We start from the raw sequence: 144,179 nt of genomic DNA, 5'->3' as shown, positions 1-144,179 counted from the left end.
CGGTGCGAGGGCGCCGTCTTAACGCAGAGGTGGCGAAGGCGCTCCGTGGGCTACATCGCCCGTGGCTGGAAGTGGGCGAGCTAGCAAGAGCGATGGTGCAGGGGAGTCCCCAGCGGCGCTGACGAGCTCAGCGATGCGATCCAGCTAGTCCTCGTAGAGGTCGTCGACCAGGCGGTAGCGCAGGTGCTCGCGTGCCATGAGCAGCGTGCCCTGCGCGTCCGTGGGCACGCGATGAGCGTGGGACGACGAGCCGGCCAGAGTCAGCGATGGGGTGGCGGTGTGGCCGTCCTGCCGCACCGAGGCATGCAACGATGACGCTTGCTGCTCGTTCCCTGCTGGGCTAGTGGCATCGTTGGCAACGGGTGATGGAGAACGGCGGGAGGTCCGCCAACGAGCGTCGTCTGAGCGAAGCGTGCGGCGAGGGCGGCGCGGCGCTCAGCATGGGCTCGGCGAGCGTCAGACATGGATGCGATGGTGCAGTGGAACGTGGATCGACAGAAGAAAAGCTTTGGCACCAAAGAGCCAACTAGTACTCTACGCCTATTGGCGCCCGCCTGGCCTTGGTTGTCATGGCTCACGTCACGGAAACCTCACGAGGTGCCCCTCGCCTTGATCTCTCCGCTCCTCGCGAGCCAGCCTAGTGAGGCTGCCCCTGAGGAGGTGTTGTGTCGTCCGCCTCGCGAGGCTTGGCCCCTCGCGAGGGTCTTGAGAGTTTGCTAATGAAGATGGGCCGTACCAAGCCGCTGGTGGAGCCATGCCCTGGGATGCAGGCAAGCAAGTTTGGGTACCCCCATTCCTAGAACGCCGACAATTTCCAATTAAGATAAGTTTCTTCTTTTCGTTACAAATCGAACTGTCCTGGTCCACCTACTCTCCCGTGCCCAAATACGTACTCTGTAGCAGCTGTTAATGTAATGTTGGTGGTAAAATGAAGCAATGGCACCATTAATGTAATGTCGTATTTAACGGTTGTCATAGTTAATCCTAATGCCCACACTAATATCTAGTAATGCTGCTGCTTTCGAAATTGCTACTGTCCTTGTAGGATTGCCATTCAGATAAGGAACATGCTTCTTTTCATTTGATGTATGTTTCATCACTTGTTTGTCACCCTCCTTTCCACCTTTTTGTGCAAATAGAGAAATACATTTCATGCTTGATCTTAGTTGAACTGCACAAATGATATCCAAATTATAGTTGAACATTCTAGGAGCTTCACAGCCAACCTTGATGTTGCTCAATTTTATTGCAACTAATGAAGAAGAAGCTCTGTGGGTTTCGTTTTCTGCTGGAAATGGAACTGGGGGCTGAAGCCCTTCTCTTAAAAAAATGAAGAAGAAGCTGTTAGCTCATGGGACATCGCTTCATTTTAGGTGAACTGCACCAAAAGGTTCCATGAATTGAATCATCAATGTTGGTGACTAGTGTAATCCCTTCTACGATGGCATCGACTGCAGATATGGTTCCCATCACGAGGTATGTGGATTCTTGGTCTGATCGTTTGCCAAAGATCCTGCATGTTGAGTCTGCTCTTGTGCTACTGTTTTAGCACTGCCATGATAAAGCAGTAATGTTATTATTTTGCACCTTAATCTAGTGGCACTATTAATTTGAGGCAGTGTTTTGGCACCGTTAGTGCCACTAATTTTTTTATATATCGAAAGAGGGGGTTTCCTCCGATTTCATTAAAGAAACTCTAGCATAGAGAACCATTATCCGACAACATCTCAGTGTAAAGGGGCAGTTATGCAACTACTACTAGACCGGACTAAGTACTAGCAGGAGACAAGTTTTCCACATAAGCTAGGCAGGTAGGGGACGCAGCACCAACTCGACCAAGTTTGGATTACAACCCAAACGCTACCACAGAAATATCAGGGGGGAAGATAGATCCAGCTTCAGCGTACCAGTCTAAGTACCCCTGGCCTCCATCCTTGCGACGCACAGTACACCTCGTTTGCCACCTGCTCGACCCTAGTGCCACTGATAAAATGAAGTAATAATACAGTTAAAATAGATTGAGTGTCCTCTCTATCATTTCGTTTCCAATGTAGATAAAGAAAGTGCTTCTCTTTCTTAGTATATGTTTCATCAACTAGTCCCATTGTTAATGTTTAAGCGTTTTTGCAAACCGGGGTGCATAATTTTAGTTCATCTGCACAAAAATAGAGATTGGAATGTCTCAAGGCCCATCCCTGTAATACCGCTATACACTGATGTTCATCACTGGCAGAAGGTGTATCGGGGAGACTTGGGTCGATTTCCAGTATGAGGCGTACCGTATGAGGCGTTGCAAGGCCCAAATCGCCCTCACAACATGGTTTACTATGATACTATCGCAATATTTTCTTCTATTTATTATTGTGTGATTCATCAACTAGTGCCACTATATTGTAATCATGCTTTTTCATTATCTATTCAAATTGGGTTATTCAGCTGCATTTTGGTGGAACTGCACAAATGTACGGATGGAACCGGCATATATGCAGAGTGTGAGGTGCCAAGTAAAAATTACCGACACCAACCCTGCTCCATCTAAGCATTGGCATCCACCACCACCAGTGGGATGTGTGGCGCTCACTATGGATAGATCTTTCTCCGCAGCAAATCCTCTAACCAAATAATAGTAGCTTACACTTCAAAAAAAATACTAGTAGCTTATATTGGTAGTTTTCTAGGGAGTACTCTTTTCTGAAAGTTGCACCAATCTATTTTTCTTTATTTGTACACACTGTCACAACTTTGACCCAATTGTCCAGAGCTATTTTAGGGTGATTGGCATAGTACTCAGAGACTAATTGTAAGCATGATTTTTATTAGTTGTAACACTGATTGTAAGCATGAGCAGATGGAAGATTAGGTTAGTGTGAAACTTACCTTAAACCCTACCGACGCCGTTGAAACAAGGCAAGCGTCGAGGGAACCGTGGAAAACGGCGGGGAAGGGACGTCAAGGTTTTTAGAATCGCGATTCTGTTATACATTGTACAATTTACGATCCAAACTTACCCATCTGATTCTACAATTTTAGTTCATAAAATCTACGTTTCTACGTTCCTGGTAGTGAAGATTCTATGATTTACGATTCTACCATCAAAGCTCCGATCGGATTCAAAATCGCGATTTCTGACAACCTTGCGTCGCGCCATCCGGCCTCCTCTTGCGGTGGTAGAACGAATAATCATGTGGCTCCGGCTGGCTCTGCACCCTCACGAACAGCACACCGTACTCAACCGATTCGTTATCCTCTGGGTGCTCAACCTTCGACCTGTATACCCACCACCTCCTCCTGACTTTCAACTCGGGCGAATCTGTCTACTTGATCGTCCAGAGGAGATACTCGATGAACTCGAAGGGCTGCGACGTGACTGCCACCGAGGAGTACATCGTCGCCCTCATCGCCGCCGTCTCGCTCATTCGCATACATTGCCACATGGCACTCACCGTCCTTGAAATCTCCCACTCATTGTCACACCAAGTAAGGATCTCCTTCGACCTGGCTAACTTTGCCTGGTCTCCATTGGCGATCTGCCTCATTTGCTGCTGCATCCGCTCAATAGATGTCCTTCTGAGTGGTCCGGTGCTAGCTTTGGAAGATGGGGGAGAGACGGTGGTCTTGCAATGGAGAAGAGGGAGAGGAGAGACAGTGGTTTTGGAATGGAGAAGATGGAGAGGAGAGGGGGTGGTTTTGCAATGGAGAAGAGGGAGAGGTGAGACGGTGGTTTTAGAATGGAGATGATGGAGAGGAGAGGTTTCCCTGCTTTTCGGTCACTGACAGGTGGTCCACGCTCTTGTTGGGACCCATGTGTCAGTGTCTCAATGGCAGGATGGGCTACGTCAGGGGATCCTCATCCGAGGAGAGAGGAGGCGGTTTTGCAATGGAGAAGAGGGGGAGGCAAGGCGGTGGTTTGGAATGGAGATGATGGAGAGGGGAGGAGGTGGTTTTGCAATGGAGAAGAGGGAGAGGAGCTTAGGGTTGTCAGTATTTGCAGGTTGTGAATTGTGTTTTGTGTTGTGTCTTTTGAGAGTACTTTCAGATATGAATGTCTTTTGAATTTCAGATTTGCAGTATTGAGCATATGAAGTATTTTATGAATTCTAGAGATCTATTTTTAGCACTTAAAAATGTAGTTTCATAGGAGTATAAAAGTGTAGACAATGTGATTCTCAGAGAAGAAACTGCAAGTTTCACTTTCAGATAAGAAACTGCAAGTTCAGTTTCACATAAGAAACTGCAACTTTCAGAGGCAGAGCATTTATATTAACACGACCTTTCCAAACAGGGTTCACATCATGTTGGAAGTTTTATTCATGGTCGAAAATGGAACTACCGGCCAGTTAACATCATGTAGATCAACATTCATGCATAGCACATCTACATATGATGCACAGTCAAAAAGGTATGCTATTTTCAAAATGCCCACACAATGTCGAGTGTGCGAAAAACAGAGAAAATGAGGGACGAAGTTTTGGCAAGTTTTGGACGTGTTGTGTGTAGGTGACAATGGGGACCCACGTGTCAATAATGGCAGAGGAAAAAAAATTGGAGATATTTTCCCTGCATCAGGTGGAATCGAACCCGGGCGGAAGAGCTATCGCTTGTCGGGTAGTGTCACTTGGCCACTGAGCTAGTTCAGTACTTTCTTACAAATAGGGCACTGCCTTAGGTGGTCCGATATCCTCCTGTGCCTTTGTGTGCTCGCCGCGGCTCCGCTATCTACCGTTGTGAGCATGCTGAACAAACAAGAGGAATCTGCAGAGGACTATACGTGGAGAGGCGGGCAGTCGGGACCCACCAGGTCTATGGTAGTACGCAAGCTAGGGCCTCATTGAAAAAATACTTCCTCCGAATGCTATACTAATGTTGGGGCCCACGGGGTTGTCAACATATTTACATTTTTAGGTCCTTCAACCTAGTTACTATAGGAGATAAATTCACGACGAAGCCAGGGAGCTGGCAGGTATCATTTATTATCACTGGGGTCGCAATTATCAGCTGGGTTTTTGGCTGCCCCGTCTAGGCTTTCTTGTTTAACATTCGTAGCCAACAACATGGCGGTTTGTATTTTTCTGAGGGCCGTCATGTATCGACCGGCCTATGGACCTCCCATCCGAGGTTTTATTTTTCCTGAAACATCGGCAGCCCAATTTGTGTATTTTTTTGAAGAAAATGCATAGGTCTGTTATATTTTTCTATATAAGAATAGGAATGCCTGGTCCAACTTATGTTTCCCTTCTAACTATATTATATATATATATTAAAATTATTTTATATTATTGTTATTGTCATCATATATTTAATAGATACTTACAAATGTAAGAAAACAATATCCAACATCTTATTAACTTATAAGAATAAATTCTTAACAATAAAATCATGGAGTTTTTTGGCAACAAAAATCCTAGTGATTATGTACAAGAGCTTGGTAAGATTTAAGAACCAATGTAATAATAAATCACTTATTATTTAAATATAATTATAACAAAATGCTTAGCCCCTGTTTATTTTTTGATAACATTGTTGTGCCCAACCCATCATTATAATTAGAATCAGCCCAGTAAAATCGTGTATATCGAGAAAGTGCAAATGGCCTGTAATTTTTAGGAAAAAAATTAATGGGCCGCATGGACTCTACATTATTTGTTCACCCAACCCAGCAACTGGATTGTAATTCTAAAAAGAGGAGATCAAATTGACTGTAAATTCTGAAAAAATGGGTTGAATACGTGCCACATTTTTGGAGGCTGAAATGTGGCCCAATAGGTCGAAGCCAAGGCAAGTGGTTGTCAACTTTGACAACAAATGATTCTGACATCGTTAGCCGTTGGATTTACATCCAACGACCGGCATCCATCTTCAATCTCTCGTCTTCTTCCTGCAGCACGGCTGGGACCACCTGCTCCTGCCTCCTGCTGCTATGAGCTCTGCTTAGCACGCTTCACTGTGAAGCGCTACCCCACCGTTGGCCAGGGCATCCCTCCACCCCTCCACACCTCCTGTTCTTCTCCACAAACTGCCATACCACACCGCACCAGAATCAGTTAACCCTTGTACACCTCTCTGTCTGCGACTCTACTCCCGTGTCTTCCCATCTCCGGCTCGTTGTTGTCCGGGGCCTCGCTGTCGTCCACCACCTTGGATGCACTCGCCGCAGAGTGGTCAACATGGTCAACGAACGACATCCATCGGAAGTAGACTGTGCGTGGAGAGGCTGACAGCTGGGTCCACGCCCGCACGCAAGGAAATGCCTCCTTATTACACGCAAAATAATGATTCCTCCACCTGACAGTTGGGACCCACCGGAAGGGCCTCTGTATTTCGAGAAAAAACGTTCCCCCGCTGACAGGTCGGACCCACCAGCTATATCTTCGCACGCAAGGAAGTGCCTCCTTATTACGCACAAAAAATGAATACCCCCTACTAGCTGGGACCCACCTTAGTGGGAGGCGGACTTGTGGGCCCACTAAGTTGACGGGGACAGAGGGCTTTGTCAACTTAGTCAATATGAATGATTCTAGCTCCAGTGACCGTATGATGTCCATCCAACAACCCTAGTTCTTCTTGCTCCAGTGGCCCAAGCCAGCGCCGGTCGTGCCGCGTGCTCCTGCCAACCATGGTTGGCTGTGATGTCGCGGAGGCCTCACCGTCCCCTACTACTCCCACCGCTGGCCTGGCCATCCCTCTACTCACCCACACCCCCTGCTATTCTATGGTGACGACAACCTCACACCGCAGCCGAACCAGTGAACCCTTGTACTCCACTCCGCGTGGGCAACCACTGCTACGACTTCCCCAGCTCTGCGTCGTCCCCTTCCTAGGCCTCGCCGCCGTCCACCGCCCTGGTGCTCTCGGTGCTGTGTGGTCAACATGGTCAAGGAGCGACTTCCATCGGAAGAGTACTGTATATGGAGAGGCTGGCAGCTAGGTCCACGGCTGCAGCAACGAAGTGCCTCCTTATTACGTGGAAAATAATGATTCATCCACCTAACAGCATGGACCCAACGGACGGGCCACCTAGTAGAGGTGCGCACGTAGCATGTACACGTACATACAGGGGCTAGGGTGCAAGAAAGAAAATACAGCCACGTACGTACATACGGGCGGGGCATATGTACGGCCAAGGCTCGTGTCCCTGGCTGGGTCGGAACGGAGAAGTTGTGCTGTCGTCGTGTTCATGGGAAGGCAACCGGCTGGGTCAGAACGATATGCGTCACCATGTTCATCGGGAGCCAACCGGCTTATACGGAACAAGCAATGGAAACTTGGCCTGGCATACCGCAGAACGGAGGAAACAGGCTTGTGTTCGACCAGCCACGGTCGAAATGGGATCCTGTTCATCGGGGAGGGGGGGTTGGCGTACCGCAAAACGGAGGAAACGTACCTCATACGGTCGAAACGGGGTCCTGTTGATCGGGAGGGGTGTGTTGTTCCGTAAAATGGAGGAAACAGACTTGTGTTGGAGCACTACGGTCGAAACGGGGGTCCTGTTCATCGGGAGGGGTGTGGCGTACCACAAAACGGGACTCCACGGGATACTGTTCATCTCCACCGTCGACCTCCTTCAGCTTCCATGGGCTCCTGTTCGTCCACCGTCGACCACCTCTAGCCTCCACCTGCGACTGTTCATCCACGGGCTCCTGTTCATCCAGCCTCCACCGCGTGCTCCTCCATCGGCTACTATTCAACCAGCCCTCTCCACGGGGTCCTGTTCAACTACCACTCCGTGGGCTACTATTCATCCAGCCCTCCACTGGCTACTGTTCACCCAGCCCTCCACGGGGTCATCCTGTTCATCCAGCCCTCCACCGGCTACTGTTCATCCAGCCCTCCACGGGGTCACGTTCATCGACCGGCTCGATCGATCGGGGTACTGTTCATCCAGCGGCAACGGTCTCTACTACCGCGGGGTCCTGTTCATCCAACCCCCCACCCGGAACTGTTCATCCAGAGGCAGCATCGATCGGCTTCAGTTAGCATCAGTAGCGAAGGAATTACTTGGGTTCAGTTAATAGCAAGGGATCAATCGATAGCTCGGGTTCAGTAACTGTAGCCTGCAGTGCAATCGCTCGGGTTCAGTTAGAGCGCAACGCCTCGCTCAGGTTCAGTTAGAGCACAATGCCTCACACACACGCCCATACGTACGAGAGAAACGCACATCGCTCGGCCCCCGACCACCCACCATAACCGGGAACTCCCCCGATATTTTCCTCGCCCTCACTTCTACCACGGTTTTCTCCGTCATGGACGGCCCAAAGAATGTCATGCAGCTGCGTCTCCGGCCCGCCCAGCACGAAACGCCCATTTTCTGTCATGATTTTTTGTCATAGAAGTAGCAGGCCACCACATCTATGATGATACCAGGTTTTGTCACAATTATTGTCATAGAAGTGTCATAAGCATGACAAAAAAATTTGTTCGGCCCAAAATGTCACGGATGTGTCTTTTTTGGTAGTGATCATAGCATTCATCCTTCAGTAAGAACGAAGGGGCATTAAATAATTTAAGAGTTGAAGAGTTACTCTCATTAGAAGGGGGGCACAGGTAGCTAATCCGCTCTTCCTCCGTTTGTTCTTTGCTCTCCTCCTCATTCTTTTCATCCAATGAGCTCATAGTTTCATCATTTTCTTCTTCCATAGACTCCTGCAAAATGTTAGTCTCTTCTTGGACAGCGGAGATATTCTCAATAAGTGCATCAATATCGCAATTATATCTATAATTATAATAGCAATAGTTAAGAATAGCAAGATTTTTAGGTCTATAGCCAGCATCATCTTCATACTTTAAAAATAGAGATTCAATTTCAGAAGCATCCTTAAGAGCAAGAATTCTTCTATTCGTTCCACATAGTAGTAATCATATATACCATTAGCATAAGAAGCTAAGGTTTCATTATCATTAAATTTGCATGAAAAGGGAATATGTGGAGCATTCATCCTAGAGCAACAAGTATAATCATATCTCAAGCATAGATTCCAAGCATACCATTTCAACATATGAATTTCATTCCATAACAATTTCCATTTATGAGTCAAGCGATAATCCCTAAAGTATTCAGGTTGATCCAACGTTACTCCCATTATATAGTTGAATGGGGTTTTCTCAGGATTATCAAAGTAGTGCATAATATCTTTCACATAACGATCATCGAGGGTTTTAGGAGGTTCCCCATCTCCATGAGTAGCAGGTACAACTATTTTTTTGGTATTTCATGTTCCATATCCATGACTAATGATAGAGAACAACTTAGAACAAGAAATAAAAAATACTTGGTGATAAAGCAAACAAGCACACACGAGAATATTCACCCCACGCTATAACTCCCCGGCAATGGCGCCAGAAAAAGGTCTTGATAACCCAAAAGTATAGGGGATCGTTTGTGGCCTTTTTCGATAAAGAAGAGTGTCAACCCAACGAGGAGCTAAAGGCAGAACAAATATCACATCAAGTTCTATCGACCACCGATAAAACTCTACGCACACTTGACATCTGCTTTACCGATAACAAGTATGAAACTAGTTTGTAGGTGTGATGCAAGAACCACTTTGCAAGAATAAAACGAGAAGTACATTGGAAGATAATGAAAGTTAGGGGTTTAGTAAAAGGTTTTGTGTCAACAAGAAAGTAATTTGTCCCTAGGCAATCGATAACAAGTACCGGTAATCATTCTTGCAATTCTATTTCAGGGAGAGGCATGAGCTAACATACTTTCCCTACTTGGATCATACACTACTGCAGGATGCTGGTAACACGACACTACGATCAGAGACCCTTCGACGATGGTGTAAAAAACCGTCAAAAAAAGGCGCAAAACGTTTGCGATGGAGGATGCATCAAACATGGTTCAGATTGTAGTTGCGTGTGCGATGGAGGGCATAAAGTTTAGTTAAATTAACTGTTTACGATGGGAGGAACAAAAGAAATGGGCAGCTAGATGAAGGTGTGTGCGATATACACCATACGGTTCACTCGGATGAACTGTTTGTGATTAGGAAACACCAAAGAAACGGTCAGCCAGGTCAAAGTGTGTGCGATATACGGCATGCGGTTCACTCGGAAGAACTATTTGTGTTGAGACAAGAGAACATAAATGGTTCAATATAACATGATGTCTGTGATACGTGACAAACATGTCTGAAATCAGAAATGTGTGCGAAGACCGATAATAACAGACGGTTGCTTCTAATAAGTGTGTGTTGTGCGATGGTATTGCATACAGAATAATAACATTATATACACACTTATAAGGACATGGTTGTATAATCAAATTAAACATTGATAACCCACAAGTATAGGGGATCGCAACAGTTTTTGAGGGTAGAGTATTCAACCCAAATTTATTGATTTGACACAAGGGGAGCCAAAGAATAATATCAAGTATTAGTAGCTAAGTAGTCAATTCAACCACACCTCGAACTTAATATCTGCAGCAAAGTTTTTAGTAGCAAAGTAATATGATAGTAGTTGTAACGGTAGCAAAAGGTAATGATAGCAAAAGAAATGCTTTTGTTATTTTGTAGTGATGATAGCAATAGCAACGGAAAAGTAAATAAGCGAAGCACAATATATGGAAAGCTCGTAGGCAATGGATCAGTGATGGAGAATTATGCTGGATGCGGTTCATCATGTAACATTCATAAACTAGGGGGACACAGAACTAGCTCCAGTGGCAGCGGGGTCCTTACGGAAACTAAGGGATATTCAGGCCTCCTTTTAATAGAGTACCGGAACAAAGCATTAACACATAGTGAATACATGAACTCCTCAAACTACGGTCATCACCGGTAAGTATCCCGATTATTGTCACTTCGGGGTTAATGCATCATAACACATAATAGGTGACTATAGACTTGCAAGATAGGATCAAGAACTCTCATATATTGATGAAAACATAATAGGTTCATATCTGAAATCATGGCACTCGGGCCAGAGTGACAAGCATTAAGCATAGCAAAGTCATAGCAACATCAATCTCAGAACATAGTGGATACTAGGGATCAAACCCTAACAAAACTAACTCGATTGCATGATAGATCCCATCCAACCCATCACCATCCAGCAAGCCTACAATGTAATTACTCACGCACGGCGGTGAGCATCATGAAATTGGTGATGGAGGATGGTTGATGATGACTATGGCGACGAATTCCCCTCTCCGGAGCCCTGAACGGACTCCAGATCAGCCCTCCTGAGGGGTTTTAGGGCTTGGCGGCGGCTCCGTATCATAAAACATGATGATTTCTTCTATTTGATTTTTTTCTCCCCGAAAGCAAATATATAGAGTTGGTCTTGAGGTCGGAGGAGCTCCAGGGGGCCCACGAGGTAGGGGGGCACGGCCTAGGGGGCAGGCGCGCCCCCACCCTCGTGGACAGGTGGTCGGCCCCCTGGTCTTCATCTTTTGCAGGTATTTTTTATATTTTCTGAATAGATGTTCTGTGAAGTTTCAGGTCATTCCGAGAACTTTTGTTTCTGCACATAAATACCACCATCGTAATTCTGCTGAAAACAGCGTCAGTCTGGGTTAGTTCCATTCAAATCATGCAAGTTAGAGTCAAAAACAAGGGAAAAAGTGTTTGGAAAAGTAGATACGAAGGAGACGTATCAACTCCCCCAAGCTTAAACCCTTGCTTGTCCTCAAGCAATCAGTTGACAAACTGAAAGTGATAAAGAAAAACTTTTACAAACTCTGTTTGCTCTTGTTGTTGTAAATATGTAAAGCCAGCATTCAAGTTTTCAACAAATATTATGACTAACCACATTCACAATAAAGCTTAGGACTCAAGTTTACTCAAAGCAATGGCATAATCAACTAGCGAGCAATAATAATAAATCTCGGATGACAACACTTTCTCAAAACAATAATAATATGATATAACAAGATGGTATCTCGCTAGCCCTTTCTGAGACCGCAAAACATAAATGTAGAGCAGCTTTAAAGATCAAGGACTGACTAGAGATTGTAATTCATGGTAAAAGAGATCCGGTCAAGTCATACTCAATGTAAACTAACAATAATGAATGCAAATGACATCAATGCTCTCCAACTGGTGCTTTTTAATAAGAGGATGATGACTCAACATAAAAGTAAATAGATAGGCTCTTCGCAGAGGGAAGCAGGGATTTGTAGAGGTGCCAGAGCTCGGTTTTGAAATAGAGATGAATAATATTTTGAGCGGTATACTTTCATTGTCCACATAACAACGAAGAGATGGCGATATCTTCCATGCTACACACATTATAGGTGGTTCCCAAACAAAATGGTAAAGTTTATACTCCCCCTGCGCCAAGAAACATCAATCCATGGCTTGCTCAAAACAACGAGTGCCTCCAACTACCAAGAGTCCCAGGGGGAGTTTTGTTTAAAGTTATTTTGATTTGATTTGCATAAAGCATGGGACTGGGCATCCCGGTGACCAGCCATTTTCTCGTGAGTGAGGAGCGGAGTCCACTCCTCTCAAGAATAACCCGCCTAACATGGAAGATACAGACAACCCTAGTTGATACATGAGCTATTCGAGCATACAAAACATGATATTTATTTGAAGGTTTAGAGTTTGGCACATACAAATTTACTTGGAACGGCAGATAGATACCGTATATAGGTAGGTATAATGGACTCATCTGGAATAACTTTGGGGTTTATGGAGTTGGATGCACAAGTAGTATTCCCGCTTATTACAGGTGAAGGCTAGCAAAAGACTGGGAAGCAACCAGCTAGAGAGCGACAACAGTCATGAACATGCATTAAAATTAATCAACACCGAATGCAAGCATGAGTAGGATATAATCCACCATGAACATAAATATCGTGAAGGCTATGTTAATTTTGTTTCAACTACATGCGTGAACATGTGCCAAGTCAAGTCACTTAAATCATTCAGAGGAGGATACCACCCTATCATACCACATCACAACCATTTTAATAGCATGTTGGCATGCAAGGGAAACCATTATAACTCATATATAATCAAGCATGGCAGAAGAAACTATGATCTCTAGTTGTCATTGCAAACATCTCTATTCATAATAGGCTGAATCCAGAACGATGAACTAATCATATTTACAAAAACAAAAGAGGTCGAGTTCATACCAGCTTTTCTCATCTCAGTTAGTCCATCATATATCGTCATAATTGCCTTTCACTTGCATGACAGAACGATGTGAATAATAATAATAATAATAATAGTGCGCGTTCATTGGACTAAGATGGAATCTGCAAGCATTCAATAAACAGGAGAAGACAAGGCAATATGGGCTCTTTTGTCAGATCAACAATTATGCATATAAGAGCCACTTCAACAATTTAATCATGGTCTTGTCCTATCGACCCCCAAAGAAAAGAAAAGAAATAAAACTATTTACACGGGAAAGCTCCCAACAAGCAAAATAAGAATAAGAAATCTTTTTGGGTTTTCTTTTTAATTACTACTACAAGCATGGAAAGTAAACTAATTAAAAGCTACAACTAATTTTTTTGGGTTTTTCTTAAGGTTTATTAAACACAGAAGAAGAAAGCATAAAAAGGAAAATAAACTAGCATGGATGATATGATGAAAAAGTATGAGCACCGACATCTAGCAATGAGTGTGTGAACATAAATGTAATGTCGGTGAGAAATACGTACTCCCCCAAGCATAGGCTTTTGGCCTAAGTTGGTCTATGGCCACGGCTGGCCTGGCGGATATCCATAATAGTAGTTGGGGTCGTACTGCGATGCAGCGGCTATCGCCTCCTGAGCTGCAGCATGGAGACGAGCAGCCTCCGCTCTCCTCTCGTATGCATCTCCCTCCTCTCTGGTAATAACATATCTTCCTTTTGCATGATAATCAAAGAAGGCAGGAGCAGGGAGAGTAATACGGACATCACGCCGTTCGTCAAAGATTAGTCGATACTGGAGAGGTGATTCATTCCTCTCGACAAACTAGTGGTGAACCATAGCATTAAAGTCTAGGTAAGCAGGAGGTAATTCAATATCACCTTCACGTATGGCTATACCAAGAAAATTAGCTATGCGGGTTGCATAAATTCCACCAAAGAAATCTCGATTAAATCTATTAAGATGCAACCTACGTGCAACAGTGGCTCCCAAATTATAGGATTTGTCTCCTAACACAGCACTCCTAAGAATACTGAGGTCAGGAACACACATATGACATGCTTCATCTTTACCATTTATGCATCTACCTATGAAGAGAGCAAAATAATGTATAGCAGGAAAATGAATACTCCCTATGGTAGCTTGTGTTATATCTCTGGATTCCCCCACAGTTATACTAGCAAGAAAATCTCTAAATTCAGATTTGCGAGGTTCCCTGATACTACCCCATTGTGGAAGTTTGCAATTAGTGGTAAAATCCTCTAAGTCCATGGTATAATAATTTTCATAAAGATCAAACAGGATAGTTGGGGAATTACGTGAAGATGAAAATTCAAACCTCCTCACAAAGGAACTAGTGAGATAGTGATATTGGCTGCACTTCTCTTCCTCGAAGCTCACTAAATATGCGTTAAATTCTTCCTTAATTCCCACTCGATCCCTAAAGTTTTCAGAAGGCCATTCACAAGGATGCACCGGAGCATCTCTTGGTGGCTCTTCATCAGCATCACGCATTGCAATCCTGGGTCCTTGCTTTCCTGAAGAACCACCTTGGAACATTTTCCTAAGCATATTTCCTCCTCTGAAAAATTCTGAAATTTTTTAGTAACTTCAAAATAAAAGTAAACCAAACTCAATAATATTGATAGCAACTACTCCTACTAGTGCCTAGAGCCTATATCATGCATCAAAACTACTTGGAACCATATAAATTTGACATGCAAGCTCAAAAACATGGTCACCAAGGCAGCACAAATTTTCAATGAATAAAGAAGAACAAAAACTAATTGGACCAATGGAGGAGTCACATACCAAGGAACAATCTCCCCAAGCAGTTTTGCGAGAGGTGCTTTGAGCAAGGAGATCAAAAATCACAGGAAAAGTGGCTGGAACTCGTGCTTGAGTTGGTTTTTCGGGTTTGTGTTAGACAGAGGAACAAGATGGATGCTGGGATAAGTGGAGGAGGGCCACCATGGGCCCACGAGGTAGGGGGGTGCGCCTAGGGGGGTAGGGCGCGCCCCTGACCCTCGTGGCCAGGTGCCAGCTCCTCCTGCTGTGTTCTTAGTGCCAAATATTCTCAAATATTCCAGAAAAAATCATATTTAAATTTCAGGGCATTTGGAGAACTTTTATTTTCGGGGTATTTTTATATTGCACGGATAATTCAGATAACAGATAGAAAATACTATTTTCATTTTATTTAATATAAATAACAGAAAGTAAAAGTGTGGTACAGAAGGTTGTGCCTTCTAGTTTCATCCATCTCATGCTCATCAAAAGGAATCCACTAACAAGGTTGATCAAGTCTTGTTAACGAGCTCATTCCGAATAACATGGAACCGGAGAAATTTCAAATAACACTATGTTACCTCAATGGGGATATGCACATACCAAATAATAAGAATATCATATTTCTCCTTGACAGTAGGAATAGGAAATCCAAAACCTCCAAAAATAATCGATGGAATTTTTCCAATAGAATTGATACTATGGACTTGAGGTTGTTTCCTTGGAAAGCGTACCATATGTTCATTACCATTAACATGAAAAGTGATATTGCCTTTAGTGCAATCAATAACAGCCCCTGCAGTATTCAAAAAGGGTCTTCCAAGAATAATAGACATACTATCGTCCTCGGGAATATCAAGAATAACAAGATCCGTTAAAATAGTAAAGTTTGCAACTACAACAGGCACATCCTCACAAATATCGACAGGTATAGTAGTTGATTTATCAGCTATTTGCAAAGATATCTCAGTAGGTGTCAACTTATTCAAATCATGTCTACGATATAAGGAGAGAGGCATAACACTAACACCGGCTCCAAGATCCCATAAAGCAGTTTTAACATAGTTTATTTTAATGGAGCATGGTACAGTGGGTACTCCTGGATCTCCAAGTTTCTTAGGTATTCCACCCTTAAAAGTATAATTAGCAAGCATGGTGGAAATTTCAGCTTCCAGTATCTTTCTTTTATTTGTAACAATATCTTTAATATACTTAGCATAAGGATTCATTTTAAGCATATCTGTTAATCACATACGCAAAAAGATAGGTCTAATCATTTCAGCAAAGCGCTCAAAATCCTCATCATCCTTTTTCTTGGATGGTTTGGGAGGACAAGGCATGGGTTTCTGAACCCATGGTTCTCTTTCATTACTATGTTTCCTAGCAACAAAGTCTTTCTTATCATAACGTTGATTCTTTGATTGTGGGTTATAAAGATCAACATCAGGTTCAATTTCTATATCATTATCATTACTAGGTTGAGCATCATCATTAACATGATCATTAACATTATCACTAGTTTCAGGTTCATTACCAGATTGTTTTTCAGCATCAGAGATAGAAATATCATTTGGGTTCTCAGGTGTTTTAGTAATAGGTGTACTAGAAGCATGCAAAGTCCTATCATTTTTCTTTTTCTTCCGTTTAGAAGGACTAGGTGCATCTACATTATTTCTCTGAGAATCTTGCTCAATTCTCTTAGGGTGGCTTTCAGGATACAAAGGTTCCTGAGTCATTTTACCACCTCTAGTCATAACTCTAACATCATTATCGTTATTCATACTATTCAATTCATTGAGCAAATCATTTTGAGCTTTAAGTACTTGTTCTACTTGAGTGGTAACCATAGAAGCATGTTTACTAATAGGTTTAAGTTCACCTTTAACATTAGCCATATAATCACCCAAGTGTTCAAGCATATTTGAATTGTATTTCAATTGTCTACCAAAATAAGCATTGAAGACTTCTTGCTTAGCCATAAATTTATCAAACTCAACTAAGCATGGGCTAGCAAATTTAGTAAATGGGATTTCAGCTTTATCATATCTATAGAGAGAATTTACCTTTACTACCTATGTCGGGTTATCAAGACCATGAGCTTCATCAATAGGTAATGGATTAAGATCATATGTTTCTTCAACAGGCGGTAAATTAAGACCATGTATTTCTTCAATAGGAGGTAAATTCAAAACATCTTCAACTTTAATACCTTTTTCTTTCATAGATTTCTTTGCCTCTTGCATATCTTCAGGACTGAGAAATAGAATACCCCACTTCTTCAGAGTTGGTTTAGGAATAGGCTCAGGAGTTGGTTCAGGAACTGGTTCAAGAAGTGTCCAATTATTTTCATTTGTCAGCATATTATTCAATAGAATTTCAGCTTCATCTGGTGTTCTTTCCCTGAAAACAGAACTAGCACAACTGTCCAGGTTATCTCTGGAGGCATTTGTTAGTCCATTATAAAAGATATCAAGTATTTCATTTTTCTTAAGAGGATGATCAGGCAAAGCATTAAGTAACTTGAGAAGCCTCCCCCAAGCTTGTGGGAGACTCTCTTCTTCAATTTGCACAAAATTATATATATCCCTCAAAGAAGCTTGTTTCTTATGAGCAGGGAAATATTTAGCAGAGAAGTAATAAATCATATCCTGGGGACTACGCACACAACCAGGATCAAGAGAATTAAACCATATCTTAGCATCACCCTTTAATGAGAACGGAAATATTTTAAGGATATAAAAGTAACGAGTTCTCTCATCATTAGTGAACAGGGTAGCTATATCATTTAATTTAGTAAGATGTGCCACAATAGTTTCAGATTCATAGCCATGGAAAGGATCAGATTCAACCAAAGTAATTATATCAGGATCAACAAAGAATTCATAATCCTTATCGGTAACATAGATAGGTGAAGTAGCAAAAGCAGGGTCAGGTTTCATTCTAGGATTTAGAGATTGCTGATTCCATTTAGCTAATAACCTCTTGAGTTCGTATCTATCTTTGCAAGCTAAAATAGCTAAAGAAGCTTCTTTATCAAAAACATAACCCTCAGGAATAACAGGCAAGTCTTCATCATCACTTTCATCAGTACTACAGAAACTAAGGGATATTAAGGCCTCCATTTAATAGAGTACCAGAACAAAGCATTAACACATAGTGAATCAAGGAAGTCCTCAAACTACGGTCATCACCGCTAAGTATCCCGATTATTGTCATTTCGGGGCTAACGGATCATAACACATAATAGGTGACTATAGACTTGCAAGATAGGATCAAGAACTCTCATATATTGATGAAAACATAATAGGTTCATATCTGAAATCATGGCACTCGGGCCCTAGTGACAAGCATTAAGCATAGCAAAGTCATAGCAACATCAATCTTAGAACATAGTGGATACTACGGATCAAACCCTAACAAACCTAACTCGATTACATGATAGATCCCATCGAACCCATCACCGTCTAGGAAGCCTACAATGGAATTACTCACGCACGGCGGTGAGCATCCTGAAATTGGTGATGGAGGATGGTTGATGATGACGATGGCGATGGATTCCCCTCTCCGGAGCCCCGGACGGACTCCAGATCAGCCCTCCCGAGGGGTTTTGAGGCTTGGTGGCGGCTCCGTATTGTAAAACACGATGATTTCTTCTCTCTGATTTTTTTTCTCCATGAAAACAAATATATAGAGTTGGTCTTGAGGTCGGAGGAGCTCCAGGGGGCCTACGAGGTAGAGGGCGCGCCCCCACCCTCATGGATAGGTGGTGGGCCCCCTGGTCTTCATATTTTGCAAGTATTTTTATATTTTCCGAATAGATGTTCCGTGAAGTTTCAGGTCATTGCGAGAACTTTTGTTTCCGCACACAAATAACACCATGGTAATTCTGCTGAAAACAGCGTCAGTCCGGGTTAGTTCCATTCAAATCATGCAAGTTATTGTCCAAAACAAGGTCAAAAGTGTTTGGAAAAGTAGATACGACGGACACATATCAAACATCCACTTACATAGGTGGCTACTACAACCATGGCATTTGCACACACCAAAGTAAACTATTACATGCATAATTACATAGGTGGCTACTACACACATGACATTTCCACACACCAATAATGTAAACTATATATTGCATGCATGATTGACTAGCATAAACGATCATCTGCTCATCATCTACTTCTTGTGACGCTTGATCTGCTTGTGGCTCGATCCGGGCTCGTCGATTTGGGAAACGAGGAACTTCCTCATGTCAACGATCCGCCAGTGCATCCCGTAGCATGTGTACACGCTCTTGGCCGTGAAGCTGAGGTGAGCATCATCCAGTTGCCGCATCCAGGCCCTGTGCCAGGATAGGGGACTTGTTCTCTAGGCATCCTACTTCATCTTTTCATAGTAGGGGTCGATGATGGCCGAGCCGAGTTCGATCAAGGATTCCTTCTTCGTGCTTCCCTAGACCCTGTAGTGGTCACGGATTTTGACAAGGTTCTTGTAGGCCAAGCCCGTAACACTGAGCACTTTTACATCGTCGGTGGTTTCCATCGTGTCAAAATTGTAGTCGGTGCTGTTGACAAACCTGTTGAAACGGTCGCAAGGCTCTGTGGCCATGCAGTAGTGGTAGATGAGGACATGATGGCGCATGCATGACTCGGCGACGGAAACCTTCTAATCTATGCCGGGATGACCGGCGGCATACTGGAGGTCGATGCCGACCACCTTGTACCTGTCTCGAGCAAGTAAATGCTCAAAGCTATTGATGTAGTCGTCCACCACGGCCGGGTTGATGGTGTACACCATTGAGAGATCCTTCTCCCTCGTGTTGGTCTCCTCTCTATGCTCGCCGGACTCCATTGGAGCGCCGCTAGAAATCCCCTCTCTATGTGTCATCGTGGGTGTGCTTGTTGTGTTGTGGGGCATGATCGAAAGGTTGAAGAGACTAAGGTTATAATGGCCGCAGGAATTAAAGGGGAAGCCGGACGACCAGGAATATTGGCAGGCCCTGATGCCAATTCTAATTTGCAGCGTGTAACTCCATCGTACTAACTTGACTCGATGAAATCCCCCAAAATCCCAATGCTTACCGGCCTGCTATATAAACCCTCACAGCGGGCGAGTCCTGCGTCGCATTTTCCCCTCCCTCCCTGTAGCTTATCTCATCTACTTCTCCCACAATCGCCAATGGCAACAATACGTCGTCGTCGCTCAGCCACTCCGCCGTCATCAGAGGACAGCTCCAGTTGGAAGGCTACACCGCGGCGGCGGCGCAGTCCCCGGCGTAGTGTAGTGCGCGTGGCGTCCCTGTTGGGTATGCACGGAACACCCACCACACGCTCCGCCGCCGCTGCCTGTCGGCAGCTCTTGCCGACCGCTGTTGTCTGTGGGGACCCCAACTCATAAGTCGAGATTACCGAATGCATGTGTACAGTGATCCCAGAGATCATTGCTCACTAAACACACAGAAGCTGAATAACAAGAGTCTTACATCCATACATATCGTCTTACACAAATTATGACCATTATGGTCAAGTCTTACATAGATAAAGCCACAAGGGCTGAAAGCCAAATAAACTTAAGCAGCGGAAATCTTCGTCGATAAGTAGAACCCATGCCATCTGCCTTAACCCTATAGGCATTCTAACTGGGAAACGTCCTAGTTCGCATGTTCGTCTCCAAAGAATTCTTCCTCGAACTCCTGTTCTTCCATGACTGGCCAATTAAATAACCAGTGGCAAGCCAATGAGTACTTTGAATGTACTCGCAAGCAACCCATGTTTTGGTTCAAGGTACAACAATGTATGATATAGGTAAATTTTTGCGGAAAGCTAGTTTTGAGTGGAATGACATGTTCAACAACTTGTAAGACATGCATTAGGAGAATTCAATTAACCATGAGGACAGGTTACAGATATCAACATAAAAAGAGTGGGCACCAACCCAACTCAATCATGTCAAGTCCTTTGACTTGACCCAAGTAGTTCTCCCCACTTATCCACACACACACACACACTGGTTTGCAAACATGTGGATGTAGCCCAAGAGCGGTTACCCAACTGTCCTTGACTGTGGACATGGCTATTCGAATAGTTTTACACTCTGCAGAGGTTGCACACTTTACCCACAAGATCCGGGGAATTTCCGTGTCATCCACGACCCGCGATACCTCAAGTACCCGGGGTAAGCACCCGATCACTATCTTTCCCTAGACGACACTAACAAGGAGTCCACTCGTTGTTCCGTATACTCACAATGTACATCATACGAGATTCACTTGAGATTGTAACATCCGAGAGGGGACGCAATGGTGTATCCGGTGCCCTATAAAAACAGTCATGGCCACCCTACCTGGCACGACCCCGTCCCGAGAGAGAGCACCAACTCTCCCCCGTTACTAGTAATGCGGGCTCCAAGCTAGTATCGGCCTAGGTAATCAATAATGCCCTTTCCCATATAAGGGTAGAGTGGTTGCGCATGTAAGGTTGGAATAACGGTTGCAACTTAAACCAATCCATTTTTGAAAACAACACATACACTTGCCTCGGTACACCACTTCGTCATCAAGTGGTTACCCAACTCATCATCTCCCTCGGGCATAAGTGTCACCCGACGGGGTTTTCGAAAAGTCCTTTGAAAATATTATGTCTCCATCACTATGCATATTCCCGTCCCTTTTTGCGTAGCACTACTTAGCATCCTATCTACTCCCACCGGCATAACCCTCATAGAAAGGTAGGGTCATGCATCATGCAAGTGTCAATGAGAAAAGCAACGGAGGCAACCACCTCAAGTGGTCACCATTTTATCATGATTTCGATGCAAGCAATAAAAATGCCATATGACATGCAAAAAAAGGGTTTTCTTAGACATGGTCAAAGGGCTGCTTGCCCGGCTCAACAAAGTCTTCTGGGTCTTCAAAGTCTTCTGGTCCAATTCCTTCGTCAGCAACGCAATCTATCGTTGCAAAATAATAACAAGGAAATAAGGCAATAATAAAATAGAAAAACAAAAGTGCTCAGAAAAATGTCAACTCATTTTTGTTAAATACTAGGTTGAAAACTAAGAAGGGGAAAATTCCTAGTTTTGGATTTAGAGTAGCAGAATAGGAGAAATGGGTTTTCAAAGGTTTATTTAAATGCTAAAAATCACATTTAATTATTTACAGTGAAGAAAAGGTTGTTGGATTTGAATGAAAGTTGCACCATAAATAGGTGGGATTATTATAAGAATTTAGGAGTTGGAATATTGCATTTGGATAACTAATTAATTCTGTGGAATTTTTGGAAAAGCCACAGAAAAAGAAAAAGAAAAAGGGCACTATGCCTGCCGGGCCAGAACAGCTGTGGGGCAGCAGGCCCAGCCAGCGGGCCGGCCCAACCGAGCCAGCGCACAACGCGCGCGCCCGCCCATTTCAAACCTGACGGCCGGGGCTCACATGTCAGAGAGAGAGGGGCACGGGAATGAGGGAGAGGATGACAGGCGGGGCCCACCTGTCATCACTAACCCGTGGACAGGGGGGTCGCGGTGCTCACCGGCGACGATGCAAGCCACGGGCGAGCTCCGGCGAGTGTGGGGATCGCTTCAGGAGACTGCCGCACGTTGGCGGGTGGTGGACTTGGCCGGCGGGGGTGCCAGGTTCACCGGCGACGAGGAGCTGCGGTGGAGGAGCTTCGGGAGGCGGTGACTCTGGCCGTTTCCAGCACCTACAGAGAGGGGAAACAAGGGGGAAAGGATCAGAGGGCTGCAGGGGTTCCAGTTCAAGGCGGAGGAGGAACGGGGCAGGCCTATACCTTGCGAACTTCGGCGAGCCGAAGCGGCGGAGCTCGAGCTCGATCTCGAGCTCGGGTGCTCCTGCAGGAGAGTGGAGGGCACAGGGGGCTCATTTGGAGGGGTTAGGAGCGAGTGGTGGTGAGGGAGAGGCTCGGGGAGGCCCTTAAATAGGCGAACGGCGAGGTGCCATGGACCCGTGTGCCGGCGGGCTTCTGTGCGTCGTCACAGGGCTCGGGAGGAGCTGGCGCCGTGTCTGGGGTGCTTGTGAGGCTGGTCCAGTGCTAGGGGAAGGAAGAGGGGGAGCGGGGAGGGGTCAGAGACGCGTGCGTGTGAGCCGCGCCATTGGCGCGCTCAGGCGGCCGGTGTTTGCTGCGCAGAGGCGCGGGGAGGAGGAGAGAGGAGGGGGCCGATCGCGTAGCGTGCTGCGGACGCCGAGGCGCATCGGCAGGCGCGCGGGGGAGGCCCGAGGTGGTCGGAGGCGTCGGGCAGAGGGCGGCTACAGTACGGGAGCGCACTGTAGCGCGCTCCAGAGCGCCCAAATGGCCGGCATGGCATTTTCTATGCCTTGTGGGCGCGGCCAACCGTGTCCAGTAGCTCAAGGGTGGAGTAAAGAAGTAGGGAGAGGCATTGGATGCTCTGGATGGCCAGTAGGAGAGGAGAGAGGTAGAAGAAGAGGGAGAAATGGGTTGTCCAGAGAGAGAAAGAGGTGGTTTCACCCATCCAGTAATGGAGCTGTGGATTTTCCATTGTTACTGGAGGTGAAACATGACTAGGATGAGCTGTGGTAAAAAGTTGAGCTCAAGGAGAATAGTTTTAGTTGTCAAAATGGTGATTTTTGAAAAGTGTAGAAGGTGTTTGATAAAGGTTTTGGCAAGCAAATGATTTCAAATTGCCATGAGACTCCATAGGGTGAAATGACACATATAATTAGGGCCTCTCACCAATTTGGAGCTTATTTGGGAAAAGTTGCCAATGCAACTTTTGTAAACCCTAGAAATGAGCAGAAATAGACTTGTGTAGATCTAATTGAGCATAACACTTCTCCTTGATGCACTACTTGGTGTAGTGGCCTCGTTTGGTCATGTGAACATGCTCACAAAAGTTGGGGTTAAGGAGAGAAAGTTGGTAGTACAAACTTGCTCTAATTAGGTTCTGAACAGAAAGGGTTATGGGGCATTTTGGTGGACCAAAATGACCTATATTGAAGTGACGCTTTGCAAGATCATCACAATATGCATTTGTGACTTGCTGGATTTTTCTTGGATTTTTATGGAAATATTTCCTGTAGAAATATTTCAAATCCTTGAAATTGGCAGAAATGGTTTTGGGAGGTTTTGTCCAATATTTTGAACATGACCATGTGTTGAAACTCTTATATATGGGAAATATATGCCCACTGAGTTTCCCTGATTTTGTCAAATATTCTTAAAATAATAAAATAATTTTTCTCTATTAAAGACCATTTTTGGCCTTTAGAAAAAGCTTTTAAATAAAATAGGAAAATAACTTTTAAAATTATATTTTTGGGGTTTATGGGAATCCTATATCTAATAGGTTTCAAATATACCTTTTGAAATATTTTTCATACCCCAAATCAGGTACTTGCAGTGCAAACCTCAATCCAGGGGTTTTTGGAAAACTAATTTTTGAAAATACTATTTGGCCAAATTATTTTTGTAAGAAAATACTATATTGTACTATACACATGGCATGATCATTGGGCAGAAGTTTGGGGCAAGGAGCTGAAGTACAGAAGGTGGAGTAGTTGACTTTAAAGAGCACTTGAAACACCACACAGAGAAATCCAACTCCAAAATAAATGCCAAATAATGCAAAAGTTTTTGTTGGTCCAAATTTTCATGCTTTATTAATGCAAATGAAGTGTTAAAAAATGCAGGGTGTGACAGAACTACCCCCCTTACAAGAATCTCGTCCCCGAGATTCCTAAACTAGGCTTTAAAGAGATACAGAAACTCAGATCTAAGGTAGTCTTCACGTTCCCAGGTTGCTTCTGCTTCAGTGTGGTTGCTCCACTGGACCTTGGAGTACTTGATCATGTGGCTTCGAGTGCGTCGCTCAGCCTCATCCAGAATGCAGATGGGCCTCTCACGGTAAGGCAAATCAGGCTGGAGGTCAATGGCTTGGTGATTTACGTCCTTATAAAGATCATGCTTGTCTGGGACTTGGAGACACTTCGGGAGTTGTGACACGTGGAATACGTTGTGCACATCGGATAGTTCAGGTGGCAGTTCCAACTGGTAAGCCACTTCTCCTCGTCGGTCAGTGATCTTGAAGGGGCTGATGTATCTTGGTGCGAGTTTTCCTTTGACATGGAAGCGCTGGGTTCCCTTGAGAGGTGTGACCCGAAGATAGACATGGTCTCCAACTCGGAAGGTCATGTCTCTCCGACGTGAGTCAGCGTAGCTCTTCTGCCTTGACTTGGCAGTCTTCAAACGCTCTATGACAAGCTGTACTTGCTCTTCTGCTTCACGGAGGATATCGGGCCCAAAGACTAGTCCTTCTCCGGTTTATGACCAATTGAGGGGTGTGCGGCACTTGCGCCCATACAACACCTCAAGTGGTGCCATCTGGAGGCTTGACTGATAACTGTTGTTGTAGGAGAACTCGGCGAAAGGAAGGCAATCTTCCCACCTAGCTCCATATGCTAAGACATAGGCTCGGAGCATGTCTTCGAGTATCTGATTCACTCGTTCTGTCTGACCTCCGGTCTGTGGGTGGAAAGCAGTGCTGAAGGACAACTTGGTCCCCATGGCCTCTTGGAACTTCTTCCAGAACCTTGAGGTAAAGTGGGTTCCTCGGTCTGGCACAATCTCCTTGGGAACACCATGAAGGCTTACGATTCTGTTGATGTAGAGGCTAGCTAGCTGGTTTCCCTTGTAAGTCGTTTTGACAGGAATGAAATGGGCTACTTTGGTCAAATGGTCAACTATGACCCAGATGGAATCATGTCCCTTATTTGACCTGGGTAATACAGTGATGAAGTCCATTCCAATTTTATCCCATTTCCATTCAGGCACCTTGAGAGGCTATAACAATCCAGCAGGTCGCTGATGTTCAGCCTTGACCCTTTGCCATATGTCACACTTAGCGACGAAAGTAGCTATCTCTCTCTTCATGCCATGCCACGAGAATCTTTCCTTTAGGTCTTGATACATCTTGGTTCCTCCGGGGTGGATGGGATACAGGGTGTCATGAGCTTCTTGCAAGATCAAATTCTTGAGCTCAATCTTGTTGGGTATGCAAATGCGATTCCCAAACCACACAATTCCTTGCTCATCCTCTGAGAATCCTGGGGCCTTGCCTGCCTTGATCTTCCTCTTGATGCCTTCAATACTCTCGTGTCCCTTCTGAGCTTCCTTAATATCATCCATCAGGGTAGGCTTGACTTCAAGGTTGGCTAAGAATCCTGGTGCAACCAGTTCCAACCCGAAGCTTTCAACTTCTACATACAAGGTGGGTAGCCTTTCCATAAGCATAGCATTCAAGGAACAAGCCTTCCTGCTTAATGCATCTGCTACCACATTAGCCTTCCCAGGGTGGTACTGAACACTGAGGTCATAATTCTTGATCAACTCTAGCCATCTTCTTTGCCTCATGTTCAATTCCTTCTGAGTGAAAATATACTTCAGACTTTTGTGATCGGTGTATATCTCACACCGCTTCCCTAGGAGGTAATGTCGCCATGTTTTCAGGGCATGAACTACAGCTGCCAACTCGAGTTCATGAGTAGCATAGTTCTCTTCATGAGGCTGTAGTTGCCTCGAAAGGTAAGCTACGACTCTGCCCTCTTGCATTAGAACACCTCCTAGTCCGGTTCTCGACGCATCACAATATATCACAAATTCCTTGTGTATATCTGGTTTGGCCAGTACTGGGGCAGTGGTCAGTCTCTTCTTCAGCTCCTGGAAGCTCTGTTCACACTTCGGCGTCCATTCAAACTTTTTGTCCTTCTTCAAGAGCTGAGTCATGGGTCATGCAATGCTTGAGAATCCTTCAACGAACTTGCGGTAATATCCTGCAAGTCCGAGGAAGCTTCTGACTTCCTTCACATTGCTTGGGGATTGCCATTCAGTCACGGCTTCAATCTTAGCGGGATCGACCGACAGTCCTTCTTCGGTCAAAACATGACCCAAGAATCCAACTTCACGCAGCCAAAATTCGCACTTGCTGAACTTAGCATTCAGTTGGTGCTCTCGAAGCTCATCTAGGACCATCCTCAAGTGTTGCTCGTGCTCTTCTTCTTTCTTCAAGAAGACAAGAATGTCATCAATGAAGACAACGACAAACTTGTCCAAATATTCCATGAAGACTTTATTCATGAGATACATGAAGTAAGCTGGGGCATTGGTCAATCCAAAGGACATGACCGTGCACTCATACATGCCATATCTGGTTACAAATGCCGTCTTCGGAATATCTTGGGGTCTGATTTTCAGCTGTTAGTACCCAGATCTGAGGTCAATCTTGGAGAACACCTTGGCCCCATTGAGTTGATCAAACAGATCTTCAATCTTGGGAAGTGGATACTTGTTCTTGATTGTAACTTCACTGAGGGAGCGGTAGTCAATGCATAAGAGGATGGTACCGTCCTTCTTTGCCACAAACAGAATAGGTGATCCCCAAGGGGAGGCACTAGGGCGGATAAATCCCTTCCTCAACTGCTCTTCCAGTTGCTTCTTCAATTCTGCTAACTCTTCCGATCCCATCCTATACGGCTTCTTATAGATGGGTCCTGCTCCGGGTATGAGCTCGATGATGAACACAATGTCTTGGTCAGGAGGCATTCCCGGTAACTCATCAGGAAAGACATCGGGGTATTCGCATACTACCGGCACTTGCTCCAATCCAACTTCTAACAGAGAGTTGACTTGGTTGGCTTGAGCAGAGGAGGGGTTGGAGGCAAATTTAACTTTGACTCCTTGGTCATTGGTTACAGTGACAGTCCGGTTGGCACAATCTAGCAAGCCTTGGTGCTTGATGAGCCAATTCATTCCTAAGATCACATCCAAGCCTTGTGATCTTAAGATGATAAGGTCTGCTAGGAAGTCTACCCCATTAATGACAATCCCGACTCCTTTACATCCTATCTTGGCTCTCATCTCTGCTCCGGGGGTTTGTACCACCATAGGGTTATTTAGGGGTGTAGGAGTCATGCCACTTTTTAATGCAAACCTTTGGGTGACAAATGAATGCGTGGCTCCAGAATCAAACAAGACAGTTGCAGGTGCTGAGTTGACAAGGAACGTACCTAGCACGACGTCCGGGTCTTCCTGGGCTTCTTCTGTAGTGACATGATTCACACGACCCTTGCCGTTGTTGGGCAGGTTGCGGGGAGCTTGGTTCCTTGGTGGCATTCCACGGCCTTGTCCTGGGTTCTGCGCATTAGGGCGCGGGGCGTCGGGCTTCTTGTTGGGGCAATTCTTGGAGTAGTGTCCTGGCTGACCACATCCAAAGCAAGTGACTTGGTTGGGGTTGCTGCTCTTGCCGGCGTTGTCATTGGGGTTGTTGTAAACTGGCCTGGGGTTGGAGTACTACTGTGGTGGATAGTTGGTGCGGGGTGCAGGAGCTCTTGGCTGTTGATAGGTTGGCTTGACCGGGGCTGGCTGCCACGGGCGAGGCTTCTGGTTGCTGGAGCTACCCTTGCTGATCATCTTGCGGTTACGGGTATCATCCAAAGCACGTCGCTTGTCCTAAAGCATGAGTGCCTTGTTCACCAGATCAGAAAAGGTCGGGCAGTCACACAGTAAGCGAGTACTGCAGAGTCTAGTTAAGGCCTTCCATGAAGCGCTCCCTTTTGGCAGCATCAGTGCTGACATCCGCAGGAGCATACCTTGAGAGAACACTGAACTTCTGCATGTACTCCTTAACAGTGTTACTTCCTTGCTTCAGGGCTCGGAACTCACGCTTCTTGATGGCCATGATTTCGGAAGGAATGTGGGCCTTGCGGAACTCTGCGTTGAAGTCATTCCAAGTGATGTTTCGCTCAGCATGCATGACCTTGAATCCATCCCACCAAGCTCTAGCAGTGCCCCCGAGACAGTGAGCAGCATACGCCACCTTCTCACGGTCCTCAGTGCATCCGACTAGTTCCAGCAGATCCTCAATGGTGCGGACCCAGTCGTCTGCATCTAGGGGTTCAACAGTCTCGATGAAGGTGGGTGGTGCATGCTTCTTGAACTCCACCAATGTGGAACGTCCATTGCCGTTTCCCGCCGGCTGGTGGTTGACAGCTTGAGCAATCATCTGGAGGGCTGTAGTGTTGGCTTGGCATTCCTCTCGGAAGGCTTGGAGAAGCTGAGCCATGTCCATGTTTGGAGGTGGTGGCGGTGGTGGAGCTTGTCCTTGGGTTTGTTCTTGACTGGCTCCTTCTCCGGCTTCTTGCTGCTGGGTAGAGGTACCAGTACGAGTTACAAAAGGCATCCTCTTGGAGCGGTCAAGGTCTCATGATTGGGAAAGATGGGGAAAGCAATATAGATGGGACGCCTAGTAAGGGGGTTGGTATGACACTAATTGTTTTCATGCAAGGGCTAAAAGGCCAAACACATTCATTAAAATCCAAATGGGTGATGTAGTCGCTTACAAGTTCCCGAAGGAAAGTACGATGCCCATCAAACACATCAAAAGCAAACACAATACTACATGGTTTCATATGAACCATTACAAGGACTCGACTTCGCATAGGGGTACACGACCTATCCTACCATAGGGGTTACTAACGGTCCTATCCGGGTTGCGAATGATGCCTAAGTGGTGGAATGCTCGGTCGCGTAGTCTGGCTCTTCTGGGTCTTCGTCCTCGTCATTGGTGGCCTGAGTTTCCTCTCCACTTGAAGGGGTGGGGGAGTGGAGGATCTCAACACGGCGTTGCTTCGCCGGTGGTGCGAAGAGCTTGCAGTATTCCTTTGCGCTCATGCAGTGTTGCTGTGGTGGTTCTCCATCCTTTGGGGGTCTTCCGCCTCTGTATGCGATTGCGGGTTGTCCAGGGGGAGCACCTTCCTTCTTGATCCTATCCGTCTTCCCTTGTGCTTGAAGAAGAAGTGCCTTGGTCTCATGAAGTTCCTTTCGGAGTTCCACTGATGCAAAGGCCAAGTGTTGTGCCAAACTATCGGCACAAAGGCTGAAGTAGGTCTGGAATCGGAGTGAAAGTCCTTCTTCTAATGGTGGAGCTGGTGCACTGCTCTCATCCTCACCTTCCTTCCGATAAGGCAAGAAGCGGGTTGCCAACTTGTCTGTCATCTTTGGAAGAAGGTCTCAGAGGCGGGTGAGAGCCTTGAGGGTTGCCGTCTCAACGGCAAGAACTAGTGTTGCCATCTGGGGTCCCTCGAAGAACCAGCTTGTTGGAGAGTCATTAGCCTTCACGATCACTTCCACATGATACTCCGTCTCGCTGTCACTGATCCAATGCTCATGGTAGGTGAAATTGGGGGCTCGGTGAAACTGGCACTTCTTGAGGTTGTCCTCGAGAAGCACGGGAAATCCAGTGGTCAGGAAGTCTTCGGGTACGGCAGCCATCTACAAAGGTTGAATGGGAGAGGTCAATAAGGGAAATATATCCTGGGTTGGGTAAGCTTTAGAAAATAAGAGAAGTTTAGATGGTTCAAGCTAACTAACGTCCATGCTAACTAAGGTTTCCTACAGTGAGGATGGCTCTGATACCAGCTCTGTGGGGACCCCGACTCATAAGTCGAGATCACTGAATGCACATGTACGGTGATCCCAGAGATCATTGCTCACTAAACACACAGAAGCTGAATAACAAGAGTCTTACATCCATACATATCGTCTTAGACAAATTATGACCATTATGGTCAAGTCTTACATAGATAAAGCCACAAGGGATGAAAGCCAAATAAACTTAAGCAGCGGAAATCTTCGTCGATAAGTAGAACCCATGCCATCTGCCTTAACCCTACAGGCATTCTGACTGGGAAACGTCCTAGTTCGCATGTTCGTCTCCAAAGAACTCTTCCTCGAACTCCTGTTCTTCCATGCCTAGCCAATTAAATAACCAGTGGCAAGCCAATGAGTAATTTGAATGTACTCGCAAGCAAACCATGTTTTGGTTCAAGGTACAACAATGTATGATATAGGTAAATTTTTGCGGAAAGCTAGTTTTGAGTGCAATGACATGTTCAACAACTTGTAAGACATGCATCAGGAGAATTCAATTAACCATGAGGACAGGTTACAGATATCAACATAAAAAGAGTGGGCACCAACCCAACTCAATCATGTCAAGTCCTTTGACTTGACCCAAGTAGTTCTCCCCACTTATCCACACAGACACACACACACACACACACACTGGTTTGTAAACATGTGGAAGTAGCCCATGAGCGGTTACCCAACTGTCCTTGACCGTGGACACGGCTATGCAAATAGTTTTACACTCTGGAGAGGTTGCACACTTTACCCACAAGATCCGGGGAACTTCCGTGTCATCCACAACCCGCGATACCTCAAGTACCCGAGGTAAGCACCCGATCACTATCTTTCCCTAGACGACAATAACAATGAGTCCACTCGTTGTTCCGTATCCTCACGATGTACATCATACGAGATTCACTCGAGATCATAACATCCGAGAGGGGACGCAACGGTGTATCCGGGCCCTGTAAAAATAGTCATGGCCGCCCTACCTGGCACGACCCTGTCCCGAGAGAGAGCACCAACTCTTCCCTGTTACTAGTAATGCGGGCTCCAAGCTAGTATCGGCCTAGGTAATCAACAATGCCCTTTCCCATATAAGGGCAGAGTGGTTGCGCATGTAAGGTTGGAATAACGGTCGCAACTTAAACCAATCCGTTTTGGAAAACAACACATACACTTGCCTCGGTACACCACTTCGTCATCAAGTGGTTACCCAACTCATCATCTCCCTCGGGCATAAGTGTCACCTGACAGGGTTTTCGAAAAGTCCTTTGAAAATATTTTGTCTCCATCACTATGCGTATTCCCGTCCCTTTTTGCGTAGCACTACTTAGCATCCTATCTACTCCCACCGGCATAACCCTCATAGAAAGGTAGGGTCATGCATCATGCAAGTGTCAATGAGAAAAGCAACGGAGGCAACCACCTCAAGTGGTCACCAGTTTATCATGACTTCGATGCAAGCAATAAAAATGCCATATGACATGCAAAGAAAAGGGTTTTCTTAGACATGGTCAAAGGGCTGCTTGCCTGGCTCAACAAAGTCTTCTGGGTCTTCAAAGTCTTCTGGTCCAATTCCTTCATCATCAACGCAATCTATCGTCGCAAAATAATAACGAGGAAATAAGGCAATAATAAAACAGAAAAACCAAAGTGCTCAGAAAAATGTCAACTCATTTTTTTAAATACTAGGTTGAAAACTAAGAAGGGGGAAATTCCTAGTTTTGGATTTAGAGTAGCAGAATAGGAGAAATGGGTTTTCAAAGGTTTCTTTAAATGCTAAAAATCACATTTAAATATTTACAATGAAGAAAAGGTTGTTGGATTTGAATGAAAGTTGCACCATAAATAGGTGGGATTATTATAAGAATTTAGGAGTTGGAATTATTGCATTTGGATAAATAATTAATTTTGTGGAATTATTGGAAAAGCCATAGAAAAAGAAAATGAAAAAGGGCACTGTGCCTGCCGGGCCAGAACAGCTAGGGGTAGCAGGCCCAGCCAGCGGGCCGGCCCAGCCGAGCCAGCGCACAGCGTGCGCGCCCGCCCATTTCAAACCTTACGGCCGGGGCCCACAAGTCAGAGAGAGAGGGGCGCCAGAACGAGGGAGAGGATGACAGGAGGGGCCCACCTGTCATCACTAACCCGTGGACAGGGGGGTCGCGGTGCTCACCGGCGACGATGCAAGCCACGGGCGAGCTCCGGCGAGTGTGGGGATCGCTTCAGGAGACTGCCGCACGTTGGCGGGTGGTGGACTTGGCCGGCGGGGGTGCCAGGTTCACCGGCGACGAGGAGCTGCGGTGGAGGAGCTTCGGGAGGCGGTGACTCTGGCCGTTTCCAGCACCTACAGAGAGGGGAAACAAGGGGGAAAGGATCAGAGGGCTGCAGGGGTTCCAGATCGAGGCAGAGGAGGAACGGGGGAGGCCTATGCCTCGTGAACTCCGGCGAGCCAAAGCGGCGGAGCTCGAGCTCGATCTCGAGCTCGGGTGCTCCTGGAGGAGAGTGGAGGGCACAGGGGGCTGATTTGGAGGGGTTAGGAGCGAGTGGTGGTGAGGGAGAGGCTCGGGAGGCCCTTAAATAGGCGAACGGCGAGGTTCCATGGACCCGTGCGCCGGCGGGCTTCTGTGCATCGTCACAGGGCTCGAGAGGAGCCGGCGCCGTGTCTGGGGTGCTTGTGAGGCTGGTCCATTGCTAGGGGAAGGAAGAGGGGGAGCGGGGAGGGGTCAGAGACGCGTGCGTGTGAGCCGCGCCATTGGCGCGCTCAGGCGGCCGGTGTTTGCTGCGCAGAGGCGCGGGGAGGAGGAGAGAGGAGGGGGCCGACCGCGTAGCGTGCTGCGGACGCCGAGGCGCATCGGCAGGCGCGCGGGGGAGGCCCGAGGTGGTCGGAGGCGTCGAGCAGAGGGCGGCTACAGTACGGGAGCGCACTGTAGCACGCTCCAGAGCGCCTAAATGGCCGGCATGGCATTTTCTATGCCTTGTGGGCGTGGCCAACCGTGTCCAATAGCTCAAGGGTGGAGTAAAGAAGTAGGGAGAGGCATTGGATGCTCTGGATGGCTAGTAGGAGAGGAGAGAGGTAGAAGAAGAGGGAGAAATGGGCTGTCGAGAGAGAGAAAGAGGTGGTTTCACCCATCCAATAATGGAGCTGTGGATTTTCCATTGTTACTGGAGGTGAAATGGGACTAGGAGGAGCTGTGGTAAAAAGTTGAGCTCAAGGAGAATAGTTTTAGTGGTCAAAATCGTGATTTTTGAAAAGTGGCAGAAGGTGTTTGATAAAGGTTTTGGCAAGCAAATGATTTCCAATTGCCATGAGACTCCACAGGGTGAAATGACACATATAATTAGGGCCTCTCACCAATTTGGAGCTTATTTGGGCAAAGTTGCCATTGCAACTTTTGTAAACCCTAGAAATGAGCAGAAATAGAGTTGTGTAGATCTAGTTGAGCATAACACTTCTCCTTGATGCACTACTTGGTGTAGTGGCCTCATTTGGTCATGTGAACATGCTCACAAAAGTTGGGGTTAAGGGGAGAAAGTTGGTAGTACAAACTTGCTCAAATTAGGTTCTGAACAGAAAGGGTTATGGGGCATTTTGGTGGACCAAAATGACCTTGATTGAAGTGAGGCTTTGCAAGATCATCACAATATGCATTTGTGACTTGCTGGATTTTTCTTGGATTTTTATGGAAATATTTCCTGTAGAAATATTTCAAATCCTTGAAATGGGCAGAAATGGTTTTGGGAGGCTTTGTCCAATATTTTGAACATGACCATGTGTTGAAACTCTTATATATGGGAAATATATGCCCACTGAGTTGCCCTGATTTTTGTCAAATATTCTTAAAATAATAAAATAATTTTTCCCTATTAAAGACCATTTCTGGCCTTTAGAAAAAGCTTTTAAATAAAATAGGAAAATAACTTTTAAAATTATATTTTTGGGGTTTATGGGAATACTATATCTAATAGGTTTCAAATATACCTTTTGAAATATTTTTCATACCGCAAATCAGGTACTTGCAGTGCAAACCTCAATCCAGGGGTTTTTGGAAAACTAATTTTTGAAAATACTATTTGGCCAAATTATTTGTGTAAGAAAATACTATATTGTACTATACACATGACATGATCATTGGGCAGAAGTTTGGGGCAAGGATTTGAAGTACAGAAGGTGGAGTAGTTGACTTTAAAGAGCACTTGAAAAACCGCTCAATGAAATCCAACTCCAAAATAAAAGCCAAATAATGCAAAAGTTTTTGTTGGTCCAAATTTTCATGCTTTCTTAATGCAAATGAAGTGTCACAAAATGCAGGGTGTGACATTGTCGCCACACCACCGTCGAAAGCCAGGGCCATCTTCTGCTACGCCGCCATGGCCCGAAGGCGGGAGTCGGCCATCGTGGCCACCACCCCACTGTCAGCCACCGTGGCCATCACCCGCTCCATCACCACGACCCAAGGCAGGAGGTGGTGGTCATGGCCGCCACCCCATCGTCGACCGCCGTGGCCGCCAGCCTATGTTCGACCGCCGGGCTCATCACCCGCTCCGCCACCGCAGCCCGAAGGAGGGAGGCGGAGGTGGAGGCCCGCACGTGCGTCAGTGACCTTGTGCGCTACATCGAGTTCCTGCGGGAGGAGGAGGAGCACCTCGTCGAGCACGCAAAGCGCCTTAGCGCAGCCGTGGCCGGAGCACATGCCGACGCAGAGGCCAGGAATCAGGAGATCTATGAGCAGTGCGGCCGCTTAGAGAGGCATCGTCTAGAGCGGTAGTGGGCGTTCAAGCTGGCGAGGGTTGCTGAACATGCGGCAGCGGCAGGCACCGTATTGCATTTGTCCAGCTTGTTGGTACGCTCCTCCTCCTCGTCTGCCTCTTACCGAGCGCACTCGCCAGAGGAGAGGCTACCGGAAATAGCACAAAGCCCCTCCGTAGTAGTAGTATTTAGGGGCTATTTTGTTCAGTTCATCTAGCTATAGATGTCTGGTGGAACTATGTACTTAAAATTAGCTAGTATATATAGTTGAACTAGCTATTTCAGTACGTGGTTGGCAACAACAGGGGAAAAGTTTGGTCCGTTCAGCTGTCGAGTTGAACTATTTGTATAAATTACGAACGACTGCTTAATCTATGAATGAAATCTATGCTTAATTACTAAATTTTAGTTGCAATAATTAGATAGTGCTAGTGATTTTTAGCTGCATATTTTGACAAATCGCAGTGTTACAAGGATTGACAAATGGCAATGTTACTATATCAACAAATGTCAATCTTTCTAGTTTGACAAATGGCAACATACCTAATATGACAAATGCAAAGCTTACCAAATTGTTTGTACGTGGTTGCACGCGGGTCATCCAAAACAACCATTTGCGTTGAAGGGATGCACAAATCCTGCGCTGCAAATTTTCCCTCGACTTAAGGGAGAAGACCATAGCTCTCACTCTGCATACGGATGTTCTATCTAAAACATTTGCGATCAGGAGCTATAGAAATCCTGCTCGACACATTTTCTCTTGGCTTCCTGGGGAAGCTGTCGGTCTGCATATGGGTGTTCTATCTAAAACGTTTGAAATCAAGAGCTACACAAATCTTGCTAGGCACATTTTCCCTTGGCTACCTCAGGAAGTTTTTGGTATTGCATACGGGTGTTCTAACTAAAATGTTTGCGATGAGTGTTTTATATTTAAAAACCGAATTAAACTGCGGCTTGGGCGCCATTAATGGAGAGGATGCGAGAAAGGCGGGCGGACATGGAAGACAAAGGGCTAGCTTTTCGGTGAGCCTGCACGGCGTACGGCTCGCATGCTTCCCGGTGAGCCTCCGCATTGGAGTACAGCTCGCACGCCTCCCGTTTAGTCAAGAGCTCAAGCACCTGTCCGCGCGGCACCTCATAGCCATTAAAAGAGTGAGGCGTGGCGTCCCGTGAATGGTTAACTGAACGCACACAATTTATATGCACTGGAGCATGTGCATGTAGTTCAAATTTGAATTATGCACATAAAGTGCCTAGAAAACCCAGCTAATTTATAAAAATGTCCAAACAAACACCGAAAAATTCCAAAATTAAACAAAACACTCATGTTGTTCTGTGTTGACACTAGAAAAATTTTGCAAGAAATAAGAGGCAACGAATATCGTTTCATCCGCAAAGGTGGCACGTTCCCTATCGAAACCATCATGCTTGTTGTGAGAAGCTCTAGTTTGTGAGACGCTTATACCCAAAGCTGCCCCAACTTATATGAAAATTTTACCACAGCATGTCTATGCCGCTCCATGATAGCATGCCAAGTTTCATGAATTTCAGACGAGACTTGGATTTACTAGAATTTAGAAACCAAGTATCTCAATGTTTGTGGCTGAGTGATGGTGGCAGGGTGTTTGAAATTCATTGCTATTTCTTGCATGCGACCTAAGCATGCAACCAAGGACCCAGATTTGATTTTCCAACCAGTTTATATGCACTGGAGCATGTGCATGTAGTTCAAATTTGAATTATGCACCTGAAATGCCTACAAAAACAAGTTAATGTATAAAAATATCCAAACGAACCCTGAAAAATTCCAAAATTAAACACAACACTCCTGTTATTCTATGTTGTCACTAGAAAAAAATTAAGCAATAAGAGGCAAGTGATATCGTTTCGTCCCCAAAGATGGCACGTTCCCTACCGAAACCATCACGCTTGTTGTGAGAAGCTCTGGTTTGTGAGACGCTTATACACAAACTTGCCCCAAATGGGACAAATATTTACCACGGCATGTTGATGCCACTCCGTGATAGCATGCCAAGTTTCATGAATTTCAGACGAGTTTTTGATTTACTAGAATTTAAAAACCAGGTATCAATGTTTATGGCAGGTGACGGTAGCAGGGTGTTTGAAATTCATTCTCATTTATTGCATGGGACCTAAGCATGGAACCAAGGACACATATTTCATTTTTCAACCAGTTTATATGCACTAGAGCATGTGCATGTAGTTCAAATTTGAATTATGCACCTGAAATGCCTAGAAAACCATGTTAATGTATAAAAATGTCCAAATGAACCTCGAAAAATTCAAAAATTAAACACAACACTCCTATTGTTCTATGTTGACACTAGAAAAAATTTGAAAGCAATAAGAGGCAACAAATAACGTTTCATCGCCAAAGGTGGCACGTTCCCTACCGAAACCATCACGCTTGTTGTGAGAAGCTCTGGTTTGTGAGACACATATACCAAAACCTGCCCCAAATGGGACAAAAAATTTACCACGACATGTTGATGCCGCTCCATGAAAGCATGCCTAATTTCATGAATTTCAGACGAGTTTTGGATTTACTAGAATTTAAAAACTAGGCATCTCAATGTTTGCGGCCGAGTGATGGTGGCAGGGTGTTTGAAATTCATTGCCATTTCTTGCATGGGACCAAAGCATGCAACCAAAGACACAAATTCAATTTTTCAACAAGTTTATATGCACTGGGGCCTATGCAGGTAGCTCAAATTTGAATTATGCACCTCAAATGCCTACAAAACCAAGTTAATGTACAAAAATGTCCCAACGAACCCCGGAAAATTCAAAAATTAAACACAACACTCCTGTTGTTCTATGTTGACACTAGAAATTTTTTGAAAGCAATAAGAAGCAATGGATATCTTTTCGTCCCCGAATATGGCACATTCCCTACGGAAACCATCACGCTTGTTGTGAGAAGCTCTGGTTTGTGAGACGCTTATATCCAAACCTTCCCCAGATGGGACAAAATTTTTACCATGACATGTTGATGCCGCTCCATGATAGCATGCCAAGTTTCATGAATTGTAGACGAGTTTTGGATTTACTAGAATTTAAAAACCAGGTATCTCAATGTTTGCGGCTGAGTGACGGTGGCAGGGTGTTTGAAATTCATTCCCATTTCCTGCATGGACATAAGAATGCAACCAAGGACACAAATTTGTTTTTTCAACCAGTTTATATGTATTGGAGCATGTGCATGTAGTTAAGATTTTAATTATGCACCTGAAATGCCTACAAAACCAAGTTAATGTATAAAAATGTCCAAACAAATCCCAAAAAATTCAAAAATTAAACACAAAACTCCTGTTGTTCTATGTTGACACTAGAAATTTTTTGAAAGCAATAAGAGGCAATGGATATCGTTTCGTCCCCAAAGGTGGCACGTTCCCTACCGAAACCATCACGCTTGTTGTGAGAAGCTCTAGTTTGTGAGACGCTTATACCCGAACCTGCTCCAAATGGGACAATTTTTTTCCATGGCATGTTGATGCCGCTCCATGATAGCATGCCAAGTTTCATGAATTTCAGACGGCTTTTGAATTTACTAGAATTTAAAAACAAAGTATCTCAATGTTTGCGACCGAGTGACGAAGGCAGGGTGTTTCAAATTCATTCCCATTTCTTGCATGGTACCTAAGCATACACCGAAGGACACATATTTGTTTTTTCAAATAATTTTATATGCACTGGAGCATGTGCATGTAGTTCAAATTTGAATTGTGCATATAAAATGCCTAGAAAACCCAGTTAATGTATGAAAATGTCCAAGCGAACCCCCAAAAATTCCAAAATTAAACACAACACTCCTATTGTTCTATGTTGACATTAGAAATTTTTTGGAAGCAATAGGACGCAACCGATATTTTTTCGTCCCCAAATGTGGCACGTTCCCTACAAAAACAATCACACTTGTTGTGAGAAGCTCTGGTTTTTGAGATGCTTATACCTGTCGGATTTCGGGTTCCGGCAAAACCCTTGAGGTTCGAACACTGGGGTGCGCACGAAGATCTTTCCCCCTCTAGCTCACACCCTCACCGCAATCTCAGGTCATAGCGCGTCGAACCCGCAGAACAAGGGACACAAGATTTATACTAGTCCGGGCCACCGATGTGGTGTAATACCCTACTCGAGTGTGGTGTGGTGGATTGCCTCTTGGGCTAAGGATGAACAGTTACAAGGGAAGAACAACCTCCTGAGGAGAGGTGCTCTTGTGCTTGGTCAACTGATGCCGTTCCGGATCGTCCCTTCTAAGGTGGTGGCTAGTCCTATTTATAGAGGCCCGGGTCCTCTCCCCAAATATTAGGCGGGAAGGGATCCCACAACGGCCAGTTTGAAGGGGGACAACAAGTACAAGATATCTTGACAAAAGATGGTCTTCGCCTGCCAAAGGCTCTGGTGGTGACACCTCTTGGGCTCCACGGTGACCTCCATCCTGCCGTCCTGCGGGTCTTGGTCTTGTTGCACCGATATGGAAACCTTTGCTTGATGCCTCAAGACTCCGCGCCTGCGCTTGCCTCTTTAGCACCAAAGAGGAAACGAGGACACTGCGCGCTGGCGCCCGCCTGGCCTTGGTCGTCATGGCTTGCATCACGGGGACCTCACGAGGTGCCCCTTGCCTTGATATCTCCGCCCCTCGCGAGCCAGCCTGGTGAGGCTGCCCCCGAGGAGGTCTTGCATCGTCCGCCTCGCGAGGTTTGGCCCCACGCGAGGGTCTGGAGTGTTCGCTAGTGAAGATGGGCCGTACAAGGCTGCTGGTGGAGCCACACCATCGAGCACAGGCAGGCAAGTCTGGGGACTCCCGTTCCCAGGACGCCGACAGTAGCCCCCGGACTGAAGGTGCGCTCGGGCTTGGCATCGAGGCGAAGCCAAGGGACAAGTGCGGAACACCGCGGGCCCTAACAGCCTGCGGCCTCGGTTGACGTGTGGCGGTTGATTGGACATGAGTGTCTCTGCTTCCCCATGCTACCTCGGCAACTGCCCGACTTGACGAGTCCTTGCTGCATGCAGAAAAAGATCATTATTACCTTAAATCATGGAGGCCGGCGGTTGGCCTCCCCTTGGCTATAAATGGGAAGAGGGGAGCGGAGCCTCCATCACCCATCTCTTCCTTCGCTTCTCCCACTCCTTCTTCTTCCTCGCTTCATCGCTTGCCGCATCGACCATGGTGCCGATGCGGAGGTTATCAGCCATGGAGAAGGGAAAGACCCGCTAGGAGGGGCCCAGCTCGCCGCCAACCAAGAGGGGGCGCGGTCGCCCGCCCAAGCACGCTGCGACCCTCACCATGGCCCCTCGTGGGCGGCAGCACCTCCCTGCGCGGCAGGAGTCGCGCTGGTCGTGGCAATCCCGTTGATGAAGTGAGGCGCGCCATGGTTGCGCGGCCTCCTCGGCCACGCTTCCATTCGGCAGAGGTGATGCCGGAGTTCATTGTGTGGTCGGAAAACATGGCTGGCACCTGGCTTCATCTCCCGCGCTTCTTCGCTGGTGAACTGCCGGCCATGGGTCCAGGCGGTCTCTGGCTGCAGGCGGACGGTTGCTGCAGCAGGGCTTCGTGGGTCGCGGTGGAATTCTCCGCCGCGGACAATGCAGCCCCGGCCCACGGCTAGCAGACGTTTGCCCCCGTGCGTGGCCTAGGCAGGCGGTGTGCCCTCCACTTCAAGTACGACGGCGATGTGCCCCTCTACGTGAGGGTGTTTGGGGAAGATGGTCTCCGTGTCGTGTGCTGCCCCGAGGACAACGACGGCGATGAGGTGCTTGGCCTTGGCGATGGTCGTAACAAGGAGGAAGGTGGCTCCATCCTCGGCGCTGGCCGCAACTCGTCCAGCTACGGCGGCTCCTCCTCCAGCGACAGCTCCAGCAGTGGCGGCTATGACCAGCCACCACGACGCCACGCCGGTTTCGAGGGTCGCAGTGGGTCGTCTCGTCGCCGCGCTCCAGTGAAGTGTGAGGGGGGGTCTGCCTGAGCTCGAGGGAGCGCCATGGGTCCGTCCTCGCGAACTGCTGTGGGGGCACACACCACTTTTGTTTTGTTCTTTCCTTCCTGCATTTAAGAAGAAACAAGTATGGGCCTTGCGGGGGCGTGCAATGAACCATGATTTCTGAGTTGTTTTGTTATGTTTATTGTCCCTGCGTCGTCTTATGGTACCAACGTTTTATGTAGGTGTGTAGAGATAACTTAGCTTGATGTGCCGAAAGTAGTTTCCGCCTCGTGAGGTGCGCATTGGCCAGTCCCTGGCGAGGCTTTCTTTTCTCGGAAGGCGTCAAGGAACTGCAAAAATTCGTTAGTAAACTCTTATTCTTCCGAATCCTGGTCACAGGTGCCACCGGCCATGACCCAGCACTTCGTATCGCGGTACCCAAAGGGCACGTATTGAGAGAGGTGTGCCAGCTTGCGGGCTCGGGCAAGGGAGCCTCGCAAAGAATAGGAAAAACACTCACGAGGCGCCATCTCTCCAGCCCCCTCGCGCGGCCTACAAGGGTGAGCACGGACCAAACCAAAGATCCAAGGAAGAACAGAGGAAAAGGCGATCGAACCAAGAGAACAAGAAAAGCCAGAATGCAAACTTCCATTAAGAAAAAGGGGCAAGCCAACTACGGAAAGCAAATGAAAAGCCGTGTCCGGCACCTAGTCTAGCCTTCTCACCAGCGGGAAGTAAGTGCTGCCACTAAGACGTGGGAGGGAGCCCCCGAGGCCCAAGGGCGGCACTCCTGAGACTCCGGGGCGTGTACAGCGCCACTCATTATTACGTGAGAGTGTCACGAGCGGAGATCTTCACAGGCGCTAGACCTTGCTTCATGGATAGAACCTCCAGAGGTGCTGGATGTTCCAGGCGTTCTAGATCGGGATCCCGTCCTGTGTCTCCAGGCACGGGGCGCCAGGCCTGGAGACAAGGATGATCCTAAACGGGCCCTCCCACAAGGGCGAGAGCTTGTGCAGCCCTTCCGTGGAGAGTACCCGCCTGAGGATGAGATCGCCCACCTAAAGCATCCTGTAGCGGACGCTGCGACAGTGGTTACCGTCGCAGCGCCTACTGGTACCTTGCCGCTCGAAGCGAGGCTTCACGGTGGCCTTCCTCCCCCAACACAAGGTCCATCCCCCACATGGCGTCCTACTGCGTCTCATCGAACACCAGGACCCGCGCAGAGTGATGCTTGACCTCGTGAGGGAGAACCGCTTCTGGTCCGTAGAAGAGGAAGAACGGGGTCTCGCCTGTTGGCTTGGTGGCGGTGGTGTGGATGGAGCACAACATAGACTGGAGCTCGTCTTGCCAGCCCTTTCCGCAGGCCTCAAGCTTCTTCCTGAAGGTCCTGGTCTTGAGGCCCCTGAGGACCTCCGCGTTGGCGCGATTGGCATGACCATTGCTCCTGGGGTGTGCCACTGAAGCGTAGTAGATCTGCGTTCCAAGGTTAGCATAGTATGCGTAGAAAATATTTCTAGTGAACTGTGAGGCGTTGTCGGTAATGATGTGATTAGGAACCCCAAACCGGCTTACGTCACCCTTGATGAACTTAACCACAGATCCGACCGGGATGGTGCAGACGGCTTCTACCTCCGCCCATTTGGTGAACTTGTCAATGTTGACATAGAGGTAGAGGTAGCCCCCAGGTGCTCGAGGGAATGGGCCTAAGATATCCAGCCCCCAGACTATGAACAGCCACGAGAGCGGGATGGTCTGGCCCTGAGCTGGCTAATGGATCTGCTTGGCGTGGAATTGGCAGGCCTCACAGGACTTCACCAACTCGGTTGCATTGTCGAGAGCCCTAGGCCAGTAGAACCCGATGCGGAATGCCTTGCCAACGAGGGTGCATGATGACGAGTGGTACCCGCAGTCTCCGCCATGTATGTCAGCCAATAGCTCGTTCCCCTGTTCCCTAGAGATGCATCAAAAGGAAACATCGTTTGGACGCTTCCTGTATAACTCACCATCCTGGATGCAGTATGTCGTAGCCTGTCGGGCCACGCGCTCCACGTCCTCCTCCTTCTCCGGCACCGTCCCTTGAGTTAGGTATTCCTTGAGCTCCTTAGTCCAGCACCCCTCTTGAGGCTCTAGCGCCAGGAGTAGGCGCGCTCCTGAGGTCGGGCCGCAGGCCGGGGCTCCTGAGGCAGGTGGTTGGGGGAGTTCCTCCCGAGGCGGGGCCGGCCCCGGGAGTGGAGGTGCTGCCGACGGCTTGAAGACCCGCTCCTCAAAGACGCCAGGCTCTTGGGGTTGTCGCTTGGACGCCCTCTAGGCGATGTCGTCAGCCTCCTTGTTGCTGCCATAGGGTACGTGCTGGAGCTCTAGACCCAGGAAATGCTTTTCCATTTTGCGTACGTCCGCGAGGTATGCCTCCATTTGCTCGTCCTTCCGCTCGTATACCTTGTTGGAGAAGTTAACGAGGAGCTACGAGTCGCCCTTGATGGTGAGGCGCTTCACCCCTAGGGCCACCGCGGCCTTGAGGCCGGCGATGAGGCCTTCGTACTCCACGATGTTGTTGGAGACCTTCTCGCCCTGCTGGAAGCAGAGTTGCACGGTGTAGTAGAGCTTGTCCTGAGTAGGCGAGATGAGCACGCCTCCAGCCCCCACGCCCCGGCGTGCGAACGCGCCATCGAAATACATGACCCAGCCATCTGGTGCTTCACTTCCTAGCAAGAGGGATCAACCCTCGCCTGCTTCAAACCCTGGGGCGTCGGTCCATTCTGCCTTGAAGTCGGCGAGCACGACCCCCTTGATGATCCCAGTTGTGCTGAACTCTAGCTGGAATGATTCCAACTCGATGTTCCATTCGGTGACTCTTCTGACAACGTTGGGGCTCCTGAGTACCCTCTCGAGCGGGTAGGCTGAGATGACCTTGATTGGGTGACCTTGGAAGTAGTGCTGCAGCTTGCGTGAGGCCACCAGAAGCGCGAGCAAGAGCTTCTGAGGCATGGAGTACCGTGCCCTTGCATCCCGCAGTACCGTGCTGATGAAATACACCGGGTGCTCGACGAGGGCAGAAACATCGACGGAGCTTGTGCCTGCCGGCAGTTGGGGCATCTCCTGAGATGATGGGACCTCAAGAGCCTGATTGCCTGGTGGGGCCTTTGCCGACCCGTGAACACCGCCCTGCTGGGCTTGGTCACACGTTGGTGTTGCATCAGCCCTTGTGGTGCCCTCTGGGTCCTGCATCGCCTCGGCGGGTGGCGCAGCGTGGCACGGCAGCCCCCTGGCCTGGCGCTCCTCCCGGACCGCCACTAGAGTTGCGCTGGCGGAGTAGGGAGTGGAGGCAAGGTAAAGCACCAGGGGCTCGAGAGGGCGAGGCGCCACCATCACCGGAGGGCTGGTCAGGTATCCCTAGAGGTCTTGAAACGCTTGGTCGGCTTCTGGGGTCCACTCGATCGGGCCCATCTTCTTCATCAGCTTGAAGAATGGCTGGGCGCGCTCTCCCAGCTTGGAGATGAAGCACTGCAGCGAGGTCACATAGCCTGCAAGCTTCTGCATCTCCTTAAGAGTTTCCGGTGGGCTCATGTCTTCAATCGCCTTGTAACATCCCAAATTTTCAATTTGGAATGTTATACATAGATCATTCATGCATCTCATATTTCATTGCATTTTTTTCCGCAATCCTCAAAAATCCTAAGCAACTCAAGGACCCTCGGAGAGAGTTGGGGATTCCCCAGTTTTCATATTTGATTTTTATCAAATAATGAAACGAGGATTTTTTATTTTGATTATTTCTCTCTCCCAAAAATATTTCATAATAAAATATATGAGAGGAGATAATATGACTTCTCCAAAATAATTGAAATATTGGAGAAAAATATTAAAATCAAATATTGGATTTTATTTCGATTTTATTTGCATTAGAAAAATTGCACGTTTTAAAAATTGCATTTTAGGGACAAGAAAATGTTCATCTCGTTCTTAATATTTTATTTAGACAGTGAAAATTTGTTTTGGCATTTTTAGATTTTTATTTTATTTTCTAGGATTTATTTTCTGTTCGGTGTAATTTTTTTTTAAAAAACGCGCCTAGGCCGACTGGGCCGAAGCCCACCCGCCGGCCCAACTCTAGCCACCACCGCCGACTCGGACCAGAGTCCGTGCCGGACTCCTCCTCCCCGCCGCCTTGCCACTCCTCCAAGCCACCCCGCCCCGCCCCTTTATAAGCCGCCCCGACCCCCGCCACCACCACCACAAGCCGCCGCCGCCGCAGCCCGCACCCGAGCTGCAGCCGCCGCCGCCGCAAGCCGCCGCCGCCACCGCTTCGCCGCACCGTGCCGCCGCCACCCCGCTGCCCCGCAAGCCCGCCGCCCCACCGCCGAGCCCCGCCTCGCCGGAGCCTCGCCGGAGAGGTAGCGCGCCGTTCCGCCGCTGCCCGGTTTTTTTTAAGAAAATCGATTCGTTTTTTTAAGAAAACCCTAGTTCGTTTTTTTAGATCGGTTCGCCGGTTTATTTTCCGGTTGCTCTATTTAGCGTACGTTCATCCGTACGTTCGTTTCAACGAACGGTTTTCGCTCGTAAGTTACAGATAACGAACGCTCGTTCGTTAGCCTGTTCGTCAGTTTTCTTTTATCGGTTTTTTCCGCAATTATTCTCGATCGTGATTTCTGATCCGATTTTCCTTTCTGTTTATCTTTTCACTCGTTAGTCGGAATCAGGCGATTCAAGAGCCTAGATCTTCGTCTCGAGACCCTCTTTACGCTTAACCAACTTGAACAAGATTTTGGTACTGTAAAATTTGACCCTAGTTCAGATTAGTAAATGGATCTTGTTTCTTTCGCCATTTGAGTTTCGTTGCTCCATTTGGTTTGATTCTTCTTGCAAACCCGAGTTCTTAAATTCAACTTTCCGGTTAGATCTTCTTATTTGAGTTTTACCCATGCTTCTTTGATTGTTGCTTATTTATGCTATTGTTTGCTTGCGATAGAATTCTCAGAGTGCGAAGTGTGTTATTTGGAGACTCTAGGTTTCGCGATCGTCAGCAAGGCAAGTAACACTTTGATCATATCCCTTTACCACCCAGTTTTTATGCATTAGTTGCAATCCCCAAACATTGCATGGTTAGGATGTCATTAACATGTGGGTTGGGAAATTAGTTGATGAGGTAGAACCTATTACCCTGTTACATTCAAACCTTTGGGAGTTACTTCTATGCGTTTCTTATAATGCTATGCTATGCTCGTAGACGTGGTTTGGGTGAGTGAAATCGATGACAGATTTGAGATTATTAATTAATGGTTCAAATTAATCGATTGAGGCACCTGGAGTACCCAGTGTTGCCTGTATTTTTGGAAATCCTGGAGTACCCGTGTGATTTTCCTATGGACCGCCACCCAGGCTAAAAGGGAACTGAGATTATTCATGCTAGAAACTTCCGTGTGCAGCCACAAGCTATTATGGGCTCTAGCATAGTTGAGTAAGTTACGTGAAGCTCTTGAAGAGGTAGATCAGCGGGTAGTGGGATTGTAGGTTTGGTATGGTCTACCCGGAGTAGAGAGTTAATGTTTCTGAAAGACTGTGTCTCGGTCATCCATTTGTCAAACATCATGCAGTGCGTGAAATCTAATGGAGGCGATCGTGTCTTGTGGGGAAAAGTGCGCAAACCTCTGCATAGTGTATAAACTAATCATAGTTAGCCATGTCCCCGGTTATGGACAATCTTGAGTATCTAGTAGTTGGAGTATCTTAAGTATCTCATCACTCTAAATTAGTATTGTTGGGTTGTAAATCACTTTAATTGGGATTGAGTTGGAGGAACCTTCTCAATGATGTTTCAACTACCATGATAGTAAATTTAAAATCTATTCCTTTGTTGTAGGGAAAAATTGGCTTTTCGCAAAACTGTAACCGTAGAGCTTTCCACCAGCCAAATATGCATGTAGTGATAGTATTATTCTATTCTTGCTCTACTGTGTTACTTTACCAGCATATTCAATGTGCTGACCCATTTTCAGGCTGCAACGTATTATGTTGCAGACTTTTCAGACGAGGAGTAAGGTTCGTTAGGTCGTTGCCGTCCAGCTCAGCCATGTCGTTCGAGTTGATGGACTCACTTTATCTTCCAAGCCTTCCGCTATTATCGTGTTAGATGGCCTTAAGCCATATTATTGTAATAAGTTCTCTTTTGAGACTTTCGATATAATAAGTGTGTGATTGCTACTCTGCTATAAATCCTTCGAGTAATGTGTCTGTCAGCATTATTGATCCAGGGATGACACTAAAGCACAGACACTTGACCGTTTGAGGTCGGGCCGCTACAAAGATGGTATCACAGCACACACTGAGTGTAGGACACGACAACTAAGCTAAAGCCCTAGATCACTATTCTCTTCCCATTTCTGACTCCTCTGCATTTTCTACTCTTTAGGATGGCGGACGCAAGGAACAAGTTTGCACAACCAGATGAAGATGCACCTTTTGGACGACACTTGAAGGAAGTCACTAGGTACTTGAACATAGGAATACCAAGCTTCACCGGGACATACAACGCCACTTTACCTGACGAGGAGCGATGGATGATTCAAGTTCAAGTTCCAGGAAGGACATTCACGCCAGTCACTAAGCCTATAGAATTTTCCTTCGACGCACCCACCTGGAGTTTAGGAAAGAGTATGGTAGCTCACATCACCATGGGACGCATTGGATAAGTATATCACAAGGATCTTAAGGACACTATCTACCAGATATGTGGGCTCTGAGACGAGAAATGGGAGATGATCAGCACTAGGAAGGATAGATCAATTGCAGCTTTCATCCAGGAACTAAACCAATACATTCGACGCCAGGAGAATCAGATGTGCGCAGACATGATAGATCTGAAGAAGGCAAAGACGAGGATCATCGAGCTGGAAGAAGAACTTAAGTCTACATGCGATGGATATGGGGAGGAAATTGAGACACTACTAGAGAAGAATGATGACCTGATTAAGAAGATCAGAATATTCATGGGAGACCCCACTCCAGTAGAAGAAGATGAAGAACCCAAGGAGATTCGTCCGGAGGACTACATCATCATCGACGACACTTACTCCGACCCTAGTGATGATGACTTTGAAGACGAAGCTGGAGCAGATATCATGGAGTCCTCCACCGATCAAAATTTCTAGATGACCACCCAATGATTAGTAGTATTTCCCCCATGTATTCAGTAGTAGTTGAGCACTTTTGCGATAGTTCTAGACCGCTTGTATGCCCTTGCTTGATTGATTGAGTGAAATGATTGTGTTTGTCTCATGTGCATATGGGTAGTGCCTTCTCATTAGACCTCATTCTATTCTAATCTCTTCCATCTAAACCCATCAGATGCCTCCGAGACGTGACCCTGGATTTTCTTTTCCACCGGAGCTCACTCAGTTGATCCAGCAGCAGGACACCTTGATGCAATTGCTAGTTCAGAACCAGGGCAACAACAACAACAACAACCACCCACCGCCAGTGGACAACCTAGCCCGTTTTCTAAGGTTACAGCCGCTGGTGTTTTCCAGTAGCACCGAGCCTATAGTAGAAGATGATTGGCTCTGCTGGATTGGAAGGGAGTTAACCACTGCAGGATGTACTGATGCCGAGAAGGTGTGTTTTGCCGCACATCAGTTGGATGGACCAGCAACATCATGGTGGGAGAATTGCATTGGCACCTACCCTATAGCCACGGTGACATGGGACCAGTTTCAGCAAGCTTTCCGTACAGCTCATGTCTGAACTAGAGCCATGAATCTGAAGAAGCGTGAGTTCTGCAACTTACGCCAATGGAACCGTACTGTGGCTCAGTACGTGGATAACTTTAGCAAGTTATCTCGCTATGCCCCTGACAATGTGGCCACAGATGCCGCGAAGCAGGAGAAGTTTATGGAAGGGCTGAATGATGAGATGAGCATGCAGTTGATGGTGGCAACATTCACCAACTACCAAGAATTGGTAGATAAGGCTCTTATGATTGAAGGGAAGCAGCAGCAGATTAAGAGCCGCAAGAGGAAGTATGAACAAGGGAGGTATAACTCAGGAGCTCAGCAGAAGCCTCGCCTAACCCCGAACTCGGGAGGACTTATTCATAACCATGGAGGTCATAACCACACCAGAGGAGGATCGCATAACCACAATACTTCTAAAAATGGGAATGGGAATGGAGCCAATAACAATCAGAACCGCCCCAATCCATCCACACCCGCCAAAAGAGATCTATGTCACGTTACTTGCTTCAAGTGCGGGAAGACTGGACACTATGACACGGAGTGCCCGGAAGGAAAGAATAGAAATGGAAATGGGAGCACAGGGAAGAAGCCCAATCCATTCAACAAAGGACAAGTGAACCACGTTAACGTGGAGGAGGTTGAAGAGCAGTTGGACGCGGTAATAGGTAAGTTTTTGGTTAAGTCATTTACCGCTCTTGTTCTATTTGATACTGGTGCATCACATTCATACATATCAAGGGGATTTGCGAATAAGTTTAAACTACCGAGCCAAACCCGTAGGAACCCTTTGTTAGTAAGTTCACCTGGAGCAGAGTATATGGCTAGTCGATGGTGCGACCAGATACCCTTAACCATTGGCACCCATGTTTTTCCATCCGACCTAATTATCTTGGAGTCACAAGGATTGGATGTGATATTAGGAATGGACTGGATGTCAAAAGTATGGAGGAAGTATTGACTATGCTAGTAGGTCGATTCATCTCACCACCCCAGAGGGAAAAAGGATTAAGTATGTATCTAGGCATGTACCTAGGAGGAGCTAGGTGAATACCCTCACGGGAGTTGTTCAGGAGGAAGTGCTTGTAGTGAGGGATTACACAGATGTTTTTCCAGAGGAGTTACCAGGCATGCCACCGGATCGAGACATCGAGTTTTTGATAGAGCTATTGCCAGGGACCGGGCCAATATCCAAGAGACCCTATCGGATGCCCACGAATGATCTAGAGGAAATTGAGAAACAGATCAAGGAGTTATTGGAGAAAGGATACATTCGAAGGAGTTCACCACCTTGGGGAGCCCTAGTGCTTTTGGTTGAGAAGAAGGATAAATCCCTAAGAATGGTTGTTGATTATCGGGCCTTGAATGAAGTGACGATCAAGAACAAGTACCCGTTGCCGATGATCAATGATTTGTTTGATCAGCTGCAAGTACCTAAGGTGTTTTCAAAGATCGATTTGCTATCGGGATACCATCAGTTGAAGATTCGAGAGAAAGATATACCAAAGACATCATTCACCAAGCGTTATGGATTATATGAGTATACGGTCATGTCGTTTGGACTGACTAACGCCCCTGCCTATTTCATGATCATCATGCACAAGGTATTCATGGAATATTTGGACAAGTTTGATGTGGTGTTTATTGATGATATTATGGTATACTCGAAGAATGAAGAGGAGCACAAGGAGCATTTGGTATTAGTTCTCGAGAAACTCAGGGAACACCAGTTGTATGCCAAGTTCAGCAAATGCGAGTTTTGGTTGAAGGAAGTCAGATTCCTTGGACATGTTATATTAGGAGAAGGTATAGAAGTAGACCCCAGCAAGGTTCAGTCAGTCACTAAATGGTTAGCACCCACTTCAGTTAGCGAGATCCACCGTTTTCTTGGACTCGCAGGATACTAGCGGAGATTCATTGAGAATTTTTCCAAAATTGCGAAACCAATGTCGGAGTTATTGAAGAAGGATACTAAGTGTAAATGGACGGAAGATTGCGAGGGAAGTTTCCAGGAGTTGAAGAAATGTTTGACTACAGCCCCAGTGCTGACACTGCCATATATACATAAGGATTTCCAAGTGTATTGCGACGCCTCTCTCTTAGGAGTTGGAAGTGTGCTGATGCAGGACGGAAGAGTTGTTTCGTATGCCTCATGGCAACTAAAACCTCACGAGTTGAACTATGCCACTCATGATTCAGAGCTAGCAGCAGTAGTGCATGCATTGAAGACTTGGAGACATTACCTTATTGGAAACCGTTGTGATGTGTACACGGATCATAAGAGTTTGAAGTACATCTTCACATAGAAGGAACTGAACCTTAGGCAGAGGAGATGGTTCGAGCTTATAAAAGATTATGACATGAAGCTGTACTATCATCCAGGAAAGGCCAATGTCGTAGCAGACGCTTTGAGCCGGAAGAGTTATGCTAATATCCTTGCAAGTAAGGGAGTGCCAAAGGAGTTAGCAGAGGATATCATGGAACTTCGATTAGAGATTGTTCCTAGAGGTTTTGTTGCAACAATGGAAGTTCAGTCAACATTGTTGGGTAAGATTCGGGAAGCTCAGAAGGATGACAAGAGATTGCCGAGATAAAGGAGAAAATGAGCAAAGGAAAGGCCAAAGGTTTTCGTGAGGATGAGCACGATGCCCTATGGGTTTGTGGACAGGATATACGTACCCAATAACACAAAAATCAGGAAGTTAATACTACAGGAGGTCCATGACTCACCATACTCGATACACCCTGGAAACACCAAGATGTATTTGGATTTGAAGGAATGTTTCTGGTGGACGGGTATGAAGAAGGATATTGCCGAGTATGTAGCCGTATGTGATGTATGTCAGAGGGTGAAGGCAGAGCATCAAAAGCCGGCAGGATAGTTACAGCCTATGTCGATACCCGAATAGAAGTGGGATAAACTTGGCATGGATTTTATCACCGGATTGCCCAGGACCAGATCAGGATATGATTCCATATGGGTAGTACTTGATAACTTGACCAAAGTGGCTCACTTTATCCGAGTGAAAACCACTTATACAAGTGCGAAGTTGGCCAAGATATATATGTCCAGGATCATATGTCTGCATGGAGTTCTGAGGACTATCGTATCAGATAGAGGAACGTAGTTTACCTCAAAGTTTTGGCATCAGTTACACCAGACTTTGGGTACGAGATTGGAGTTCAGTACCGCATTTCACCCGCAGACGGATGGACAGACTGAGAGAGTCAACTAGATTTTGGAAGATATGTTGAGAGCCTGTGCGCTAGATTATGGACCTAGTTGGGATGACAATTTGCCTTACGCAGAGTTCTCATACAACAATAGCTACCAAGCCAGTTTGAAGATGGCACCGTTCGAAGCCTTGTATGGACGAAGGTGCAGGACGCCGTTGATGTGGGATGAAGTAGGAGACCGACAGTTGTTTGGACCAGACTTGATCAAGGAGTCTGAAGAGAAAGTTAAGCTGATTCGTGATAGACTGAAGATTGCTCGGTCCAGGCAGAAGAGTTATGCAGACTCAAAATGCAAGGAGGTAACCTATGAAATTGGAGATAGAGCATATCTGCGAGTATCACCCTTATGAGGAGTGAAACGTTTTGGAGTTAAAGGAAAGTTAGCCCCGAGATTTGTAGGACCGTATCGTGTTTTGGAACGGATTGGAGAAGTTCCCTACAAGTTGGAGTTACCTGAAGGACTATCAGGAGTTCATGACGTGTTCCACGTTTGGCAGTTAAAGAAGTGTCATGCTGAGATGGCTGATATACCCGAGGTGATTCAGTTGGACAGTGATTTGACTTATGAGGAAAAGCCAGTTAAGATTCTTGAGTTTGCCAGCCGAGTCACCCGCAGCAAGGTTATCATGTTTTGCAAAGTTCAGGTGAGCCACAATACCGAGGATGTAGCCACCTGGGAACGAGAGGATGATCTTCGCAAAGACCACCCACACCTATTTTCTAGCCAACCCGAATCTCGAGGGCGAGATTCTTCTTAAGGGGGTAGGTTTGTAACATCCCAAATTTTCAATTTGGCATGTTATACATATATCATTCATGCATATCATATTTTATTGCATTTCGGTTCCACAATCCTCAAAATCCTAAGCAACTCAAGGACCCTCAGAGAGAGTTGGGGATTTCCCGGTTTTCATATTTGATTTTTATCAAATAATGACACGAGGATTTTTGATTTTGATTATTTCTCTCTCCGAAAAATATTTCATAATAAAATATATGAGAGGAGATAATATGACTTCTCCAAAATAATTGAAATATTGGAGGAAAAATATTAAAATGAAATATTGGATTTTATTTGGATTTTATTTGCATTAGAAAAATTGCACGTTTTCGAAATTGCATTTTAGGGCCAAGAAAATGTTCATCTCGTTCTAAATATTTTATTTAGACGGTGAAAATTTGTTTTGTCATTTTTAGATTTTTATTTTATTTTCTAGGATTTATTTTCTGTTCGGCGGAATTTTTTTACAAAAAACCGCGCCTAGGCCGACTGGGCCGAAGCCCAGCCGCCGGCCCAACTCTAGCCGCCACCGACGACTCAGACCGGAGTCCGAGCCGGACTCCTCCTCCCCGCCACCTTGCCCCTCCTCCAAGCCACCCCGCCCCGCCCCTTTATAAGCCGCCCCGACCCCCGCCACCAGCACCACAAGTCGCTACCGCCGCAGCCCGCACCCGAGTCGCAGTCGACGCCGCCGAGCCCCGCCTCACCGGAATCTCGCTGGAGAGGTAGTGCGCCATTCCGCCGTCGCCCGTTTTTTTTAAGAAAACCCTAGTTCATTTGTTTAGATCGGCTCACCGGTTTTTTTTCTGGTTCCTCTATTTAGCGGACGTTCGTCCGTACGTTCGTTTCAACGAACGGTTTTTGCTCGTTAGTTACAGATAATGAACGCTCGTTCGTTAGCCTGTTCGTCAGTTTTTTTATCAGATTTTTCCGCGATTATTCTTGATCGTGATTTCTGATCTGATTTTCGTTTCTGTTTATCTTTTCGCTCGTTAGTCGGAATCAGGTGATTCAAGCGCCTAGATCTTCGTCTAGAGACCCTCTTTCATCTTAACCAACTTGAACAAGATTTTGGTACTGTAAAATTTGACCCTAGTTCAGATTAGTAAATGGATCTTGTTTCTTTCGCCGTTTGAGTTTTGTTGCTCCGTTTGGTTTGATTCTTCTTGCAAACCCAAGTTCTTAAGTTGAACTTTCCGGTTAGATCTTATTATATGAGTTTTACCCGTGCCTCTTTGATTGTTGCTTATTTATGCTATTGTTTACTTGCGATAGAATTCCCGGAGTGCGAAGCGTGTTATTTGGAGTCTCTATGTTTCGCGGATCGTCGGCAAGGCAAGTAACACTTTGATCATATCCCTATACCACAGAGTTTTTATGCATTAGTTACAATCCCCAAACATTGCATGGTTAGGATGTCATTAACATGTGGGTTGGGAAATTAGTTGATGAGGTAGAACCTATTACCCTGTTACATTCAAACCTTGGGAAGTTACTTCTACGCGTTGCTTATATTGCTATGCTATGCTCGTAGACGTGGTTTGGGTGAGTGAAATCCATGACAGATGTGATATTGTTAATTAATGGTTCAACTTAAGGTGGCAACTTAAATATACATCTGGGTGGATTGAGGCACCTGGAGTACCCAGTGTTGCCTGTATTTTTGGAAATCCCGGAGTACCCGTGTGATCTTCCTATGGACCACCACCCAGGCTAAAATGGAACTGAGATTATTCATGCTAGAAACTTCCGTGTGCAACCACAAGCAATTATGGGCTCTAGCATAGTTGAGTAAGTTATGTGAAGCTCTTGAAGAGGTAGATCAGCCGGTAGTGGGTTTGTAGGTTTGATATGGTCTACCCGGAGTAGAGAGTTAATGTTTCTGAAAGACTGTAGTTGAGTAAGTTAAGTGCAAGAAATCTAACGGAGGGGATCGAGTCTTGTGAGGAAAAGTGCACAAACCTCTGCAGAGTGTACAAACTAATCATGGTTAGCCGTGTCCCCGGTTATGGACAATCTTAAGTATCTCATCACTCTAAATTAATATTGTTGGGTTGTAAATCACTTTAATTGGGATTGAGTTGGAGGAACCTTCTCAATGATGTTTCAACTACCATGATAGTAAATTTAAAATCTATTCCTTTGTTGTAGGGAAAAATTGGCTTTTCTCAAAACTATAACCGTAGAGCTTTCCACCAGCCAAATATGCATGTAGTGATAGTATTATTCTGTTCTTGCTCTACTGTGTTACTTTGCGAGCATATTCCATGTGCTGACCTGTTTTGGGGCTGCAACGTATTATGTTGCAGACTTTTCAGACAAGGAGTAAGGTTTGTTAGGTCTTTGCCGTGTAGCTCAGCCATGCTGTTGGAGTTGATGGACTCACTTTATCTTCCAAGCCTTCCGCTGTTATCGTGTTAGATGGCCGTAAGGCATATTATTGTAATAAGTTATCTTTTGAGACTTTTGATTTAATAAGTGTGTGATTGCTACTCTGTTATAAATCCTTCGAGTACTGTGTGTGTCAGCATTACCGATCCAGGGATGACACTGAAGCACAGAGACTTGACCGTTTAAGGTCGGGTCGCTACATGCCTTGACCTTCTCTAGGTTAGCCTCGATCCCCCTGTGGGACACGAGGAAGCCCAACAGCTTGCTAGAAGGGACACCAAACATGCCCTTCTTCGGGTTGAGCCGCAAGTCCACCTGGCGCAGACTCGGGAAGGCCTCCTCCAGGTCCTGAATCAAAGTTCATGCCTCCCGAGATTTTACCACAATGTCGTCGATGTAGGCATCAGCGTTCCTCCCGACCTGGTGACCCAGGGTGATGTGCATCAGCCATTAGAAGGTCACGCCCGCGTTGCGCAGCCCGAATGACATGCAAGTGTAGCAGTACACCCCACACGGGGTGAGGAAGGCCGTCTTCTCCACATCCTCCACCGCCATCTTGATCTGGTGATAACCTGAAAACACGTCCAGGAAGCATAGCAGGTCGCATTCGGCGTGGATTCGACAATCTGATCGATGCGCCGGAGCACGAACGGGTCTTGGGGACAAGCCTTGTTGAGGTTGGTGAAGTCAACACACCTGCGCTCATTCCCGCCTTTCTTCAGTACGACGACAGGGTTCGCCAGCCACTCGGGGTACCGAACCTCGCGAATGACACCCGCCGCCTCCAGCTTGCAGGTTTCCTGGATGATGAAGGACTACTTCTCCGTGGATTGTCGCCATGCCTTCTGCTTCACGGGGCGCACATTGGGGCACACCCTTAGGTGATGCTCGATCACCCGCCTTGGGACCCCCATTAGCTGCTTGGGTTTCCAGGCAAACCCATCCTCGTTCACGCGCAAGAAACACACCAGTGCCTCTTCTTTATTTGGTTCGAGTTGGCGCCTATGGTGAAGGTGCCTCGTGAGGACCCATATTGCTCGACCGGCACATGCTTGGTTTCAGCCGATCTTGAGTGAACAACTGCTTCTACTTTGCTGGTGCGACCTCCATAGCCCCTGGGGTGGCCTCGTTGGCCGGTCGTGCCACTGTGGCGGTCTTGAGGGCCTAGTTGAGCACCGCTAGAGCCTCCTTGGTATCCCCAACTACGGTGAGGACGTCTTTGCTCCCGGGCATCTTCATGAGGTTGTATGCCGGATGGGTCGCCGCCAAGAACTAGGCTAGAGCCGGGTATCCGAGGATGTTGTTGTACGGTAGGCTGAAGCGGGCGATGTCGAAGTCGATCAGCTCGGTGCGGTAGTTGTCGCGGGTGCCGAAGTTCATAGGGAGGCGGATCTACCCCAAGGGGCTAGTGGAGTTGCCGCCGACCCCAGAGAAGGGCTTGCTGGGTCGGATCCGTTGGAGTGGTACATGAAGAAGGTTGAAAGCCTCCACAGAGAGCACGTTGAGACCGGTGCCGCCGTCGATGAGGCTCTTCGTGACAGCTACGATGCAAATGGTGGGCGTGCACAGCATTGGGAGCATGCCCGAGCCGGCGGTCGTGGCGGGATGATCCCCCGCGCCGAGCTTCATAGGTTTTCCGGGCTTGCCATGAGGTCTGTTGTGGATCTTATATGGCCGGAAGGGCCAAGGCCGAATAGTTATTTTAGTTTAGTGCAACAGTTCCTTGGTGATGTGCCGCACATCGATGCTATGAAGAGGTCGGCGTGCATAGAGGGTGCGCGTATGGCACTTGCCCGTGTCAAGACATACTGGGCAGAGATGGAGGCCACCGCTATTGCAACCCGGAGTTCGGCCGTAGGCCGAGTATCTGCCGAGTACTACTTTGAAGAAGTCCTTGAAGGAGCTCGTTCAATAGAGGCTCAGTGCTTGAAGAATATTATGTTCTAGTGACATGTATTCCCATTGTAAAAACAATGTTTTATTGAATTATAAAGGTTGTGTTTATACTTTTGCCTGAAAGTATTATTATGCCTCTTGTGCGGCCATGTATGTATATAACCTGAAAGTTTGAAGTCGTGGGCTTCAGCCCCCACGCATATAATGCGGGGGTGTTCGCAAAAAACGCATATTCACACTTGATCCAACGTCTTGGTCCATTAAGGAGGTGGTGGCGTAGCGAACGAGGCAATTGGACTATATTGCTTTAACACTTTCACTTATCCATAGGAGTTTGACAGTGGGACTACTGTATAGCCCCTGGTACCTCCGCGCTCGTCCGAATACGGTGCGCGTACGTACATGACCGGGAAATGGCCCTTCGTTAATGCGGACAAATTCTGAAGATTCCGCTAAGTCATCGAGTGGTTGACCAGTCTTGCGCTTTATCATGACAGTCTGTTTTCGGCTTTCTCTACTGAGGTGCTCATCCGGATGAACCAGGGCACAATCGCAGTAGTTCTCCCAGTGGCACCTTAGCCGATAGAGCGGAATGTAAGGTACCAAAACACGGGAGCCGGGCAAACCCAACATTTGACCAAAGACATGATTCGGAGCTGATGAATATAAGGCCAAACTCGCGACGTCGAACACTCCCTAATGTATTCGGTCTTTACAACATATTCTGGGCTGAACAATGCCCTTAATAACAAACCCCGAGTGTCCAGGTACGTGCAATATTCTGACGTGGCGAAATGCCAATAACGCCAGCATCCTTCTCGGTTGTATTGAGTATCCGGAGGATGTGAACAACAAGAGACAATAAAAAAGGTTGACGCAGGGTCTTAATCTGAAAAGAAACCTTTGAGCGAGTCCCTGCTGCACATCTGCGCCTATGTCTCCGTTGTGCCGTGTCCTGGACCGGTGTAGCACTATTGTCATCTGTAAAAGAGAAGAACATAGGTGAAAGTTTTCGTGCCAAAAAAATTGGTTATTCTCAATAAACCATTAAAATTCAAGATAAGTAAAGTTGAGCCGAACTAGCCCTAATTACACGAGGGAAGCCCCTGGTATCGTCTATGAGGGTTTAACCATCAAACCAATCTCTAGTGATGCGCCGGACTCGTCTAACCGTGTCCGCGGTCTTGGCGACCTGTCATTTATTCTGGTTGGTGAGGCTGTCTAGTGCTCGGCTATTAAAGCCGTTGCACGTTCTTCCACGCGTAGAGGACGCTCAATATTTACACAAACTGTGATGGTGCCACGTGGACCAGGCATCTTAAGCTTAAGAGAAGCGTAATGTGGTACCGCATTAAAATGAGCGAAAGCTGTTCTCCCGAGTAGTGCTTGATAGCCGCTTTGGAATGGCGCAATGTCGAAGTATAACTTCTCACTTCGGTAGTTGTCGGATGAACCGAATACAACTATAGTATTAGAGAGCCCGTGGAGCGGGCCTCTGAGCCTGGTATTATTCCCTTGAAGGTAGTATTTCCGTGACTGATTTTTGTCGGGTCTATCCCCATTTTGTGGACTGTGTCCTGATATATCATATTTAGACCACTGCCGCCGTCCATAAGTACTCGTGTGATATGGTATCCGTTTATTATTGTTTCTAACACCAAGGCAGCCAATCCTTCATGCCAGATGCTTGTCGGGTGATCCCTGCGATCAAAAGTGATCGGGCAGGCCAACCAGGGGTTGAACTTAGGGGTGACGGGCTCTACGGCGCGTATGTCTCGGAGTGCATGTTTGCTTCTCCTCTTCGTCACGTGGATCATGTTTACTGTTTTAACCTCTGGTGGGAATTTTTTCTGTCCTCCAGTGCTTTGCTGGCGAGGTTCGTCCTCGTCTTCGCTTGGTGTCTCCCCCCCCTTGTGTTCGGCGTTTAGCTTACCGGCCTGCTTGAAGACCCAACATTCTCTGTGGGTGTGTTTTGCAGGTTTATCGGGGGTGCCATGAATCTGACATAGTTTGTCTAGAATCTTGCTTAGGCTGGACGGTCCATCTCTGCTGCCTTTGAAAGGCTTTTTCCGCTGACCTGGTCGAGAGCCCCTGAATCCGGCGTTTACCGCCGTATTATCTAGGCTATTTTCTTTATTTCGACGCTTGCTTTTACTGCGTCATGGTTTTCCATTGCCATCCCTGACATCAGATGTGCTTGGGTCGCTGGTGCTACAGCGGGCTAACCAGCTATCTTCGCCCGCGCAAAAGCGGGTCATGAGGCTTGTCAGGGCTGCCATTGTTCTCGGTTTTTCATGGCCGAGGTGTCTGGAGAGCCATTCGTCTCAGACGCTGTGCTTGAAAGCTGCAAAGGCTTCGGCGTCCGGGCAGTCGACAATTTGGTTCTTCTTAGTGAGAAACCTGTTCCAAAGCTTTCGGTCTGACTCTCCAGGCTGTTGAATTATATGACTTAAGTCGTCAGCATCCAGAGGTCGGACATAGGTCCCTTGAAAATTAGCCCGAAAAGCATCCTCGAGCTCCTCCCAACTTCCAATTGAGTTTTCGTGGACGCTTTTTAACCAGTGCCGATCTGGTACTTTAAGATTGAGGGGCAAGTACTTGATGGCGTGGAGACCGTCTACGCGAGCCATATGGATATGGAGGATAAAGTCCTCAATCCAGACCCCAAGGTCTATGGTCCCGTCGTACGCCTCTATGTTCACTGGTTTGAATCCTTCTGGAAATTCGTGGTCCAGCACCTCATCGGTGAAAAATTGGGGGTGTGCGGCACCCCTATATTTGGATGTATCATGGCGTTCGGACGGTTGTAGTATTCGGTTTTGATTTTGTGCTGGAGCGCGCTTCCTAGATCCATAGATGGACCTGGTCATAATAGATTTTTAGCGCAAGTCCTCACGTAGATCGTGTGTTGACTTATGTGCGGCCTTGTTAGCCGCTTTATCGTGGCCACAAGGTGGTTGATCCGGCCGGTTGGCCGTTTTATTTTTCGGCTGTGTGGGCTCTAAGGCCTCATCATTGAATTTAGGTAATAGCTTTCGCTTTGGATAGCTCTTTCTGTGGTAACTTCCACCATACTTTTCTTCGTTGTCGAGCAATTTGTTCCACCGACTGTTGAATGTATTTTGTGCAGCCTTAAGCCTTTGCTTCTGCTTCTTCAGACTCCTCGCTATGGCAATGAGCCTTCTGCGGAGGTTCTCTTGTTCCAAGTGCGTTTCTGGGATGATGTGTGCATCTTCGTCCAAACTGTTTTCTTCCCCAGAGGGGGGTTGATGAGGTTTATCCTCGGCGTCGCCGTGTTCGGACATCGGTTCCGTACTATGTTCGCCGTTTGCAGTTTCATCGTGCTCTGCCGCTGGGTCAATGTGGTCGTCGTTTCCTCTAGAGTCGACTGGAGTGTTATTTTCTCTTGCGCTGTTATCGCTGGTTTTGCCGAGGCGGGATTTTGAGCGGCGCCTATGCTGACGCTTTGCTTGCTTCTTGAGGGATCTATTCTTCGCTGCATCCTACCGTTCTTCATCATTGTTTTCTTTGGGTGTATCCACCATGTATATGTCATATGGTGAAGTGGTTGTCCAGTGCCTTGTGGGCACTGGTTCCTGTTCCTCTCCTGCATCGTCGTCCATGCCGTCGATGTCTTTGGAGTCGAAATCGAGCATGTCGATTAAATCGTCGACAGAGGCTACTAAGTGGGTGGTGGGTGGGTAGTGAATTTTTTCGTCGTCCGCATCCCATTCTAGCCAAACATAGTTCGGCCAAGGATCTCCTGACAAGGAGAGAGACCTTAATGAATTTAGCACGTCGCCGAAAGGTGAGTGTTGAAAGATATCCGCGGAAGTGAACTCCATGATCGGCGCCCAATCAGATTCGATAGGCACAGACGCAGGCAGCTCAGAGTTCGTGGCCAGAGGCGAATCCAGTGGTTTGGCAACATGGCTCTTATGAGGGGTGAAGTCAGTATCAGGCTCCATAGCCACTGGGAGTGCGTCCTCCATGGCGGGGTCTATCCCCCCGTCCTTGGATGGCGCGATTTGCTCCGGATTGAGGGCCGGAGTAGTTGGAGGTGTGATCTCCCGAACACTATCGACTGCAGAGGTACGTCATGCTCGCCGTGATTGTGCGGCTCACCTGACATGGGCTCGAATCCTTCGAAGATCAAGTCTCCCCGGATGTCAGCAGTGTAGTTTAAGTTTCCGAACCTGACCTAATGGCCAGGGCGTAGCTCTCGATCTGCTCCAGGTGGCCAAGCGAGTTTGCCCATAGTGCGAAGCCGCCGAATACGAAGATCTGTACGGGGAGGAAAACCTTACCCTGGACCGCATCGTTACCGATGATCGAAGGAGCCATCAAGCCTTACGGTGACGGCACAGTGGAACTCTCAATGGAAGCACCAATGTCGGGGTCAAAACCGGCGGATCTCGGGTAGGGGGTCCTGAATTGTGCATCTAAGGCGGATGGTAACAGGAGGCGGGGGACACGATGTTTACCCAGGTTCGGGCCATCTAGATGGAGGTAATACCCTACTTCCTGCTTGATTGATCTTAATGATATGAGTATGAGTATTACAAGAGTTGATCTACCACGAGATCGTAGATGCTAAACCCTAGAACCTAGCCTATGGTATGATGGTTGTTGTCCTATGGACTAAACCCTCCATTTTATATAGACACCGAAGGGGGCTAGGGTTACACAGAGTCGGTTACAAGGAAGAAGATCTACATATCTGTATTGCTAAGCTTGCCTTCCACGCCAAGGAGAGTCCCATCCGGATACGGGACGAAGTCTTCAATCTTGTATCCTCATAGTCCAACAGTCCGGCCAAAGGATATAGTCCGGCTATTCGGAGACCCCCTAATCCAGGACTCCCTCAGTCCCTAAACCCAAGAGGCTGAGCTCTGGCTCGTAGGCCACCTCTCGTGCACGTCACCTCCCATGGTCCTTGGTGCCTTGCTCTCACATAAGCTAATCGTGGGCAGATGAGCCAAGGAGCGTGACCCAGTGCCTCGTCACCACGGGAGCCGTGCGCCGGTTGTCATTCTTCAGGACTTTCGCATGAGAAGACTGGGCACGGCGCATGTGCTCATGTCCGTCCCTGCATCATCGATAAACCCAATGTCTGAGCTCTGTCTGGCTGGCAGGCCCCATTCACGTCTCTTCCTAGGGTCGTTGGTGTTTGGCCTTCTCATGTGATAACCTTAGGATATTTATTCGGCGCAGGTTGCCTAACCATTTCGCAGGGCCGACACAAGTGTTACGAATTAAATTAAGGTTTAACCCGCCTTGAGTTAGGTCCTCGTGAGTCCCTCGCTATCTCACAAGTGCCCAAACACACCTCCTCTAGCCCTACCTTGCAAGCCACATCTCAGGGCGGGGTTGTACACACCCTGGGGGCTCCACTGAGAGGGATCCCCCACCCACACACCAGTGGAAGTACCATGCTCCGTGCTAGCATTCGACATGGTCAAGGAGCGGCTATGCCCATCCAAGTGCGGAAGCGCCAAGCTCCGCACTGGTGATAAACAACTGAGGGCAACCCAATTGCCACAATAACCTCAGGGAGCCCGAGGCTCAGTGTTCAGCCTCACCGCAATGCTTTCCCTTTGGGAGAGTCGTGCGAGGGGGCTGGGCACGGGGGGCTATGCTCAGGTCACGCCTATCGTATGCCACCTTGCCAGGTCCTTCGGACCTGGTCTTCGCGCGCCCCTCCCAAGGGGGACCTCGATGAGGAAAGGTATGGAGGTCTGTTCGTACGTTAAGGGGGACTCCTGAGCATCACGACTCAGGAGCCTAACTGGTCGCGTAGCCCCTCACCCCTTGGTCTCGTCCTGGTGATCTGGAAGAGCCAACGGCGGCTGAGGTATGCGCGGGGCCAGGCCCTGCCGACGTAGAACGCTAAGGCCTACTCTTGCATCTCTTTTCCGAGGGTTGTTTGCATGTCAAGGGGGACTCCTGAGAATCGCGACTCAGGAGCCTAACTGGTCGCGTAGCCCCTCACTCCTTGGTCTCAGCCTGGTGAATCGGACGACCCAACGGCGGCTGAGGTATGCGCGGGGCCGGGCCCCGCCGATGCAGATCATCAAAGAAAACTGGAAGGAAATCGCAGAATCCTAGCAAATTATTACAAAACATACTGTCTCTTAAAAGTTCCAAGCACAAGTTTTTACACCTCCACGAGGGAGGATACATATTGCAGGAGTCAAACGGGGGGGCTGGGAGGGCCATCATCGAGCCTCTTCTTCAACCTTGGGTGCCGCCATCGCCCACGAGGGGAGCCTTGCTGTCGACAACATCGCCGTTGCTCGTGCCGTCGGTAGTGGTCACTACAAAAAAATACACTACCGTGATGATATGTGTTTGTCATAGTAGGTCGCGTTTTTTCTCATGGATGTACATCCATTACGATTTTATGATAGAATCAAGATAGTCATACCTGTGTTATCGTAGAAGTATTCCATGACATTACCAAAATTATCATCACGGCAGTGTCCACTTCAATGATGATAAATCGTGCATCACAGAAGTGCTTTCGTCAAGGGTGACCGACACGTGGCATCCACCGTAACGGAACACTGTTAAGCTATCGGGTCGGGTTTTGGATCCGATAACCCGTTAAGAGCCCCAACCAATGGGGATTTTCCACGTGTAAAATCATCATTGGCTGGAGGAAACACGTGTCGGCTCATCGTTGGGACAGATGTCATCCACTCATTGGACAGAAGGCGCCTATGATACGTCGACACATGGCAAGGCCCAACAGAGGCCCATTCCTGTGAAAAGGCCGGCCCATTTGACTTGGTCAAAAGGTGGCGGGCGGGCCCATGGAAAGCCTGTTAATGGCATGTTCTCATATAGCCCATTTACAGCCCGCTTACCCAAGGCCCGTTACGCCCTATCCGAATTAGGCCCAGTAGCGTCATTTGAGCCATCCAATATGATTCCAGCCCGTTTTCACTTCTGGCGCATGTATGGCCTATCACGTCTTTCGGCCCATATGAGGCCCTATGTAACTCTTGGCCTATTAACGGCCCGTGGTGAAACTGGCCCATAATGAACAGTGTATCACTTTACACCTATTAACGGCCCGTGGTGAAACTGGCCCGTAATGAACAATGTGTCACTTTATACCCATTAACGACCCGTTATTCCATTTGGCAGTTTCCAGCCCATGTTATCTTTCGGCCTTCTCAGAGCCCATTTATTCTTGGGCTCATTTCCAGCATTCGTTTACTTACGGCCCGTCACTGTCATTTTCTGCTTCTGGGCCAAATTCAGCCTGTGGTTATAGTCGGCCCGTTTGTGGTCCGTTAATACATTGGGCCGTTTTCATAGCGTCATCAAATATGGCCTATTAACGATGGCCCATTATGGTCGGCCCATGAACGGATGATTCCAACTCTAGCCCGTTTACGGCCATAATGCGGTCTGTTTGGTCAATCGATCATACGTCCCATATAAGGCCCATTGATGATACGGCCCGCAAAAGGCCCATTGTTTCTACGGCCCGTAGAAGGCCTATTGTTTCTACGGCCCGTAGAAGGCCCACTGTTTCTACGGCCAGTAGGAGGCCCAGTGTCACTAAAGTAAATATTAGCCCATGGTTATTGTGGCCTAGTTTTAAAAAATAGGTTATTGCAGCCACTAGCTAACCGCGGAAAAAGAACTACAATGACTACAAGCAAACAAATAAACAAGACAACAAGGAAATAAATAAGCAAGCAACTAACACTAGGCTATCACGGCTATTACACATTTACGTCCACTGGGCATCAAAGTTCGCCACCAGTGCAAATATAGGGAACAAAGCAGCATATCATATACACTGGTTGTCAAACTTGGCGACCAGCGCAAATAAACACCGTAACAAAACAAATCCAGAACTGAAACCACTTCATAAGATCTCAAGAAACAATATCCTGGGTACCCATAATGCTGGCAAGATGCTTAGCAAGCTTACTAACTTTCTCTTGTTTGGCGCTTAAATCCTCCTACGCTTGCTGTTGCACTAGAAAATATGCATCTGAATTCTGCAGGGACTTCCTCAGTCCTTCAGCTTCCTGTCGCAGCACATCTGATCGATGTCTTTCAACTTGAAGTTGAGACTCAAGAAGACGAACTAATTCAGGCAGCGAGACCGAAGAGCTTGTGCCAGCAGTAGTGGCCAGTAACTCGAACACTACATCAAGACAGGACTTTTGGGATCCCTCACTGTCGTCAAGATAGTTTTTATCAGCTTTCTTGGAGACCAACAGGGATGTCTCACTATCTTGAACCTTATCTGCATTACTTCCTTTACCATTGGATAACGCGGTACTGTTCTCCAATATTTTGTCCGCATTCTAAAAGAGAAACAAGCAGACACATCACATGTTTACCATGTTGTATATGAAACTCATTTTGGTAAATGAGTTCAGTAGTAAAGTGGACAGGATAACAGCATGAAACAAACATATATCTATGTACCATGGTCACTTTATGGTCTATATCATTCTAGTTTTTGTTGCCAAATCAAGATAGAGACACAGTTCAAATAATATTTGTTCAAGACAAAGAAGAATAGACAGAATATAAGTGTGGGTAACTATAGAGCAATAACAACACTTGTAATGTGCATAACATGAGAACATAACTGTTTATTCAATTGAAACTGAAATCAACATAGAGCAGGTTACAACAGCAAACCAGTTAAAGAAACGCGTTTAAAACATACCTGTTGTGTCATTGGAGTTTCAGTTCCATCCTTCAAATTTGAAAATAGTTGGTATGAGGAAATACAGTAATGCAAGAGCAAAGGAGTATGAATCATAGCTACAGAACCTGACCTAAGAACAAGTCTTCTTCTCCTTTAAGCGTTCAGTTGGGATTCGGAGTGGTGGTCCGCTTGCTTTGGGCACTACAGTTCCCTTACTAACTGCTCGTGTTTGGGTGCTCTTTGGTGGAGACGGTTCTGTGTCAACTGGAGCTGGGTTACTATCTGCCGGGGTTGGGGTTAGAAGGGGTGTAGCTGGTTCTCTGTCAAATTGGGTAGGGGTACAATCCGCGAGAGTCTGGGTTACGTGTGGTGGATCTGGTCCTTGGGAAAGTACAACCGTGGATCTATCTGCATCAACTGGTAGCACTATCTTTTCTGAAGACCGTGTTGTTACTCCCTTAGATACTGCCATCACGCTCTCCAATTCAAATGGCTGATAAACAAGAAAAGTAATTGAAAGTATGGACATTGTATGATAGACAGGTGCAATGGATAGTGGGGAATAAAAGAGGGCATGAAATAATTCATATTTATGTTGTCTAACCAAACAGGATAGCATGGCACAATTTCACATATATGATGGCTAACTAAACAGGATAGCATGACACAATTTCACATTATGTTGGCTAACTAAAAAAGATGGAAAGACATAGTTCAAAATATGAGACTATGTAAACAGGATGACATGACATAACTATATAATGTGTTTATTAAATAGGTTGGCGTGCCATAATTCACATACATTCACGGATAGAATGCCATAATTCAAAATATGATGACTGTAAACACTAAATAGGATGAGATGATATAACTATATGATGTCTTTATTAAATGGGTTGCCATGCCATAATTCAGATAGATGATGTGTATGTACTATGTAAACATGATGGCATGATATAATTCAAATATATGATTTATATAGTAAGCAAGTAAGCAGATGGCAATCCATATATGATGTAAAAACTAAGCAATGCAAGACAACATGCATGACATGGGTAATATAACCCTGCCAAGTTTGAGCATAGAGCTCAGGGGGAAATAGGACTGATCATCAGTCTCTGAATCCTCCTCTGAGGAGCTCTCTGTAACCAGCAAGATGTCTGCTTCAGCAGGTAGCATTGTCTGCTCTTAATACCTTTTTTTCACTCCAGATACTTCCATCACCGCTTCAAATGGCTAATGCTCAGGAAGAGTAGTTGAATATACAAATGTTGTCGACCAATGGAACACGTAATACAAAAAAATGATAGCATGATATAATTCACATACATGATGATTGGCTAAACAGCATGGCATTGCATAATTCATAGATATAATGCCTTTGCAACAAGATAGCATTGTATAATTCACATATATAATGTCTTGCAACAAGATGGCAATGCATAATTCACATATATGGTAATTAGACACTGATCAAATGACATAACAATGCGAGACACCATACGCATGATATGAGCAACATAACCCTGCCAAGTTAGAGCATACACCTCGGGGGGGATAGGACTGGTCATCTGTCTCTGAATCCTCCTCTGAGGAGCTATCCGTAACCAGCGAGATATACGCTTCGTCAGATAGCATAGTCTGCTCTGAAGACCTTGTTTTCACTCCAGAATTTGCCATCACCGTGTCAAATGACTGATGCACACGAAGAGCAGTTGAATGTACTAACATTATTGACAAATGTAATATGTAACAAAAAAAGGATGGCCTGATATAATATACATATAAGATGACTGGCTAAGCAGGATGGCATTTCAAAATTCACATATATGATGCCTGGCTAAACAAGATGGTGTTGCATAATTCACATAAACGATGAATAAACTAAACAGATGGCATTCGCACAAAGGATGTCTAAACTAAGCAGATGAAATATTTGATGTATAAAGTAAGCAATGCAAGACACCATATGCATGATATAACCAACATCAGCATGCCAAGTTAGAGTGAAGACCTAGGGGGTAAATAGGAGTTGTCTTCTCCTTCTGAATCCCCCTCAGAACGAATATCTTCCTCTCGATTACAATCCGAAATGCGTGGAGGGGGGCTGCCTTTGCGTATACCATGGAGCGACGTCTGCATGAAATTTTATTGTCACGCAAGGCTCGTCTCTTTTGCTCTACATGTTCAGTTCCATTGTTTACAATAACTGTCATGCATAGGACTAAAACATAGTGAGATTATGTAAGGAGTGCATGCAGAAATCCAGAGTGATGGTAGCAACCTGTGGATAGACCCAAAACAACAATAGCAGGCAGATAATGGCTTCAGTTAAAAAATACAGATAATGGCTTCTTTACTGTTTGTTTCCCACCCAACATGAAACTCGTAGTAGACACTGGAGATTAACCAAATAGTAGATAAATACTATTGATAGCGGCCCCTATATGTACCCCACAACCATTTAAAAACTCAAGTTTGACCATTAGTTTGGAGCTGACTCAGAGTCTAATCGGTGAACAAGACGATAAAGTAGCATGTAATATTAAGCGATGCATAAGGTAAGCAGACACGAAAGAGTGCGACCTCTCTTGCGGACCCGTGTAGTCCTCGAGGTCATCTGCTCGGTTGATGATGGTAATGCAGTTTTCATGGCTGCCAGCGGTGGGGAAGAAGATCTGAGGCGGCGAAAGATAGTCTGGAGGCCAGATCCCTGCTGTGCTGGACCCTTCTGTCGTTGGAGCAGCTGAGCTGGGGTGGACGACGGCGTAGGAGGAGCGGGACAAACCACACACGGTTTTCTTTGAGAACTATCTGTAAGAGAAGTGATTCTGTAAGGGCTCATTTGAATTGGACGATTCCAACAATGCAGGGATAGGAAATAGACAGGAATAGGATAGGAATGCACGTGCAAAATAGAGAATTTAAAAACACATGATTTCTGCCAATCTGGGTGTTTGATTCACAACAATTGGAACATCACTGGATGCAAAGAAGCATGGTGAGATTAAGTCAAACCACAAGAAAATGTACGGTTATAATGCTATTATCCTACTATCTCTTAGTCTTGTGCTTCATGAGTAGGAATTTGAAAAGGAGGACAAGTGAAAATTAAAATTCCTACGTTTTTTCTTTCAAGGAGACACTAAAGGAACAAATCCATGTGCTCCGTGGACAATATATATAACATGTAGAGTAAAAAAGAGATGCAACAAGTGTACAACCTTGTGGCACCCCGGCTCAGAGCGACCGGTTTACCATGCATTGCCAGCCCAGAGACCGTGTCTTCTGGCAACACACAACATCTTGGTACAGAATAACAACCGCTTTATTGATGCTAGTGGAACAGAGTTACATTAAAACAGCTGTCGAGGCCAAGCGGCACGCTCGGTGCGGCTGAACAATATGTACATTATTTTGTGAACATAAAGGGGCCTCGATCCGAAAAACTACGTGGCAGCGGAATAACGTCGTGGCGGAAGCTCCATATCACAGGGACACCGATGTGGACACGATCTAGACTCGAATAGTGCTCCTCTCCATGATACTTTCCTGAAATCTAGCAAGACACGCCAGGTCAGTACATTGAATGTACTTGCAAGCTCACAACATGCATAATCATAATGACAAACAATATCATGATATTTAACCAATTACTAAAATACAACACTATCTGTCAACATGTTGTGATCATGCTCGAACGTCCCTCGGGACAGCTTACCAACCGTGATCATCTCTAGATCACAAACACACCACCAAAGTGGTCAGATCACAAACACACCACCAAAGTGGTCTTTCTCAAGAACAACTTGTGATCCTTACGGCGATCACAACCACGACCATCATTTGCTCCCAAATGCCTCAGTGGCCTTTCTACCATCCATCAACAATGCAAAGTTCATAGCTTACTGTGCAATTTTTATTAAACGTTGACTCATGGTGGGACCTACTACAAGATGTACATAACCGTGGACTTGGCTATCGATAGATTACACACTCTGCAGAGGTAGCACACTATACCCACACCACGAAACCCATGGCCTCGCACTCCCATTAGGGTGGACCAACGGCATTCCGTCAAAACCCCTCCATTGCCACAACACTCTCCCGGCCACTCCGACCCAAATCCCCAACGGGCTGGTCCTGGGTGGCCCCGTGTCTACCAAAGAAACCCCGACCACCGTCGTGGTCAAAACACTCCCACTCGGGGACACTCCCACTCGGGGACTCGGTATCATAATCTCATCAACGAGCACACAAGATTATGTCTGCTTACCGGGCCAGGGCAAGCATGACATAACCTTCCCTAGATGGAGGCACCGACCAGAGGCCGTGTCAGTGGACCGAATCAAGGCCTTCCCACAAAGGCAAATGTGGTCGCATTGGAAAGAAACTCGATTTAGCGGCACCATGACGCAGTCAACGGTATATTCAAGTTGAGTTAAATTCAGGTTTAACTTTAAACTAAAAATGACCGGTGTCATAGCATGCCATGAAATGCAAAACAACACATGCATCATATAGTGATAAAAATGACCGATGTCATCCTTATACACACCAAGCATAACGTCAACAACTCAAATTATGCTACTTGCTCAAATAACTCACAACTTAACCAAAAAAAATTGCAACAAGTTTTATTGAGTTCTTACGCAAGAAAGTAACTCCGATAAATTTCTCATATGCTTGTCAAAAAGATTTCACTATCAACAACTCTTACTTTCTTTATCACTAAGTTGGGTTCAAACATTCTGTAAGACAAGTGATATGATTAAACAAGTATTTAACAGAACATTTTCTAACAAATTTTTATCAATCTAAGAGGGCAAAAACATGGCTTTAAATAATTGCTAATATGCATAACAAAATTATTTCTAACATCACCTCAAATAAATCTTATCTTGCTTTATCCACTAAATTAGTTTCACCCATTCTGTAAATCAAGCAGAACAACTAACCAATATTTAACAGAATATAAATAACTGCATAAACATTTAAATGCATGGATTAATCATTTCATTCAAGTAAGAAAATCACAAATATTGAAATGGTACCATGAAAATGTTGTTGTCGCTTGCCTTAGTGCAGATGAGGTTCACAAGCCTCCTAGTGATCCTCAAGACAAGCTTCACCTTCTGAAAATAGTTTTAAACACAAAAACAAAATATCGAGAACACTTCTGAAAATCACCAGAAATTCTAGACAGCTCAGAAAAATAACATCTTTGGTGAGTTGCTAGATTTCTTATCAAAGAACACAATGCAAAAAGAATCAATTCATTTGGACTTATGGTTGAAAAGTTATAACTGTTTGAAGTGTTCTGTAAATTCAAATGAATTGAATAAAAGAAATAGACTGGGGGTGACGTCGAAGGCGTAAAGCCCAGGGGCGCCACCACTCGTATCGCTACACGCGCGTACTGAGTGGCTGACTAGCGGGCCCCACTAGTAAGGTGGGGGAAGAGGGAGAAGGAAACAGAGGGGGCCGCGGCTTCGCCAGAGCTCTCGCCAGCGACGAGGGCTCCTTGGCCCAAACGAGAGGGAGGGATGGCAGGAGGGGGTTGAGGCGCACCTGCCCGTACCCGTAGCATAGCTAGGGGCGGTCGGACGGCGTCAGAATCAACCTCGCAAGCGGAGGCAGAACGTGGAGGTCGCCGGAGTTGAGGAAGACGGCAAGCAGAGGCCACTCCAGGGGCCCCAAGCGGGCGAGACGGCCTCACCGGAGAGAGCCGGAGGACCTGGAGGGGCGCCCAGGCCTGGAGCTACTGCGGCGACCAAAGGAGATCGCCGGCGAGATCGAGCTCGGGGACGGCGGCCCAAGGCCTGCCCTGCCGGGCTCCGGCTTCCTACTCGATCGTGGGGTGTGTGTGAGTGCTGGATGGTGCTCGAGGAGGCTGGGGCGGGCTCTATTTATAGGCGAGCGGCGAGGGTGCTCTGGGCTCCGCTAGTGGACACCTATCCACGGCGCTCGGCGACGAGTGGCGTCAGTGAGAGGGGGAGAAGGTGACGGAGGTCACACGGCCACTGTGGGCGGGCGGAGACAAGCACAAGATCAAGAGGATGGCGACGAGCATAGTGCGCTCCGCACTGTTGGGCTGGCCGTACCTTGCCCGTGCTCGCTGCGGCGAGCTCCGGTGTCGGCGAGCGCCAGGGTGGAGTTAAGAACATTGAGATGATGATGGTGGCGAGGGTTGGCATGGTTGGGAAAGCGGGGAAGCGAGCACGTGAGCAACAGAGGCTCGGGCGCGTCGCAGAGCGCGTCGGCTGCATGCCAGCATGCCTGGACGAACGCGGTCACCGCGTGAACTATGACATCAGGTCGATCTAAGCAAAAACTCAATGTCTGGCATGTTGTTCGTGGTAGTTTTGAGTGTTACCATGATTTAGTTTGGATCCAGGTGAAGTAGAGAAGTTTTCACACACCAAGTAAGTTTCTGGTCAGTAACTTAGTGATGTTACTTTGGTCAAATGGCTTGGAGTTTGAAGTTGTGCTTTGGAGGCTAGTGATAAGTTACTAAGGTAAAGACACACAAGAAAGTTCAGGTCAAATGGTGCAAGTAAAATGGTAGTTGCTGTAGAAACCACCATTTTTGTCCAGAATAGAAAAGATTTTCGGTAGAAAAAATATTCCAAAAAGTGATGAAAATATTTTTGCTCAGGAAGGTGCACTAGGGTTCACAGAATATTTGCGAATTATCTCAGATTTTTTTGAGCCATAAAATTGGGGTTGCTTTGAAGCAAACAGATCTGGCTTATGGTTTTTGGAAAGAAAATGAATATTTTTCATTTAAGAAAAATATTCCAAAGATTATTTTTCGGTGGGTCATAAGTGAAATGATGACTTAGGAGGGAAGTGAAGCACTTGGGTGAAAGCCAAGGATGCCCAAGTGTTTAAGTCCATATGAAAAGATTCAGAAACTCCAAGTTTCAAAAAATTTCAAATGAAAAAACAGGCTGTCACAAACCTCTTTGGCGAAGCCATGTCGATCTCAGCGTGATTGGGTTGGCCGGTGAGGATGCTCCGGCTGAGTTTGCTGTCGGAGGACGGGAAGAAGATCTTAGGCGTTTGGAGATGGAGCCCGAGGTACTGCTCCGCTATGATGGAGGGTTTCGTCGTTGGAGCAGCTCCGGTGAGTTGTACGATGCCGAGGCTGAAGCAGGACAAGAGAGACAGCGAACAATGTTAACCTGAGTGGAATTCTAATAGCATCTCCAATACATGACGTAAAATACATAACCACAAAGTGCTAGATGTAAAATACATCAGCCGCTCATCTCTGAACGTAACTGTCGAAACTGAACTTAAATGTCGAAACTGAACTTCAATGTCAAAACTAAACTTAACTGTCGAAACTGAATTTTGCTGTCAAAACTAAACGCACTAGCAAGGTGAGGCTACATGTCGGTCGACTGACTTTTTCATCTCTGGTCAGTCGATTTTGCTGCCGTTGGATACGAAATCAGGGGTTTGCGGTTCATCTTCAACCTCCATCCCCCTGAGCCACCACCCACCACCTGCCAAACAGCAGCCCCCCGCCGCCCGAGGCCGGTTGTGCGCCGCCCCGCCCGCCCCGAAAACACTCCCCACCGCCGGTCCACCGCCGCCCCAGCCATCCCTCTAGGCCCCCCCGTGCCGAGCTTTTTCTCCGGTGATCCCCACGCCACCGCCCCGCCAACGCCCCGCCACCACCGGCGACCACCGCCCCCATCTTGAACCCTAAGATAGATAGTGGGGTACCTCTCCGGCGAGCCCCCCTCCCCGCTGCGGCTGGTTCTTCCTTCACCCCGTCAAGCCCCCCCCACCCCCAGAAAATTGACTGACCCAAAAGTCGATTCAGTCAACTGAAGTGTAGCTAAATCGGAGCAGCTTCGCAAGAAAGAGCAAGAGCGAGAGCAGAAGTGCGATCAAGAGCAATAGCAAGAGCAGACTAGGCAGGGGACCGAGAGCAAGAGTAGAGCAGCAGCGCGAGAGCTCTAAAGCAGCAGCAACTCCTACTGATGTGGACGTTGCCGTCGAGGGAGCGACGCCGTGGAGGAAGTGGCCGGAGCCGTGGATGGAGCCGCGCCGTGTCGGCTCAGGACCAAGCGTCGGCAGCACCGTGAGATCGAATGAAGAAGAAAATGCGGCGATTAGTGTACAACCTCTTTGGTGGCGCCGATTAGGTTGCAGCTTTATCCGAGGAAACGGTGATGATGATGCTCTTCCGGTGGTGCAGATGAAGACGGTGGTGTGGGAATGGAGGTGGTGCAAAAGACGAGGGGAATGTCAGGGCAGCTCCTTGGAGGTGGAGGACGCAGTGGCTGAACCGGCGGGACGATGAGATCGACAACGGGTCCTCATCCGGTACGGTGGATGAGGGACGTCGAGGTGTTGCTGTGGACGACGTCGTCGGGGAAGAGGCTCTAGCTGGGTGGCGGACAGATTAGGGTGTGGGGTTTCGTCGCTGGTTTTCGCGGCCTCGGTGTACGAATGGGTGGGCGGATGGGACGGTTCGCGGCCTTAGAGACGGGCTTGTCCAAAATGTGGGGTAAGTTATGAAAGTACTCCCACTAATTTGAGGTGGTTCTTTCGGTTCAGGGGTACCACGGGCATTTCGCGTGTCGGGATTTCATAGGAGGTGGGAGTTTTCGCGCGTTTAGTAATTTCGGAATAGCAAGGCACGGGTTGAGATGGAGGGAGTTGTCGGAGCACAACGAGACAAAGATATATCTTAAATATTTCGGGCTAACAAGGCGCGGGTTGAAATTTCAGGAAAAGCCTAACGTGCATTGTACCAAATCAATGTGCACTACAAATGTCATTCAAAACTTTGAATTCATGTTATGTTGAATTAAAATATTTGCTACCTGTGTAATGCATGCAACCTACTACCCAAATGAACATTTTAGTGCATTCCAAACGTATATACTACCGCTTCAATATGAAGTAAATTTGAATTCATTTCTCTATTTGAATAAGATCTACAGTAATGATTGTTCTGAATTCAAAGCATTTGAATCCGTTTCTTTGTTTTAATAAGATCTACAATCATCATTATTGTCAAGTTAAACCATCGTTTGTGTATTATCTTCATAGCACACCACATGATTAGTCTCGAGTTACATATGAACTATGTGTACTATATGAACTCGAACTAGATTTTTTGAATCCACTTTATTTTGATTTCAAATCACATTACATTTCTAGCTCTAGCTAGATATTCATAATCTAAACCATGTCTCATATGTATAATGTGTTTATCACATTATGTATGGTGCCCTGCCAGCTACGGCTACAAGTATTTGGATGTGAGTTGCAAACACCACACATTACCACAAATTCAAATAAAATGTGAGAATGTTCGATATATAGTATTGTTTAGATTGTTCGATATTTAGTTGTAAGCTGCAAACACCACACATTATCACAAATTCAAATAAACTGTGAGATTGTTTGATGTATAGTGTGGTTTAGATTGTTCGGCATTTAGCTGTGAGTTGCAAACGCCATGCATTATCACATTATGGTATAACATGTGCACAACACGTGTATCACCGCTATATTCATACATGCAATGTTTAAAACACTATGATCTCCTATTCAAATATATGAATCCACTTTCATACCAAATTATGATCTTTGTTAGTCTCTTACACCCACACAATCCTCTAACCTTTGTAGCTACCACTAAGTTTCTCTCCTGCATGCACACGCCCTCCTCGCCCTCCCCCTCCCTCGACATTCTATCCACCGGGAACATTCATTTTTTTCTTTAGGTCGTTCTCCCAGAGTCTCCACGACTCCTTTCCGACACACACCAATCGATAAACCTCTCCAGCGATGCCTGCCTACAACATACACACACACCTTCAATCTCCTCCTTTATGTGTCCTTGCCTCGTGTCTCTCATACGGCCAGACACACGTGTAAACACTCGCCCCTCTTTTCATTGATCTCACAACCGCACACTCCTCCCCCTATCTAGCTAGTAGTTGGGCCTCTCCCACCACCTCCTAGCTCCATTCTCTCTGTCTATCCGTCTCACTGGGCCTTATTTGCCTCTAACAAATGGACGTACACCGACCGATCTCTCGCTATACATATAGCTAGCTAGGTCCTTATAACTCCTTTTTACCCACACGTCAATCGATCTACCTCATTAGTTGTGTCTCTCCCTTCCTCCGACAAACAGCAATTGATCTACTGATCTAGTTAGGTTTGCTTGCCAAACACATGGTTCCCCTTCATCATCCATGGATGCGTCCCGACAGATCTATCACACACAGGCACACACAGAAACACATCCCCACTCTTATTGATAACATTGCAGTTCCACCCTCAGTTTGTCTAGTAGGCCTCTCCCACCATCTTCGAGAAGCAAGTCCATCACCCATCCAGCACTCTACCCCTCTCCCTCCCTCTCTCTCTCTCCTCTATCTCTCCATCCCATCATATTTCACATCCTTCAGTTATGTATGGATGTCGACCGATCTCCCTCGAGGCATAGCTGGGTCTTCATTCTCAACACATATATGAGTCGTTCTACCTCAATAGTTAGGCCTCTGTCTACCCCTCCCCCACCCCCTCCCCCCCACACACACCGATACATCGAGCGCTCTAGTCTTGTCTCCCTGCCACACACAAACTTGACATGTGCCCTCTGACGTTCCGGTAGGCTAGTCGCCCAATATCTTTGACTTGCACACACACACAATTTCGATGGCTCTCTTCATCGAACTCGCACCCACCCACTTGATCCTCTCTTCAACTTTATCGATAGCTATGACCCCTCCCTCTCTTCTCATGCATTGCCCGACCCTCTATGTATGATATGGATAGGCCTCCATTTCACACACATTGCATGCAACATTTTGTTTGAGATGTCATCGACACATATTCCCACAAATAATTCACGAAATCAACCCCCCACCCCACCCCAAAACAAAAAACACTCACGAACGTGGTTTGTATCTCTCACAAACACCCACGTAGGTGGGGGACATGCACGAAGAGAAGAGGTGCATGCACGGCGCACGTACTCCCGTCTCTTTCCCAATCACACCCGGGCGGGTACACGGTGGAGCTCATTTCTATACGAGAAAGGCAGCCCACGTGGTAATTTGGCACGTGTACTCGTTGTCCACTTGGTGGAGGGAGGATCGTCTACCACGGGTGAACAAACAAATTGCGACTTGATGTGTTATGATAAAAAAGAGGCAAACAATGTGAGGCCTACCTTAGAGGCAAGGCTCTATACACTGGAGTACTTTTGATGTGTCCCGTCAACTTGCAGAACGAGGAGAAGCTTGCTTAGTATGCCGTCTCCCCCGTTCCTAAATATAAGTCTTTGTAGAGATTTCACCATGAACCACATGCGGATGTATATAGATGCATTTTAAGTGTAGATTCATTTATTTTGTTCCGTATGTAGTGGAATCTCTACAAAGACTTATCTACTAGTAATAGCTAGCCCCACTACTAGGAATTCTCTATCCTCTCCTTGAGCCACATCATCAAAATTGATGTAGCCATTAGATGAAGTAAATTAGTCCATAATAGCCGTCTGATCTAGACATGGAGAGGCTCCGCACTAAGCCACATGCAAGCATGAAGAAATATCGTGGCACATGCATGTGAGTGGGATTTAAATCACATCAACATTCTGCATGCAAGCATGCATTGGTAGCATGCATGTAAGTGAGATTTTAAGTCTCATTAACATGTCAAAAAGAAAAATATAATCCCATTATGCAGTAGGAGTTGGCTGACCGTTTTTCCTTACGTGGGATGATCTAAATGATGATGGGAGTTTATTTAGTTTGGCTACCACATTTGTCATGCGGTTATAGAGTTTTTTTAGTTCTATGAAATCGATAATTTGTGCAGAGAGATATACCGCTGTCCCGCAGCAACGCGCGGGGACTCATCTAATATTTAGGAATGGAGGGTGTACTATGTAAAGAGTTAGGTGTCGCACGGTGATAGTTTGATGTGGGCCATGTAATCACTGAGCCTGCATGTTTTCACTGCTCGCACGCCTCCGCTGTAAGAATGGAGAAAATTGTAATCTAGTAGTAGTACCTCCTTTCGCCGAAAGCGTGGGACATCCAACAGTCCTACCACTTCAGTAATAAAGACCAATGAGTCGTCAAATCACATAGACCCAGCAGTAAGTTGGACAGACGAAGCAACCATCACTCTTGCGCCATAGAGAGGTCGCGTCCGCTCTGCCCGGGCATGAATGCGGAACCGATTCTTTGGAGCGGCGCTGACCGTTGCAGGAGGGAAGCACGTGCGGGCGATGGAGGGGCTTTGGGTGGGCCAGGCTGGTCAGGAGCGGGTGTGGCAGCTGTCCGCATGTCCGTACCGGACATGCCTAGAAACGAGAGGATGCACCAACTCTCGCGGCTAAAATCGTACACTACACAACATCTCTCTGTAGGAGTAGGTCGATCTGTCGCTCTCTCTAACACACACATGCTGTTAAACACACACACACACGCACATGCACACACACGCACGCACCTTGGTCCCGTTGCACCTTCTAACGTGACTTATTACACCTAGACTGAGGGAGTAGTAAATATACGAGATACGGTGGTACACTAACTTAAGTCGAATACAAGTGCCCAAAATTTGTGTGCATGTTATAATAAGGATTCACTTAAAATAGTACGTGAGCGAATAGAGGGATCAATTGGACAGTGTTCCCAAGCAGTAGCGAGATGTGTGAGGTAAGAAACACCGCTGGCACTTTTAATTTTTTTTATTAATTTGTTTTTTCACCCTCTGACTGGTGGGACCCAATGTACTATGTGGAGAGAGGTAAGGTGACTAAGACTGCATTATTTCTGCACCACTGTGGATAGTCTTGCCACCAAAGCCACATGACACGATTATGATTGAAATCCCAATGACTCCCACACACACACAAAAACACGGCATGCTTGTAACACGAATGCAAGGATGCATAAAAGATTATTTCCCTCTCGTTGAACATAACGGGAGGGTTGTGTAGCTGGTTAGCCTGTTCGCTCATCAAACTTGAGGTCTCGGGTTCGATAACTACAATTGAGCATAATTTGTGCCAGGAGGATTCTTTGACTGGTCAAAATGTTTTCTAGGGTTTGCACGCTTCACACTCTCTCTCTAGTATATATATACATGCTGGAGCCTCAGCGCTTGTAGTTGCTCTCTTCACACTCTCTCGCCCTCTCCCGCTGGAGCCTCAGCGCTTGTAGTTGCTCTGTTCACACTCTCTCGCCCTCTCCAGATCTAAACAAGACTTCGTTGGCCTCTCTCTCCCCTCACAGCTGCTCAAAGAGCCGACAGGATCCGTCCGCCGAGAAGGGAAGGAGGCTTAACACTGTTGCCGTCGGTGAGGGACTACCGGCGCAGCTGTTCCCTTTCCACCCAGCGGCGTCGCGGGAGGGCCTACGACCCCTCTTCATCGCCACCGTCCCATCGCCCACCAAACAACGCCCCAAGAACCTTAAGGTATAATGTACTTACTCCACATGCATTGCTCTAGCTGCATCTATACCATGAATCTAGGACGTGGTTCAAGGAGGAAAGGAGTGGGGCAAAGTAGTGGGAAAAGTTGTATATAGCATGAATCTAGGACGTGGTTCAAAGAGGAAATGAAGGGGGAAAGTTGTATAGCATGAATCTAGGACGTGGTTCAAAGAGGAAAGGAATGGGGGAAAGTAGTGGGGAAAGTTGTATCGCATAAATCTAGGATGTGGTTCAAAGACGAAAGGAAGGGGCGAAAGTACTAGTTCAAAAAGGAAAGGAAGGGATAAGGCTGTAGAGTTTGAGCAGGACTAGATTTGTTGCGCTCACATAGGGAAAGGTGTCTAAAGTTAAGAAAACTGGGACCAACACAAATATGCTCCTTGGTTGTTTGTTCTTTGTTGCAACAAACTGTGCATGACCACAGTACATCGGTAGATGCACACGGTGCTGGTGCGTCCACTGTCCTGTGCAACTCATTAGCTGTTGTTAATCTAAGGCCATGTTTGGTTAAAAACTCACTAGTCCCTACCTGCTTGGTTCCAGGGACTAAACATGGACTAGAGGTTATTAAATGACATGCTAAAAGACCATGTTACCCCTAGTAATGAACTAATAGAGACAAGGTGCGATGCGTGGCAGGGGCAACTGTTGGAAAAAGTCCCAAAAAGACTCCCTCGGGGTCTTCATTCTTTAGTCCCAAATGCCTACTTTTAGTCCCTAAATGTCCCTCACGTTTGGTTTAGATGGGACTGACATGAAGTTTTTTAGTCCATACACCAAAATGTCCCTGTAAACAAACACCCTCTGATAATGCCGCTGGAAAATGCATGCAATGCCAAAGTTAAAAGCAAATTACATGTTTAACGAATTTTATTGTTAATATAATCTCGATGTTAATATTAATCAATGCCACCGTTTGAGAAATGCTACTATCTAGCTTTCTTTCCCATTTAGATAAGGTAGATGCTTCTTTTTGTTGGCTTATGTGTCATCCACCGTTATTGACAACTAATTGTTTCCTTTGCACCTCTGTGTAAACAGGGTTATCTGCTTCACCTCGTTGCTATTGTGACCTTTTGTTGCACTGCACAAAACACTTTTGTTTTAAGAGTGTTTTGTGCAGTTCAACCAAAATGTCACACCGACAATGTTGCTTGATTGCTTGATCTTAGTGGAACTGCACAAGAGGAGGTCTTACTTCCTATCCGTTAAGGCGAATTTGGTTCAGATCTTCTTCTTGTGAGTTGTTTGAATTCCGCATCATGAGAGGTCAGTACTAGCCTTCTTTCACATGATTCTGCAGTGTGCTTTCATATGTTGTGCTACTTGTACGATAATGTTGCTTGATTTTAGTGAACTGCACAAATGGAGACAAGACTTCCAATCTATATGTGCACTGTAATATCCCATTGAGGTAAGATAAGGATATTTCACAACTGTTGGCCTGTATTTTGCCACTTTCATCAGAAAATTAAGTTTAGTACAATACTTATGCTCCCTAATTGACATGCCAAATATTACATTGAAGGCGAATCTTGTCTGTTATTGAACCAAGTAATGAAGGGGAAGAACAAGCGGAAGAAAAACAAAAATCAACTCCCGGTGCTGTAATGAAGCACTGGAACTATGATGACACAAGTAATGATATAGTTTTGCATCTTAATTTATTGCTATGGCTGGAACGAGCAATTGTTTTGCCACTGATTTGATGCCAATCTTAATGTAATATGTAATTATCTCTACTTGTGCAAACAGGGATCTTCTTTGAATATACCATATAGTTTAGTGGAACTGCACAAGAAGATGTTGGAAACATTAAACTAATCCGGGAGTATATAGTAAGCATGGCTAAGGGAGTCCTGGATTAGGTGGTATCCGGACAGCCGGACTATATCCTTTGGCCGGACTGTTGGACTATGAAGATATAAGATTGAAGACTTCGTCCCCTGTCTGGATGGGAATCTCCTTGGCGTCGAAGGCAAGCTTGGCAATACGGATATGTAGATCTCCTTCCTTGTAACCGACTCTGTGTAACCCTAGCCCCCTCCGGTGTCTATATAAACTGGAGGGTTTAGTCCGTAGGACCAACAACAACAATCATACCATTGGCTAGCTTCTAGGGTTTGGCCTCTCTGATCTCGTGGCAGATCAACTCTTGTAATACTCATATCATCAAGAACAATCAAGTAGGACATAGGGTTTTACCTCCATCAAGAGGGCCCGAACCTGGGTAAACATCGTGTCCCCTGCCTCCTATTACCATCCGCCTTAGACGCATAGTTCGGGACCCCCTACCCGTGATCCGCCGGTTTTGACACCGACATTGGTGCTTTCATTGAGAGTTCCTCTATGTCGTCACCATAAGGCTGGATGGCTCCTTCAATCATCGATAGCGATGCAGTCCAGGGTGAGACTTTTCTCCCCGGACAGATCTTTGTATTCGACGGCTCCGCACTGCGGGCCAACTCGCTTGGCCATCTGGACCAGATCGAGAGTTACGCCCCTGGCCACCAGGTCAGGTGTGGAAGCATAAGCCACACGGCCGACATGCACGGTCACGATGAGCATGATTTAGCTCTACCATCGGACAGGGTTCGGGAGATCGCACCGGCGACCGCTCCGACCCTCAATTCGGAGCCAGTTGCGCCATCCAAGGACGGGTGGATAGACCCCGCCATGGAGGCCGCACTGTCAGCAGCGATAGAGCCAAATACTAACTTCACCCCTAATAAGAGCCGTGTCGCCGAACTACTGGATCCTTCCCCGGCCACGGAATCCGAATCGCCGGCGCCCGTGCCTGTCGAATCCGACTGGGCGCCGATCATGGAGTTCACCTCCGCGGATATCTTTCAGCACTCGCCCTTCGACGACATACTGAATTCATTAAAGTCTCTCTCCTTGTCAGGAGAGTCCTGGCCGAACTATGTCGGGCAGGATTGGGATGCGGATGACGAAGAAATTCGCCGCCCACCCACCACCCACTTAGTAGCCACTGTCGACGATTTGACCGACATGCTCGACTTCGACTCCGAAGACATCGACGGTATGGACGATGATGCGGGAGACGAACAGGAGCCACTTCCGACAGGGCACGGGACGCCCACTTCATCATATGATGTATACATGGTGGACACACCCAAATAAAACGACGACAAGGAACGGAAGGACGCAGCGAAAGATCATTCCCTCGAGAAGCAGTCAAAGCGGCGGCATAAGCACCGCTCCAAATCCCACCTCGGTAGAAACAGCGATCATATAGACCCAGCGATAGAGCAGGGTGAGCCAGCGGACGACGAACACGGCATTGAACCACCGTCCGACCACAGTAACATGGAAAATCAAACCGAACAACCAGTCTCCGGTGAAGACAACAGTCCGGATGACATCACACCGGACAGGCACCCGGAGCAATAGAATACCCATCAAAGGCTTGTCGCCACTGCGAGGAGTCTGAAAAAGAAGAAGCAAAGGCTCAGGGCTGCACAAGACACACTCAGAATTAGATGGAGTAAAGTACTCAACACTTCAGCAAAGTACGGTGGTAGTCGCCACACAAAGAGCGACCCGAAGCGAAAGCTTCTACCTGAATTCGATGAAGAGGCCTTAGATTCCCCGCAATCAAAAAACAAAACAGCCATCCCGTCGGATAGACGACCTCGTGGCCAACATAGAGCGGTAAACGACGCCGCACAGAAGCCAGTACGTGATCCACGTGAGGGCTCACATCAAAAGGACGGCGCAACCAGATCCATCTATGGTCCAAGAAAGCGCGCTCCAGCATGCAATGCAACACAACAAAAATCCGAACACCACGGTACACCCAAATACAGCGGTGCCGCACACCCCCTATGTTTCACCGATGAGGTGCTGGACCATGAATTCCCAGAGGGATTCAAACCTGTAAACATAGAGGCGTACGATGGAACGACAGACCCTGGGGTCTGGATCGAGGACTACATCCTCCATATACACATGGCTCGAGGAGACGATCTCCATGCCATCAAGAACTTACCCCTCAAGCTTAAAGGGCCAGCTCGACACTGGCTTAAAAGCCTCCCCGAAAACTCCATTGGAAGCTGGGAAGAGCTCGAAGACACTTTTCGGGCAAATTTTCAAGGGACCTATGTCCGACCACCGGATGCAGACGATTTAGGTCATATAACTCAACAGCCCGGAGAGTCATCCCGAAAGCTTTGGAACAGGTTTCTCACTAAAAATAACCAAATAGTCGACTATCCGGACGCCGAAGCCTTAGCAGCTTTCAAGCACAGCGTTTGAGATGAATGGCTTGCCAGACACCTCGGCCAAGAAAAGCCAAGAACAATGGTAGCATTAACAAGCCTCATGACCCGCTTTTGCATGGGCGAGGACAGCTGGTTAGCCTGATGTAGCACCAGCGACCCAAGTACATACGAAGTCAGGGACGGAAACAGGAAGCCATGACGCAGCAAAAACAAGCGCCGGAATAAAGAAGACAGCCCGAAGAGCACGGTGGTAAACGCCGGATTCAGAAGCTCTTCTCCAGGTCAGCAAAAGCGGCCCTCCAAAGGCAATAGAGACGAACTGCCAGCCTAAACAAGATTTTGGACAAAATATGTCAGATCCATAGCACCCCCGATAAACCTTCAAATCACACCCATAGAGAATGTTGGGTCTTAAAGCAGTCCGGCAAGCTCAACTCCGAACACAAGGGGCAGGATACACCAAGCGAAGATGAGGATGAGCCTTGCAAGCAAAGCACTGGGGAACAGAAGAAATTCCCACCAGAAGTCAAGGCAGTAAACGTGTTACACCTGATGAAGGGGAGAAGCAAAGCGGCACTCCTAGAGACACATGCCCCAGGGCCTATCACCGCAGAGTTCTGCCACTGGTCATCCCAACTAATCACCTTTGACCATCGAGATTACTCGGCAAGTATTAGACATGCAGGATGGGCTGCCTTGGGGTTAGACCCGAGAATTGACGGATACCACTTCACACGAGTCCTGATGGACGGCGAGAGTAGTTTAAACCTGATATATCAGGACACAGTCCACAAAATGGGGATAGACCCAACAAAAATCAGCCATAGCAATACTACCTTTAAAAGAGTAACGCCAGGCCTAGAAGCCCATTGCACGGGCTCCCTCCTACTAGAGGTTATATTCGGCTTTCCCGATAACTTCCGCAGCGAAAATTTAACCTTCCACATCAGTCCGTTCCAAAGTGGCTATCAAGCACTACTCGGACACGAAGCTTTCGCTCGCTTTAATGCAATACCGCATTACACTTCTCTCATGATTAAGATGCCCGGTCCACGTGGCATCATTACAGTAAATGGAAATATTGAGCGCTCCTTGCGCGCGGAAGACCGTGCGGCCGCCTTGGCAGCCGCACACTAGACGACCTCACCAACTTGAGCATCTGACAGGTCGTTAAGACCACAGACACGGTTAGACGAGTCTGGTGCAGCTATACATAATTGATACAGGTTTGATGGCTATACCCCTATAACAATACAAGGGGCTCAACGTGTGTAAACAAGTGACAATTAGGCTCAACCTTACTCATGTTGAACTATACATGGTTTATTTAGTATAACCTACCTTTTTGCACGACAACTTTTCAACTAAGTTCTTCTCTTTTACAGATGACCATCGTGCTACACCCGTCCATGATACGGCACAACGGAGACACAGGCGCAGACGTGTAGCAAGGACCCGTTCCAAGGATTCTTTTTAGATTAAGACCCTGCGTAAACCTTTTTTACTGTCTCTTGTTGATACACATCCCCCGAATTCTCAGTACAATTGAGAAGGATGCTGACGTATTAGCATGTGGCCACGTCATAATATTGCACGTACCTGGACACTAGGGGCTTATTACAAAGTGCACTGTTTAAGCCCGGTTTATATCATAAAGACCGAATTCCTTAGGGAGTGTTTGCCGTCGCAAGTTTGGCCTTATATGCATCAGCTCCGAATCATGTCTTCGGTCCAATGTTGGGTTTGCCCGGCTCCTGTGTTTTGCTGCCTTACGTTCCGCTCTATCGGCTAAGGCGGCACCCGGAGAACTACTGTGATTGTGCCCTGGTTCATCCAGACGAGCACCTCAATAGAGGAAGCCGAAAACTGACTGTCATGATATAGCGTGAGACTGGTCAACCACTCGATGACCTAGCAGAATCTTCAGGATTCCTCCGCCTTAACGAAGGGCCGTTTTCCGGCCAGGCATGTATGCGCCCCAAATTCGGATGAGCGCGGAGCCACGGGGGGCTATATAGTAGCCCCACTGTCAAACTCCTCTGGCTAAGTGAAAGTGTTAAAGCATTATAGTCCGATTGCATAGTTCGCTACGCTATCACCTCCTTAATGGACCAAGTCGTTGGATCAAGTGTGAAAATGCGTCTTCTGCGAACACCCCCGCATTATATGCGTGGGGGTTGAAGCCGACGACTGCCATCTTTCAGGTTATATACATATATACGTTAATGGCCGCACATGAGGCATCATAGTACTTTCGGGCAAAAGTATAAATACAGCCTTGATAAACTCAATAAAACATTGTTTTTACAATGGGAATACATATCACTTAAACATAATATTCTTTGAGCACTGAGCCTCTGTTGAACGAGCGCCTTCAAGAGCTTCTTCAAAGTAGTGCTCGGCAGCCACTCGGCCTATGGCCGAACCCTGTACCACAACAGTGGTGGAATCCATCTCCGCCCAGTATGTTTTAACACGGGCAAGGGCCATCTGCGAGCCTTCTATGCACGCCGACCTCTTTATAGCATCAATGCGTGGCACAACACCAAGGAATTGTTGCACTAAGCTAAAGTAGGCTATTCGGCCTTGGCCCTCCTGGCCACAGATGATCCACAATGGACCTCATGGAAAGTCCGGGTAATCTATGGAGCTCGACCCAATCGGTCAATCACTCATTCAACAACAGTGGACGGGCTGGAGCGTGAAACTGTGACTAGAGCAACTTCTCCACTTCAGGACCATTCTGATCCTTGAAGTACTCGTCCGCATAAGCAGCACTCGCAGCCAAATCCATGTACTCGTCCGCCGAACTCCATAGCCGGTCCAGAGGAGCATATTTAGGATCTCCGAACTTAGTCCGCAACAATAAGGGCTTCCCATAAATGATATCCGCAGCTTTATTCAGCTCCTCCTTTGTTGCTCTAATTTTGGAGTGGGCTTCCTTGGCAGCCACCCGGGCCTTCTCCAGGTCTGTCGCCTTCGCTCGGTTTTCTTCTTCAAGAAGCCGGTAACGGTCAGTAGCATCTTTTAACTCCTCGACCATCTTGGCAATTTTTTATTTGCTCTCGCAATGTGCGGCCTGTTCAGCCCTTAATCCCTCGGTCGCCTTTAAAGCGGCCGCATTGCTACTCCTTACTTGCTCCTGGGCTCGGGCAAGCTCCGCCCGAAGGGTCTCCCTGGTGGCAGCACCATCTGCAGTCACAACATATTAAAGATACTGGCATCATGCTGCTCTTACTATGTGACGATCACCAGAAAAATCACTGACCCCATGCCTCGTCAAACTGCTTGTTGAAAAGCATGATGTCGGCATCTGCCGCATCCAGCTGCTGCTTTAGTTCGGCAAACCCATCAGTCCGGCTAGCCACCAGAGCTTCAACCACCTACGCATAAAGGCGGTTTGGTTATCACCTGGGACTATGATCCTCTATTTGCCGCCGTTTTCAACGACAACCAGAGTCTCAGGGGCTACTATCTACACAGGGCACATCTAAAAATGTGCGGTACTGTCAAAAATATACATCATTTCACGTACCTCAAAACCCGTCAGTAGACTCATAAAGGCTTCATGCAACCCACATTTGGCGGACGAAATCCTTTCAATCACCGTACCCATCAACGTGCGGTGCTCTTCTGAGATAGCCGCTTGCTCTAGCAGATCCCTCAGTACGTCCGATCGTACACCAGATGGTGTCGGACTCTTTCGATTGCCCTCTTCAAGAGACGGATACTGAGGACTTCGGGTGGCCATAGGATTACCTTCTGGCCTTTTCGGATCAGGAGAAACCCTCCATGACAACACCTCGGGGTCGCCCGCCTGATGAGGCGGTATGGCAGGGGGAGGCATTTCGCTCTCCATCATCTCTGGAAGAAGATCCCCTGAAGACGAGCTCTGCTGAAAAGTGCTAATATCCGAACTGCAAGATAAATGCCTTGGTTATTTTCCTCAGAGGTAAAGCGAGATATTTTCATTTACCCTTTTTCTTACAGCTCGGTGGAGGGCTGATCCCCTTGAGGGAATAGTGCGGCCAGGGTATCCCCCAGGGTAGGACCCTCCGGCGGCGATTTCTTCCCCCGTTTGGAGACCATTGTCTCCGGGTCCTCAGAGGCAGTTCTCTTCCGTCCCTGGGGAGAGGAAGTTTCAGTTCCTCCCCCCGGCTAACCTCCTTCGTGGAGGCGCTAGCCTCCTTGTTCCCCCCTTTATCTTCTCCTGAGGGCGCTTGATAAGGCGCGATCTCCAGCATCCTGGTTAGCACGGGATTTGGTGAGGTCTCTCGGAGGGGGGCCGAACACCTGATCAACTTTGCCTTCGCTATCCAATCCTGGGTCAAAGAGCGGCTTTTTTAGGGCAATGTTGCGATAAATAAACGAACAGTGTGTTCGGATGCGGGGCTACTTCGGTATCCGGGCGATTGCAGCTCAGACCTGCATCCTCAATGATGTCCGGACACATTATTTGTGGTTCGAAGAACAATTTGTACATCTCTTCGTGCGTCATGCCGAGCAAATTTTGAATAGCTCGCGGTCCTTCCGGGTTGAATTCCCACATACGAAGGGGCTGGCGTTTGCAAGGCTAGACTTGACGAACTAACATGACATGCACTACCATAACCAGACTGAAATCTCTCTCAAAGAGATCTCGGATACGGCTTTGCAGTATTGGCATGTCCTTGGCTGGACCCCGGCTCAGCCCCCTACTGATCCATGACATCAGTTGTTGTGAGGAGCCTGAGCGAAAGGTGGGGGCAGCTACCCACTTGGCACTTCGGGGAGTTGTGATGTAGAACCACTCCCGCTGCCACAATCCGGGCACCTCTGGGAAGTAACTCTTGGGCCATGGAGCATCAGCAATTTTGCTTATTAAAGCGCCTCCGCACGCTGTGTGCTGCCCCTCGATCATCTTCGGCTTCACATCAAAGGTCTTGAGACACATGCCGAAGTGAGGGGTAATGCGGAGGAAGGCCTCGCATACGACAATAAATGTCGAGATGTGAAGAAGGGAATCCGGGGCCAGATCGTGAAAATATAGCCCGTAATAGAATGTAAGACCCCTAACAAAGGGATCTAGAGCGAGGCCTAGTCCTCGGAGGAAGCGGGAGATGAACACGATGCTCTCGTTGGGTTCGGGAGTAGGGACGACCTGCCCTCGGGTGGGCAGCCGATGCGAAATTTCGGCGGTCAGATATCTGGCCTCTCTCAACCTCTTGATGTCCTCCTCCGTGGTGGAGGAAGGCATCCACCGACCATGAAGGTTGGATCCGGACATAGTTGAGGGTCCGAAGCACCTGACCTGAATATTGGGTGTTAGATCTCGAGGCGGGGGAAGGATTATTTTGAGCACGAGCAGGAAAATAGAAAAAGCCTTGTCCCCTTTATAAAGAGGGTGAATATCAAGCGTCCTCCTCGTGGCCGTTTGGGACTTGCCTAAGATCTAGGAGTCCTACCAATAGGCATGGTTGGGTTACCCACATCCGTATTGATGAGAATCCTGTAATAAAGGGGACACGATCTCTGCTTCGACAAGACATGCCAAGAAAACCGCCTCGCGAAACACGCGGAGATTGGTTATGAAAAACGATTTGAATAAAGACCAGGCTGTGGTGTGATGTCACACTACGGGGTACGTCAGCAGATTAGATTTATGGAAATATTATTCTCTCTACGGTGGTATGTGGAACTTGTTTTGCAGAGCCGGACACGATCCTCGTGTTCAAAATCTTCTATGAAGTATTCGGAGGAGGAACCTGCCTTGCAATGCCGAATACAATCTGCGCGCCGGACTCATCGTCATTGAAGCCTGGTTTAGGGGCTACTAAGGGAGTCCTGGATTAGGGGGTATCCGGATAGCCGGACTATATCCTTTGGCCGAACTGTTGGACTATGAAGATATAGGATTGAAGACTTCGTCCCGTGTCCGGATGGGACTCTCCTTGGCGTGGAAGGCAAACTTGGCAATACGGATATGTAGATCTCCTTCCTTGTAACCAACTTCTGTAACCCTAGCCCCCTCCGGTGTCTATATAAACTGGAGGGTTTAGTCCGTAGGACCAACAACAACAATCATACCATAGGCTAGCTTCTAGGGTTTAGCCTCTCTGATCTCGTGGTAGATCAACTCTTGTAATACTCATATCATCAAGAACAATCAAGCAGGACATATGATTTTACCTCCATCAAGAGGGCCCGAACCTGGGTAAACATCGTGTCCCCTACCTCCTGTTACCATCCGCCTTAGACGCACAGTTCGGGACCCCCTACCTGAGATCCACCGGTTTTGACACCGACAATGGCCACCACCGTAGATAGCAACAGATGGTTCCGGAGAAGTGCTTCATCTGTATGCTCTACACAATAAGCCTCCTGACAAAGGTTGGTACTCGCCCACTAATTTCATCCATATGGTTGAGCTTTGTCATCTCTATTGGTGTTGTGCTACTATTTAGATACTGTCATGAAAAAGTGGTATTGTCCTTGAGAAGTGCTTCATCTGTGTTGTTTTAAATATTTCCTTTCCTTTTTTCGAGCAAACAGGGATGCTAGCATTTAGTAGTCCTCTTGTCTTTGCACAACAGGATCATCTTCCTCTGAAGAAGAATATGGAGTACATGAAGTGACTAGTTCGGATTATGCCAGGATGAAGAAGCCCTGTCTATCATTCATGATATCACTCTACTCTCCCACCGAATAAAACGAAAATTTAGAGACGCCCTTCTTAAGTGGATTGATTTTCTTCCTCCTTGAGGAGAGTTCCTGTTTGTCTCCTTTGTTTATTTGTAATTTATAGGTATAGTGCTCCCCTACCCTGTATAGTTTTTCTTCCTCTTTATTTCTTTCTTTTTTCTTTGTTATTTTTTTCTTTCCTCACCTTGAGGAAACCCTGTATGTGTTTGCTTTATTTTTAATAAAATGCTGTGGGGTGTAAGCCCTGCAGTCTTCATGGTAAAAAAAATACATTACTCCCCACAAGACCAAACTAACTTCAGCTCAGAAGCACTGACAAATCTCCATTTTTTTGCTGTGATGCGCGAGTACAATGTTGTTCTAGGATTCTTTCTGGTGAGTTCCATTTTTCTAATAGTGTGCTCTACATGGACCATGTATGTGCTTGTTGAAACTGTCAATTCATAGTACAGTTTGCTTTATACTAATCACTTTTTTGTATTTGTGCAAACAGGGGTGCTCACCTTGATTTCAATGGGAACTGCACAAAATGTTCATGAATACATCGAATCATTCATTTTCACCAAAAGAAAGGAGGTGCCGATAAGTTCAAGGCATTGCGACATATAAGGGAAAAATCATACAAGCTATGCGCGAATTTGGTTGATTTTTGTGGAACTGCACAAAAAGAACAGTTGGTTTATTTATCACGAGGTGCCATGTCAATGTTCGAAGTGATGGCAAACCCTGCCCATTCCACAATCGTAGGCACTTGATATTTTGGAATGGGACAACCTTGTCAAATTTTGCTCATTGATTTTAGCAAGACATGCATTTGATATTTTCGAATGGGACGCCCTTTGCTGTCAGCAGCGTCGATCAATTTTTTCTTTATTCTTTAGTTGTGAAGTAAATATTGCCTCTGACATGTCAGTCGCTGAGATGCATAATCATCGATTGTTTTGAATGTTCTCTATGAATTGTCAGGCCTGTGTGTTTGATTGCAATGTACATAAATGCTAAAAAGCTGCTCAAACTCTTTGTACTCCTTATGTTCCTTTTTACTTCGCACATTGTGAAAGTGCATACTTTTTTGTATAAGATTGGTCAAAGTAGAGATACTTTGACTCCAGACAAAACTTGTATGCAGACTAGAAAGGACCAGAGGGAGTACATGTGAAACTGCTGCAAACGAGGTGATCACCCAGGGAATAATGTTAGTACATATTGTTTTGCATGTTCATCCAATGCCAGTGATACAGGAATTCGAACTAATCGAAATAAATTCATTCATACACGGTCGGATTTCATATATACATGCCGGATTTCATTACATTTCATACATTCTTGAAATAAAAGGGGTGCACTAGAGGTATAATTAATTAACTGAAGCTACCCACCTGTGTCCCGCTGAGCCGAACAGAAGCTTCAGTGACTTAACTGCAGGTGCAGTTGCGTAACTGACATGTGGCCTGTTGGGCCCACGTGTTAGTCAGCCAACATCACCAGCAATTAAGTAGAAGCAGCGTTGTTCTCCAGCACAGCTCTCCGACTCCACGTCGCCGCCAAGAAGCTAACCGGTCATCAATGGTCAACCCGCCTAGCTTGGCTTCAACCGGAGGGTAGCAGCGGTGGCCTTACTTGGACCCGAGCGGCGGCGTCCTACCGTGTTCTACTCTTCCTCGTTTTCTGTGTGGCGGGGCCTCGTTGGCAGCGGGGCAGGGCCTCGGTGGAGCCGGCGATGTCCTCTGTCTCGTTGCCGGCGGGCGGCGCCTTAGCGAAGCGGTTGAAATCATCCCCAACATTGCCGGCAGGGTGGGGCCTCGGCTGAGCCGGTGATGTCCTCTGCCTCGTTGTTGGTGGGGCGGGGCCTCGGCGGAGCCGGCGGTGTCCTCTGCCTTGTTGTTGGCGCCGCGGGGCCTCGGCGGAGCAGGGCCTCGTCGACACCAGTGGAGCGGGGACTCGTTGGATCCGGCATTGTCCTCTGCCTCGTCCTCGGTCTCGCCAAACAGTGCCTCGCCCTCTTCATCGCCCTCTTTGCTAGCCTCTTTGTAGGCGGCCGGAGCCTCCGCCACCTGCATGCGGTACCGCCAGCGCTAGAGGCGGCCCTTGCGGGCGGAGCGGTACGAGTCGAACAGCGCCTCCTGCTCCGCCCGCTCCGCGGTGATCTTCTCCTCCACCTGCAGGTGCCCCCAGAGGAGATGGTGGTTGTAGGCGATGTCGGCCTGCGCCTCCCGGAACTGCTCCTCATGCATCTGCCTCACCCTGTCCATATATTGGGCATAGGCCTCGCCGATGGTCATGGTGCAATGCACCGGCGAGGATGGCGCGGAGGAGGGGGTTGGCGCCGGATCGTCAACTACCACATTCTCCAGTGGGACGTCGTCGTCCTCCAGCTGCCTGCCGGCTAGCCGGTCGGCAGCAATGGCTGCCATCTCCATGTGGTCCGTCGTCCGCCCGTCCGGAAGAGCACTGGAGCACGAGGAAGCCATGGTGGGCAGTAGTGGTGTGGATAGGAGAAATGGAACGGATGCGGATGACTGCGGGTATGGACGGCGCAGCAGTTTATATAGCAATGGTGGACGGGCGGAGGGACGGACGTGTGGCGCCGGAGTAGCCACCTCGGCAACCTCGTATCATTAATGTTGGTGGCAGATGGACGGACGGACAGTACTTGTGTCGCTTGAAGGCGGAGCAATCGCCTGCACCGGGAAGTGGGGCGGGCGGCGCTGACTGTTTCGGGCGGAAAGCACGCGTGGGCGAGGAGATGACTTTACTCGGAGAGGATGACAATGGGGACCCACCAGGTCCATAGCCTCACGTGCGCAAGTGCCTCCTTATTATATATATATATAACTATAATTTATTTTGCTTCCTCCTAGTTTCCTGACATCACGGTCCAACACCATTGTCAACCTATGTAGTAGTCAATAAACGAGAGAATTGCACAAGAAGCGGCCAACAGCAGGGACCACGCAGCTCGATCAGTATTTGTCTTTTTGAGGTGTGAGCACTTCAGAGTTTTTCGATGTTTAGCCCAAATATTAATTTTTCTCCTCTGAACAACAACGAAAACATCGCTGCAGGTATTAACTGGGCGGGTTGTGGCCCGTCTAGCCTAGGCCAGATATCCAGCCCAGATATTAATTTTTTTCAAGCTGAAAATGGCTAGCCCAGCTATACTTTTTTTAGGAAAACCCAGGCAAGGTCAAGTTGTTATTCTCTGCCCCGCTGGGCTGCAAATCTTTCCTAGGAGGGATGCATTAGGCTTAAAAAGAAAATGGGCTTTAAGAAATAATAACTGGGATGCAATTATAAAAACTGGGCAGTAACTATAAAAAAATGCACCAAACGCGTGATTACTTTATAAAATATTATTTTTCGATATTGAAAATTTTCATTTCATTAATTGTTGCGAGCGCAATGTTTCGTTGGATTTTTACGTAATATAAATTTATATTGAAATTGTATTTAATCTAAGAAATTTCGGGATAAAAATATTTCGTATCCCATCAAAATGTGGGAAATTTTATTGAATTCAGTTTTGAACGGTTGGTTGAAATGGGCTGTACTGTTAACAAAGTGTAAATGGGCTGTAGTAAATTCCATTAGAATTAAAAAATGAGCTACACATTCTTACAAATCTCAAACGGGCTATAAGTTCTCTGCCACACACTTTTGGCCTTACTAAGTTGACGCGTCCCCTAAAAAAACAGAGTTGACGCGTATGCAAGGCTTTGTCAACTTATAGTCAACACATGGTTCTAGCAGCAGTGGCCGTTGGATGTCCATCCAATGGATGCCGTGGTTCTTCTTCAATCTCGGATATTCTAGCTTCACCCGCCCAAAAAATGATTCCTCCCCCTGACATCTGGGGCGCATCGTTTCTGAAGATGACCCATGGGCCTACTAAGTTGACGTACCAAGGGCTTTGTCAACTTAGTCAATATAAACGATTCTAGCTGCAGTGATAGTATGATGTCCATCCAACGGCCATCGTGCTTCTTCAACCTCTGGTCTTCTTGCTCCAGCCGCCCAAAGCAGCGCCGGTCGTGCCGCCTGATCCTGCCTCCCGTGGCCGGCGGTGCTCCCGTGTAGGCCTCACCGCCCCCTACTACTTCCACCGCTGGCCAGGCCATCCCTCCACTCACCCACACCCCCTGTTATTATGCGGTGACGGCAGCGCAGCCGAACCAGTGAACCCTCATACTCCTCTCCGTGTGTGTATCCACTGCCGCGTCTTCCCTGGGTCCGCGTCGTCCCCATCCTAGGCCTCGCCGTCATCCATCGCCCTGGTGCTCTCGGACGACGTCCATCGGACGTGGACTGTACGTGGAGAGGCTGACAGCTGGGTCCACGGCAGCCGCAAGGAAGTGCCTCCTTATTACGCGCAAAATAATTATTCCTCCACTTGACAGCAGGGACCCACCGGACGGGCCACCGTATTTTGCGAAAAAAAGATTCGCCCCCTGACTGCTGGGACCCACGAGCTACATCTTCACATGCAAGGAAGTGCGTCCGGGAAAAAAAACTATTCGACCCCCTGACTGCTGGGACCCACTAGCTATATGTTCGCACGCAAGGAAGTGCGTCTGAAAAAAAACGATTTGCCCCCCAACTGCTGGGACCCACCAGCTACACCATCGCACACAAGGAAGTGCGTCTGGGAAAAAAACGATTCGCCCCCCTGACTGCTGGAACCCAGCAGCTACACCTTCGCACGCAAGGAAGTGCGTCCGGGCAAAACAAAACAAAACGATTTGCCCCCTTGACTGCTGGGACCCACCAGCTACATCTTCGCAGGCAAGGAAGTGCCTGACAGTCGGGACCCACCTGGTCGAAGTGTACGTAGCGTTGTCATTCTGGTCGCGAACGTGTACGTACATACTGGTCGATGTAGAGGCGCGCACGTGTCATAGTAGAGGTGCGCATGTAGCATGTACACGTACGTACAGCGGCCAGGGTGCAAGAAAGAAAATATGGCCACATATGTGTACAAACGGGAGGGTCTCGAACGCCTACTCGCGCATACGTACGGCCAAGGCTCGTGTACATGGCTGGGTCGGAACGGAGAAACAGCGTCATCGTCGTGTTCATGGGGAGGCAACGGAATGCATCGTGTTCATGGGGAGGCAACAGAATGCGTCGTGTTCATGGGGAGGCAACGGAATGCGCCGTGTTCATCGGGAGGCAACGAAATGCATCATGTTCATCAGGAGGCAACGGAACGCGTGGGAGCCAACCGGCTGGGTTGAAACGGAATGCGTGGTCATGTTCATCGGGAGTGCTTGGATGGAACACGCGATAGAAACGAGGCCTGGCGTACCGCAGAACGGAGGAAACGGACCTCCTACGGTCGAAACGGGGGTCCTGTTGATCGGGAGGGGTGTGGCGTACCGCAAAACGGAGGAAATGGACCTCCTACGGTTGAAACAGGGGTCCTGTTGATCCAGAGGGGTGTGGCATACCGCAAAACAGACGAAACGGATGAAACGGACCTCCTACGGTCGAAACGGGGGTCCTTTTCATCGGGAGGGGTGTGGCGTACCGCAAAACGGGACTCCATGGGATACTGTTCATTTCCATCGTCGACCTCCTCCAGCGTCCACGGGCTACCGTTGACCTCCTCCAGCCTCCACGGGCTCCTGTTCATCCAGCCTCCACTGCGCGCTACTCCACCGGCTACTGTTCAACCTCCCCTCCACCATCTACTGGTCATACAACCCTCCACACCACGGGGTCCTGTTCAACCACCCCTCCACCGTCTACTGTTCATCCAGCCCTCCACACCACAGGGTCCTGTTCATCAAGAGGCAATGCCACCGCTCACTGTTCATCCACCCCCCCCCCCCCCCCGCAAAGCTCACTGTTCATCCAATCGACCGGCTTCAGTTAGCAGCAGTAGCGAAGGAATCGCTCGATCGGGTTCAGTTAACAGCCATCGATCGATCGCTCGGATTCAGTAACGCGTAGCCTGCAGTGCAATCGCTCGGGTTCGGTTAGAGCCCAACGCCTCGCTCGGGTTCAGTTAGAGCCGACGCCTCACACACACGCGCGTACGTGTATGAGAGAAACCCGCATCGCTCGGCCCCCGACCTCCCACCGTAACCGGGAACTCCCCGAAATTTTCCCTGCCCTCACTTCTACCATGGTTTTTTCCTTCATGGACGACCAAAAGAATGTCATGCAGCTGCGTCTCCGGCCCGCCCACGACGAAAGGCCCATTTTCTGTCATGATTTTTTCTCATAGAAGTAGGAGCCCACCACATCTATGATGATACCGGGTTTTGTCACAATTATCATCATAGAAGTGTCATATGTATGACAGAAAAAATTCCGTTCGGCCCAAAATGTCACAGTTGTGTCTTTTTTTGTAGTGGGTCGTGGGTTCGATGGCGCCATCTGTCGTGGTCGCAGGGTCGATGACAAGGAACTTCCGCAGCAGGGCCTCCACGGCTTCGGCAGCGGTGGTGCAGCGCTCAGGGTCCACAGGCTCAAGCAAGGCACCAAACTCGAAGCTAGGGTCACGAAGATGGAGGTGGCTGAAGACGCGCGTCACGGCCGAGGTGCAGAGCGCGCGGGCTTCTCCTTCCACCATGGGGCCAACCCCAACGACAACGCCCTCAAGCGCCGTGACAAGCTAGGGGAGCAGCTCGGCGGGGCCGTCCTCCACAGTAATCAATGGCTCCTTCAACCCCCTCCCGTAGAGATAATGTAGTGCCTTGCGGGACCTCTGCTCGAGGGAGTCAAAGGTGGCACACCCTTCGGCAAGAAGTTTTGCCTTGGCCTCCAGCTAGGCCTTCTTCGCCTCCACCTCCTCCTTCAACTTCTCCAGGCGGCCACGCTCCGCGGCCTGCTTTTGGGCCACTTGCTCCAGTTCAGTGTCACGGTCGGAAACTGCAGTTTCTCGGGCCTTCAGCTCCTCCTCCCACACCTCAAGCCAACGGGCCTCGGCGGCCTGCCTCCCACGGAGTCTCTTCAGCTCGGCCTCCGCTGCTCGGCAGCGCTCCCCGATGGCCTTGGTGTCCTTCAACACCGCGTCGTCGGCCGCGGCTAGGCCGGCTACCTGATCGCCCTCCTCTGAGGCCGCCACGGCCTAGCCCCAGGCCGCCCCCACAGACGCGTCGGCCCGAAGCCATCCTGAGATCAACTTGAGGCGCCCCGACGCCATGCGCGGGTCGGGGCCCTGAAGATCGTCCCGAAGCTAGTCCAATGCGGAGCGAGCCTCCTCCAGAGCACCGGGCGTGGCAGAAGGACCACAGTTCAGCAGCGAGATGGACTGGGGAGGAGACGGCGCCAGCGCCAGGACCGGCAAAGCAGCATCAGCAGAGAGGGTTGGGGGCTCCGAAGCCTTCATAACCTTAGCAGGCTAGATAAGGACGGGCACCTCCGGAGCCAGCCTGGCCGCCAAGGTCGCCTCCTCCTAAGCCTGCTTAGAGCCTCTAGAGGATGACCCAGCCGCGGTAGTGCGCGGGCTGGCCCCATCCTTCTGCACCACAGGTGGCGCGGCCGCGGCAAGCTGCTTGGCCTTGGCCGTTTTGGCCCCCTCCTTCTTTTTCTTCGCCATCGGTGTTAGCCTGGCCGCAGAGGAGGCACACGTCAAGACACTACGACAAGAACAGGAAGCAAAGTCAAGATGACATGCTTACTGGTACGTGGCGACGTAATCACTCGTCCTCTTCAGGAGCGTGAGGCCCGCATGCTTCATTGGCATGGGGGCCATCGTGCCCTCAGGGGCAAAAGGGCGCATGGCCAGCTCTGCCATGGTGGTGGCTGGCGGCGAGGGAGAGACGTCGCCTCGGGAGAGCAGTGCTGACCTGGCCTTCTTCGGGACAACCAGCTTTAGCTTCTTCGAAGGGGTGCCCCTGTACCTCGTGGTGACCCCTGCAGAGTGTGGTTACTCCTTGATCGGGTGCGCACCGGCGTCATCATCGTCAGAAAGGACGCGGAGGAGATCGGTTTGGCGCGGGGGAGAGGTCTGCCCCGCTCCTTCCAGGGTTGCCTCCGAGTCCGCCCTCTCCTCCTTGTCGGACTCGCCGGAGGACACCGTCACTGGGGAGCCCAGGGGCCGGGAAGGCACCAGAGGCGCGAGCCCGTGCTCGTCGAAGGGAGGCATGGCATCGGCAATCTTCTCTCTATCGGGGCGGTGGTACAGCGGAAGATCGGTATCCGGGGGGCAACCCTGGTCCTTCCCAAGCAAGGTCTGCACGGCCTTGTTCAGCTCCTCGTCGGACAAGTTGTCCGGGCCCATCCGGAGGTCGCCTTCCTCACTATTGAGCATCCACGGGGGGTGCGAGCATGCCTGGAGCCGAGCCAGGCCCTGTGTCAGGAACTCCTTGATGATCATGGCTCCCGTCAGCTTCTCTGCCTTCAGGTCGTCCGGCTTTTGATCGGCCACCATCTTCTCCATCAACTGCCCCACCCGGGGACCGGTGAGCTTCTTGTGAGATCATCCTTCATGGGGCGTCGGCAGCCCGGTCGGCAGCTCCAGCAGAGTGTAGCAGCGCTTGGCGTCCATGAAGATCCTCTTATTCCGGAAGTCCTCCACCTTCTTCCCGACCTACAAAATCGCGTTGCTGCCGTTGGCTGCGATGAAGTTGGCGCACCCCGAGCAATGGCCGCCATTGACCCGAAGGCAGAAGAAGTGGCGGAGAAGCGCCATGGAGGGCATCACCCCCAGAAACTGTTGGGGAACACAGTAATTACAAAAAAAATCATACGCACACGCAAGATCCATGTAGGTGACGCGTAGAAACGAGAGGGTAGAGTGTTGTCCACGTACCCTCGTAGATCATAAGCGAAAGCGTTATGACAACGGGGATGATGTAGTCGTACGTCTTCATGATCCAACCGATCCTAGCACCGAAGGTATGGCACCTCCGCGATCTGCACATGTTCAGATCGGTGACGTCCCACGAACTCCAGATCAAGCTAAGGTCGAGGGAGAGTTTCATCAGCACGACGACATGATGACGATGATGATGAAGTTACCGATGCAGGGCTTCGCCTAAGCTGTACAACGATATGTCTGAGGTGGAAATCTATGGAGGGGGCACCGCACACGGGTAAACAATCAACTTGTGTGTCTATGGGGTGCCCCCCTCCCCCATAAATAAAGGAGTGGAGGAGGGGAGGGCCAGCCCTCTCATGGCGCACCCAAGGCGGGAGTCCTACTCCCGGTGGGAGTAGGATTTTCCCATCACTAGTTGGAGTAGGAGAGAAAGGAGGGGGAGAGAGAGGGAAGGAAAGGGGGGGCGGCCCCCCACCCAAATCGGATTGGGCTTGGGGGGCGCACCCTCAATCTTGGTTGCCTTCTCCTCTCTCCCACTAAGGCCCAATAAGGCACATTGACTCCTCGGAGAGTTCCAATAACCCCCCCGGTACTCCGGTAAATGCCCGAACTCATCCGGAACCATTCCGATGTCCAAACATAGCCTTCCAATATATCGATCTTTATGTCCCGATCATTTCCAGACTCTTCGTCATGTCCTGATCACATCCGGGACTCCGAACTACCTTCTGTACATCAAAACACATAAACTCATAATATCGATTATCATCGAATGTTAAGCGTGCGGACCCTACGGGTTCAAGAACTATGTAGACATGACCGAGAATCATATCCGGTCAATAACCAATAGCGGAACCTGGATGCTCATATTGGTTCCAACATATTCTACGAAGATCTTTATCGGTCAAACCGCATAACAACATACGTTGTTCCCTTTGTCAGCGGTATGTTACTTGCCCGAGATTCGATCGTCGGTATCTCAATACCTAGTTCAATCTTGTTACCATCAAGTATCTTTACTCATTCCTTAATGCAACATCCCGTAACTAACTCATTAGTCACATTGCTTGCAAGGCTTATAGTTATGTGCATTACCGAGAGGGCCTAGAGATAGCTCTGTGATACACGGAGTGACAGATCCTAATCTCGATCTATGCCAGGTCAACAAACACCATTGGAGACACCTGTAGAGCATCTTTATAGTCACCCAGTTACATTGTGACGTTTGATAGCACACTAAGTGTTCCTCTGGTATTCGGGAGTTGCATAATCTTATAGTCATAGGAACATGTATAAGTCATGAAGAAAGCAATATCAATGAACTAAATGATCATAGTGCTAAGCTAACAGATGGGTCTAGTCCATCACATCATTCTCTAATGATGTGATCCCGTTCATCAAATGACAACACCTCTCTATGGCTAGGAAAATTAACCATCTTTGATTAACGAGCTAGGCAAGTAGAGGCATACTAGGGACAATCTATTTGTCTATGTATTCACACATGTACTAAGTTTCTGGTTAATACAATTCTAGCATGAATAATAAACATTTATCATGATATAAGGAAATACAAATAACAACTTTATTATTGTCTCTAGGGCATATTTCCTTCAATCTCCCAGTTGCACTAGAGTCAATAATCTAGTTCACATCGGCATGTGATTCAACACCAATAGTTCACATCACCATGTGATTTGTTCACATCGCGATGTGACTAATATCCAAAGGGTTTTACTAGAGTCAATAATCTAGTGCACATCGCTATGTGATTAACAACCAAAGAGTACTAAGGTGTGATCATGTTTTTCTTGTGAGAGAAGCTTAGTCAAAGGGTATGTCACATTCAGAGCCGTATGTATTTTGCAAATTTTAAATGTCTACAATGCTCTGCATGGAGCTACTCTAGCTAATTGCTCCCACTTTCGACATGTATCTAGATCGACACTTAGAGTCATCTAGATCAGTGTAAAAGGCTTGCATCGACGTAACTCTTTACGACGAACTCTTTTATCACCTCCATAACCGAGAAATATTTCCTTAGTCCTCTAAGGATAATTTTGACCGCTGTCCAGTGATCTACTCCTAGATCAATATTGTACACTCTTGCCAAACTCATGGTGAGGTACACAACAGGTCTGTTACACAGCATAGCATACTTTGTAGAAGCTATGACCAAGGCATAGGGAATGACGTTTCATTCTTTTTCTATTTCCTGTTGTGGTCATGTATTGAGTCTTTACTCAACTTCACACCTTGCAACACAGGCAAGAACTCCTTCTTTAACTGTTCCATTTTGAACTACTTCAAAAACTTGTCAAGGTATGTACTCATTGAAATAATTTATCAAGCATCTTGTTATATCTCTGTAGATTTTGATGCTCAATACGTAAGAAGCTTCACCAAGGTCTTTCTTCGAAAAACTCCTTTCAAACACTCCTTTATGCTTTCCAGAAAATTCTACATTATTTCCGATCAACAATATGTCATTCACATATACTTATCAGAAATGTTGTACTGCTCCCACTCACTTTCTTGTAAATACAGGCTTCACCACAAGTCTGTATAATACTATATGCTTTGATAAACTCATCGAAGCGTATATTCCAACTCCGAGATTCTTGCACCAGTCCATTGATGGATCGCTGGAGCTTGCACCTTTAGGATCGACAAAACCTTCTGGTTGCATCATATACAACTCATCTTTAGTAAATCCATTGAGGAATGTAGTTTTGATATCCATTTGCCAGATTTCATAAAATGCGGCAACTGCTAACATGATTCGGACAGACTTTTAAGCATCGATACGTGTGAGAAAATCTCATTGTAGTCAACACCTTGAACTTGTTGAAAACCTTTTTTCGACAATTCAAGCTTTGTAGATAGTAAACTACTATCAGCGTCTGTCTTCCTCTTGAAGATCCATTTATTCTGAATGTCTCACTGATCATCGGACAAGTCAATCAAAGTCCATACTTTGTTCTCATACATGGATCCCATCTCAAATTTCATGGCCTTAAGCCATGTCGCGGAATTCGGGCTCATCATCGCTTCCTCATAGTTCATAGGTTCGTCATGGTCTAGTAACTTGACTTCCAGAACAGGATTACCGTACCACTCTAGTGCGGAACTTACTCTGGTTGACCTACGAGGTTGGGTAGTAACTTGATCTGAAGTTTCATGATCATCATCATTAACTTCCTCACTAATTGGTGTAGGCATCACTGGAACTGATTTCTATGATGAACTACTTTCCAATTCGGGAGAAGGTACAATGACCTCATCAAGTTCTACTTTCCTCCCACTCACTTCTTTCGAGAGAAATTCCTTCTCTAGAAAGGATCCACTCTTAGCAACAAAGATCTTGCCTTCGGATCTGTGATAGAAGGTGTGCCCAACAATTTCTTTTGGGTATCCTATGAAGATGCACTTCTCTGATTTGGGTTTGAGCTTATCAGGCTGAAACTTTTTCACATAAGCATCGCAACCCCAAACTTTAAGAAACGACAACTTAGGTTTCTTGCTAAACCACAGTTCATATGGTGTCATCTCAACATATTTTAGACGGTGCCCTATTTAACATGAATGCAGCTGTCTCTAATGCATAACCCCAAAACGATAGTGGTAAATCGGTAAGAGATATCATAGATCGCAGCATATCTAATAAAGTACGGTCACGATGTTCGGACACATCATTACGCTGCGGTGTTCCAGGTGGCGTGAGTTGCAAAACTATTCGACATTGTTTCAACTGAAGGCCAAACTCATAACTCGAATGCTCACCTCCACGATCAGATCGTAGAAACTTAATTTTCTTGTTACGATGATTTTCCACTTCACTTTGAAATTCTTGGAACTTTTCAAATGTTTCAGACTTATGTTTCATCAAGTAGATATACCCATATCTACTCAAATCATTAGTTAAGGTTAAAAAATAACGATACCCGCCACAAGCATCAACACTCATCAGTTAAGTAGACTTATGTTTCAGACTTACGTATTATTTCCAATAAGTCTGTTGCTCATTCCATTGTTCCAGAGAACGGCGTCTTAGTAATCTTGCCTATGAGGCATGGTTCGCAAGCATCAAGTGATTCTAATCGAGTGAGTCCAAAAGTCCATCTGCATGGAGTTCTTTCATGCACTTTACACCAATATGACCTAAGCGGCAGTGCCACAAATAAGTTGCACTATCATTATTAAACTTATATCTTTTGGCTTCTATACTATGAATATATGTATCACTACTATCAAGATTTAGTAAAAATAGACCACTCATCAAGGGTGCATGACCATAAAAGATATTACTTATATAAATAGAACAACTGTTATTCTCTGATTTAAATGAATAACCGTCTCGCATCAAACAATATCTAGATATAATGTTCACGCTTGACGCTGGCACCAGATAACAATTATTCAGGTCTAATAGTAATCCCGAAGGTAGATGTAGAGATAGCGTGCTGACGGCGATCACATCGACTTTGGAACCATTTCCCACACGCATTGTCACCTCGTCCTTAGCCAATCTTCGCTTAATCCATAGCCCCTGTTTCGAGTTGCAAATATTAGCAACACAACCAGTATCAGATACCCAGGCGCTACTGCGAGCATTAGTAAGATACACATCAATAACATGTATATCAAATATACCTTTCACTTTGCCATCCTTCTTATCCGCCAAATACTTGTGGCAGTTCTGCTTCCAGTAACGAGTCCCTTTGCATTAGAAGCACTCAGTCTCAGGCTTAGGTCCAGACTTGGGCTTCTTCACTTGAGCAACAACTTGCTTGATGTTCTTCTTGAAGTTCCCCTTCTTCCCTTTGCCCTTCTTCTTGAAACTGGTGGTCTTGTTGACCATCAACACTTGATGCTCCTTCTTGATTTCTACCTCCGCAGCCTTTAGCATTGCGAAGAGCTCTGGAATTGTCTTATCCATCCCTTGCATATTATAGTTCATCATGAAGCTCTTGTATGTTGGTGGCAGTGATTGAAGAACTCTGTCAATGACACTATCATCAGGAAGATTAACTCCCAGCTGACTCAAGTGGTTATGGTACCTAGACATTTTGAGTATATGTTCACTGACAGAACTATTCTCCTCCATTTTGTAGCTATAGAACTTATTGGAGACTTCATATCTCTCAATCCGGGCATTTGCTTAAAATATTAACTTCAACTCCTAGAACATCTCATTTGCTCCATGACGTTCAAAACGTCGTCGAAGTCCCGGTTCTAAGCCGTAAAGCATGGGACACTAAACTATCGAGTAGTCATGAGCTTTGCTCCACCAGATGTTCTTACCATTGTCAGCAGCATCTGCAGCAACCTTGTCTCCCAGCAGTGCTTCCAGGACGTAATTCTTTTGTGCAGCAATGAGGATAATCCTCAAGTTACGGACCCAGTCCGTGTAGCTGCTACCATCATCTTTCAACTTAGCTTTCTCTATGAACGCATTCAAATTCAACAGAACAACAGCACGGGCCATCTATCTACAACAACATAGACATGCAAAATACTATCAGGTACTAAGTTCATGATAAATTAAAGTTCAATTAATCATATTACTTAAGAACTCCCACTTAGATAGACATCCCTTTAATCATCTAAGTGATCACGTGATCCATATCAACTAAACCATGTCCGATCATCACGTGAGATGGAGTAGTTTTCAATGGTGAACATCACTATGTTGATCATATCTACTATATGATTCACGCTCGACCTTTCGGTCTCAATGTTCCGAGGCCATATCTGCATATGCTAGGCTCGACAAGTTTAACCCAAGTATTCTGCATGTCCAAAACTGGCTTGCACCCGTATGTGAAAGTAGAGCTTATCACACCTGATCATCACGTGGTGTCTCGGCACGACGAACTGTAGCAACGGTGCATACTCAGGGAGAACACTTGTACCTTGAAATTTAGTGAGGGATCATCTTATAATGCTACCGCCGAACTAAGCAAAATAAGATGCATAAATGATAAACATCACATGCAATCAAATAGAAGTGATATGATATGGCCATCATAATCTTGTGCCTTTGATCTCCATCTCGAAAGCACCGTCATGATCACCATCGTCACCGGCTTGACACCTTGATCTCCATCGGAGCATCGTTGTCGCCTCGCCAACTATTGCTTCTACGACTATCACTGTCGCTTAGTGATTAATTAAAGCAATTACATGGCGATTGCATTTCATATAATAAAGCGACAACCATATGGCTCCTGCCAGTTGCTGATAACTGTGTTACAAAACATGATCATCTCATAAAACAATTTATATAATCACGTCTTGACCATATCACATCACAACATGCCCTGCAAAAACAAGTTAGACGTCCTCTACTTTGTTGTTGCAAGTTTTAAGTGGCTGCTATGGGCTTCTAGCAAGAACCGTTCTTACCTATGCATAAAAAACAACAACGCGGTATAGTGATTGCTTTTTGATCTTCAGAAAGAACCCTGTTCATTGAATCCGATTCAACTGAAGTTGGAGAAACTGACACCCGCCAGCCACTGTGTGCAAAGCACGTCGGTAGAACCAGTCTCATGAATGCGGTCATGTAACGTCGGTCTGGGATGCTTCATCCAACAATACTGCCGAATCAAGAAACAACTAGTGACGGCAAGCAATATGTATATACCCATGCCCATAACTCCTTTGTTCTACTCATGCATATAACATCTACGCATAGACCTGGCTCGGATGGCACTGTTAGGGAACGCAGTAATTTCAAAAATTTCCTACGCCCACGCAAGATCCATATAGGTGATGCATAGCAACGAGAGGGAAGAGTCTTGTCCACGTACCCTCGTAGACCGTAAGCGGAAGCGTTATGACAACGTGGTTGATGTAGTCATACGTATTCATAATGCGACCGATCCTAGCACCGATGGTACGGCACCTGCATGATCTCCACATGTTCAGCTCGATGACGTCCCACGAATTCTAGATCCAGCTAAGATTGAGGGAGAGTTTCGTCAGCACGATGGCGTGATGACGGTGATGATGAAGTTACCGACGCAGGGCTTCGCCTAAGCTCTACAACGATATGACCGAGGTGGAAATCGGTGGAGGGGGGCACTGCACATGGCTAAACAATCAACTTGTGTGTGTATGGGGTGCCCCTCCCCCGTTTATAAAGGAGTGGAGGAGGGGAGGGCCGGCCCTCTCATGGCGCGCCAAAGGGGGGAGTCCTACTCCCGGTAGGAGTAGGATTCCCCCTTCCCTAGTTGGAGTAGGAGAGAAAGGAAGGGGAAGAGAGAGGGAATGAAAGGGGGTCCGGCCCCCACCCAATTTCGGATTAGGCTTGGGGGGCGCGCCCTCCACCTTGGACGCCTCCTCCTCTCTCCCACTAAGGCCCAATAAGGCCCATTAACTCCCCGCGGGGTTCTGGTAACCCCCCGGTAGTCTAGTAAATGCCCGAACTCATCCGGAACCATTCCTATGTCCAAACATAGCCTTCCAATATATCAATCTTTATGTCTCGACCATTTCGAGACTCCTCATCATGTCTGTGATCACATCCGGGACTCCAAACTTCCTTTGGTACATTAAAACACATAAACTCATAATACCGATCTTCATCAAACGTTAAGCGTGCGGACCCTACGGGTTCGAGAACTATGTAGACATGACCGAGACTTTTCTCCGGTCAATAACCAATAGCGTAACTTGGATGCTCATATTGGTTCCTACATATTCTATGAATATCTTTATCGGTCAAACCGCATAACAACATACGTTGTTCCCTTTGTCATCGGTATGTTACTTGCCCGAGATTCGATCGTCGGTATCTCAATACCTATTTCAATCTCGTTACCGGCAAGTCTCTTTACTCGTTCTATAATGAAACATCCCATAACTAACTCATTAGTCACATTGCTAGCAAGGCTTATAGTGATGTGCATTACCGAGAGGGCCTAGAGATACCTCTCCGATACAAGGATAGACAAATCCTAATCTCGATCTTTGCCAGCTCAACAAACACCATTGGAGACACCTATAGATCATCTTTATAGTCACCCAGTTACGTTGTGACGTTTGATAGCACACTAATTGTTCCTCTGGCATTCAGGAGTTGCATAATCGTATAGTCATAGGAACATGTATAAGTTATGAAGAAAGCAATAGCAATAAACTAAAAGATCATAGTGCTAAGCTGACGGAGGGCATGGGGCTTGTAGTGGCGAAGAACGATGTAGAAGAAGCTGGAGAAAGGGGGAACCAGCCCCACGAAGATGATGTGCAAGAAGAAGGGAGAGAAGTTGCCGCCCAAGGTTTCCAACTTGGCGGAGCCAACTCGGAGCACCGTCTCTCCCCCCTTGTTGTTGTTGCCCGCCATCAGTTGGAGTGCAGCGGTGAGGTGCTTCTCCTTCGCAATGGTGGACGTGCTCAGGGCAGGCTCGAACCAAGAGGGCGAGCATGCGACCGTGGCCGTGGACTTCGCCTTGTCGGTCGCCATCGGTCGCAGGCTTAGGACGGAGATTCGACGGATCTGGAGTTTTTCTGGGCAGGAGGAGAAGGGGATTTGGAGCAAGACGAAGGAAGTGCAATGAAGGCTCTGCAGTGGGCGCCATCCTTTTTGTCAGCTAGGAGCAGTTAGTTTTCATCATGCTCATATGATTCACGTTCGTTACTTTCATAATTTGATATGTGGGTGGACCGGTGCTTGGGTGCCGCCCTTTCTTGGAGAAGCCTCCCACGTATGATTAACCCCTCTAGCAACCATCTGCAACTAAGAAAGAAGAATTAAGACAAATCTAACCATAGCATGAAACATATCGATCCAAATCAGCCCCTTACGAAGCAACGCATAAACTAGGGTTTAAGCTTCTGTCACTCTAGCAACCCATCATCTACTTATTACTTCCTAATTACTTCCCCTAGGCCCAAATAATGGTGAAGTATGATGTAGTCGACGTTCACATAACACCACTAGAGGAAAGATAACATAAATCTCATCAAAATATCGAATGAATACCAAATTCACATGATTACTTATAACAAGACTTCTCCCATGTCCTCAGGAACAAACGTAACTACTCACAAAGCATGTTCATGTTCATAATCAGAGTAGTATTAATTATCATTAAGGATCTGAACATATGATCATCCATCGAATAAACCAACTAGCATCGACTACAAGGAGTAATCAACACTACTAGCAACCCACAAGTACCAATCTGAGGTTTGAGACAAAGATCAGAACAAGAGATGAACTAGGGATTAAGAGGAGATGGTGCTAGTGAATATGTTGATGGAGATTGACCACCTCTCAATGAGAGGATCGTTGGTGATGACGATGGCTTCGATTTCCCCCTCCCAGAGGGAAGTTTCCCTGGCAGAGCAGCTCCGCCGGAGCCCTAGATTGGTTCTTCCTAGATTCCGCCTCGAGACGGTTTCGCTTTGTCCTGAAAGCTTCCTTCTAATGTTTTTCAGGTCAAAACACACCATATAGCAGAAGATGGGCATCGGGGCCCTGACAGGGAGCCCACAAGGCAGGGGGCGCACAGTAGTTGACCCCCCTCCGGTGCTTTCTTCACCGAATATTTTTTTATATATTCCAAAATAACTCTCCGTGAAGTTTTAGGACTTTTGGTGTTGTGCAGAATAGGTCTCTAATATTTCCTCCTTTTCTAGTCTAGAATTCCAGCTACCGGCATTCTCCCTCGTCATGTAAACCATGTAAAATAAGAGAGAAAAGGCATAAGTATTGTGATACAATATGTAATAACAGCCCATAATTTTCACGCCCAATATGTGATCCTATCCGAGAGGAACTCGAAGGTACCACCAAGGATAGAGTCGCATATTGAAGACGCTTTGCAAGGTGGATATCATTACATCATACCATTACATACAAAGGCATACAAATGCCACAAGAATACATCAAACATCGTACATAAGATCAACATCCGACTATGGACTAAAACACAAACAGAAACTCAAACCACATCCATCCTGCTAGCCTAGGCTACCAACCATGAACCTATCCCCTGAACGAAGGAGAAGCGGAAGAAGAACTCCAAAACAAGTAACATCGCTGTCACGTCGGACCATTGCATTACCTATACCTGCAACTGTTGTTGTAGTAATCTGTGAGCCAGAGTACTCAGAAATCCCATTACCATGGATATCAATACTAGCAAAGCTTAATGGGTATGGAATGTATCAGTGGTGAGGTTGCAGCAAGCGACTAAGCATTGTATGGTGGCTAACTTACGAGTACAATAATAAGAAGATCCACTATGCAAATGGCCGCAAATTAGTAATGATCGATAAGTCATCCTGAAGTACTTATGAGTCAAACATAACCCCACCATGTTCCCTTCTCGACTCACTCGGAAAGGGACAGTCACGGTTACTCACGCGGCTAGTGTACTTTATTTCGGATCAGGTGTCAAGTTCTCCACATAACCATGGGCACGACTCTAGAAAGTTTATGCCCTGCGGGGGTGTCCCAACTTAGCCCACAACAAGCTCTCGTGATCAACGGTGGAAAATCCTCCTCCCAGAACAACCCGGTCAAACTCGGAATCCCGGTTCACAAGACATTTCGACAATGGTAAAACAAGTCTAGCAAGACCTCCTGACGTGCCGACACCCTAAAAGTAGCCCCGTGTATCTCGTCTCAGGCCATGATCGGATGGGTCAAGCTTCGAGTAAAACCAGACCCCGAGTTTCCACATGGTGGCCCCGCAGGGTGCCCGGTTTGGGACCAACACCATCAGCACTGGCTCCCATGTATTATGTTGAATAATGAACCTCGGGTAGCGCTAAGTCCCTATGCGTCAAGTTTATAATCATGTTTAGTTATTATGTCGGGCAAATGGTAAAACCAATATTGGGTCTTGCTTGAGGTGTTTTATTCAAAGCAAACTATCAAGGGGGGCCCATAAACCCAAACCGTGTTAGGAACACAAAATCAAGGAACATAACACAGGTATGACAGAAACTAGGGTGGCAAGAGTGGAACAAAACACCAGGCAAAAGGCCAACCCTTCCACCCTTTACCAAGTATATATGTGCATTAATTAAATAAGAGATATTGTGATATCCCTTGATATCCATGTCCCATCTTGGAACAACCTGCAACTGCACCTTCAACTAGCAACGCTATAAGAGGGGTCGAGCAAAGCGGTAATAACATAGCCAAACAACAGTTTGCTAGGATGGTGAAAAAAGGTTAGAGGCTGTCATGGCAATTTGGGAGCCTTGATAAACAAGTGGTAGGTAGCGCTACATAACGATAGCATCGAGACAACTAGCAAAGCAAAGATAGTAGTGGTATCTGGGGTAACAGTCAAGTTGCCTAAAATCCTGCTAGGAAGAAGATCGAGTCCATGAAGAAGACGAACCCTCGTAATCGAACGAATCCTCACAATCACAACGTTACTAGAACTAGTAAGAAGAAGCAACAATGGAAAGAACCAAACAACATGGTAAACACACAACGAATAAACATGACATGACGCTCAACCAAGTATGACACGTGACAAGGCTATATGATGCTACTAATGGCAAGAGATGATGCGTACTAGAACCCCACATCAAAGCAAGTTTAAATGAGGTCGGAATCAACATACAACAATTCCTACAAGTCCTCATATGCAAATTTCGAAATTGGTACTGATCTGACTAACACATTATGTTAAAGTTGTTAAACAGCAAGTTAAGACGCACCATGATGATCTACACGTCTTTCTAGTCAATTTAAATATAAAGTTCGTTTAATTCAGAGCTATGACGTAGAAGATATGAGGAAAACAAGTTAAGCATAGCATTGATGCAAAATGCATTCAAACATCAAGCAAACACACTCAAAACAAGGACTTAATATGACATGATCAAACTACATGCAAAACCAAGCAAGTTTCATATAGGACATGAACAAAACAGAGCAACGGTTCAACACATACACATGAAACAAGTTCAAAGGACAAGCTGTCCAAAATAGCAACTAGGCATTTTGCAAGCATCAAACCAACATGCTACAAAACAAGATTGACACAAACATGACATTCACTTGAAGAACAGGTAATATGCTTTGCATAGCATCAAGGTTCAGGTTCATAGCCATCAAGATTAAACCAACATGATCAATGCAACATGCCACTTTATTACACAGACTATGACTTTGTGAAAAACAGGGCATACATGTGAGCAAAAATAACATGTTGACATGTTGGAGGCATGAAACAATGATGCTACATTGCAAGATCATAGAAACCAAAATCATGGCATTGAAGTAAAGGTTATACATGGCAAAACATGGTTACTAAGCATCTCCATATAACCTCTAGATCAATGCCATTCATCAAGACAAGTAAGCAAGTCATAACAGTTTCTCAGACTGGTGAAAAACAGATCAAGGCTGAAAACAGATTCATGATGCATACTGTGAGACAAAAAAGTGCATTCTACAGGAACATTTCATGGCATCAAAGGGAACAGTAAGCAAGTACTAAACAGCCTTAACGAAACATCATTACTGAGCAAGATCATTGGAGAAATAGGTTTGATGGTAGCTTCAAGTGAACATGGCAAGATGATATAAGAGAATGTGAAAACTGGGCATGCCGACAGTTACATTTTCAAGAAAATTAAGGGCACCAATAGAACAAGCTACAGCAGGTTATAATTGCAAACAAGGGCATGCATGGATAGAGCATAACATCTACATCAAAGTATGATCACTGAACATCTCTAGATTATTAATAGATTTGATGGTAGCATCAACTAAACATGGCAACATAATATAATAGATCAGACTTAGCAGAAAACTAATAGCAAGTACCCTAGTTTGCAAGCTTGTGCTAGTCACCACATGGCATATCATGAAAAATGGATTACACCACTAAAAATATGGCATGATTATGCTCCTAAAACATTTTATCATGCTGCTCAAAATAAAATCACACACAATGCTATGAAAAAGACGCAATGACATGTTACAATAGTTTCCAGCAGATTATATCATTTAGCACTTCTGCAATTATGATTAAGGCAACAACATGAATAACAACATGCATGCAAAGTACACCCTCATGTAGAGCGGCAAGATATGAAAATTTTGATATAAAGAACATCACCATCGGACAAATTTGCACAAAGATATGAACATCACAATAATGCATCATGAGATTACTTTTTAGGGATAGTGAAAATTACACCCCAGGGAAGAAGTGGGGCGGGATGGATCGGGATGGCAAGATCCAGGGCCTCGAGGGCGCGTTTGGATCGGGGGTTGGTGGCGTCCAGTGACGAAGGGATGCAAATTTGGAGCTCCGGCGACGAGGTGGCCGGTGACGCGGCTTAGGCTAGTAGGGGAGACCGGAGGTCGACGAGGAAGACGGACGAGGCCGGGGTCGGATGGATCCGGCCATGGGGCACCCATTCCCGGGTGGGTCTGGCTGGAGTTGGCGAGCACGGCCGACGTGGCGCTAGCGCGGGCATCGGCGGAGCATGGGGCGGTGGGGTCGAGACTCTGGCGACGACGGCACTCTGCGAGGACGAGGGTGCATGTCGAGGTGGCGGATCCGAGCCGCAGCGAGGTTCGATGCCGGGCATCACTGACCGAAGGCGGCGACACAGGCGTAGTCCCGTGGCGGGCCCGAGTGCACGGAGCGGAGTGCAGCGGTGGCATGGAGGGAGTCGGGCGGCGGCTCGGCCTGCTTCGTGCCCGCGCCGGCCTCGGATGGGCCTGCGGGGAGCTGCCAATTGGCGGTGCGCGGGAGGGGTGGCCTGGATTTTGAGGTGGCTGCGGCTAGAGGCAGTGGGACAGTGGTAGGGGAAGGTTTAGGGGTAGGTTTAGACTAGAGTTAGCCCATTTTGGAAGGGGTGTCTATATATAGACATGAGCTAGGGTATAGGGGGGTTTTGGAGCCCTCCGATCGCGATCCTATGGTTCCAGTCGGAGGGGGGTTTAGGATGGGCTAGGTGGGCTGATTGGGCTGAGAAGAGAGAGATGAAGTGCGTCCCGGCATGGGTTTTCGGATACCGAAAACATCCGACGTTAGACCGGCTATAATGTCGCCATATGTTTAATGGTTGGGCTATCTAATGGACTCCAAATGTGATGAAATTTGGTAGGCGGTCTACCTACACCATAACAAGACCGCGCGCCAACTTTCAACCATTCCGAGAAAGTTTTTATCCCACTTATAAAATAATATTTCGGAGGTGCCGCAGGCGCGTGCGAGTGTGATTGGACTCAGAACGGACAACGCAGAGAACTGGGTGACCCGAATGGATGCAAGTTTTGAAAAACATGCAGATGAAATGAACATGATGACATGGCAAAGTGCAAAACACAAGCGAATGAAATGTCAAAGTGCAACACGCAAGCGAATGAGATGGCAACGATGGCAAATAACTAGAAGACATCTGGCACATCTGTCTCGGGGCATTACAACTCTCCTCCACTAACAGAAGATCTCGTCCCGAGATCTTAGGAGCGAGACGGAAGAAAAGAGGATGAGGTGAAATAAGAATGCAAGAGAGAAGATGAAGAAAGTCGAGGGCACTCCATTAGATAAGAGGAACGACGATTATGACGAGAATCAAAAGCTCAAGGAACCAGATAGACTCTGAAATCACTCTGGTTAGAACAAGATAGGGAATAAGAATGAGATAATTGGGATAGCATCCTTGTATAAGAGAAAAGGAGAGGTAGACAAGATAATAGATTTGAAAATTGGACACCACACTCCGGTAAATGGATAGGCAAGGAAATAAAATGGTCTTGGAGGAACGAGATAATGGGTCGAAGAGAGAAATATCATAATGCCTCTGAAACAAAAGAATAGAAAGTACATCATTGGAAGGAAAAGAAAAGGGAAAACAACATACAACTTCCACCATAATAGAATTGAGAAGCGTCCTTGCAAGGAAGGATTAAACGGAGTTGTTGGAAATTCAACAACGAAAAGAATAAGCTTGTTTGGGCGTATGGAAAACATATTAAAATTATGAGGTCACAACTGACCACAACCAAATGCCTGAATAGCTCAGAAGAACGAAGAAATGCAAAATTCCACTTCAAAAGAATATGGAGAATTAATTGCACTTCGAGACGCAAGAAGAAAAGATACTTGAACTCCAACAAGAATCTTGATGGACTTGAAGAATGGATTAAATCATGAAGCACCATCTTGACGGACAAAGGACACAGAGAGTTTACCCAGGTTCGACCCCTCTCAATGAGGTAAAAGCCTACTCCTGCTTTACGTTGTATTGCTTGGGTTTTGATTACCAGGGAGCGAATATGCTTGACCTAGTTCTCGACTTGTTGTTTCTTTCCCTAACGCGCCGTCGGGTCACCCCTTTATATACATAGGTTGACGCGCGGTGGCTTACAGAATCGTGGCTGGCTCATACACAACATGTTCGGCTCGGTGACCAACTAAGCTTGTCTTACAATACAAGTTACACATATGGCGGTTCATCCCCTTGGGCATCAAGTCGCCTCTGGGTCTTGGGCCTTCAATGGGCTTGCTTCATGACCCGCCATCTTTATCCTTAAGTCGCCAGTGGTATGACCCGGCCCCTCGTAGGCGGGCCATACCCAATAGTTATATCCCCAACATTAGGCCCCTTGTTGGTTTGAACTTGTTCATATCAATCTTCATCATTTTGACTTAGCAAAATCTTCCATCATCAGATCACTGTAACCCGCCATGACGTCACCTCACAAAAACTTGGCAATCCTCCGTGACGTCATCATACATTAACTTCACATAGAACCTAGTATATCTCAATGGATCTTTGTTTTAATAGATATCTCGAAAATCGAGGCGTTCGTATAGCCTCATATCCATTTTTCAGCCTCCTCGATTCCCGCACATTCCATTTGATCATTGCCTTATCGTCTTCGTCCTCACTTTTTCCCGCTCACTTCATCATCTCCATCTTCCTCCTCGCAACTCCTCTGCAGACACGAGCTCGCCCGCAGCCGACCTCCATCTGCTGCATCAACTCAGGCTGCTGCATCAGCTTGACTAGACCAGAGAACCGGCGCGCCACCGCGGTCCATCAGCACATGTATGCACTGCTTCTCCCATCTATCAGATCTCCATTAGGGTTTGTCCAGTTCATCAAAATTCTTCCCTGGTCTTCACTGTTCCTTCATAACACCCCTAGTTTGATCTGAAAACATCACGGAAGTTTGGTGGAAGTAGTTTAACACTCCTTTTCAATTACAGGACACATCCTTCTGACACAGAAATCCCGCAAGCACACGAGTTCCTTCACTATCGCAACCCTAGGTTCAGAATTTATTTTTGTTTTCCAAACAGCGTCAGATCCAAAACTTATTGAACCAATCTGTAGAATGTATTTGTCCACCTCTTAGCAAAATTTTCTCCGATAGATCTGAAGTACCATAACTGCAATGGCGGCTTATACCACAAACCATGACCCGCCATGTGACATTAGGCCCCATTAAGCCGCTGGCATATGCATCATAACTCGTATAATCCGGAAATGTTCTTTGGTTTAAGCATACTATACATCATCTTTTTTAGGCCGTGCCCTGCAATCATGACTAAGACCGTTACCTCATGCAAGTGGGCCCTTCAATTGTTACGGAAGAAATGCTTGATGACTGTGTCAAAACAGGCATCTTGCCAGCAAAAAATACCATCCACTGGCGTGTTCCAGATCTATCTGAGAGTAGACCTCAACCCAAGGAAAATGAAACCATTGTCTTACTGACCATATAAACCGGGGCTTTTCACCGCCTAGGTCAAAATTCTTCCGTGATTTTCTGCATTTCCTCGAACTCCGTCCTCAAGACATCATACCTAACTCGGTTCCTAATATCTACAACTTTCAAGTTTTCTACGAAGTATATCTTCAAGAGGAGAACAGCGTTGAACTCTTCAGAGAATATTTTTACTTGAACCACCAGAACGAGTTCACAGATGGACCCAGCTTAGACCTTGGTGGAGTTTCAATTCAATAGTGGAGATATGCCATTTTTCCTTATGCTCAGCTTCCAAGTCATCACAAGGATTGGAATCATACATGGTTCTACTATCAAGACACTTCTCCTGCTGACGAGAACCCCTTGTCGGGTTATCGTGACTACCAGCGGAGCCCGAGGCACCCTCTCCCCAAACGGCTTACCACCACTGAATGAGCCAAACTTATGCCTGCCTTTTCAAAGGTTACGGCGCTGCTGGCAAACGGGCTGACTGGTGTTGACTTGGGCTGCTGCTGGGTAGCTTGGAGGATTATACCTTTGAGTCGCCGACCCAGCATAATGTGTACCTACACAAGTGATGTCAAGGATCCGATGCGCCACTGCCAAACGCGTTTAACTGACAGCGCGATCAATGAGATGACCAAAACCCTTCTCAACGAAAGATTGGAAAGCTGTAGCAAAGTGGGGTTCAACCCCTTCTGCACAGTCAACCCGCCACCGGATGTAAGTCTCTCTCGTCCATTTATTTTTCTTTATTATTCATATGCTCTGCAAATCTCGAACCTTCCTGTAATTTGTATAGGCTGGATCCACCTTTTGGAACAAGAAGTATGACAAGAAAGCAGCCAAGAAAGCCAAGGATAAGAATAAAGACCCGAAGAAGAATAAGAAGAAATCAACCGCCACTCATATGTTGAACTTAGATGAGGATGACGAGTTGGAAGTAGTCCTTGATTCTCATGGCTCTTTTTTCAATTATCTTATTGACACTGATTGCCATCAGGATGATGCAGAGTCCAGTTAGGCGGGTGATGAAGAGGTAACTATTATTTCCTCCGACTCTGAGCCTTTGCTGAGACAGAAAATATGACCAAGTGACCCGAAAAGTAAGGTTTTATCATCCTTTAGCTTACTTGGATCCCAACTTTATTTTGAAGCAACAACAGCTTGAGAACCGGCGCAGAACTCAGACTAGTAGAGGCGGAGAGCTTTCCTCTGGGTTACCCAACACACTAGCCCCACGCAAACGCCGGAACGAGGTGCTTCAGAATTGCAACTCTTTTTATCCCAAGGAGGGTCTTATTCGCCAACCACTTAATCCGTCCGACTCAAATTATCAGGGGACTTCTCACTCCTCTTCTGGCGATTCATCTTAGACCTAGCTTCCGTCTTTCAAGAATGCCCCTGGGTAAAGATGTTTATTTGTTACTTCACATTTATGCACATATACTGACATCGTCTCTTTTTTGCAGCGGGATGGCAAAGCCTAGCAAGAAGGCAAAAATTAATAAACCGGTCGAAGAGCCAAAATTCGTGAGCCGGAGAAAAAAACACCGGTATCTGAGGCTTCTGTGCAACACCCAGAGGCAAGCGCTGATGACCCACCACCAGAGAATCCTAGCGCCTCCACCAATTATATGAATATTGATCCATTGGGTGCTAACCTGCCAAGCCTAATTAATCCTTCTCACCAAAGCACTGAAGATGTTCTGCGCACCAGCACTGGATTCCAAGAGCCTGGAAATCCCAGAGTCTTGGCAAGACAATCTGCTAAGGAAGAATTGATCGAGAAGAGCAAGGTCAGATTTGACATGGCCAATTACTCTCATCTGAGCATCAATGAAGTACTCTCCAGCTACCTTAACCAGGTGCACTCCAGCCCCGATCTGGAGATTGACATGGTCAAACAACTGCACCAGAAATATGAGGTACCAACTTCTGCCTTGTCTGTAAGATGTATTCCTTTAGCCCCCAAGTCTTAGGCATAGGAAAGATTATATTGGCTATGGAAAAGACTTTAATCCAAAAGAGGATAATGATAACATCCTGAACCAGATTTAATAAAGCATCTTGTGAATGAAATCTCGCCTCATAGCCCTCACATGCCGGGTTGTCTGCCACTAGCTAAAGAGACTTTCTACACCCATTGGCCTCCAAGTGCCAAGTGCTATTGCTTACAAAGGACTTGGGACTTCTCCTGTATTTACTTGTAGCATATCTGTAATTATTTACTCAACCTTCAACTTGCAGGAGGCCTCCAGTGAATTTCAATCTCAATTGGCCGACTTAAAAACCCGGCTCGAAGTGCAAGAAGCAGAGACTCGGAAGGCTGACTCCAAATTTAAGTTTATCTTGGAAGAAACAGAGAAGCTTAAATCCGATTTTAGTGCTGAGAGAGCCAGCTGGGCTGAAGAAAAGGCTGCCTTGGTGCTGTAACACCCACGATGCGGCTATATCTCCCACATGTTAGAGCACGACTTAGAGGCATAACCGCATAGTAGTCATGTCGCAAGAGGGGTAATCTTTACACATCCCATGTACTGAATAAGAAAGAGATAAAAGTTGGCTTACAATCGCCACTTCACACAATACATAAGAATAGCATTACATCATCCAGAATGCAATCAAGGTCTGACTATAGAACCAACATAAATAAAGACAACCCCTAATGCAAAAGATCCCCGGTCGCCCCAACTGGGCTCCACTACTGAACGTCCAGAAAGGAAACATAGTAACGTCCCGAATCCTCGTCGAACTCCCACTTGAGTTCGGTCACGTCCCCTGCACTGGCATCATCGGCACCCGCATCTGGTTTTGGAAGTAATCTGTAAGTGATGGGGACTCAGCAATCTCACACCCTCATGATCAAGACTATATAAGCTTATGGGTAGGAAAAGGTAGCAAGGTGGAGCTGCAGCAAGCACTAGCATATATGGTGGCTTTCTTACGCAAATGAGAGCGAGAAGAGAAGCAAAGCATGGTCGAGAAGCTATAGAGATCAAGAAGTGATCCTGAAACTACTTACGTTCAAGCATAACACGAGACCGTATTCTCTTCCCGGACTCCGCCGAAAAGAGACCATCACGACTACACACGTTGTTGATACATTTTAATTAAGTTAAGTGTCAGGTTTTCTACAACCGGATATTTACAAATTCCCATCTGCCCATAACCGCGGGCACGGCTTTCGAAAGTTCAAAACCCTGCAGGGGTGTCCCAACTTAGCCCATCACAAGCTCTCATGGTCAACGAAGGATATTCCGTCTCCCAGGACGATCCGATCGGAGTCGGAATCCCGGTTACAAGACATTTTAACAATGGTAAAACAAGACCAGCAAAACCACCCGATGTGCCGACAAATCCCGATAGGAGCTGCACATATCTCGTTCTCAGGGCACACCAGATGAACACTACGTACAACTAAAACCATCCCTCAAGTTTCCTCGAGGTGGCACTGCAAGTGGCTATGTTTTGGACCAACACTCAGAGGAGCACTGGCTCGGGGGTTTAAAATAAAGATGACCCTTGAGTCCGCGGAACCCAAGGGAAAAGGCTTAGGTGGCAAATGGTAAAACCAAGGTTGGGCCTTGCTGGAGGAGTTTTATTCAAGGCGAACTGTCAATGGGTTCCCATTAGAACCCAACCGCGCAAGGAACGCAAAATCAAGGAACATAACACCGGCATGACGGAAACTAGGGCGGTAAGAGTGGAACAAAACACCAGGCATAAGGCCGAGCCTTGCACCCTTTACCATGTATATAGATGCGTTAAAGTAAACAAGATATAATAATGATATCACAACAATAATCATGTTCCAACAAGGAACAAACTCCATCTTCACCCGCAACTAGCAACGCTATAAGAGGGGCTGAGCAAAGCGGTAACATAGCCAAACAACGGTTTGCTAGGACAAGGTGGGTTAGAGGTTTGACATGGAAATATGGGAGGCATGATATAGCAAGTGGTAGGTATCGCGGCATAGCAATAGAGCGAGCAACTAGCAAGCAAAGATAGAAGTGATTTCGAGGGTATGGTCATCTTGCCTGCAAAGTTCTCCGAGTTGACGAAAGCCTGATCCTCGTAAGCGTACTCAACGGGTTCCTCAATCACGAACTCATCTCCTGGCTCTACCAAAAGCAAGAACACAAGCAAAGGAAACCACAATCAACCACGGTGCAATGCGCAAGCAACATGATGTAAAACATGGCATGATATGCGGGATGTGATATGCAATGCATGTGCGTTCTCCGGAAGCAAAAGATTGAACCAGGCCTCAACTTGGCAAACCAAGTGCACCGCTAGAAAGATGAGTTGATTTCGGTCGAAATCGATATAAAGATCACCAGAACCGGATGCACGGTTTGCAAATGGCAAGCAAAACAATAATGGCACAAATCTGAGATTAACAACACGATGCCATCTAAAATGCAACAAGGAACTAAGCTACTGCACCCTAACATAGCAACAAAGCACATGGCAGTGATATGCTCAAGATTCTTGAGAAAAGATGAACACTGAGCTATGGCTAAATCACACAATAGCAGGTTCAAACAAGCATGGCAAAAGTGCAAAAGATATCAGCTTCACAGACTTTGTGGAAATAACATGTCAGGAATTCACATCAGGAAGCAATGTTTAGAGCAGGATAACAACATGCTACAGGAACATAACCTAGCAAACAAAGGCATGGCATGAATGTACTCAAAGCATGTCACAAAATTCCCTTACTGACCATAAGCCAAAAATGATAAGAAGATATCATGGCACCCATGTAAACATAGCAAGTTTCGTTAACAGATTCAGACTTAGCAGAAAATTGGACATGGCAAAAACAGAGTTATGAAGGCCTCTTTTCGAGATTGATTCACTCAACACAAGGCATTGCATGACAAGATAAACATACTACCAGCAAGAAGACATGTTCATGAAGCTAACCATCGCAAGAACAGTCTCATAGCATGCATGGATCAACTACAACAACCTTGGCAAAATTGATTAACACGTAAACAATCTACCAGGAACATTTTATAGCAAAAGTAGAGCAAGATTGGGTCATGCTAGGGCACTCCATAAATGCAAACATGGACGTGGATGGATAGATCATAACCATATGTCAAAATCTTCCTTACTAAACATACTCAAAATAAGCATGGCTCTCTTTGTAGCAACATGAATACATGGCATAAAAATATCAGCAGGGAAATGACTTAGTGAAATTCTAAGTCCCTGAAATCAACAATATCACGAGAGCTACTTTGCATGCTTGTGCTAGTCAACGTATTGATCACAAAAATACGTGGCAGAAACCCCTGTAAAGATGGCATGGCCTAGCCAAAAACACATGTAGAGCTCGTAGCCATATGCAGCACACAATAATCATGGCAAAAATGACAAATGCTCATGATCTGTTAAGAATCAGCACATAACATTTTATAGCACTCTTGCATCAACAATTTGGGCATCAAGATGGACTCAAACAAGCATGGTGCAATTGAACAAAATGAAGAGCACATCATGATGAACATTTTGATATATGGCACGCAAAAAACGGTGCTAGGGATGAGGAGTTATGGCATGATGAATAGTGCTAGAAAATAACAGAGAAAAAGACAGAGAGAAAATCGGGTCAACCCTCATTTGACTGGATCTAGATCTGGCGCACGAACCGAGGTTCACCGGAGTGCTTCGCCGAAGTTGGGGAAGGAGGGGGGCCGGAGCGAGCTTGGGAAGGCGTCGGCAGGGTCGAGGCGGCCGGATCTGGTCCGGCCCGACCGGATCCGCTGCGCGCGGGCCTCATGGCGGCGGAGGCGGCACGGCGGTGCCGTCCGAGGCGGCAGGGCAGTCGTGGCAGCCGGCTATGGCGAGGCGCGGTGGCGATGAAGCGGTGGCGGCGCGGGCGGCGGGGTGCGGGACTCGGGGGCCCGACCCGGTCTCGGGCGGGCCGGCGGCGTGGGGACGGTGGCGTTGCCACGTGTCAGTGACGGAGTGGGCGAGCAGTGGCGGCGGACATGTCCGTCAGTGGGGAGAAGCGTCCGGCGTCGCGGAGGAGCGAGGCTAGGGTTTATCTGCGCGAGGATTTCGGAGGGGAGCACCTTTTTATAGGTAGAGGGAGCTAGGAGAGTACAAATGAGGTTGGGTTTTTGGCCACGCGATCGTGATCGAAAGCCCAAGAGGATCGAGTTGGTTTGGATGGGTTATTGGGCCACTTTGGAGGTGTGTTGGGCTGCAACACACACAAGGCCTTTACGGTTCCCGGGTTAACCGTTGGAGTACCAAACGAACTCCAAATGGCATGAAACTTGATAGGCGGTTTACCGGTGGTGCACCAAGGACGCTTGGCAAGTGTCGGTCCATTCCGAGAAAGTTTAACACCTGCACATGAAGAGAGGCAAAAGGGGGCGCCGGAGGACGAAGGAGTGCCGGATTGAACGGACAGCGGGGAAAATGCTCGGTTGCATGAGACGAACACGTATGCAAATGCAATGCACATGATGACCTGATATGAAATGCATGACAAGGACAAAATGCAAAACAAAGGCAAGAACCCAATCACGAATCTCATAACTTAGAGCCGGAAATGGCGAGAGTTGGAATACAAATATGGCAAGTTACATACGGGGCGTTACAGGTGTAGAGGGCAGAAAACGGCGAAACTTCTTTGCAAAAGGTCACCACCGAACAGAGAGGCTTAAAACGCCATATCACATAGATGACTGCCCCTATTTTTGGTAAGCAACACTTAAATATCATGATCAATTCTGATTTCTTGACGTTGTAAACCGCGTGATGACTTACTCGCATATTGTGTTGAACAGGCCCTCGGATTACCAATCTTGACCCACAGATGGTGATAAAATTCAAGGCGGCTTATACTCTAGTAGAGAAATTATAGACAGGTGCTCAGCGTGCCATAATCTCCATTTCACAAACCAAGCAGGGGTCGTTGCTCATCAGAGATGTTTTGAACAAGTTATCTGTCCTGCCCGTAAGAATTGAAGAAATCAAACGGTATGCCACTACAGCCGGTGCCATTACAGCTTTGATCTGGGCAAAGGCATGGCAAGCCAAATTAGACCCGGCTGAGCTGCCTACTGGCTGCCCCAGTTTAAAAGATGGCTCTGCATTTGATAAAAAAGACTTTGCTGCCTGCGTGAAAGAGATGCATCCAGTGGTGAGCAAAATTGCCGAAAAAACTGATCTATGGAAATATCAGGCGGCTTATAAAGCAGACAACTCAAAAGTGAAAATGTTGGCTTACGAAGTTGTGGAACTGATTCCTCCAACTCATAAGCATACTTTTGCTCCTGAAATTGATCCGTCTGAACTTATTGATGATGAAGCCGAGTTATAAGCCTTTAATGTCTTCAATTGGTCATCCCCAAACTTCCAGATGATGGAAGCAGAAGAAGAAGCGAGACCAAGAAAATTGATCCGCTGGACGGCTCATAATCTGCGTCATTGGATGTTGCTTGAAAAACACTTAACCATTTGGACTCACGGAGCCATGTAATAGGTTAGTACAACGATGGTCTTTCGTGCCATCGTGCACGTTTTATCCTCTGGAAAACTGATGGTACTTATTCTTTTGTCGTGAAAGATTATGGAAAGTAGATCACGTTATCTCATAATGCATCTGCACATATTGAAGAAAAAATGCCCTGGCGGTTTTCGTCAGGGTGGGTCATAACATTCAACATGATATGTCCTGGCGACTTGAAGTCTATAACCAGCGCGGTTTGAAAAAACAAAATAATTATTCAAATATGATATCATACATGTAGACCAGTAGCATATTGATGCTGTAATGTAAGTCTGCAAGCCGGAAGCTTGACAGGTCCAGAAGAGTGTATCTCTATTCTGTTTTTGAAAAATTTCGTTTTTATCCCATTAGCCGGCTCTCACGTGACATAAATCTGTTGTTTTAACCTTAACTAGTTTAGGGTCTTATTGATGTAGGGTGGAACCCTAATCGGCCGATCTTTCATGAAAGGAGGCGGATCCCGCGATGAACACGAAGAACACGAGGAGGGAAACTAGGGAAAACACGGGGAAGCGCTGGATGTCCTGGCTTCTCGGGCCGGATGTCCGGGCAGTGGATCCGTGGATGGATTCAAAGATCTTCGCGAGGAGAGGTCAAATCCGGGCAAAATTCGGAGAAATTGGTGGATGGAAATTGGGGAAAAGTGGATGGAAAGCTAGATCTACCTGCAACACACGAAATCCGCGGATCAAATCCAACAAAACTTCATCACACCAACAAATCACAAAAAAAATTGCGGCTATTTTTGTGGGGAATTTTCGAATTAGGGAAAAAATCAACAAAATTAGGCTAGCAACACAACGGGGAGGCTCCGAAATCGTGATCAACGTGGATCTGATACCAAGATGATGTAGGGTGGAACCCTAATCGGCCGATCTTTCACGAAAGGAGCAGATCCCGCGATGAACACGAAGAACACGAGGAGGGAAACGAGGGAAAACACGAGGAAAACACAAGAGAGACACTCAAACCAACAAGATTAAGTCACACATGTGCTAAATCCTCGAAACACAAAGAGGGATACACGGTACACAATCAACTAGGAACGATGCAAGGGTAGCCGTTCTTCTCTGTGAGGAGGTCTTGAGTTCTTCCCTAAAAGGGGTCTGGAATGCGCTTGGGGGATCTTCTCCGGTGGTGGCTCGAATCTCTGAGGAGAGGTAACCAAGTGGATGAGCAAAGCTCTCACACAAAATATGACCTAATCCCTTGCTAACCCTAGAAAGTTGTACGAGGTGGAGTATATATAGTCTAGGGGGCAGAAGGGGTACACGGGCCTCGGCCCTTCACTGTGCGCAGACAGGGGAAGCTAGACGTCCGGGCATCGGGCCGGATGTCCGGGCTTTCACGCGAGGCCGGGTGGCTGGGGGGAAGTCCGGGCTGGAGCGGCTGGTTTGTTGCTCTCGGGTTCGGAGGGGTCCGGATTTCCGGGCTGGAGGCCGGATATCTGGGCGCTCAGGAAGGGCCGAACGTCTGGGCTGGTGGGGCCAGATGTCCGGGGCCTGTAGGGGCTTGGCGGCTGGAATGCTGCTCTAGTTGCAGTCTTCAGCGGCCAGACGTCCGGGCTCTGGGCCGGTTGTCCGGGCCCTAGAGATGCCTTCTTCTCCTTCCGGCATTCCTCTTCATCCGTGGATCTTCGGGAGGGTCCTCTTGGTACCTAATCATGCACAACGTCTCGGACTTAGGTAGTAGCCATGTCTCGAGAGGATCATATGTAATATCACTAAGGAGAGAAGTCACCTCGGTCTCGAGAGCTCTAGCTCTAGCTCATGTCATGGGTCCTCTTGGCTCTTGTTGAGGCTATGGTAGGTCCATGGGGATGACATAGGATGCTCCGCATCATCTCCCCTCCCTTGGGGAAGATCCGACCTTGGATCGAAACCCTCATCACCATGGTAGGGCGAGAGATCCTTGACGTTGAAGATGTTGCTCATGGAGTACTTGTCGCGTGGAATGTCCATCTTGTAGGCGTTGTCGCGAGTGTCCGTCCGCTCGTGGTCGAAATTTGGTGTCAGCACCTCGACCCCAAGTCACACCGATCTAGCATGTAACACATCATATCACTTTGCGGCCTCACGCACGGTATTCCCACGGGTGCCACCTTACTTGGCCCGGGACCGTTTGCGCCTTTTGGCTCACGTATGATAGTGTCGCTAGCATCCATATGACAAAGAACCCGGGCCGACATGACTAGTCGTGTACCCAAAGTGGCACTAACTTACAGGGACAGACATACATGAATCAACCTCGAGCATGTCGGTTAACAGCGTATGAATCCGGGCTGTAGCAACTGGGCTAACAGGACTCTTGGAACCCGGGCTATAGCAGGCTAATAGGACTCCTGATGTCTCCGCGTTACATTTCCCCGAAGGGACAGACACAGGAATGAAGTGAATCACATGCCGGCAAGTCTATGTGTTCCGGAGCAGTAGTGCTGGGCTAGCAGGACTACGGTAAACCGGGTTGTAGCGGACTACCAAGGCTCAGTGGAAGCACTAGACTACATTTCCCCATAAGAGAGGCTACCAAGGATAAACAACTAGATTGTCGGATCCCACACAGACCAAGCATTTCAATAACATACACACAATATGCTCGATATGTGCAAATACATCATGGAATCACAACATAACTCTATGACTCTAAGTATTTATTCATTAGGCTTTGGAGAGCCAGATATTACAAACATGGGTCTGATGACCCCACATACAGAGCATACAAGCAGCAAGCACATGCGGAAGCTTAACTTGTCTGAGTACAGACAACTACAAATGAAAAAGGCTAAGAAGCCTGACCATCTATAAGATCCTGCCGAGGGAACAAGATCATAGCTGAGGTAACAAGCTAAACGTCGAAGTCCATGAAGAACTACTAGCGAGACTGAAGTCTCTCTACAAAAACATAAATTAAGCAAACGTGAGTACAAATGTACCCAGCAAGACTAACATCAGAACTAACTACATATGCATCATTATCAACAAAGGGGGTGGTGGAGTTTAACTGCAGCAAGCCAGCTTTGACTCGGTGGCTATCCTAAACTACGACTAGAAGTGACTCTTTTGAGGTGGCGCACATGAGTCCACATATTCACCATAACAATACACCACTATGTATCCACTCCCGTCTCCCTACGAGAAGGCCATCCATAGCACTCACGCTTATCTTGCGCATTTTAGAGTAGCCACTTTCACTTGTCTATGAACTGTATAGGCAACCAAGTAGTCCTTTACCGCGGACGCGGCTATTCGAATAGATGATATTAACCCTGCAGGGGTGTACTTCTTCATACACGCTCTCGTCACTTACCGCCGTTTACACGACATGTACTCGGCAACCTTCAAGCGGAAGCCCAACGAGGATGTCGGCCACAGCCTACCTAAACACTCAAGTCTCTAGTGCAGGTTTATCGCCTATCCAGGTTCCATCCGCAGGGAGTCCGGCCGAGGTTTCGACATATGGCCCCGAACGATGTGTACAGGTTTCCCGAGACACCAAACGGGCGACTCGGTACACCGTGCCATGGTGTATCTACCGCATCATAGCCCTAGGGTCAGCGCTACGCACGGCTGCCAACACATATGCTATAAACACCAGAAACTAGTTGCAACTCCTGGACAAAGGACTAGGGTGGTTAAGAAGCCGAGAGGGTCAATTAAGGATCCCAATGCATGGTACTAGCTTGTTCTTAAATCACACATACAGATCTCGGTGCTTAAGGACGGTTCCAATGAAACAACCCACCATGTACTCCTACATGGCCTCTCATCGATACCTTTACCAAAATGTGTTCAAACACTTAGCTCACACAGTAGGACATGTTCATCACCATTCCAATTCATTCCCGATGAATCGGACCTGACTCAACTCTAAGCAGTAGCAAGCATGACAAACAAGCATGAATGAGTAGGCACATTAGGGCTCAAACAACTCCTACTCATGCTAGTGGGTTTCATCTATTTACTGTGGCAATGACAGGTCATGTAGAGGAAAGAGGTTCAAATACCGCAGCATGTAACAGATGAATCGTTGTTGTCCTAATGCAGTAAAAGAGAGCAGGAGCGAGAGAGTGGGATTGTATCGGAATGAACATGGGGGTTTTGCTTGCCTGGCACTCATGAAGATAGTATAGTTCTTCATCGGTGCCATCGATCTCATCGTCGGGACCACGTCTACTGAGAGGGGACAAATACCGGCAACAGAGAAGGAACACAATCAATGCAATGCAACAATATGATGCATGATCATAACATGTTAAAATGCTATGATTTGAGCTAATGCAGCTAGCAACGGAAGAGTTTGAGTTGATTTGAACCAAAGGTTCAAATTCAAATTCAAACTATGAAATTCCAAAGTGCATTTACATGTTTTGATCTATTCAGCAAGTTTAAGTTGCCTTATCATGCATGAAAATGCCATAAACTGTTTCTTTGGATTTTTCTAATATTTTTTCATATATAATGTGTTTCTATCTGAGTTATAGATTATTTTCTATGATTTTTAGAAGTTTTGGTTATTTTTCTGTAATAAATAAATCATTTAACATTTATTTAAATACCAAAAATGGATTACTTCCGTCAGCATGACGTCGGTGTGATGTCAGCAAGTCAACTGGGTCGGCCAGGTCAAACCTGACCTGTGGGGCCCGCTGGTCAGTGACTCAGTTAACTAACTGAGTTAATTATTGCTAAACTAGACCTAACTAAACTATCAGTAGTGCGAGGCCCGCATGCCAGTGGCTCATCTAGTTAACTAAGTTAATTAACACTAATTAAACGTAACACTAATTAAACAGGGGCCTGTGCCCACACGTCAGGACCCAGGGGAGGTCAAACCGGGGTCAAACCTCGCGGGTCAACACGGTCAACCCGCCGGCGTTTAGCCGCCAACGACGATAGAGACGCCGGGGTGGCTTGAAAATGCTCTACAGGGGAACATTCGATGCGCGGGTTGCACCTACGGGTTCTTGGGAGTGAGGCGCATCCATTGGTGGTGGCGGTAGGAGTTGCGATGGTCAGGATCGACGGCAGCGACCAAATCAGCGGTGGCCGGAGTTCGGACAGGTTCGGTTTGCCGCTACGGGGCACAGAAGGTCGAACGAGTGGGCGCGGCGGCGATGAGGGACGGCACCGATGAGCTTTGGCGTCCGCGCAACTACGGCCTAGAGGAGGCGGCGAGCAATGGGATTCTGGGGAGGAGGAAGAGAAGCTCACCGCGAGCACGATGGGAGGGTCAGTGGGCGCGGGGGAGGTCCGGAGCGAGCAGGGTGACGGTGGTGATCTCGGCGACCTGAGGAGCAAGAAGAGGTCAGGGCCGGTGCTTCGGGGCGTTTGGCGTAGCGTGAGTCGACAGAGAGACGTCGGCGACGCTGGTGGAGCTCCTGGGCATGTCGGAGAGGCGAGGGGGAGGCGGTGGCCGCGGTGGTGGCAAGCGGCGGCGACGAACCTGTTCGGGTGGGTGAGAGAGAGAGAGAGGTCGAGGGGAGGGGATGAGCATGGGGGAGAGCGGGAGGGGGTCGAGGGGAGCGCGTGGCATCTCCAGGGACGTCTAGGGAGAAGCGGCAAGCAGGAGGTGGCCGAGGCACGTGGTCGCGCTGTCGGGCACGCGCTGTCCGTCCGACTGGCGGGAGGAAGAAGACCTCCCTGCCCCTGGTGGGCTGGGCCAACCAGATGGGCTGCTAGGTGAGCGCCAGGTAAGTGCGGGTAGGTTTTCTATCCTTTTTCTTTTGTTTCGGTTTTCTATTTATTTCCTCTCTGTTTTGATATAGTTTTAGAACTAAATCATTTTATTAAATCCTGAACATGACTATGGGCACTAACTAAATTAATCCAGAGGCCCTCAAGTGATTTCAGAATATTTGGAGCATTTAAAATATTTATGAAATTCAAATGCCCTAATTCAAATATAATATGGGTTAATTCAAAAATCCATAAATGGCCAACAATTATGCTCATGATTTTTGGCATAGGTTTTCACCTTTAACGAAAATCATGAACATTTCTAGAGGCATTTTGGGTTCTTGAAAAAGATTTTATTTCATCCTATTGAATTCTTTTTGGTGCTAGGGTTTACTCGATGCCCATTTCAAGGTTTCATAAAATTTAAACATGATGCATGGATGCTTATGAAAAGACAGACAAGGTCTAAGCTAGGGCTATGACAACTCACCCCCACTAAAAGAGAATCTCGTCCCGAGATTCAGGACGTGAGGTAAGAAGACGGAGGGGACACAAAGCTAACACAATCTTCATGATCCAATTTTCCTCATCGAGGATGTTGATTCGTTGCATCATATTCATCATGACGTCTTTGCTTTCATGGTCTTCATTCTAACATGAGGACAAAAGAGCGAGATAACTCTACAGGGATGGATCATCTTGATGATCACAACATCAACTCACGGAATGAGACGTAGAAACATATCTTGAGCTGAGGGACAAAACACATATGAGGAGCGATGGAAAGAAGCAGGTAACGAAGGTTCAGATTGATAGGAAACAATTCCATGCTTAGAAGATGGTGCATGGTTTCAGTGTAGCGAGGAAATAACTGCCATGATTCCCTAGTGGGGCACCTTAGAGGAGGTGACTCATAGAGTTATTCCCCTAAATGGAAAAACTAATTACTTTTGATATCTAGATCATTGAAAATCTTTATACCAGCCCAAGGCAATCACAATTGATCGTTTGGCGGAGTTCAAAGGAATGGCATATCCGGATTCGAATGGATGATGTGGACTACCTTGTTGAAGACAACGTGATGGATGATTTTGCTTATGATCAGAAATGGATGGGACCCATGGTAGGATAACTTTTGAAGATGATCCTGAATAGCAATTACTGAGAGGGGAAGCCCATGGGAAATTGGCACAAGAGCGGTGCAAGCTAGGAACAAAATGCAAATGTTGGGAATGTTCCAACCATCATATCTTCCTGAGATTCAGATTTGGTTAGTAACAGGATACTTTAGACTCAACATGTTTAAAAAGAAGAGTTGCAACACAAATCGATGAGATAATGTTGCGAGATTCTCGGGAAATGGGCTATGGCAGCAAGCTCCAAAACATGAGCTGATTCTGCTACATACATGTGAACATGATGTCCAAGACAAGCATGATCACGTAGAAGTCTTACAACAAAACACTACTGAGTCCAGGTGGGGAACCATCATCGAGGATAACGGAATCTTGTACAAATCCATGTGGTACCTTCAGGACTAGGACTTAGAACTTACTATCCTTGAATAAATCAACCAGTGGCTTGGTGTGCTAGGAATTACATATGGAATGAAGATGATCAGTCTAGCAGACCGTAGAATACTTCCCACGGACATGACTGACTTGGGATGATTCCAAAGGAAGCAAAAACAAACTTTCTCGAATTCACGGCGGCAACTTACATCAAGTGTAGTGAATTAGAGGATGTATCTTCTTTCATCCAAACATATACTTCATGGGCTAACATGAAGAAATGCTTTCAAAAGTTTCCAACACTAGCTTAATATCCAACAAAATGATGGAGAAGACAAGGATGTTGTCGATGGGCTCAAAAACAATTCATCTAGGCTTCCATATAAATGGAATTCCACAATCATGTGAACAAGGTGATAGTATTGGTCAGACCCAACAGATATAATGGTGTATGCTCGAGGGACAACCGCAAGTAAGACAACATTATGAACATTGTTGGTTTTGATTTGATTTGACAATAGCCCGTACTCAAATCAAAGTTTGGACAAGACAATAGATCCAACCACTGACCACGAGGACCAATTGATGAAGATATCATATTTCTTCAACACACACACAAAAAGATATCCCTTAACATGAACTAAGTCAAACAACCTTTTATCTTCCAACTCTCCAAGTTGTTGTTTGGCTTAACCAACTAGCTCAGGGGTATCCCACACAGATTCTTGGAGAATGGGTGGTTTGGAGGAAAACCAACATGATCACGAACTCAACATAGCGGTCAGGTGACAACCAGGTAATACTTCCGAGAAGATATTCGACACATCACAAACCACCGATATGTTACTAAGCTCGAGAACAATCTTGCTTTTCAGAGCAAGATGATATGATCAAATAAGCTAGGGATTGAATAATCCTCACTCATTGATCGAAGAGTGCACCAGAAATAAGGACTAGGTAGCACAATCTATCTTAGAATGATGATTCAATAACCAACACGCTAAGAATGAGAATATTGTCAATTTACTACCAAGCAACTAGTTGCTAGGAGTATTGATTTCACACATCATGATTCACTTGTCGGTATTCGGTCGCAGCAACATGGGAACCGAGGAATGAACAAAGATGGCGCGAGGTATCACTGTATCAAGAATTCATAAGATGGTGTGCAATTCCCATGACATTCTTGAGATAAGACGGTAATACTTCAGGGTAGAATAGAATCAAAAGCTGGATTGGCATTTTGATCTGCGAAATACAACTACTTTGACCCAATCCTAGATATGGATGAGGTACTCGATTTTGTTTCTCCTAGTCATTCTAAAATAGAATGGCTTGACGGACCACTAAAGTAATAGGCATCGATAAACACGATTGCCAACTACTCCTTACTATTAATTGTCAGCCGAGGGCCAGAAAACAACTAAAGAGGGACAACTCAAAAGAACATATGATTTTCTGAGTTGTGGATGCATATATTAGTATGTCGAGCAAAGCTCAACATTTCTTCTGGATAACCCATGCAGAAAGGTAGAACTGGCAGATTCACAATGTAGAACGAAGAACTCACCAAGAGCACTCTAGTTGTGATCTTTTGACTCAAACAAATTTGTGCCAAGGATGGTTCATGGTATTTGGAAGAAGGAAATACCACGGACCTCAAGGACTATCGAAAATGTTACTAATAACCTAAAGGAACTAGCAAACACTATCAACATGAAGTGAGTAGGGTGAATCTTGGGTTCAAGAACCCAGGAGTAGAGTGCCTACTAACTAAATGGCATCATGGGATGCTTTCAAGAATGGTGACCATAATCATTACGTTGGGAACAAAAAACATGGCCAGATTACTAGGTGACTCGCTAAAATACCTAGGGTCATAATAATAGCTCCATCTTATATGTCGAGGCAGTAGAGTAACTCAACAGACCGTTTAGTGTGCTTAATCTGGCCCAAAAGGACATCAGGAACGGGAGGAAAGGATTTGCAAATGCATCAGACTATTTAGAACCCTGGGATGACTCAGACAGCATAAAAGTTGTAAATGTTCAAAAAGATTTGAGACATCCTACAAAATGGTAGCATAACCACTTAACATCACAATATCAAGGTTCTGAGATCAACTGTCAACACATAGAAGTAGTAGGAACTGAACTTAGGCTTGAATCCATCAATCCGATAAGTCTATAGATTAGTAACACATGATCCTGATAGAAAGACGAGAAGCCTAGTTCTTAATCCCCGTAGAGGAGAAGAGGATGACTCAGATCGGAAGGGCATAAGGTCAAGGAGAAAAAGAGCCTTACGTTCCCTTCCACAATCAATTCCATTATATAACTAAAGCATTTCTAGACTCGACTTCGACCAGTTTGCCTTGGTAATCCTACAGGCAGTCAGGCTCTGATACCAACGCTGTCAGGACCCCGATCCTAAGTCACACCGATCTAGCATGTAACACATCATATCACTTTGTGGACTCACGCATGGTATTCCCACGGGTGCCACCTTACCTGTCCCGGGACCGTTTGTGCCTTTTGGCTCACGTATATGATAGTGTCGCAAGCATCCATATGACAGAGAACCTGGGCCGACATGACTAGTCGTGAACCCAAAGTGGCACTAGCTTACAGGGACAGGTATACGTGAAGCAACCTCGAGCATGTCAGTCAACAGCGTATGAATCCGGGCTGTAGCAAATGGGCTAATAGGACTCCGGGAACCCGGGCTGTAGCAGGCTAACATGACTCCGGATGTCTCCGTGTGACATTTCCCCAAAGGGACAGACACAGGAACGAAGTGAATCACATGCCGGCCAGTCTAAGTGTTTGTAACACCCCGGATGTAACTTTCCCAATCTGTACTCCAACTCTTGCCGTTTCGACGTTAAGTTATTTTATTTTCTCGGGTTCAGGTGTTTGTCTCCGTGTGTTGTTGTCGTTGTCATGCATCTCATATCATGTCATCATGAGCATTGCATTTGCATAGGTGTTCATCTCATGCATCCGAGCATTTTCCCCGTTGTCCGTTTTGCATTCCGGCGCTTCGTTCTCCTCCGGTGGTCATTTCTACCTTTCTTTCGTGTGTGGGGATTAAACATTTCCGGATTGGACCGAGACTTGCCAAGCGGTCTTGGTTTACTACCGATAGACCGCCTGTCAAGTTTCATACCATTTGGACTTCGTTTGATACTCCAACGGTTAACCGAGGGACCGAAAAGGCCTCGTGTGTGTTGCAGCCCAACACCCCTCCAATTTGGCCCAAAACCCACCTAAGCCTTCTCCATCATCTAGAGCGTTCGATCACAATCGCGTGGCTGAAAACCGCACCTCATTTGGACTCTCCTAGCTCCCTCTATGCCTATAAATAGGTCCTCCTCGAAAATCTTGGATCCCCCTCCCCGAAACCCTAAATATCGCCTCCGCGCCGGCCAGACATTGTCCGCCCGGACCGGATGCGTCCGCGCCGCCACCGCCGCCCAATCTTGTGCCGCCACGTGGCATCTCTGCCGCCAGCCGCCTCCGCGGCCCGGTGAGCCCGCAGCGGGCCCGCCTGGCCCATCGCCGCCCGCGCTCCCCGTCGCCCGCGCGCCGCCCCGCCGCAATCGCCGCGCCGCCGTGCCATCTCGCCGGTGCCGCACTGGCCCGCCGCAGCCACCGCCGACCCCGGCCGCCGCGCGTCGCCTCCGATCGGCCGCCGCCGTCCCCGACCTCGTCTCCGGCCGGATCCGGCCGCGGGAGAGCCGGATCCGCCGCCGCCGACCCCGGCCGCCGCCGTCTTCATCGTCTCCGGTGAGTCCGCCGCCGCCTTGGTTCACGCGCCGGGTCAAACCCTAGATCCGCGCGGGTAAATTTCTTCTAAGTCCTCAGAATTGCAGATCCAAGTGCTCCTGTTCATAGCCTCGTAACTTTGCATCTGTAGCTCTGATTCATGCATATAGCATATCAAAATGTTCATCTCAGAGAGTACATCATTTCATTCCATTGCATCATTTTCATTTGAGGTCATCTCGATGCCCAAAATGCTGTTAGAAGAGGGCTACTTGAGATAATTGTCAGATCTGCTACTCCATTTTGGTTTTTGTCATTTTTGCCATGATTAATGTGTGCATGATATGCCCTGATGTTCTACATATGTTTTGTTAAGGGTTTTGTCATCTTTCCAGAGGTGCAACCCATGTATTTTTGTGATGTGTGTGGTGACTAGCACCAGCTTGCAAAGTGGTGCACTTGTTAATTCAGTTTTCAGGGGCTTAGCAATTCCACTAAGTCCTTGAGCTGTTTATCTCATATGACCATATGTTCATGTTGTTTCCTAGTGATTGGTGCCTCTTTTGAGGATGATCAGTAAGGATGTTTTGTTAATATTGTAGTGCTATATACATCCCTGTTTTTTTTTGCATTTATGGAGCAACCTAGATTGAGTCAATCGAGCTTTACTTTTGCTACTTTGTGAATCTGGGCAGATTGTCAACTTGTTTGCAATTTTGCCGATGATGTTGTAGTTGATCCGTGCATGCTATGCTATTGTTCTTACCATGTCTAGCTTGCATTTTGTGTGTTATTGATAGATGTATTCTTAGCTTTTCATGACTTGCACCATAGTGAGTGCATCGAGCTCGTGAACATGCCTACTTGAGTTGTGTTTTCAGCATGTTCCAGTTTTCACTAAGTCTGGAAACTGATTATGTTTTTGCTATGTTCACATGAGTCCAATTGTATTTTCTGATCCGTTTTGGCTCAAGGTCTCTAAGGGACTTTTGTTAAGATCTTTGAGTAGCTCCATGACATGCTTTACTTTGCCATGTTTAGTTCCTGTAGCATATAGTTTTGTTGCTCCGAAGAGTGCTACCTGATCTGAAATTCTAGACAAGTGTTAATTTCACAAAGTCTGAGATCTGTTTACCATATGCATTTTTGCCATGCTTGTTCAAACCTGTTAATAGATGAATTGGCCGTAGCTCAGTGCTAGACTTTTGTTAAGCATCATGAATGCATCCCTGCCATGTATTTTGTTGTCATGTTTGGATGATGTAGCATGTTCATCTCATTGCATTTAGATGCCTACTTGCTGTAAATCGCAGACCGGTGTCATATTTGAATCGCTTGCCATTTCCAAACCGTAACTCCGATTCCGGTGTTCTTTATATCGTTTTCAAGAAATTTCATCTCATCTTTCCAGTGTAACACTTGGATTTCCAAGTTGAGGCCAGGTTCTTGCATTTCCTGTCATATCTTGCATATGCATCCCGCATCGCATCCCGCATAGCATATCATCATTGCTTCGTATTGTTTGTTCCTTGCACGTGGTTGATTATGTCCTTGTTGCTTGTTTGTATTGTTTGGGTAAAGCCAGGAGACGAGTTCTCTCACGAGGAGCCCGTTGAGTTTGCTTTCGAGGATACAGTCAACTCTGACAACTGTGCAGGCAAGATGATCATACCCTTGAAATCACTACTATCTTTGTTATGCTAGTTTGCTTGCTCTTTTGCTATGCCAATGCTACGATGTCTACCACTTGATTTCAAGCCTCCCAAATTTCCATGCCAAACCTCTAACCCACCATGTCCTAGCAAACCGTTGATTGGCTATGTTACCGCTTTGCTCAGCCCTTCTTATAGCGTTGCTAGTTGCAGGTGAAGATTGGAGGCCGTTCCTTGTTGGAACATTTATTTACTTGTTGGGATATCATTATATATCTATGTTATCTTAATGCATCTATATACTTGGTAAAGGGTGGAAGGCTCGGCCTCTCGCCTAGTGTTTTGTTCCACTCTTGTCGCCCTAGTTCCTGTCATATCCCCGGATTTTGCGTTCCTTACGCGGTTGGGTTATAATGGGAACCCCTTGATAGTTCGCCTTGATTAAAGCTTTTCCAGCAATGCCCAACCTTGGTTTTACTATTTGCCACCTAGCCTCTTTTTCCCTTGGGTTTGCGGAGCCCGAGGGTCATCTTATTTTAACCCCCCCCCCCGGGCCAGTGCTCCTCTGAGTGTTGGTCCGAACTGAGCTGCCTGCGGGGCCACCTCGGGGAAACTTGAGTGTTGGTTTTACTCGTAGCTAGTCTCATCTGAGTGTGCCCTGAGAAAGAGATATGTGCAGCTCCTATCGGGATTTGTCGGCACATTCGGGCGGTGTTGCTGGTCTTGTTTTAACCTGTCGAAGTGTCTTGAAGAACCGAGACACCGAGTCTGATCGGAACGTCTTGGGAGGAGGTCTATTCCTTCGTTGACCGTGAGAGCTTGTCATGGGCTAAGTTGGGAATCCCCTGCAGGGATTTGAACTTTCAAAAGCCGTGCCCGTGGTTATGGGCAGATGGGAATTTGTTAATGTCCGGTTCTAGATAACTTGAACCTTAATTTAATTAAAATGAATCAACTGAGTGTGTTACCGTGATGGCCTCTTCTCGGCGGAGTCCGGGAAGCGGACACGGTGTTGGAGTAATATTTGCGCAGGTGGTTCTTTAGTTTCTCGCTCGCGCTTTGCCTCCTCTTCTCGCTCTCTTTTGCGAATAAGTTGGCCACCATTTTTGCTAGTCGCTTGCTGCAGCTCCACATGTTTACCTTGACTTACCTATAAGCTTAAATAGTCTTGTTCGAGAGGGTGCGAGATTGCTGAGTCCCTGTGGCTCACAGATTACTATTACACCAGATGCAGGGCCTGATGTTTCCGCTCCAGGTGACGCGTTCGAGCTCAAGTGGGAGTTCAACGAGGACTCTCAACGTTACTATGTTTCCTTTCCCGATGATCAGTAGTGGTGCCCAGTTGGGGGTGATTGGGACCATTGTCGCATGTTGGGTTCTCTTTTATTTTGGCGCCGTACTCGGGCCATGAGTGTTTGAATGATGTAATGTTATTTATGTACTTGATTGACGTGGCGAGTGTAAGCCAACTATGTTATCTCCCCTTTATTATCTTATTACATGGGATGTTGTGAAGATTGCCTAACTTGCGACATATGCCTTCAATGCGATTATGCCTCTAAGTCGTGCCTCGACACGTGGGAGATATAGTCACATCGAGGGTGTTACAGTGTTCGAGAGCAATAGTGTTGGGCTAGCAGGACTCCGGTAAACCGGGTTGTAGCGGACTTGTAACGCCCTGGACACACCCGCCGGTGGTCGTTACTCCTGGCAGGATCTAGAATGGCCGGAGTCCTCCCAATACTTTGCTCCCCGGTCATCAGCAATGTGCAGGTCACCAGGACCCTCATTGACGGCGGAGCAGGACTCAACGTCTTGTCCGTCAACATGTTCAACAATCTCCAAGTACCGTACAATCAGCTTCAGCCAACCAAGCCCTTCTCAGGAGTCATTGATGGTTCCACTATTCCAATAGGGCAGGTTCGCCTTCCGGTCACCTTCGGGCAGCGCAACAACTACCGCACCGAGCTTATCGACTTTGACGTCGCCCACATCCGTCTGCCATACAACGCCATCCTCGGGTAACCAGCCCTGGCCAAGTTCATGGCAGTAACTCACCATGGATACAATGTCCTCAAGATGCCAGGAAGCGGTGGAGTCATCACCGCACCCTATGAAGAAAGGGACGCAGTGTGTTCACTTGAGCGCGCGTTCCATGCCACAGCAATCGAAGACCCAGACCAAAGGAACGGAAGACTTCCCGAGACGACCCTTAAGAAGAAGAAGGTTTCGCCTGGCCCAAGCCATAAGGTTGCGTCGGGAACTTCGCCCAATCAGGGAGCGCCACCCTCTCTCGCATAGGAAGGCGTGCTCGGCGCCCTCCTCAGGCAGGGCTTGGGGGCTCTTTCTTGGAGAGCCACCGACCTTTCCAAGGTCGTGAGGGAGGCGCTCGGGCACCACTTGGATGGGTGCTTCTAGGCACGTTTCCCTCAGGAAGGTACAAGGCACGGAAGACCAAACCCACACGAGTTCATCGCAAGAAACACCCAGGAGCTGTAGGAGTCAAGAGTCATGTGCGGCAGCCGCAGCTTACCCACCGTGGCCCCACACCTAGGCGAGGATGGTGGGCAGCATCGACGTGCCAGGGCTCAATCGAGCCGCATCTCAGGAGAGCCTCTGGCCTTCACGCGTGGGGCGTTGCAAGGGTCCACCTCACAGCTATGTTCGCATGCCTTTCGGCTTGCCGAACGCAGTCGCCACACATCAGCGCCTGCTAAGGAGCATTCTGGAGGTTCAGGAGGTCAGGCATTGTGCGGTCCTGGCGGAGATGGAGATGGCCCTTGGAGACCCACCTGCGGCTCCGGAGACTCCCGAGGCCCTTGGGCCTGGGGGCTCGTGAGGGACGATGTCATCATCGCGCATCGTCCACTTATTCAGCATCACTTCATCTTCAACGGCACCAGGTGAAATCTTTCTTAGTTCCGTTTTTAGTTGGGAGCGCCCACAGGGCCGCATCATTCCCAGGTCGCGTGGGTCCGTCCCTACGGCATGTATCCGTTTTGCTTATGCTCTTTGCTTACCTTGTTGGGGGCTTCCCTCGGGCTGCATCAGCCCCGAGCTGCTCGGGCCTGGCCCAGCGGCGTTTGTTTTCCTACATCTACTTAAAATGAATTTGCTCCTTCGCGCTTAATTATCACTTGCTGCTTATCGCGGACTTCTCCGCTTTCATGCAAAGCGCTTGCATGTTAAAAGAGGGGTACTTGAGCATCGCGACTCATGGGCTCCTACTGGCTCTCCAGCCCTCACCCCCTGGCCTTGACCCACGGCATCGTGGCCTGTTATACCAGCGGCGGCTGAGATTGCTCGAGTGCCGGGACCTGAGGACGTAGAGCATTTGCATTCTAACCACCCTGCAGGAACACACCATTGATAAAGGCCCAGAGCCAGGCGCAACCCGCCTCGAGGTAGGGCCTCGTGAGTCCCGTGCTGGCTCACGAGTGCCTAGATACACCTCTCCTAGCCCTACTGTGCCGGCCACGTGTCAGGGCGGGGCTGTACACGCCCCGGGGGCTCCTCCCGGAGGGGATCCCCCTCCCACGTACTAGTAGAAGCACCATGCTCCGCGCTGGCTGACGACACTGCCGAGGAGCGGCTATGCCCGTACACATACAGAAGCGCTATGCTCCGCGCTGGTGATAAACAACTGAGGGCGGCCTCTGGCCGTACCAACCTCAGGGAGCCCAGAGATCAGTGTCTGGCACCATCGCAACGCCTCCCCTTGGGAGCGCCGCACGAGGGGGCTGGACATGGGGGCTACGCCCGGGCCTCGCCTGAGCGCACGCCACCCAGCCAGGTCCCTCGGACCTGGTCGTCACGCACCCCTCCCCGAGCAGAGCCAAGGTATGGAAACCGATTTGAACGTCAAGGGGGACTCCTGAGCATCGCGACTCAGGAGCCTAACTTGCCCCGTAGCCCCTCAATCCTTAGTCCCGTCCTGGTTTCCGGTCGGGGCTAATGCTGGGTGAGCTATGCGCGGGGCCGGGCCCTGCCGACGCAGAACGACCGTTCCATTCCTTATTCCCCCCTTTCCTACTTGTTGCTTGCATGTCAAGGGGGACTCCTGAGCATCGCGATTCAGGAGCCTAACTTGCCACTTAGCCCCTCACTCCTTAGTCCCGTCCTAGTTTCCGGTCGGGGCTAACACTGGGTGAGGTATGCACGGGGCCGGGCCCTGCCGACGTAGAGCGCGAGCAAGTAGGAGAGAAAAATGCAAATTCCAGGAAATTCAAAGCAAATATTACAAGCTATAGATTGTTTTACGAAGCCAAACACAAGTTTAAACGCCTCCGCAAGGCATGGTGCATGTTGGAGGAATAAAAACAGGACAGAAGCCGCGAAAGGATCACTCTCCAGTGGCGTCGCCTCCTGGGGCCGCGGAGCTGGCGGCACTGGGCCCGGGCAAGATCCTGAAGGCGAGGAACCTCCCCAGCAAAGCTTCGGCTCGGCCTTTCACGGCCTCAGCGGCAGCGGCCGCAAGGTCGCCGCTCACGGGCTCCAGCAGGCTGTCGAGGTCGACGTTGGGGTCGCGCTGGTAGATGCGGCTAAGGACACGCGTCTGCGCCGCAGAAGATAGGGCACACACCTCGGCCTCGGCCTTGGGGCCAAGGCCGTCTACGACATCTTCAAGCGCACGGACCAAGAAGGGAAGCAGCTTGGCAGGGCCGTCCTCCGCGCTGGCCAACGGCTCCTCCAAGTCGCTCTCGTAAAGTGTCTTCAGCGCGGCACGAGCCCTCTTCTCCATCTTCGCGAAGGCCACCCGATCCTCCGCCAGGACCTTCGCCTTGGCGTCTAGCTCAATCCTCTCCGCCTTCAGCGATCGCTCCAGCGTTTCTAGTTCGCCGTGGCGGTCATCGAGCTTGGCGTCCCGGTCCTTGACGGCAGCCTCCCGAGCCTTCATCTCCTTCTCTTTCTCCTGGTGGGCGTGGACCTCCTTGGCGAGCTCGTCGCGCAAGCCTTGCAACTCGACCTCCAGCTCCTTGCAGCAAGCCTTGGCAGCCACAGCGTCACCAAGGGCAGCGTCGCAAGCGGCCTTGACTTGGTTGGCGGCCTGCTTCTCCCCATCGGAGGCCGACACGGCCTGGCTCAGCACTGTTCGGACGGAGGTAGCGGAACGGGCCCAGCCAGAAGCTAGCTCCAGGCGCCCGGCCGCTAGGCGACGGTCCGCGCTCAGAAGATCCTCCTGCAGCTGGCTCAGCTCGCTGGAGACCTGGTCCAGGACGGCGGCAGAGGAAACAACAGAAGCGGGAACCGGTAGAGCGGGCGGAGAGAACGGCAGCGTGATCACGGCTTGGCAGGAAGGAACCCCCTGGGCCTTGGCCGCCCCGGCTGCAGCACCGAGTGCAGTCGACCCCAGGGTCAGCGGGGCCATGGGGGCTAACTCCTCGCCTAGGCGTCCCGGTCGGCCTCGCGAGGATGATCGGACCAGGGGCGTTAGTCCTCATTTTTCGTCTGCTTTGGTCATTTGATGACAAAGGGGGGGGGGGAATTTGAGTTAGTCTTCAAGTGGGTCTATATATATGGGCATTTTTTTCTAAGTTACAACTCTCGTTCTTCTGAAGTCTTTGTTGGATTGAGTTGTACACTTATGTCCGATGGTGGTCTGATACTTTGCTATGTTCTTCTCCATGCTATTTCCACATACATGCTAGTGCACGCATGCTGAATTACATCAGTCACCATATTTCTTCATGCATTTCAAATTCTTCTTATCATATGTTAAATGCATGTACGAATTACAAGACATAAGGGGAGATCTCCATGATTCTACTCTTCAATGTGCATTGCTTCCCAAAAGCACATTCCTCACATATGCACATCCTCAGGGGGAGTTCTTCCATATCTTGCAATCAAATTCCTCACAATAAGTAGTACACTTCATATGTTTATCCCCATTGAAAACTTAACCTATATTGTCATCAATCACCAAAAAGGGGGAAATTGTAAGTGCATCTAATTCCCCTTAGTGATTTTGGTGTATTGAAGACTTATAGGTTACGTGACTAATGCGTTTGTGAGTGTACACTGGTCTATAAGTCTATGAGGAGTTTGATATTTACAGAGAAAGTCGACCCCTAAAAATGAATGTATTCAACTGAAGACTTTGGCCTTTTCAAGACTTTGAAAGTGAAGAAATTGGTGAGATCCTGAAGACTTGATATTTATGCGAGGAATATGAAGTGTGAAGACTTTTTTTTCGTAGTTTCGTTTTTCTCTTTCTTGAGTCGTAGGAAACACCATACTATTAAAGGGGGTCGAGGTAAAAGTAAGGAAAAGTTTCCATGTGATGCTCATCTCAAAATCCTACACCTACCAATCCCTTTGAGTGAAGCCATTGGAAATCTCATACAGTTCAGTCAATTTCTTTAGTGATAGAGAGGAAGATTTCTAGTCTCTGACGAATTTGCTATGACTGAGGAGTTAGGAATTCGCCAGTGCGGATTGCCTACAAGTAAGGAACATGATAGCCCTGAGGAATTTGATAGCTAAATTTCCAACCGTTGTTGTGCTACGCGCCAGCTGTCCCAAAATATCTACCCACCTAACGGTCATATCATTGAATGGTATTTATGTCTTATCATGTCGGGTTGCTCCCTAGGCTATAAATAACCATCCCCTACAACCACTAGTTGGTTGGCTGCTCTGAGAGAAACTGACACTTGTCATTAAGAGCATCCCGTCCTCCGTGGTCATTGAGCGAAAATCATCAAATGAGGAAAAACCCAAAACCCCAAACCAAACACCTACAAACCCAAAGTGATTGAGCATCACTTAAGAGATTGTTCCTGTCTGGAACCGACACTTGTTACCTTTGAGGACTATGCATCCTCCAGACAGTTAGGCGTCATGGTCTAGAGCATCCAAGAGGAAATTGTGGATCGTCGAGTGACCGAGTTTGTGAAGGTTTGGAAGTCACCTGAAGACTTACCACGAGTGATTGGGCGAGGTTTGTGTGACCTTAGCTCAAGGTGAATATGGTGAGGACTCTGTGGCCGGGACTGTGTGTCCTCAGGTTTAAATACCTAGCCGCTCCAACCAGACGTACGATGGTCACAACAGTTGGAACTGGTCTACCAAATCTTTGTCTTCACCGAGCTAACTGGTTCTATTTCCTCAACCCTTCCTTTGCCTCGTTACTATGTTGTTGTACTTGATCGTTACTGTTTGTAGACTTTCTCAATTTCCTTATTTCAATTTCTTCAGACCGTTTGTCTTCAGCCTGCGTATCCTGTGTTTACGTTTCCTATACTCATTGCTTGTTTTCATTACATCGTGTTGACTGTGCTACTGCTTTGTTATGCTTACTTCTGAGTATTTATTCCGCTGCTAGTTGTTCGTGATTTAGGAATTTCCTCACTGTGAAATTCCTCAGTGACGAATTTGTAAAAATCGCCTATTCAAACCCTCTAGTCGATATAACGCACTTTCAGAATCCCATCATCCTAGGTCATCGGATGAGTCCAGCAGAAATTGCATTCTGATGTTTGGGTTCAAACTTACAAAGCTGTTGCACTATCTCTACATCTACGTATACGTAATACAACAAGTTTTAAACTTGAGACCAGCCACCCATCCTCACAAAGAACACTTTTTAACCTAGCACAGACTCTAGGGAATTTGGCCATAGTGTGAGGTGGGCCATATGTTAATGTGTTCGTTGTACGTAACGAGCACCTCGAATCCTCGATATATAGTAGGGTGGCATGGGCCAGAACAAGCATTTAAATCGAGGAGTACGGCACACGCCACCAGCACGACTTCCAACTGACACCATATTTCTTGGAGTCCGTGCTACAGCTATCTCTTCATCCTCCTTGTTTCTCTAACTCAGCCATCACACGACGGGCGAGGTCGGGGTTTGCCGATAGTCGGTTTCCTCCATTGCGCTCCCACTTGTAAGGCCAACTCCAATGCACAACCCCAAACGAACCTATGTTTTGCCGGATTCTGACTGTTTGGCTAGGGCAATGGGGTCGTGTCCGAGCCATTTCTCGGATGTGGTGGTCGTATGCCCAACGCACGGACGCATCCTTGGCGCGTACATTTTTCTTTCCAAACAAATGTCTTTTTTCCATCATTGATTTTTGGTACATGGAAATACATCTCCAAAATTTGACTAGAAAAGCAAGACCAAAGAAAATAAGAACCACAAGAATACATTTTAGAAGATATCCAACTTCCATGACTGCTGTTGTAAGTTGGATTAGTGCCTTCTTGATGCATTCATTGTTGATCTACAGAGGCTCGATCTTGCATGCTGTTTTCTTTCTCGACTGTAAAGAAGTAGATGTTGCTTCCTCGCATCTAATCTCATGTCTAGCCTCTATTCTATCAACAAGTGCACTAGTCTCATCTCTAGCCTCTATGCTAGCTAAAAGTGCTAGAACATCTACTGAATTGCGCTCTATCAATATATCG

This window comes from Triticum urartu, chromosome 1 (assembly GCF_003073215.2).
Source record: "Triticum urartu cultivar G1812 chromosome 1, Tu2.1, whole genome shotgun sequence".
Classification (NCBI taxonomy): Eukaryota; Viridiplantae; Streptophyta; class Magnoliopsida; order Poales; family Poaceae; genus Triticum; species Triticum urartu.
This window is presented reverse-complemented; position numbering follows the sequence as displayed.